The 144,179-nt window shown below is 46.0% G+C and overlaps 2 protein-coding genes and 1 long non-coding RNA gene across 3 annotated transcripts; all 3 read left to right on the top strand.

Moving 5' to 3' along the window:
• The first annotated feature begins 456 nt into the window (after window positions 1-456).
• On the top strand, window positions 457-4,027 carry LOC137418612 (uncharacterized). The gene is made up of 2 exons (XM_068104705.2): window positions 457-3,254; window positions 3,397-4,027. The coding sequence occupies exon 1, from the start codon at window positions 478-480 to the stop codon at window positions 3,247-3,249; it is 2,772 nt and encodes a 923-aa protein (XP_067960806.2). The 5' UTR covers window positions 457-477; the 3' UTR covers window positions 3,250-3,254; window positions 3,397-4,027.
• A 2,390-nt stretch (window positions 4,028-6,417) lies between these two features.
• On the top strand, window positions 6,418-16,226 carry LOC137418613 (uncharacterized). The gene is made up of 3 exons (XR_010982675.2): window positions 6,418-6,928; window positions 10,722-10,879; window positions 14,467-16,226. It is a non-coding gene; the product is annotated as an uncharacterized LOC137418613 (long non-coding RNA).
• An 11,619-nt stretch (window positions 16,227-27,845) lies between these two features.
• LOC137418616 (solute carrier family 45 member 4) lies at window positions 27,846-91,491 on the top strand. Its single transcript, XM_068104709.2, has 10 exons — window positions 27,846-27,982; window positions 39,057-39,121; window positions 47,162-47,732; window positions 49,535-49,723; window positions 55,720-55,908; window positions 64,730-65,531; window positions 67,136-67,358; window positions 83,194-83,293; window positions 83,732-83,943; window positions 89,595-91,491. The coding sequence occupies exons 3-10, from the start codon at window positions 47,567-47,569 to the stop codon at window positions 90,027-90,029; spliced, it is 2,316 nt and encodes a 771-aa protein (XP_067960810.2). The 5' UTR covers window positions 27,846-27,982; window positions 39,057-39,121; window positions 47,162-47,566; the 3' UTR covers window positions 90,030-91,491.
• The last annotated feature ends 52,688 nt before the right edge of the window (window positions 91,492-144,179 follow it).

Raw genomic sequence — 144,179 nt, 5'->3', positions numbered from 1 at the left:
ACCTCTTGTTTTTCACCAGAACATGTACCATATTGAATTGCTTAAGTTACTTCTTATCTCACAAATGAGTGAGAAAGGAAAGAAATAAAACTAGCACTAGTTTGACTCGTGTGTTTACAAAAGATTTTGGGAGGTTTTGGGACTTCAACTTCCTGCTGAATTTTGTGCTGCACAATACAGAAATTAATTTGGAAATTGTTTGAAATGAGTGGTGGTATAAAAATCCAAGCACTTGGAAATAAAAGAGGAAGAGTTGCTCAGGATCCTCATAAATTTCTCGACGCTGTTATCTACATGTCCATATGCTTTTGCAAAGTTCATTTCCTGGTCTTTTGAGAAAGCTGAGAAGCTGTTCGACATAAGCGGAGTCGTGTTCTCGACACCATGAGGATTCATGTATTCACTTTGCTTTCCATTATATTTTTCACGCTCGAAGTGGAGCACAACGGTGTGACCTGCTATGGGTTTCGATACTGCATGCAGATGTACTGGAGCAAGCAAGAAGTGGACTGCAGTGGCTGGATGTTGAGGAACATCTCATGGGCTCTCGTGGACTTGCCTGGTTTGACTCTCTCCCTCAATTTGTCTCGTAACAAGATCTCACAGCTCAAAGAAAGACAATTTGAAGAACTGCCACAACTGGAAAAACTCTTTCTCCAACGTAACAGTCTGAAGACTGTTGTTCCAGGAGCATTCATAGGAGTTGGAAACCTCACTCAACTTGACCTCTCAAGCAACAGCATAGGTAACCTCAGCATTGGATCTTTTAAAGGACTGAAAAAGTTGATAATATTGAACCTGGAGAATAACTGCCTTTGCTGCATCTTTAAGGATGTATTTTACCATTTATTTAGTCTTCGGAACCTCATTTTATCAAGGAACAAACTCAGTGAAGTTGCAAATGTCTTTCAAGCTCTAACAGACCTGAGCACACTTGACTCTTTGGACATAAGCCAGAACGGAATTACAAATTTTTCAGTGGAAGTAGAAGTCAAAATAAAGCGCTTAGTATTGTGCAGAAATAATATCTCTAAGCTGGAATTTTCAAGTCGGTTCTTTCCGTACTTACAGAAATTTGATTTTTGTCAAAACAAAATTGAGCACATGTCAGACGACCTGTTCCGTAACTTCACAAGTTTGACATCTTTAGTTTTAAACAACAATCCACTGAATATCTCGGTCCTAAAACATTCTGGACTGTTAAAACTCGACGAATTATACGTATCAAATCTCGCCATAAGCAGTTCCTCTTTATCAGAACTTTGCGACTTCAGCAGACGTGTCAAGTTAAGAAAATTGATTGCAAACTATAACCAAATCACAACCATCGATTCAGAAAAACTAGCAAATTGCTCGCATTTAAAAAGCCTCAGTATTTCAGACAACCGCATTAAAAGCTTAGTCAAAGAGGAATTTAAACACACAATAAATATGCAAGCCTTATATCTTGGTTTCAATCACATTATCAGAATCGCAAACACTACTTGGCAGAACCTCAAAAACTTAACAAAATTAAGAGTGAATGGAAATAACTTTGAAGTGGTGGAATATTTGTTTAGCCCCTTGTCACGTCTCGAGAATCTCGATTTGGGTCGAAACAAAATCTCGAACATACCAACAACGGCCTTTTTGAACTTGAATAACCTCAAGTATTTGAACCTAGATTACAATCAAATACATGATATAAATGGTGCATGGTTTAAGGATCTTAGATCACTGAAAACGCTGTCAGTTGTAGGTAACAATATATATACGATAAAAAGATCATTCTTTATTCCGCTTGCAAACCTCACGAAGCTCAGCTTACAATCGAACAAAGTGTTGGATATTGAACTGTTTGCTTTTAAAAACCTCTCCAACCTTCGCCAACTATCCCTTGCAGTGAATTTGATTAAAGACATTCGACCAAACATGTTTCAAGGCTTAGACTCACTGCAAAGTCTAAATTTGGGCAAAAACAAAATTTCTTTCAACAGCCCAGAGGCATTAAAACAACCGCCATTTTCACCTTTACGCAATCTCGAAAAACTCAATCTTCAATCTCAACAACCGCATGGCATTAACTACATTCCCAACAACCTATTTCAGGGACTTCAAAAGCTAAAACTTTTGATACTCAAGAACAATCCTGATAAATATATTGGAGGTCAAGCTTTTTGGTCACTGGTTAATTTGGAGGTTTTAGATGTTTCTTATTCTTCTACAGTATCCATTAAAGGCCTCCCTCCAGATATTTTTCAAAACCTCACAAAACTAGAATTGCTTTTCATGAAAAGCATGCAACTTAGTATCTTGCCACAACAGATTTTTAACAACTTGACATCCTTGAGGGTGCTGAGTATGAAATCTAACAATTTTCAAAACATTAGCGAATCCGTCATAAGACCGCTCAAGTCCCTTGAAACGCTAAATATTAAATTCAATCCTATGTCCTGTTCATGTCAGAATGCTTGGTTCCAAAATTGGTCAAAAATCAACCAAAAAACTGAGGTTAGTTATTTAAAAGCCATTCCTTGTTATGTAAACTTCCAAAAAAGACGTCAAAAGTTTGTACAATTTGATTTATCAATGTGTTTCTATCACAGCGGTATTGTCTATTTCTTAACCACTGCAGTGGTTTTAGCATGTCTAATAACCATTCCGATAATCCATCACAAGGGACGCTGGTATTTCCTATACGGCTGGTACTTTGTGCAAGCTTGGGTACATGAACGTAGGACGGACAGAACACGAGAAGAAAGGTATCAGTACGACGCATTTGTATCTTACAGCTCCAATGATGAGCAATGGGTCTTCAATGAACTCTTAGAAAACCTTGAAAGAGCCAACCCTCCTCATTTCAAACTGTGCCTCCATCACCGTGACTTCGAGGTGGGGAAATTTATCGTGGACAACATTGCGGACAGCATTCGAAACAGCCGCAAAACCATTTGCGTTGTGAGTCGAAACTTCCTCCAAAGCGAGTGGTGCAACATGGAGCTCCAGCTAGCTGGATACCGCCTGTTTGAGGATTACTGTGATGTTCTCATTCTCATTTTCCTGGAAGAAATACAGAGCCACGAACTTTCAAACTACCACAAGTTACGGAAATTCATGAGAAGTAGGACTTATATCAACTGGCCATCCTATGACATTGGGGCACAGAAACTCTTCTGGATGAAGGTTAGAAATGTTCTGCAAGATAGATCAACAAGTCAACATGACGATCGGTTTGGTGAAATCAATTTGCAGCCGACAGTCGACGTGTAATTACAGTGAGCATTCCTTTCTTTACTATAACATTCATGTAAATTGTACTATAGTTTCATGTATTCAAACATTAATAGCCTAAATAACGTTTCTCAGAAGGCTTTAATCTTACAATAATTCACTAAATGTCTGTCTGTCTGTTCCCAGGTACCGCAAAAACGGCTGAACCGATCGCAACGAAATTTTGGGTGGGAAATCCTGGGACCCCCTGGAGTAAAATAGGCTATATTGTTTTTCCAATTTCCAATTTTCCACTTTTTCCAACACGATGGAATAATATTTACCGATATGAACAGTGATGTGTCTTTTATTTAAATTCTACAAATACTGTTTAGATTTTGATGATTTGCGTGTGATATAATTTAACGGATGTTTAGTAACGGACCTCACACCATCAGAGACTCCTCCTCACTCACCACATTCAAAACATCACTAAAGACCCACCTGTTCAACGCTGCATTCAACATTCAACCCACAGCATTTAACCCCTGACTATCTCTTCTCCTTCTCCCTCCTTTTGCTTTAAATATTTCCCTATTGATTCTTGTCTTGTCTTTTTGATTCTTGTCTTATATATATGCCGTATATCGCTGCTGTTTGTTTTCTTGATTCTTGTCTTTTTGCAATTGTTGTTTTCATGTATTGTTATGCATTATGTTTTCCACTCTGTCAAAGCGCCTTTGGGCTTCTGGAAAAGCGCTATACAAAATAAATGAATTATTATTATTATTATTATTATTACATAAATCGTTTAAAATAAAAAAAGCCTTCAATTCCTGATATTTTGCCTTTTCATTTGGGCCTCCCAATTGAAGTAGGACGGGTACCGTTGCTAGTTGATATAACTTCAATTCCGACTTGTTATTTAATCCACCAATATCAATTGTAATCACTAACTTTTTAACAATAGCAATCATTAATACATGTTATAAATAAGATTAACAAAATATGTGCACAAAATATTGTAACACGTCCAAACAAAGGGTGTGCGAATAAGGTTGAGTGGCAGGGGAGAATGCAAGGGGGGTCGAAAAGATGGATACAGAAGCAAAATATGGGGTGTGGGCAGGTGTAATGGATGTAGAAAGGATCATGGTTTTGGATGGGTGATGCAGCTGAGATGGTGGTAAGCAGCTGCCTTGAAGACCTGGAAGGGAAAATGAGATTGATGAGACTGTGAAAGTTGGTTCCACATGTTGGGGGAAAAAAAGAAGAACAAATGAGTGGAGGTGATCCTGGATTTTGGGAGTTTAGTTCGAAGGTAGTTGCTGGTGGACCTCGTTCGCCCTGAAGATACCTGAAGGGGGGGGGGGGGGGAATAAAATACGGAGAGAGCATGTGGTGCAAGAACAGAAAGGTAGAGGAAGAAGACGGAAATCGGTGATGGCAAAGTGATAGGCTCTGCTTCATCGTGGGAGATTCCAATGATTTGAAGGTCTTGGTTTACACAGTGTTAAGCTAAGCAAGTTGTGAGGCAGGAGAGCAATCCCAGAGGGGAAAGCAGTATTCCATCAAGGAAGACCTTGCATGACAGGGGATGCCCAGATAGCAAATGCCTTTTCATGTCAACTTATAAATGTGGTTTGCCCAAGAAAGAGTGAGAACCAAGAGTTTGAGTGACAACTTTTTTGAGAGTGTTGTTACAAAAGTTGATGGGATGGCTTGCCATATGGTTCTTTCAGGTATAGAGAGTGAGAGTGTGGGATTTCTCAGGATTGGAAGATATTTTATTCCAGTGATTGACGAGTTTATGATTCTGTCAAGGTCTGAGGAGGAGGGAGGAGGTGCTGTCTGTCAATTTGAAGGATAAGGGATGTCACGACAGAGGGTGGAGTCATCAGCTCCACCTGTTTGATATGTTAAGTGTTTTACATGCTCAATTGTTATACATAACAAATTTGGCTAATACGTTTTGTTACTGCTGCCTTATAGGTGTTTTACATGTTTCGGGTGGCCTTGACCCTTGACTGGTTTTGACCGCATTTTACACACATAGACTACACATATGTACAGATAAGCTGTGTAAGTTTAAATTTCACATGTTGAAAACATTTTTAAATATAGCAATAATAATATTATCACAAAAAATCCTGTTTGATTATAATGGGGTGAAACTGTTGTCATGGAAGCTGTTGAAAAATGAAAATGGCTAAATCGATCGTTCTAACTTTTGATGAACCAATTCAGTGAACCAATATGCAAATCCTGTTCAACTTTCAAGTTAATGTATTGGAAATTGACAAATTAGACATTTGAACTTGAGGTCCAAATTTTTGAGAAAGTGTCTGTCCGGAAGTGAGTGATCGACCAACCATTGATTTTAAACGCTGGTCAAGTATAATGCAGCGACACAAACGCAAATGTCTCAAGAATGACTGTGCTAAGTTATCTCAAAAAGTATATCAGGAAACGTTATGTTGCTGTGACCTTGACCTTTGACCTTTTGACCTCAAAAACAATAGGCATTTAGGTTTGACTACTTCTACCAGTTGGGTAAGTTTGGTGAATATCAGTGTAGAATTACGACCTGTGGATGACTGACATACAAACAAACAAACATACGGTACTCAGGAAACAAATATACTTGCATATCTTGTATACAAACTCGACATCTCTCATTCATTGATATTTTTCATACTTCCTATATTTTCGTAAATTCGACTTGTATCCAGAAATACAACAATTATTGTTAATCATTTTCGAAATTGCCACACTTTCATTTGAATGTTGAAAAATAATTATTATAATATATATATATATATACTGTATATATATATATATATATATATATATATATATATATATATATATATATATATATATATATGACAGGTATTGCTGTCCATTCATCCATAACGCTGATTGGCTGTGTGAGGCTAGGTGCACTGTGATTGGCTCCTGGCAAGTTTTAATAATGTATCGTATAGGTTTATTAAAAGGAAGTATATGCATATCAAATATACTAGAAAAAAAAGCTCACTACCATCAATGGCTTTCTAAACTTTCTTCTTCCATCTACTAATCGCCACTAATCTGTCTGATAAAGCAATTTCAGATAATCATTTCAATGCTCAACCATAAAAACACACACGTGCATACATATATACATATATACGGAGATTGGAAATTTCACCACTTAATTTTGGTTAAATAAGCGTTTATAAAAACAATAAAAAATATAATAATAATAATAATAATAACTACTTTCTTTATAGCACAATACCCTTCATTCACGTATTTGTAAATGATAGTTATTCATATTCATAAATAATAATTGCATTTATTCTGGGATTATATGCAGCAAAGCCACTGAAAGACAGATAGCATAGTACCACCAATTTAGCACAGAAAATGAGGGAACCAACGAGAGAATTGCTCCAAACACACACGGAAAGAACGGATTTCGCACCAGTGGAACAAGCACCACACATCATGCTCGAGAGTATTCTAGAAGAGGAGATCCCTCAAGCAGTCAACCCAAAAATACGAGCAAACATCTACAAGAAGTACACTGCTACCAAAACAGTTTGGGCAACATAGCACCATCACGAGGGTACCAAGGACTTACATGATCTCTATTCCTCCTCGAAATGGTGACCCATACCAATGAAAGAGGACCTCAAGGAGATCACCTTCAAAGCAACGGACAGATGACCTGGCCATTGTGGAGATCTGGCATGTGAGTTCATTTCAATCACCACTTGGTAACTACACACCATACTTGATATACATAATACGCCTTGTTCCTTCCCGTAGATTACACAGCGTACAAGTTGTTTTCATTTGGTAATGCTTGAGGACTTGTGCATGAAGTGAATGACCATACTTTCGATGAATGATTTCACTTTTTAGAAAGCAAATTATAGTGCTGCTGTAAAAAGAACAAGCAATTTGAAAAATCACCGAAACAGATGAAAAGATTGTGGACATGCGAGAAACAAATGTTCTGATTAGTTCTGGGGAAAAGTGAAACAAACCAAATACTGCATGTGCTGTTGGATGGGAGCATGATAAATTTTTAGCCGCGTCGCAGACGCTGCTCATAGAGTGCCCTCTGCTGTTGTTGTTGTTCTTCTTCTTGTTCTTGCAGAGAAGACAAAACCTCAAAGCTCCACCCATTCTGGGAACCATAGCTCCACCCATTCTGGGAGAGGCCTCCATATAAACAAATATCCACCATTTTATTAACTTGCATAGCTTTGAGGCCTGTTTTGTAGGCCCGTGGTGTCTTCCTCTCTCACACAGTTTTATTTCAAATCAAATTCGATATATCATTTCATTTTTCACAGTCGCTAACATAGTTTTAGACTCGGTTGAAAAAAAACGGGAAGAAAATCCGATGAAAGTTGCCCTTTATAGAAGGAAATGAATTCTCAAAGGCCTGTAACTTCAAGTCCATTGAGATATATTTTGTTTAAATCGCGGCATGGTCAGTCATACACCGCCCGAAATAACAGACGGGAAAATGCCGAGATATATTAAAAATTCGTCCATATGATGACAATCGTCACGATGAAATATTTAATTTATACGTCATCACAATAATGTGGAGAGAGGAGCATAGCTTCGTTCACGTGTCGCCACATACGGGAAATTGCCGAGATATATTTTTTTAAAATCGCGGCATGGTCAGTCATACACCGCCTGAAATAACAGACGGGAAAATGCCGAGATATATTAAAAATTCGTCCATTTGATGACAATCGTCACGATGAAATATTTAATTTATACGTCGTCACAATAATGTGGAGAGAGGAGCACAGCTTCGTTCACATGTCGCCACACACGGGAAATTGCCGAGATATATATTTTTAAAATCGCGGCATGGTCAGTCATACACCGCCTGAAATAACAGATGGGAAAATGCCGAGATATATTAAAAATTCGTCACCACACATGGGAAATTGCCGAGATATATTTTCACTTTGCACAAAAATAACATCAAGTAATCGAATCAATAGGAATGTCCTGTGCCTATAACATCGACGTTATAGGCACAGCTGCATCTAGGCATTGTGTAACATCGACGCGGCTTTTGTTTTAATTAAAACTTTTTGTACTTGTTTCACTCCAGATGCAAGTACAAAAAAAGGCATTCCCCATGAAGAAATAATTTAACTTGTTAAAATTCTCCAGCAATCTGTGGAGCAAGGTCAAAGCCAAAGAATATTGAAAGTATAGGTGGAATTGTGTGTATTTCACAGGAAACGATGGTATATAGGAATCCACAAACAAATTATCTCGTGCTTTACACTGCCCTGACCAAGGACCATTCACTACCAATGCCCGGAGCCTTCCACCACCCCTGCCTGATCCTTCCACCGCTGTGGCCCTACCCCACAGACCACCGTGACCCCAAATCTGAGACCACCGTGGCCCCACGTATCAGGCCGCCGCAGCCCCTCGCCTAAAACCACCGCAGAACCATGCCTCAGTACATTGCACCAGCACAACTCCACGCCTTGCACTGGCATGACCCCAGCACCTTGTACCAGCACAACTTCGCGCCTTGCACCGGCACGACCCCAGCAAATTGTACCAGCACAACTCTGCGCCTTGCACAAGCATTATCCCGCGCCTTGCACCAGCGCGACTCTGCAACTTGCACTGGCAGGACCACAGTACATTGCACTAGCACAACTCCGCACCTTGCACTGACATGACCCTGCACCTTGCATCATCACAACTCTGTGCCTTGCACCGGCACGACCCTGGCACCTTGTACCAGCACAACTCCATGCTTTGCACCGGCACGACCCCGCTCCTTGTACCAGCACAACTCCGTGCCTTGTACTAGCACAACTCCGCGTCTTGCACCTGCACAACTCCGTGCCTTGTACTAGCACAACTCCGCATCTTGCACCGGCACAACTCCGTGCATTGTACAAGCACAACTCTGCGCCTTGCACCGGCACAACTCCGCGTCTCGCACCTGCACAACTCCGTGCCTTGTACTAGCACAACTCCGCGTCTTGCACCAGCACAACTCCGCGCCTTGTACAAGCACAACTCCGCGCCTTGCACCTGCACAACTCCGTGCCTTGCACAAGCACAACTCCGCGTCTTGCACCGGCACAACTCCGCGCCTTGTACTAGCACAACTCCGCGTCTTGCACCGGCACAACTCCGCACCTTGTACTAGCACAACTCCGCGCCTTGCACCGGCACAACTCCGCATCTCGCACCTGCACAACTCCACGTCTTGCACCGGCACATCTCCGCACCTTGTACTAGCACAACTCCGCGCCTTGCACCGGCACAACTCCGCATCTCGCACCTGCACAACTCCGCGTCTTGCACCGGCACAACTCCGCACCTTGTACAAGCACAGCTCCGCGCCTTGCACCAGCACAACGCCGCGTCTCGCACCAGCATAACTCTATGCCTTGCACCGGCACGACCCTGCTCCTTGTATCAGCACAACTCCATGCCTTGCCCTGGCACGACCCCACTTCTAGCTCCTGCACAACTCCGTGCCTTGAACCGGCACAACCCTGCGCCTTGTATCAGCACAACTCTGCGCCTTGCACTGGCACGACTCCCCCCCTCCACCCCCTCCCCCCAACTTGCAGCCCACATCTTGCAGCAGCACAACTCTGCACCTTGCACTAGCACACCTCCGTGCCTTGCATTGGCACGACCCCCACGCCTTGCACTGGCATGACACCGCGCCTTGCACCAGCATAACTGCGCCCCTTGCACTAGCACAACTCCGTGCCTTGTACAAGCACAACTCCGTGTCTTGCACCGCCACGACCCCCACACCTTTAGCTGGCATGACTCCGTGCCTCCACACGCTTTCCACCACCATGATCTCACACCTTCCAATGCCAAGATCCCACGCCTTCCACCACCACGACACCAAGCCTTCCACTGTCTCGACCTGTGCCTTCCACCACTCGCAACTGCGCACATTTCACCACTGCGAACTTGTGCCTTTCACCACCTGCAACCATCTGCACTCCACCACTGCGCCACTGTGCCTTTCACCACCTGCAACCCTGAGCACTCCACCACCACATCCCTGTGCACTCCACCACTGCAACCTTGTGCCTTTCACTGCACGCAACCCCGCACATTCCACCGTCACGACCCCTCGTTTTCCAACACCGTGACCCCATGCCTTCCATCTCAGCGACATCACATCTTCCATAATTGTAAGGAACATAAATTTCTGCTTAACGGTGCATTTATAATAGAAGCGAGCAAAGGGGGAAATGGTATAAAGATCAGGTCTAATATCCGTTTTTGAGATTTCCTTTGTGTTTCAAATTAAGCAGTCTTTTTGTAACAGGAGAACAACAAAACAATGAACAGTACTGTGGCATTAATGTCTAAATGAAGGGCATTGAAATGCAAATGATACTTTCCTAATACTGGGTCCTGTAGTTTTCATTCCCCTTGCTCATCTCATGCCTCCTCGTCCCTACAACACTCTCGCTCCCCCCTGACCCCATACCTTCTCTCAGCAGGATAAAAATATCACGGGAATTAGCCATTGCAGTTGGTGCTTATAATCACACCTGCCATGATGATTCATGATCGCAAGGCTCCTGAACTTAGTGTTTGGAGAATGTATCCAAAGTGAAACTCTGTTGAAGGATTCGTCTGGGCATGCAATGTGCAAACGGTAAGGCAAAGGAACTTGGAATTTTGATTTGCCAGTTTGAAAGTATGAGTTGAGACTGACTTGCAGAAACAAACTACAGATATTGATTGACTCTACAGGTAGATAACATTATTATCAGGGGTTAAAATGGCAGCTTCAAAAGCATAGAATATGCTTAACAAAATAAGTCCCCTCACTTGTATTTAGGCTTAAGACCATAATTCCTATGAAAATGCACTTCTGAGGTATCAAAATCAAGGGCCCAGCTGGCCACCCATAACGAGGTCATTCTCAATATTCATTGGCTGCTTTTACAAATGCGGATGTGGGAAAATAAAATTGGCAAGTTGTGTGGAGATGGAGTGACGAGATCTCAAGAGGGAAATTTCTCACCTCCAAATTGTTTCTCAATACTATTTTCAATAGTTTCTCAGTGCTGGAGAATTAGCTAGTACTTAGTTGGCACCCAACGAAGTCAGCACCAGCGAACCAAGGAGAGGATCCGTCCGCTCGCACCACGCAGTTTGGACCAAGAGAAAGAATGCGTCTGCCCGCAATCATATCCACGAAGTCAGAGCGCCAAGAAAGCATGAACTGCGACCGCTTGCAGTAAAACCCAAAGCCAAGAGAGAGAAAATGCCGGGACACAGTCTTTTTGTTCCACAGTCTCCCACATCATCCGATGACGTCAGCGCATGCTCCAATCAGAGAGTGTATCTCATCGCTCCATCGGCCGGACCAATCACCACCCCACATGGCAGGGCCCCATCGCCCCTCCCGTTTGGTGTTGCGATGACTCAGCTGGCGGCTCCATCGGTATTTGAATGTCCTGGTTACGGTTACTTTTATATGGTGTTTTTAGTATAGGTGCGGAGTGCATGGCTGGTGTGGTGTGTGTCATGTAGTGTCATAAGGGACAAAGGAAAAATCACAGAGGCATTTACATACAGGGAATTAATTACCCTTAAACCCTACCTAATTAACATAGCCCCACTCCTTGCCCTGGGGACATATATACGACCTTACACGACATCCGGTCAATCAGATTCCCTACTTAGGTACATGGAGGTTTCTTCTTCTTCATCATGACATTTGGAGCACACTATACCTATACAATTCTACCTGGACCATTTCCTACCCCCTCATAAACGTAACAGTATTATACTAGGAAGAGTACCCGTCCCAAGTGATGGAAAAAGCTCGCGAAAGTATCTGTCCCCAGCAATGGGAAAGGTTTTAGTTATTTTATCAATTTAAATAATATTTCATTTATTTTAAAAACACCAATCGTGTTCCACTCTTATTTCACTCAGAGCTTGCACCCAAAGCTCTGAACTACTGATACCACCTATTGGGAAATGGTGGTGCAACACAGAGTCGTGGAGGTTGGATTTGTCCAAAAAGAGGGCAAAATATCATGGTTGCGAAAATGTTTTGGCATCAACGTTACTCATGCCTGTTCTCCCATCATTTCAAAAGTGAATATTGAGCTTTTCAAACACAGCACAGGAAGCGGCCTCTGTAAACGGGAGACAGACGAACACACTGGCAGACACCACAGATTACAATACTGTATATCTATTCTTGGGAAAAATGCAAGGGGCATAGAAAAGGCCCCTTTATATGCTATGCGCCATGTGGCAAAGTAGAGAAAAGAAGGGACATTCAGTAGAAAATGCCAAACAGTAGAATGAAGAGACATTTAAAAAAATATTGTGTGCATGCTGGACTACTCTTGTGTTCTTAGGAGGAACCAAGTAGTGCTCTAGAAAAGTTCATCAAAGGGGTGCCCTACATATTGTTATGAATTTTGGGGTAGAGTGGTATATAGCTCAGGTATATCTGTGTAGGTATCATGCTCCGGTTGTCGTGATAGGGAATCCCACATGTAATAAGTTCTGTCTAGCCCGGATGTCGGATTAAGTGTATATTTGTGGTCATACAAGGATGGCCTTGTGATAAGTAGAATAAGGATTATGCTAATTCCCCTGTGTGTGAAACCTGTGATCATTCCATTGTCCCGTATGGTAATGCACATAGATACTAGTTAGGAATCCATCCCCATTAGCGCACACACTAGTTAAATTCTTCCCCCTCCCCACAATAAAACTCACCGGAAGGACAGACAGGAAGCGCCCGCACATTGCGCTGGCATGGAAATGGAACATCGAGCAAACAGGCAATGGACATGCCCAGAGGGGCAGCGATTGGACAAGACACCACCAATAGGGAGACAAGGCAGGGCAAGAAGCTGGCCACTGATTGGTGGAAGGAAGGGAACAAGAAGTGACGAACTGATTGGCCACCAACGAATGGCATGAGAGAGAAGTGACGTGGCCATTGGTGGAGAATTGAGCCTGTGATGTTGTTGGCCGGCAGGGATTGGCAGAGAGAGAGAGAGAGAGGACATCACGTGGGGTTGATAAAAAGTGAGGAGAGACTGACATTTTCCCTCTTGCACCTGGACCTTCTGCTTGCCCTGGACTCTCCCTCTTCTCTTCCCTTCTTGCATTGGACCCCTTCCCGTTTGGACCCTTGCTTGTTGGGCGACGACGGACGGTGGAGAGACGGTGGAGTGCTGACCATCCTCCTTCCCTGCGTTCATGTACGGGACCTCGCGTGCGAGCGACGAGCGTGCAAATGAGGCTTGCCGCGCAGCGGCGTACGTTGGCCTCGCAGCGCGCAAACAAGGGCGCGTCGAGGCCTTCCTCCCACTAAAACTGGAGCTGTGTTCAGACGATGTGCTCGAGTCTGATGATCCCTGACACACTCCAGCCATTGATATAAGCTCAGCACACACCCACACGACACGGTTCCTTTCATAAATTCTCTCTTGAGTTTGTTTTAGATGTCTGGTGTGAGGGATCCTGCTTTAGAACATTTATTTACTGGCGCATTCTTGTTATCGGGTTCCGTTTAATAAATCTGTTTATTTTTGTAAACGTTACCATCCGTTTTTGTGAGTTTATTTCCTGCAGGATCGCAGACTGCTCGGATCGCGTCAGGTAAAAGCTGCCGCTTCTTCTTCTTCTCTTTCTTCCTCCCGCACATATATAGTGAAGTCCGTATTTGATCGCCGCCTCAAATTAACGTTCAAATTGCCATCCGTGATTTCCTGGTCTTCACCGATCGGAATCACACGACAATATCTTGGTTAAAACCCAACAGTACATAAAGTTTTCTGTGTACCTTGAAAACGAAAACACATAAGATAATGTGCATGTGTGTGAAATTTAAATTTTTTAAATTTAAATTAACAAAGTTAGTATGTAATATGTAACAACCAATTGCAGACATGTTGGGTGTGATGTATTCTTCAGGACAAGTGTTGGACAAGCACGATGTGTGCACACATTCTAGGCAACAAATGGATTAGATTAAAGAATTCTACACATGTGCAGTGCAGCCTATTTTACCAATCCCTTTTGGACCATAATTTCACATTACATAAACTTGCAAATGTTGACTGCAGACATATTGGACAAACATGATATGTACATGATGAATACTGATGATAATTAGAGATGATGGATGAATTGTATATGTACAGCTACTTCTGCAATAGAATAGAAAACTAATATTATGTTTGGCATTTCAATTTTTTACAGAAAAATGAAGGACTGCGAAGAGGTCCCATTGAAACCAAGAGACTGTACAACTGCATTGAAAAAGGGTGATACAACTTTAAACGTTTATTCACAAAGAAACAGAAAGCTCAGGAACGTGAACCAAACATTTCTTGAAAGCTTATGACATGGTATTTTCTATCACTGATCGCTATTGCAGTAAGTCACTGCTAGAGTTAGAGAGAGCCCATGGTCTGAAATTGGCATTTACGCAAAATCCTTGTAATTGACGTTCTCGATGTGTGACCCTCCGCGATTAAGACAGGCATTGATCCTGACACCAAAGTTCTGTCCAACTTTCCTGTAAATCTCATGTGGCACTGCCTGGAAGTATTCTGACACCTCCTGATTCAGATATCCAGTGTGGCAGGGCGGTTGATGTAGACAGAGCCCTTGTCAGCCCCCCAGAATCAGTAGTCCAGAGGGTTCAAGTCTGGGCTATGGTGTGCCCAGTCATGAGCGGTACCCAGGGCAACGAGGAGGTTTCTGAAGAGCTGCTGCAGGAAAGTGATGGTGTCACCAATTGTATTTGGGGGTGCACTATCCTGCATAAACCAGGTCATGCTGAGCTGATTTGGGGTGACCTTTTGGGCTAGATCATTATGGAACTTCTGGATCACGGCCCGGTAGCGCTCACCGTTGATCGTCACCGTCTTGCTGTTGTCATTCTCAGGCATAAGGCCAAAGCATTTCCCATCTGGCATTGAAGGCGCAGAAGCATGTGACATTAGGCCCCTTCAGGTACCTCTCAGTGATCTCCTCAGGTGGTTCTGTTCCCCAGAAAATGTTGTTGTGGTTGTTGATGGCACCGTTCAATTGGAAATGGGCTTCTGCTCCACTGTCAATGGCATGGTTGAGCTACGGAGCTGGAAATCCCAGGGAACAAACAACACTATAACACCACCAAACCCTGAAAAGGAAAACGGTATAGGTCAAAAAACGAAGAAATGGCAGGAAGTCAAAGTTGTATCAATCTTTTTGAAACACCCTGTATAGATACATATACAGGGGTGTTTCAAAAATACACAGGATGTTTACAGGGTGTTTCAAAACAGGGTGTTTCCAATCTCCCCATATGTTGGACTGACGCAACCCCACTTCATTGTGTGGGGTAAGTGAGGAGGCGAGTCAATACTATATGGAGTGCCTCTTTCTGCTCCTTCTCGTCTTCCTCTTCCCAGAATTATTGATGGTGCTACTGTATGACTGTTGTGTAAGTAAGACTGTATGCTGTATGAGGGAAATACGTATTAGAGGTTAGTCTGCTCTTCCGTGTCTTTTGCCTTTCACTTGTAAATATGTGATTTAATGATTGCCTGCTTGAGAAATAAAGATTGCTGTTAATTGCTTTGTGAATAAAACCTTGTGAATAATGTAATTTCTGTGCTTATAATACGTGCTTATATTTGGTGAACGTTTCAAACCTGTTCATTTTTGACCATTCTTTCATTTATCCGATTTGGTGTGTACGTAATAGATAGACGTGAGTTTTGCTCCACCAATTGAGAGAAATTTTTGAGGTCACGTGCGTCCTCCCCTCCATTAAGCACCATGTCGCATCAGTGCGCCACTCGTCACATATGGAGATTATAGTGCAGAGGGGAAGAGGGGCATTCTACCATTTTTGCTTATGTAATAAATAGATGGTATTGTGTTTTGACCGACATGTTTAAAGAGGAAATTTAAAAAAATAACTTTCGCCCTTTAAAAATTGTATGAATAAATTATTGATATATCAGCTCCTTTTTTGTTCGTATCCTTTTCTCATCCATATTGTAAGTAGAGCGGTCTGCTTTGTGATGCTTTAAAATGTGGTGTATAATGTTCGATGGGGTGATTTATTGCAGTTAAATGAACAAAATGGAAATGTTGAAAAAAAAATGGTATTGAATTTAAAATTAAAATTGAAAAAAACCCATAAATTTATGAGAAACGGGATTGAATGAGACTCACCATTATTATAAGTGAAGAAGATGAAGCAGGAAAGCTTTTGTCTGAATTTAAATTGAAATCAGCCCATCTATCCACACCTTACTCAACTACATCGTACCGTTTGTAGATTGCTTATCATCTGATTGATAAAAAATATTATCAGAATTGATGGTGATCATACGTACAGCATATAAATCCCTTAAAGGATCATTGTTGACTTATGGACGCATGCACGCACACACGCATGTTTGCACGCATGCTGAGACTGAGCTCCTTTTATATTATAGACAAGATCAGTGTGAAGTGAAGGCACGCTCCCCGGTTAGGTTGGCCACGTCAACCCCAGGTAAACGGTAGACAGAGGACTCTGGAAGATTTGGTCGAGGCGCTCGTTGTTGATTCGAAACCCACCGGACTGCGGAGTTATCCACAACCGATGGCCTCAGCATCAGGAGTTGGGAGGATCCCGAGAAATCCCCTCATAGTAAACCCATAACCCCATGTCCCCCCGTCTCCGTGTCCATAACAATGTATTTGTCTCAGTTCATGTTGCAGGTACACTACTCACAATAAGGTAGGGATATTGTGGGAGTGAGTTAATTTTTTTATAGGGGTTAGGGTATTCAAATCAAGAATGCTGTGCTTTTTCACACTCATTAATAACCATAGAATTAGGACCAACAACTTTTTTCAACATAATTAATACACAAAATCAACCACACCGAAGAACCTGCCAATATCCCTAACTTATTGTGAGTAGTGTATGTTCTGCGTATCTAAATATTAGTTTCAGGTACAAGCAAACCATTCCTGAGCAGCTTGAGTATGGATGGGTGATTGTGTGCATCTGTGAGGAGTGTCGTTTCTGTGGGGTCTCGTCGAGGAGTGATGTGTGGTTGATGTCATGTGCTTCTCACCCAAGGAACGACTTCACCCAACCCTTGTCCCCCCTCAGGAAGTAACCTACTCCCCACTCTGGAAGAAACCCACACTCCCCTCCCTCCTCTGGAAGAAGCCCACACACCCCTCCCTCCATCCGGAAGAAACCCACACCCCCCCTCCCTCCATCCAGAGGAAACCCACACCCCTCCCCCCCATCCGGAAGAAACCCACCCCCACTCACCCAACCTGGAAGAAACCTACCCCCACACCCCCCATCCAGAAGAAACCCACCCTCACTCACCCAACCTGGAAGAAACCTACCCCCACTCCCCCCCATCTGGAAGAAACCTACCCCCCACTCCCCCCATCCAGAATAAACCTACTCCCACTCTCCCCACCCAGAATAAACCCACGCCCACTTCCCCCACCTGAAGAAACCCACCCCCACTCCCACCACCCGGACGAAACCCACCCCACTCTCCTTACCCAGAATAAACCCACCCCCCTCTCCCCCCCATCTGAAAGAAACCCACCTCGCACTCCCCCCAACTGGAATAAACCCACCCCCCACTCACCCCATCTGGGAGAAACCCACCCCCACTCCCCCCATCCGGAAGAAACCCACCCCCACTCACCCCACCTGGAAGAAACCTACCCCCACTTCCCCCACCTGAAGAAACACACCCTCACTCCCCCCACCCGGATGAAACTCACCGCCACTCCCCCACCCAGAATAAACCAACCCCCTCTCCCCCCATCTGGAAGAAACCCACCCCCACTCCCCCCATCCAGAAGAAACCCACCCGCCACTCCCCCCATCCAGAAGAAACCCACCCGCCACTCCCCCTATCCGGAAGAAACCCACCCCCACTCCCCCCATCCAGAAGAAACCCACCCGCCACTCCCCCCATCCGGAGGAAACCCACCCCCACCCCACCCTCTCCCCCCAGCCGTAAGAAACTCACCCCCACTCCCCCCTTCCGGAAGAAACCCACCCCCCACTCCCCCCACCCAGAAGAAACCCAACCTCCACTCCCCCTATCCAGACCAAACCCACCCCCACTCCCCCCAACCAGAATAAACCCACCCCCCTCTACCCCCATCCGGAATAAACCCACACACCTCTCCCCCCATCTGGAAGAAACCTACCCCCCGCTCCCCCCATCCGGAAGAAACCCACTCCCCACTCCCCCCATCCGGAAGAAACCCAACCCCCCCCACTCCCCCACCCAGAAGAAACCCACCCCCCACTCCCCCCATCCGAAAGAAACCCATTCCCCCCATATAGAAGAAACCTACCCCCCACTCCCCCCATCTGAAAGAAACCCATTCCCCCCCATCTGGAAGAAACCCAACCCCCCACTCCCCCCATCCGAAATAAACCCATTCCCCCCATCCAGAAAAACCTACCCCCCCACTTCCCCCCATCTGAAAGAAACCCATTCCCCCCATCCGGAAGAAACCCAACCCCCCCACTACCCCTATCCGAAAGAAACCCATTCCCCCCATCCGGAAGAAACCCACCCCCTCACTCCCCCCATCCAAAAGAAACCCATTCCCCCCATCCAGTAGAACCCCCCCCCCACCCCCCCACTCTCCCCACCCGGAACAAACCCACAACCCCGCCCCCCACTCTCCACATCCGGACACAACCCACCCCCACTCCCCCACCTGAAAGAAACCCACCTCCCCCCCCCCACTCTCCCCATCCGGAAGAAACCCAACCCCCCACTCCCCCCATCCGAAATAAACCCATTCCCCCCATCCGGAAAAACCTACCCCCCCACTTCCCCCCATCTGAAAGAAACCCATTCCCCCCATCCGGAAGAAACCCAACCCCCCCCCCCACTACCCCCATCCGGAAGAAACCCACCCCCTCACTCCCCCCATCCAAAAGAAACCCATTCCCCCCATCCGGAAGAAACCCACCCCCTCACTCCCCCCATCCAAAAGAAACCCATTCCCCCCATCCGGAAAAACCTACCCCCCCACTTCCCCCCATCTGAAAGAAACCCATTCCCCCCATCCGGAAGAAACCCAACCCCTCCCCCCCCACTACCCCCATCCGGAAAAACCTACCCCCCCCACTTCCCCCCATCTGAAAGAAACCCATTCCCCCCATCCGGAAGAAACCCAACCCCTCCCCCCCCACTACCCCCATCCGGAAGAAACCCACCCCCACACTCCCCCCATCCAAAAGAAACCCATTCCCCCCATCCGGAAGAAACCCAACCCCTCCCCCCCCCACTCTCCCCATCCGGAACAAACCCACAACCCCCGCCCCCCACTCTCCACATCCGGACACAACCCACCCCCACTCCCCACACCCGAAAGAAACCCACCTCCCCCCCCCACTCTCCCCATCCGGAAGGAATCCCACAAGAAAAAAAACACAAACAATTTTGCTTTTATATTTTTATTGGCGCTGAGGAAGCGCCTCTAGCGATTGACTTCCAGCCAGTGTAACGCTAATTCCTGTCACAGGAATTCTGAGATCATATAAGTGGGCGTGGCAGTTCCTGATTGGTTCGTGTTGGGGGACTTCTGGGAGAGGCTTCATAAACAAATATCCACCATTTTATTAACTCGCATAGCTTTGAGGCCTGCTTAGTTAGGCCCGTGCTGTCTTTCTCCCTCACACAGGTTTATTTCAATTCTAATTCGATATATCATTTCATTTTTAACAGTCGCTAACATAGTGTTAGACTCGGTTGAAAAAATTGCCAAGATATATTTTTTTTAAATCGCTGCACGGTCGGTCATACACCGCCTAAAATAACAGACGGGAAAATGGCGAGATATATTAAAAATTCGTGGCGGACTTTCCAATTCCTTTGCATTAATTAAATAAAATAATTCTGTATACTGATTTTTATTGTCATATTCTTCATTATGCCTATGTACTCTGAAATAATGAGGAATCGGGAATAACAAAAGTGGATATGTCAAATCTTACTCGATCCCATATTACATGTACTTTCATTGCATACAAATTATACTTCCTCCTAGAAATTCCATGCCCGAACCTCAGCGCAATCCAAGAGGATTCACTTGTTTAAATAATTTAAAGAAATATATTTCCCACTTTTCAGTTTGACAGCCTTGCCATCCCTGGACGTGCCGCCTCATGTGCTCCACATTTCCCCTCTCATTCCCCCAATGGAATTGCGTCGTTTTGACGGATACAATAATTGGTCTGGGCCGTGTTCACTTACCAAGCAGCTCGCTCGCGCTTGTCAAGCCAGCCGTACCTTATCAACGGTTTGTAATGGAGTGCTTGTTTGACTGCTTAAGCCGCTTGGCGAGCGCTGTACAATAAACTTGGTAATTGGACATTGTGGAATCGGAATTTTTTGGGGGGGAGGGAAGGGGGGAGGAGGAGTTATCCTCAGCTGTAAACCAATTCTTCCTTCCGTGTAAGTGCTGCTTCATCAGGATGAAGATTACCGCACTGATGTCTGCCCGATGGGGGGTGTAAACAGTGCCGATGCAACCAAAATCCACACGATTTATTACTTGCAAAATCGAAGATTTTTCAAGGACTGCATATTGGTTGCGTTTGTGGTTCTGTCTGTCTGTCTGTCTGTTTGTTTGTTTGTCACCGGCCTACAGGTCACAATTTTCAACCGATCGTCACGAAACTTCACGAAATGGTAGAGTTGGTCAAAAGAAAGAAGCCTATTGTTTTTGTGGTCAAAAGGTCAGAAGGTCAACATAGGCCAAAGGTCACCAACTTTGCTAAATTACTAAAATCCTCAATTTTCATCGGATTGACCTGAAATTTGAAGAGGACTTGCATATCTGGTCACTGAATTCAACCACCAAGAATTTTTGCGGTCAACATTGGCCAAAAGGTCAACATAGGCCAAATTTCTAAAATCCTCAATTTTCATCCAATTGACTTGAAATTTGAAGAGGACTTGCATATCTGGTCAATGACTTCAACCACCAAGTATTTTTGAGGTCAACATAGAACAAAAGGTCAACATAGGCCAAATTTCGAAAATCCTCAATTTTCATCCAATTGACTTGAAATTTGAAGAGGACTTGCATATCTGGTCACTGAATTCAACCACCAAGTATTTTTGAGGTCAACATAGACCAAAAGGTCAACATAGGCCAAATTTCTAAAATCCTCAATTTTCATCCAATTGACTTGGCATTTGAAGAGGACTTGCATATCTGGTCAATGAATTCAACCACCAAGTATTTTTGAGGTCAACATTGGTCAAAAGGTCAACAAAGGCCAAAATTCTAAAATCCTCATTTTTCATCCAATTGACTTGAAATTTGAAGAGGACTTGCATATCTGGTCACTGAATTCAACGACCAAGTATTTTTGAGGTCAACATAGGCAAAAAGGTCAGCATAGGCCAAAATTCTAAAATCTTCAATTTTCATCCGATTGACTTGAAATTTGAAGAGGACTTGCATATCTGGTCACTGAATTCAACCACCAAGAATTTTTGAGGTCAACATTGGCCAAAAGGTCAACATAGGCCAAATTTCTAAAATCCTCAATTTTCATCCAATTGACTTGAAATTTGAAGAGGACTTGCATATCTGGTCAATGAATTCAACCACCAAGTATTTTTAAGGTCAACATAGAACAAAAGGTCAACATAGGCCAAATTTCGAAAATCCTCAATATTCATCCAATTGACTTGAAATTTGAAGAGGACTTGCATATCTGGTCACTGAATTCAACCACCAAGTATTTTTGAGGTCAACATAGACCAAAAGGTCAACATAGGCCAAATTTCTAAAATCCTCAATTTTCATCCAATTGACTTGGCATTTGAAGAGGACTTGCATATCTGGTCAATGAATTCAACCACCAAGTATTTTTGAGGTCAACATTGGTCAAAAGGTCAACAAAGGCCAAAATTCGAAAATCCTCATTTTTCATCCAATTGACTTGAAATTTGAAGAGGACTTGCATATCTGGTCACTGAATTCAACCACCAAGTATTTTTGAGGTCAACATAGGCCAAAAGGTCAGCATAGGCCAAAATTCTAAAATCTTCAATTTTCATCCGTTTGACTTGAAATTTGAAGATGACTTGCATATCTGGTCACTGAATTCAACCACCAAGTATTTTTGAGGTCAACATAGGGCAAAAGGTCAACATAGGCCACATTTCTAAAATCCTCAATTTTCATCCAATTGACTTGAAATTTGAAGAAGACTTGCACATTGAGTCACTAAATAGGGAAACAAACTATTTTTGAGGACAAAAGGTCAAACTCAAGGTCAACCTTCCAAAATTATCATTTTTATCTGAAAAATCGTCACTTTTCTTCCTTTTGACCCGAGCTTTGATCAAGATTGTCAATTTTAATCTTGATGAAATGGACAATTTGCTGTATCAATGGAAATTTTTTTATTGGGGGGTGGGGGGGGGGGGGGGGGAGGCGGATTTTGCAAGTATCGTGCTCGCATGACGTCTTCTTGTTACTTGCAAAATCGAAGATTTTTCAAGTATATTGGACAGTTGTGTCTGTCTGTCTGTTTGTTTGTCTGTTTGTTTGTCGTTTTGTCACCGGCCTGCAGGTCACAATTCTAAACCGATCGTCACGAAACTTCACCAAGTTGTATAGGTCGTCCCAATTGAGAAGCCTGTTGATTTTGAGGTCAAAGGTCAAAGGTAATATGGAGGACAATTTTCTAAAATCGCCATTTTAAATCCGATTGACTTGAAAATTGAATAGCATTTGTGTATCGAGTCCCTAAATTGGGAAACCTACTATTTTTGAGGTCAAAGGTCAACTCAAGGTCAAACTTCCAAAATCATCATTTTTCATCTGAAAAAACGTCAATTTTCATCCGATTGACTTGAAAATTGAACAGCATTTGCATATTGCCTCACTGAATTATTGGGAAACCAACTATTTTTGAGGTCAAAAGGTCAAAGTTCAACTGAAGGTCAAACTTCCAAAATCATCAATTTTCTTCTGAAAAACCATCAATTTTCATCCGATTGACTTGGACATTGAACAGCATTTGCACATTATGTCACTAAATAGGAAAACCAACTATTTTTGAGGTCAAGCAGGCAAAGGTCAACTTAAGGTCAAACTTCTAAAATCATTTTTCATCTGGAAAATCGTCACTTTTCATCCTGTTGACCCAAGCTTTGATCAAGACCATAAATTTTAATCTTCATGAAATGGACAATTTGCTGTATCAATGGAATACTTTGGGGGGGGGGGGGGGGGGGATTTTGCAAGTATCGTCCTCCGCATGACGTCTTATTGTTACTTGCAAAATCCAAGATTTTTCAAGTATATTGGTCGGTTGCGTTTGTGGTTCTGTCTGTCTGTCTGTCTGTTTGTTTGTTAATTGGCAAAAATATATATATATATTTTGCAAGTATGTTGATCACTCCGGTTTCTGTGTTTGTCTGTGTGTTTGTCTGTCCGCTCACTTATACCTGCCTACAGGTCACAATTTTAAACTGATCTTCACAAAACTTTAACAAATGGTAGAGTTCGTGGTCCGACAATATCCTATATATTTTGGGGTCAAAAGGTCAACATAGGCCAAAGGTCAACCACTTTTTTCAAATTTCTAAAATCCTCAACTTTCATCCGATTCACTTGAAATTTGAATTGGATTTTCATGTCAGCTCACTGAATTCAACCACCAATTATATAAGAGGTCAAAAGGATGCTCTACTGAGTGCCATTCTGCTTTGTTCTCTTTTGCCAAGTGTCACTCTGTGAGTGATTTTTCATATTGTACGTTTGTTTGTTTGTCTGTCTGCTCACTTATACTTGCCTACAGGACGCAATTTTAAACCGATCTTCACGAAACTTTACCAAATGGTAGAGTTCGTGGTCCGACAAAATCCTATATATTTTTGGGGTTAAAAGGTCAAAAGTTCAACATAAGCCAAAGGTCAACCAATTTTTTCAAATTTCTAACATCCTCAATTTTCATCCGATTGACTTGAAATTTGAAAAGGATTTTCATATCGCCTTACTGAAAGCAACCACCAATAATTTTTGAGGTCAACATTGGCCAAAAGGTCAACATAGGCCAAATTTCTAAAATCCTAAATTTTCATCCAATTGACTTGAAATTTGAAGATGACTTGCATATCTGGTCAATGAATTCAACCACCAAGTATTTTTGAGGTCAACATAGAACAAAAGGTCAACATAGGCCAAATTTCGAAAATCCTCAATTTTCATCCAATTGACTTGAAATTTGAAGAGGACTTGCATATCTGGTCACTGAATTCAACCACCAAGTATTTTTGAGGTCAACATAGACCAAAAGGTCAACATAGGCCAAAATTCTAAAATCCTCAATTTTCATCCGATTGACTTGAAATTTGAAGAGGACTTGCATATCTGGTCACTGAATTCAACCACCAAGTATTTTTGAGGTCAGCATAGGGCAAAAGGTCAACATAGGCCACATTTCTAAAATCCTCAATTTTCATCCAATTGACTTGAAATTTGAAGAAGACTTGCACATTGAGTCACTAAATAGGGAAACAAACTATTTTTGAGGACAAAAGGTCAAACTCAAGGTCAACCTTCCAAAATTATCATTTTTATCTGAAAAATCGTCACTTTTCTTCCTTTTGACCCGAGCTTTGATCAAGATTGTCAATTTGAATCTTGATGAAATGGACAATTTGCTGTATCAATGGAAAAAATTTTATTGGGGGGTGGGGGGGGGCGGGAGGCGGATTTTGCAAGTATCGTGCTCGCATGACGTCTTCTTGTTACTTGCAAAATCGAAGATTTTTCAAGTATATTGGACAGTTGTGTCTGTCTGTCTGTTTGTTTGTCTGTTTGTTTGTCGTTTTGTCACCGGCCTGCAGGTCACAATTCTAAACCGATCGTCACGAAACTTCACCAAGTTGTATAGGTCGTCCCAATTGAGAAGCCTGTTGATTTTGAGGTCAAAGGTCAAAGGTCATTTGGAGGTCAAATTTCTAAAATCGCCATTTTAGATCCGATCGACTTGAAAATTGAATAGCATTTGTATATTGAGTCGCTAAATTGGGAAATGAAGTGTTTTTGCGGTCAAAATGTCAAAGGTCAAGTGAAGATCAAATTTTAAAAATCATCAATTTTCATCTGAAAAGCCATCAATTTTTAACCGATTGACTTGAAAATTGAACAGCGTCTGCATATCAAATTACTAAATTGGGAAACATACTCTTTTTGAGGTCAAAAGGTCAAAGGTCAACTGAAGGTCAAACTTCCAAACTCATCACTTTTCATCTGAAAAAAACCCGTCAATTTTCATCCCATTTACTTGAAAATAGAACAGCATTTGTGTTTTGCCTCAGAATTGGGAAACCAACTATTTTTGAGGTCAAAATGTCAAAGGTCAACTCAAGGTCAAACTTCTGAAATCATCATTTTTCATCTGAAAAATCGTTACTTTTCATCCTGTTGACCCAAGCTTTGATCAAGATCGTAAATTTTAATCTTCATGAAATGGACAATTTGCTGTATCAATGGAATTTTTTGTCTTGGGGAGGGGGGGGGGGGCTATTTTGCAAGTATCATGCTCCGCATGACGTCTTCTTGTTACTTGCAAAATCGAAGATTTTTCAAGTATATTGGTCGGTTCCGTTTGTGGTTCTGTCTGTTTGACTGTCTGTTTGTCTATCTGTCACCGGCCTACAGGTCACAATTCTAAACCGATCGTCACGAAACTTCACCACGTTGTATAAGTCGTCCCAATTGAGAAGCCTATTGATTTTTAGGTCAAAGGTCATCTGGAGGTCAAATTTCTAAAATAGCCATTTTAAATCCGATTGACTTGAAAATTGAATAGCATTTGTATATCAAGTCAGTAAATTGGGAAACATACTATTTTGAGGTCAAAAGGTCAAAGGTCAACTTAAAGTCAAATTTTAATAATCATCAATTTTCATCTAAAAAGTCATCAATTCTAAACCGATTGATTAAAAAATTGAGCAGCATTTGCATATCGATTAACTAAATTGGAAAACATACTATTTTTGAGGTCAAAAGGTCAAAGGTCAACTCAAGGTCAAATTTTAAAAATCATCAATTTTCATCTAAAAAGCCATCAATTCTCAACCGATTGACTTGAAAATTGAACAGCATTTGCATATCCAGTCACTAAATTCGGAAAGATACTATTTTAGGTCGAAAGGTCAAAGGTCAACTCACGGTCAAACTTCAAAAATCATCGTTTTTCGTCTGAAAAATCATCACTTTTCTTCCTATTGACCCGAGCTTGGATCAAGATTGTCAATTTTAATCTTGATGAAATGGACAATTTGCTGTATGAATGGAATTTTTTTAGGGGAGGGGGGGGGTGGCGGATTTTGCAAGTATCGTGCTCCGCATGACGTCTTCTTGTTTGTTTGTTTGTTTGTCTGTTTGTCACTGGCCTACAGGTCACAATTCTAAACCAATCGTCACTTCACCAAGTTGCATCGGTCCTCCCAATTGAGAAGCCTATTGATTTTGAGGTCAAAGGTCAAAGGTCATCTGGAGGTCAAATTTCTAAAATTGCCATTTTAAATCCGATTGACTTGAAAATTGAATAGCATTTGTGTATTGAGTCACTAAATTGTGAAAGTAACTATATTGAGGTCAAAAGGTCAAAGGTCAACTCAAGGTCAAATTTTAAAAATCATCCATTTTCATCTAAAAAGCCATCAATTCTCAACACATTGACTTGAAAATTGAACAGCATTTGCATATCGAGTCCCCAAATTGGGAAACATACTATTTTTAAAGGTCAAAAGGTCAAAAGTCAACTCAAGGTCAAACTTCCAAAATCATCACTTTTCAATCATCATCCAAAATCAATCAAGGTCAAACTTCCAAAATCATCACTTTTCATCTGAAAAAATGTCAATTTTCATCCGATTGACTTGAAGATTGAACAGCATTTGTGTATTGTCTCACTGAATTGGGAAACGAACTATTTTTTAGGTCAAGCTGTGAAAGGTCAACTCAAGGTCAAACTTCTAAAATCATTTTTCATCTGAAAAATCGTCACTTTTCATCCTATGGGCCCAAGCTTTGATCAAGATCATAAATTTTAATCTTCATGAAATGGACAATTTGCTGTATCAATGGAAAACTTATTTGGGGGGTGGGGTGGGGCGGATTTTGCAAATATCTTGCTCCGCATGACATCTTCTTGTTATTGTGTTAGTTTACCTCATGTTCTCGCCATATTCTCTTGAATCTGTTTAATTGCTTTATATGTTTTTGTTATGATCATTTTTTCTCTCCAAATTTTCGCTCGCATCCTTGTACTGTTAACCGGCCATGTTGTTGTTTTACGGAATAAAATCATTCATTCATTCATACTTCCCACATCCACTTTACTTCCTGGTGTAACCTGCAATTGCTGTTGTTTACCGAGTTTCTCTGCGTCCCTTTTAAAATTTACTTCAAATATTAAATGCAATGATTAATGTAAGATAATACTTAAAATATAAATATAAATATATATACTATATACATATATATTATATATGATATAAAAAGTAATAAATGAAGATTTTTTTTGGAGTTTCGGAGTAATCAGTAATTGCGTCACTTCCGTTTGGACTGGTGCTCCACTCCACTCCACTGGCGAAAGCGGGTTAAGGTTTACAGCGAGTGGTTGTTTTTGTTGGTTTTTTGCCTCCTTGTTCGATTCAGGACGTTTCCGGGAACCTTCACTGTGAGTTAAGATCTGCACTCTCAGCACAGATCGTTAAAGTGTGTCAATTGTTAAATCTGATCGTGTGTCGATTCATACTTTTATTCACCCTTATGCCTTATGGTAAATCATTGCTACCAGGAACTCGCTGAATTATTTTCGACGCTCGAGAGGTGACGTAATCCAGGTGTTTACATTTTTAAACGGCTACAACAGAATCTCTCTCAAGATCATTTATTTGTAAAGACGACATACCGACCCGCGAGATGTCACGAATTATCGTTCATTTATTTTTAATAGGCCTACCAAACATTAAAACGCACTCAACATCAGAAAAAGATTCTTTTGTTCTTAATTTTTTTACTTCTTCTTCTTCTCGACTTCGTCCTCCTCCTTATTCTCCTCCTTCTTCTTCTCCTCCTCCTCCTCCTCCTCCTCCTCCTCCTCCTCCTCCTCCTCCTCCTCCTCCTCCTCCTTCTTCTTCTTCTTCTTCTTTATAAGAGGTGAGGGCCAATGGTACCAAGCTCCAGCTCTGCCTTGACCACGATACTCCTCCACTTCCCTGTCCTCAGCCAACCGTCTCCACTCTCCAACCACCTCCACCTTACTGATATTCCTCTTTACACAATCTTCCCATCTGAACCGTGGTCTACCTCTTTTCCCCCTCCCTTGTTCCCTCAACCTATCCGCTCTCTTTGGCATTCTCTTTTCCCACATCCGCACCAAATGTCCAGCTCATCTCAGCCGGCATTTCACCAATCTCCCTATCAAGCTCATCTGCAAACCAATCTCCTCCCTCAGTTCATTCATTCTCCTTCTTGTAAGGTATCTCGACAAACTACGATCGATTGGAGCACACGTTTATTGACTCTGCCGATACAGGCCCGATTAACTGCAGCGCCATCCGAGCTGGGGCATCGGGATACAATGCGGTCACGGTGTAGGGATACAACGGTGAATATTTGCAGCTTCATACATGACATCCTCCCCTTTAAGTCCAAAATTACCAAGAGCAATACGTGCTAGATTTCCAGAATTGACATTTCAAAAGCAACATTTCCAAAACATGTGAAAATATGTGTGCAAACGATTATGAAAATAATGAAAATACGTGAAAATAGAACATATGTCAACGTGAAAAAAAACATCTTCAAAGATTCAACCGGTCGGGTGCTTCTCTCTCACGCATTGAGCGTCGCGGTGCACCAGTGGATACAGAGTCCGAGGTGATCCCTTTGGGTGGCGGTGTACCAGTGGATACAGAGTCCGAGGCGATTCCTTTTGTCTCCACGAAGGGTGTAGCGTTCGCAGAGGTTTTCGGGGCATCCGAGCCGGCTGGAGCGGCCACAACGATTCCGGCAGTGGCGGGTCCAACTGTTGTTTTGACTGTGACGATGCTGCAGGCTCTATCGACTCACAGTGACGGAAGGTTATGTGGTCCTGATGTTGACGAATTTCGCGGCCGTCCTGCAGGCGAATCACGCAGAACAGTGGACCTGGCTTCTCGATGATGTACCACGGTAGCCACGTCGCACCTGCACCAAAATTTTGGGCAGGCGCTGGATCTCCAATGTTGATACAGCGACTGTTGGACGTCTTATCGTGCACCAACTTTTGATTAAGCTGGCTCTAATAAACGTTTGATGATATGTCTGGTTTGAGATTGTCAAGTGTCGATCTCAACTCAAGTGTCGTTTCATCAATAACTCAGACGGAGCTGCACCGGTTATTGATTGTGGCGTGATGCGGTATTTGAACAGGACACGAGAAAGCTTTGTTTCCAGGGTTCCCTCCTGAAGTTTCTGCAATCCGGATTTGATGATTCCCATGGATCGTTCGGCCAAGCCATTTGAAGCCTGGTGATGTGGGCTTGACAAACTTATGTTTGATGCCGTTCCGACGTGTGAACTCGGCAAACTCGGAACTGGAAAAACACGAACCGTTATCACTCACGATCATCTTGGGCAGACCATGAATGGCGAAACAGCGTCTGAGTCTTTTGATGACAATGGCTGACGTAGTACCACGTGTCACATAGGCATCAATCCATTTTGTGTGCGCGTCCGTAATTATTAGAATCGTGCTGCCGTTAATAGGCCCGGTATAATCGAGATGTAGGCGGTGCCACGGTTCGCTGGGCCATTCCCAGGGATGCAGTGGCGCTTTCGCAGGTGTACTCCAGGTGCTCTGGCAGGGGTAACAATGTCGAACATGATGTTCGATATCAGCATCAAGTTTCGGCCACCACACATAGTTTCTAGCGAGTGACTTCATCTTCACAATCCCGGGGTGACAGTCATGGATTTTATCCATGACCCTGGAACGCAGATTTTCCGGGATCACGACACGCCATCCCCAGAGTAGGCAACCATTTTCCACGCTGAGTTCGTTTTTACGTGCTTTAAAAGCCGCAAAAGCTGGGTCACCCTCAGGTAGCAAATGCCATCTAAGCTGTACAGCCTGGACAGTTCTGGACAGAACGGGGTCTCGTCGAGTATGAGTGCGGATCTGGCCGGAATCGACAGCACAATCTTCCAGATGATCCATCAGTGCGATAATGGATCCTGGTGTAGGCGAATCATCAACGGATTCTGGAAGGGGTAACCGACTCATGGCATCTGCATTTGTGATAGACGAACCGGGCTTATAACATATGGTGTAGTCATAAGCAGCGAGAAACGGGGACCAGCGGATGAACCTGGGCGGTAGTGTGTCAGATGTCGCCTTAGTTGGACCAAACAGACTGATCAGCGGCTTGTGATCAGTGTGAATCGTGAAATGATGTCCAAGAAGGTACTGGCGAAATTTGCTGATGCCGAAAACGATTCCCAATCCTTCCTTGTCAAGTTGGGAATAGTTCTTCTCTGCCGGGGACAACGTTCTGGATGCAAATGCAACAGGTCTTTCAGTACCATCAGGCATCACGTGTGATAATACACTCCCCACTCCATACCGACAGGCATCGCATGTCAGCACAAGATCCTTCTCTGGATCAAAATGAACGAGAACATTGGGCGATTTGAGCAGATCCTTAGAGGTCTGGAATGCTGATTGTTCAGTAGACCCCCAGCTCCAGGAGACTCCTTTCCTCAAAAGCCGATAAAGGGCGCCCAAAACGTCGGTCACATTCGGGATGTAACGACCATAGAACTGAAGCAAACCAAGGTATGACTTCAATTCGGTCACGTCTCGTGGAGCAGTATTCGGACTTTCTCATCTGTCGGGTGTAGACCCTCGGCATCAATCGTATGACCCAGATACGTGACTGATGGCACCATAAACTTGCACTTGTCTCGACGCAAACGTAGGCCAGAGTCCGAAATCTTCTTCAGAACTCTATCCAGGTTTTGTAGATGTTCCGCGTCCGTACGACCAGTAACCAGAATATCATCCTGGTAACAAACGACGTTGCGTTCGGCAGCAAACAAACTGTCCATGACATGCTGATAAATTCCAGGTGCAGATTTCACTCCAAAACTGAGTCGGTGGTACCTGTTCAACCCACGATGCGTGTTGATGGTAAGATACTGTTTCGAAATCTCGTCCAAGCGGAGCTGTAAATAGGCGGATTTGAGATCGAGTTTCGTAAAAGTCTTGCCTCCCGTGAGACGAGCATAGAGGTCTTCGATCCTTGGGATTGGATATTTATCCAATGAAGAACACTTGTTCACGGTCATTTTATAATCTCCACATATGCGGATGGACTTGTCCGATTTTATGACCGTTACGATGGGCGCCACCCATTCGGCATACTGGATTTGCTCAATGATACCCAGATTTTCAAGATGATCCAGTTCCTTGTCAATCCGCTCACGCAGGGCGAAAGGGACTGGGCGAGCTCTGCAAAATATAGGATTGGCATCCCGGTCAACACTGAGTTTAGCCGTATGTCCTTTCAAGGTTCCAAGCTCATCCTTGAAGACATCCGGGTACGTATCCAGCACATTTTTGAGTGTGTATGCTGCGGTCGGAGAAACGTTGGCTGCCTGGAGTTGATGAATGCTTTTCCACTTCAGTCAAATTATGCTCAAACAGGTCCTGCCGAGTAAGGAAGGGCCCTTTCCAGACATGACGATCAGGGGTAGGTGAAACTCACGGTTATCGTAGCCCACCGTGACGTCACATGTACCGCAGGGAACAATCTTCTCACCTGTATAGGTGGAGAGTCCATAGGTAGTAGGTTTCCGATGGGGTCGGTCAGCATCACTCCACAGGTTTGTGAAAACAGCATGGCTGATGAGCGAGACGGCCGCACCAGTGTTGACCTCCATTTGCAATGGTCGATTGTTGACGACAACAGTGGCAAGAAGAGGGTCCCGCTTATGGTGAGAATCAATATGAAGCAAGTCATACGATTCTGAGTTGTCGGAAACAGAGCTCACCTGGTAAAACTCAGGTTCCTCTGAACCGATAAACTGATGAATCTTCTTGTCAGCAGCTTTCTCTTTTCCCGATTTGTGAGTGATGCAAGCTGGAGCAATATGGCCAGTTTTCGAACAGAAATGGCAGGTGGCATCTTTGAACCGACACGTCTCTGGAGGGTGCTTTCCGTTGCACCGAAAACATTTGTTGTGTGTTTGAGACTGCACTGGCTTCTGACGAGGAGACTTGTTCCAACGTTTTGGCTGAACATGATCCAACCGATTCAGAGCAGGGCTGGTACCACACGAGCGAGTGGCGCCGATGATTGCAGCGTTGCGTTCAGCACTTTCCATGGAAATGGCGGTGTCTCTGGCATTTTGGAACGTCAGTCTTCTCTCCGCAAGCAGGCGTCTACGAGTGCGGTCATCGGACATGCCAACCACTAGCAAATCATGGAGCATGTCATCAATCGTGTCCCCAAACTCACACAGATGTGACAGTTTTTTGAGGTGTGCAATGAAGTCTGCAATCGACTGACCTTGCTGCTGTCTGCACATGTAAAAATTAAACCGACACAGGATGACTGAAGGAGATGGATTACAATGTTCCTTCAAAGCGGCCTTGAGCTCTGCATACATGAGCTCCTGGATTGTCCGAGGCCGAATCAGGTTTTTAACGAGTGTGATCGTCTCACCCCCGCAAATGGACAGGAAGACGGCCTTCATCCGAGATGCCGTCACGATGCCGTTCGCCTCGAAGTAGAAAGACAACCGCTCAGAATATGTGTCAAAATCTCCCTCATGAGGGTCGAATTCATTGATATGGCCGAAAGAAGTCATGGTCTAGATGTTTATCCTCGTCGCCATGTAAGGTATCTCGACAAACTACGATCGATTGTAGCACACGTTTATTAACGCACAGGTTGTAAACCTGGTGCGTTATAGCGTTTGCCTGGGAATTTCGGGCGCTCAAAAGTGAAGCTAGTTTCTGTCACCCATTTCTGTCGCTCATTTCTGTCGCTCATTTCTGTCGCTCAGATGTGTAAACATGACGTCATCAAATCTATATTTATAGGATAGGTTATAGGAGATATATATGTTATAGGATAGGAATATAGGACCCAAATGACCCAGAGGACCCAAATGACCCAGAGGACCCAAATGACCCAGAGGACCCAAATGACCCAGAGGACCCAAATGACCCAGAGGACCAAAATGACCCAGAGGACCCAGAGGACCCAAATGACCCAGAGGACCCAAATGACCCAGAGGACCCAAATGACCCAGAGGACCCAAATGACCCAGAGGACCCAAATGACCCAGAGGACCCAAATGACCCAGAGGACCCAAATGACCCAGAGGACCCAAATGACCCAGAGGACCCAAATGACCCAGAGGACCCAAATGACCCAGAGGACCCAAATGACCCAGAGGACCCAAATGACCCAGAGGACCCAGAGGACCCAGAGGACCCAGAGGACCCAGAGGACCCAAATGACCCAGAGGACCCAAATGACCCAGAGGACCCAAATGACCCAGAGGACCCAAATGACCCAGAGGACCCAAATGACCCAAATGACCCAGAGGACCCAGAGGACCCAGAGGACCCAAATGACCCAGAGGACCCAAATGACCCAGAGGACCCAGAGGACCCAAATGACCCAGAGGACCCAAATGACCCAGAGGACCCAAATGACCCAGAGGACCCAAATGACCCAGAGGACCCAAATGACCCAGAGGACCCAAATGACCCAGAGGACCCAAATGACCCAGAGGACCCAAATGACCCAGAGGACCCAAATGACCCAGAGGACCCAGAGGACCCAGAGGACCCAGAGGACCCAAATGACCCAGAGGACCCAAATGACCCAGAGGACCCAAATGACCCAGAGGACCCAAATGACCCAGAGGACCCAAATGACCCAGAGGACCCAAATGACCCAGAGGACCCAAATGACCCAAATGACCCAGAGGACCCAAATGACCCAGAGGACCCAGAGGACCCAGAGGACCCAAATGACCCAGAGGACCCAGAGGCCCCAAATGACCCAGAGGACCCAGAGGACCCAGAGGACCCAGAGGACCCAGAGGACCCAAATGACCCAGAGGACCCAAATGACCCAGAGGACCCAAATGACCCAGAGGACCCAGAGGACCCAAATGACCCAAATGACCCAGAGGACCCAAATGACCCAGAGGACCCAAATGACCCAGAGGACCCAAATGACCCAGAGGACCCAAATGACCCAAATGACCCAAATGACCCAGAGGACCCAAATGACCCAGAGGACCCAAATGACCCAGAGGACCCAAATGACCCAGAGGACCCAAATGACCCAGAGGACCCAAATTCTATGTATGTTTCTATGATGATGTATGTTTTGGTGAAAGTACATAATGTGAATACTAGTAGCAATTTTACAAAAACCATGGCATAATTTCAAATCTTGACCCGAGATGATTAATTATGCTACATCATAATTTCCATGTGCCAACCTGGGCGGAATCCAAGTGGATTCACTTGACTTGTTGACTCTGCTGATACAGGCCCGTTTAACTGCAGTGCCATCCGAGCTGAGGCGTAGGGATACAATGCGGTCACGGTGTAGGGATACAACGGTGAATATTTGCAGCTTCATACATGACACTTCTATCCATCATCTTCACTCCCACAATCCTCCTGACTCAGTTGTTCTCTCAAACCTGCAGCTCTGTTGTTGTCTCTCTGTCAGTGCCACCGTCTCCAGACCATAAAGGTAGGCCGGGGTTACACACAACATCAGAATCTTTACTTTCAATCTCCTTGAAATCTTTCTGTCTGCGATTACTCACTCCTCCCTCCTCCACACATTCATACCTGATATTCATTCATTTCTCCACAGTACAACCCGCATCACCTCCATCTTATCCATGCTCATTTTCAGCCCATGCTTCTCAAATTCCTCCTTCCACTACCCCAGTACTTCTTGCATCTCCCATCTACTCTCCACCACAACAGCCAGATCGTCTGCATACAGCATCCTCCCCAGAATATCTTTCATGTTTACCATCCTGCTTACCAGACCCATCACCACGATGAACAGAGAGCGGAGAGTGCTTCCATGCCTCAAACCAATGTTCACATTGAACTCCGACATCTCAGGACCAACCAAAACTTTCCCTTCGTTCCCTTGTACATTTCTTCCACCAGCCTAACTTTTGCCTCTGACACTCCCATCCATTTCAGTGTCGCCATCGCCATCTTTCTCGGGCCAGTATCATAGGACTTCTCCAGATTCACAAATCCCAATGTCATTTCGCCTCGCACCCCCAACCTATTCTCCACCAGCTGTCTCAATGCGAACATCCAATCTGTCGTTCCCCTACCCTTTCTAAACCCCCGCTGCTCTTCTCCAATCTCCATCTGCACACTCTTCCTTATCCTCCCTTCCAGAACCCTCTCCAACACCTTCATGTACTTACTCGGATCTTGAATATCTCCCTTCACCTTCCATATCAGCACAATTAACTCTGTCCTCCACTCCTCGGGAAGTAAACCATCTCTAATACATACATTCAGCAACTTCTTCGCGTCCTCTTCGTTATATATATATATATATATATATATATATATATATATATATATATATATATACAGTGGGGAGAACAAGTATTTGATACACTGCCGATTTTGCAGGTTTTCCCACTTACAAAGCACTTAAAGGTCTGTAATTTTTATCATAGGTACACTTCAACTGTGGAAGACGGAATCTAAAACAAAAATCCTGAAAATCACATTGTATGATTTTTAAGTAATTAATTTGCATTTTATTGCATGAAATAAGTATTTGATCACCTACCAACCAGTAAGAATTCCGGCTCTCACAGACCTGTTAGTTTTTTCTTTAAGAAGCCCTCCCATTCTCCACTCATTACCTGTATTAACTGCACCTGTTTGAACTCGTTATCTGCATAAAAGACGTCTCCAGACCGTCTCCGACCACAAAGACCGACCGCAAAGCCGTCTCCAGACCTGTCCACACTCAATCAGACTCCAACCTCTCCACAATGGGCAAGACCAGAGAGCTGTCTAAGGACATCAGGGACAAATTTGTAGACTTGCACAAGGCTGGGATGGGCTACAGGACAATAGGCAAGCAGCTTGGTGAGAAGGCAACAACTGTTGGCGCAATTATTAGAAAATGGAAGAAGTTCAAGATGACAGTCAATCTCCCTCGGTCTGGGGCTCCATGCAAGATCTCACCTCGTGGAGCCTCAATGATCATGAGAAAGGTGAGGGATCAGCCCAGAACTACACGGCAGGACCTGGTCAATGACCTGAAGAGAGCTGGGACCACAGTATCAAAGAAAACCATAAGTAACACACTACGCCGTCATGGATTAAAATCCTGCAGCGCACGCAAGGTCCCTCTGCTCAAGCTAGCGCATGTCCAGGCCCGTCTGAAGTTTGCCAATGACCATCTGGATGATCCAGAGGAGGAATGGGAGAAGGTCATGTGGTCTGATGAGACCAAAATAGAGCTTTTTGGTTTAAACTCCACTCGCCGTGTTTGGAGGAAGAAGAAGGATGAGTACAACCCCAAGAACACCATCCCAACCGTGAAGCATGGAGGTGGAAACATCATTCTTTGGGGATGCTTTTCTGCAAAGGGGACAGGACGACTGCACCGTATTGAGGGGAGGATGGATGGGGCCATGTATCGCGAGATCTTGGCCAACAATCCCCTTCCCTCAATAAGAGCATTGAAGATGGGGCGTGGCTGGGTCTTCCAGCATGACAACGACCCGAAACACAGCCAGGGCAACTAAGGAGTGGCTCCGTACGAAGCATCTCAAGGTCCTGGAGTGGCCTAGCCAGTCTCCAGACCTGAACCCAATAGAAAATCTTTGGAGGGAGCTGAAAGTCTGTGTTGCGCAGCGACAGCCCCGAAACCTGAAGGATCTGGTGAAGATCTGTATGGAGGAGTGGGCCAAAATCCCTGCTGCAGTGTGTGCAAACCTGGTTAAGAACTACAGGAAACGTCTGATCTCTGTAATTGCAAACAAAGGTTTCTGTACCAAATATTAAGTTCTGTTTTTCTGATGTATCAAATACTTATTTCATGCAATAAAATGCAAATTAATTACTTAAAAATCATACAATGTGATTTTCAGGATTTTTGTTTTAGATTCCGTCTTCCACAGTTGAAGTGTACCTATGATAAAAATTACAGACCTTGACGTGCTTTGTAAGTGGGAAAACCTGCAAAATCGGCAGTGTATCAAATACTTGTTCTCCCCACTGTATATATATAGTTATATATATATATATAGTTATATATATATATATATAGTTATATATATATATATAGTTATATATATAGTTATATATAGTTATATATATATATATATATATATATATATATATATATATATATATATATATATATATATATATATATATATATATATATATATATATATATATAGTTATATATATATATAGTTTTATATATATATATATAGTTATATATATATATATATAGTTATATATATATATATATATATATAGTTATATATATATATATAGTTATATATATATATATAGTTATATATATATATATATAGTTATATATATATATATATATAGTTATATATATATATATAGTTATATATATATATAGTTATATATATATATAGTTATATATATATATAGTTATATATATATATATATATATATATATATATATATATATATATATATATATATATATATATATATCAATCAATCAATCAATCAATCAATCAATCAATCAATCAATCAATCTATCTATCTATCTATCTATCTATCTATCTATCTATCTATCTATCTATCTATCTATCTATCTATCTATCTATCTATCTATCTATCTATCTATCTATCTATCTATCTATCTATCATGTACTATATATATCTTTATAAAAATCACTATATAAAAATCACTATAAATACTATATAAAAATCAAAAACATAAATGCATCCATTAAAAAAACCTCAATCGGTATCTAGGATTTGAAAATTGTAATGTATATGACGGTAAACTGTAAAATAAAAAAAACTCAATCGGTATCTAGGATTTCAAAATTGTAATGTATATGATGGTAAACTGTGAAATAAAAACCACAATGAAAATTTCTGTTAAAAACCGTAGACGCATCCGTTTAAATTTTTTTAAATAAATAAGTAAAAATCTCAATTGATATCTAGCAGAAGGTCAGTGATGTTTGCCTATAATCATAAAGCTTCTATTTATTATGTACCTATGTACAAAGCACGATTTGTTATTGCTTACAAAACATTTTTAAACTCAAAATTTGATATTGGGTCATTCTTGGTCGAAGGATCTTTTTGTCATCTTCCAACTTTATTTTAGTGGAAAGTGTGTGGATTTGTGATTGAGCGCCATCGTCTTCGCTCTTGTATTACATTTATTACCTCGGGTTACTCGTTACTTGATTCATTCACAGTTATATTATAACAAAAGTGTCATTTAAAAAATTTATTTATCACAAGATATTAACTGAAAATATTTCAGAGGTATCATGGGTGTGCTTGGAATAAAGGTGCTTGTCATGTCTCTAGAGTTTCCAAAACAGGTATTTTGCCTAATTATAATATGTTAATGACCTGATGCAGTTGTTGTACCAAGTGAATTTATCACATTGTAGTTATGTTTGTTGTTTTGTCACACAACAAATATGTTTGTTGTGTGAAGGTTGAACTGAGGTGGTCACGGTGGTTGAACCAAGGTGCTCGAGAGGGTGCATTCCCCATGCATAGGTAAGCTGACATACTGTCGAGGGGATGTGTAAATTTGTTAATGTCCTCAGTGGCATATAAAGCATTTTGTTGCAATTCGGAGCCCTGAAAGTGCTGATTTTGTAAAATGAGCAATACCCACTTCCTCTAGGATGAAAAAAGAAAATAAATGTCATTACGCTTCTCTTTGTCATTACTTGACCCTCGGTACCTCCAGCACGTGTGCACAATTTGGTGGACTAGAGCCAAGGCATTTTTGATTCTCGGCAACGCACCAAGGTCCAGACATACACGCAGAGTGTTACAGAATTTTTTATATAACGTTTGAACCTTTGTCTTCATCTTCGTCATCAGTCCATTTTCAGTGCACTGCAGGATGAAGGCCTCCATCAACTCATGTAGTGGGGCTGACAGGATGGTCTAGAGGTAGCACTGGCGTCTAAGCTGTCGAGCCTGGGTTTGAATCCCATCCCAGCTATAAACTGTAATCATGGTGTTTCACAGGCAGGGTGATTCATCAATGTGTGGACTGTTCCTAGGTTGGACATTTAAAGCGGCCGTCCCATCTGCCAGTATTCGATGGTGGATGTGAAAGATCCCCCCACAACATCTCGATGGGATTTAGATCCGGGCATTGACTTGGCCATTCCAGAACCCTCCATTTCTTTCTTTTCAGCCATTCCTTGGTGGATTTACTGGTATGTTTAGGGTCATTGTCATGTTGCAAGGTCCACCTTCGGTTGAGCTTCAACTTTCCAACAGATGGCCTCACATTATCCTCAAGCACGCTCAGGTACAATGAAGAATTCATAGTGGATTATATGATGGTGAGCTGCCCAGGCCCCGATGCAGCAAAGCTGCCCCAAACCATAATATTTCCACCATCATGCTTTACAGTTGGTATCAGGTTCTTGTGGTCAAATGCTGTCTTTGGTTTTCGCCAAACATGTCTTCTGGTACTGTGGCCAAATAGCTCTACCTTTGACTCATCTGTCCAGAGCACATTGTTCCAGAAGTGCTGGTCTTTGCCTAGGTGTTCATTGGCAAATTTTAGTCTTGCCCTGATGTTCTTTCTGGACAGCAAAGGTTTCCTCCTGGCACACCTCCCATGTAGATTAAATTTGTGCAGCCTCTTTCTCATGGTAGACTCCTGCACTTTGACATCAACAGTGGCAAGAGCTACATGTAGGTACCGTGAGGACATTCCGGGGTTCTTCGAGACTTCTTTCAGCATATTGCGGTCTGCTCTCAGGCTGAACTTGCTGGGGTGGCCTGGCCTGAAGAAGTTGGCAGTTGTTTGGAATATTCTCCACTTGTAGATGATCTTCCGGGCAGTCGAATGATTTATTTCAAATTGTTTGGAGATCTTTTTAAATCCCTTCCCAGACTCGTAGGCATCTATAACCTTCTTTCTGAAGGCCCCAGAGAGCTCTTTTGATCTAGGCATGGTGACGCCACACACTTCAACAACAAAGAGCAAACCAAACTAAATGTCTGAGGTTTAAGTAAGGCAGCTTCCTCCAATATCCTCTCGAACAATGTTCTAATCATTTGCACCTGAGCTGGTGCACCTGATTCTAATTTTAGGTATCTGAAGTAGTGATAAATGTGGGGGTGTACTTACTTTTTCCACATGCGAAATTTGCATTTATGTTTATTTAAATTAGAAAATGGACCACAAAATGTAAATGTTTCATGATATTTGTTATGTTATATCACCTTCATCTGTCTGAAATGAAGATCAAATAGCTGTAGGTTGAAATATGTTGAAAAAGTCAAAACTTTACATGGGGTGTACTTACTTTTTCACATGACTGTATATCTATATATATATCTGTGCAGCGTCTCTCATGTCCTGTGTTGTTTGTCTTGTCTTGTGTTGTGTTGTCACTGAACTACTTTCTCAAACTTTTGTGAAATCGTACCAAACTTCTGGAATGCACATATCTCTCCCGTCGGTATGTCCTAAGGGTATTTTCTTTGAAAAAATTTCCTTTTTTTTTTTTTTTTGGAAAATATTTTTTTTTCAATTTCAATTGTTTATAAAATGTGATATCACGTATATTACAAATACATTTGTGCAAAATAATTGTTTGAATTATGATTGGTTTAAACCATGACAAAACGGCAACTCGGGTACAGTCATCGATATATATATACAGACTTGGCATTTAATATGGAATTTTTTTTTTTCTTGACATGGGTTTACTTTCTTAACTCAGTATATCAATCTGGTGAGTTTCTTTTCCACTTTGGTGATTTATTTGTTAAAAGAACCATGTCACTGATTGTCTGTTGCAGCAAGAAGTCAAAAACAGGATTATATCACAGGTGGCGTGGCAAAATGTACCGACAGGTGCATTTGATGATTGGCTTCACAGTCGGGTATACAAGGGTTGTTGCGTTCTGTATTCGTGGAAAACAACTGCTGCAGCTGCAGGTCTCCAAAAGTTGTTGCCGCTTCCTCTGGAGATGGTCCGTCAACTCGACAATGCTGTTTGTCATGGAGTGGTGGCTTTACGAAATTACGGCATGAAACAGCGTGCTATTGCTCGGCAGTATGGCATCACTCAAGGTCAGGTGTCAAAGATCCTGAAACGAAATGCTCAGAGGGGTGTCCCTACTCCAATACCGAGGACAGGACGTTCCCGCAGAACCACAAGGAGGGATGATCGCCAGCTGCACCGGTTAGTCCGCAATGGCCGTACCAAGTCAGCTAATCGGCTTAGGGCTGAGTGGCAGCAACTGACAAATGTGCCTGTATCCAGAAGGCTAGTCAACCAACGACTGGTTCAAGCAGGCTATCGTGCCAGGCGTCCCCTGAGAAAGCCAGGCCTGACCAGACAACTCCCCCAGCGCCGATTGCAGTGGGCCAGAGAGCACCGTCAATGGCAGCCAGGACACTGGAATCACGTGATCTTCAGTGGGCGAGTCTAGATTTCTGGTCTATCGTCAAGATGGCCGCATCCGAGTGCGCAGACAAGTGCATGAAGCCTACAACAAAGATTGTATAGTGCCAAGAGTCCAAGCTGGAGGTGGTGGGGTGACCGTTTGGGCTGCTTTTCATGCAGGGGGCAAAACTGACCTGGTTGTTCTGAATGGAAACCTGAACCAGTTCAAGTACAGGGCCATTCTGGAAGAAACATAGCTTCCATTTGCTCGTGCAGCCTTTCGAGGAAACTTTGTCTTCCAAGATGACAATGCACGGCCTCATCGTGCTCGCATGATCCAACACTTTCTTGCTGACCGTGGTGTAGAGCATATGGAGTGGCCTGCCATGTCCCCGGATATGAATCCGATAGAGAACTTGTGGGCAGAATTAACGCGTCAAATCGACCACTTGGACCAGCAGCCGACCTCTGTGCATGAATTGCAGCAGGCTATTGTCACTACATGGCAAGCGATTCCTGTCCAAACCTTGGAAAATCTCGTGAACAGCATGCCTCAACATGTACGTGCTCTCCTGAATGCTCGTGGGGGTTACACGAAGTACTGAACTGTAATTTTACTGTCCTTAATCCCAGTCGTAATTTAACTTTTGTTTTTGTTAAAAAAAATTTTGGCTAATGTGCAAAATAAAGAGATACTTCTGGAAAACGTACAGAAGTTTTACACAGTACTGTCCATGAATTGAGTTCGATATCAGTTTACATCACTTTCAAGGATCAATTTATTTGTTTCGAAATGTCAAATGTGGTTTTTGTTTCTTTTAAAGGTCACATTAACAAAATCTAGAATAATTTCAACATAATTCCAATGAACTTTTGGTTCTGAGACATCTTGAAAAGTGAGTTCACCTCCACAAAAAAAATATTCCATATTAAATGCCAAGTCTGTATATATAGAGTGCACTCTTAATTGCCAGCTGTTGTACCGTTATTCCTGTGTTGTGTTGTGTTGTCACTGAACTACTTTCTCAAACTTTTGTGAAATCGTACCAAACTTCTGGAATGCACATATCTCTCCCGTCGGTATGTCCCAAGGGTATTAAAAAAAAAAAAATTCTTAAAAAAAAAAAAATAATTGTTTGAATTAATGATTGGTTTAAACCATGACAAAACGGCAACTCGGGTACAGTCATTTATCTATATAGCTACACATCTGGGCAGTGTCTGTGTTGTCACTTAACGACTCCCTCAAACTTTTGTTGCCGTGGTTGTGAAGTGTTTTTAATAACGTTGTGGTGGTTTTGAATTATGTGGTGGTGAGGTGTTTTTAAATGACGTGGTGGTGAGGTGTTTTTAAATCACATGGTGGTGGGGTGTTTTGAATTAATTGGTGGTGAGGTATTTATAATTACGTGGTGGTGAGGTGTTTTTAATTATGTGGTGGTGAGGTGTTTAGAATTAGTTGGTGATGAGGTGTTTTGAATTACTTGGTGGTGAGGTGTTTTGAAATGACGTGGTGGTGAGGTGTTTTTAATTTTGTGGCTGAGGTGTTTTTAATTACGTGTTTTATGGCTGTGAGGTGTTTTAAATTACTTGGTGGTGAGGTGTTTTGAATTACTTGGTGGTGATGTATTTTGAGTTATTTGGTGGTGAGGTGTTTTGAATTACGTGGTTGTGAGGTGTTTTGAATTACTTGGTGGTGAGGTGTTTTGAATTACGTTTTTAATTTTGTTGTGGTGAGGTGTTTTTAATTTCGTGGCTGTGAGGTGTTTTTAATTTCGTGGCTGTGAGGTGTTTTTAATTTCATGTTTCGTGGCTGAGGTGTTTTTCATTTTGTGGCTGAGGTGTTTTTCATTTCGTGGGTGTGGGGTGTTTTTAATTTCATGGCTGTGAGGTGTTCTTAATTTCGTGGCTGAGGTGTTTTTAATATCGTGGTGGTGAGGTGTTTTAAATTTTGTGGTGGTGAGGTGTTTTTCATTTCGTGGCTGTGAGGTGTTTTTAATTTTGTGGTGGTGAGGTGTTTTAATTTCGTGGTGGTGAGGTGTTTTTAATTTCATGGTGGTGAGGTGTTTTTAATTTTGTGGCGGTGAGGTGTTTTTAATTTCGTGTTTCGTGGCTGTGAGGTTTTTAATTTCATGTTTCGTGGTGGTGAGGTGTTTTTAATTTTGTGTTTTGTGGCTGTGAGGTGTTTTTAATTTTGTGGCGGTGAGGTGTTTTTTATTTCGTGTTTCGTGGCTGTGAGGTGTTTTTAATTTCGTGGCTGTGAGGTGTTTTTAATTTCATGTTTCGTGGCTGTGAGGTGTTTTTAATTTCATGGCTGAGGTGTTTTTAATTTCGTGTTTCGTGGCTGTGAGGTGTTTTTAATTTCGTGGCTGTGAGGTGTTTTTAATTTCGTGGCTGTGAGGTGTTTTTAATTTTGTGGTGGTGAGGTGTTTTTAATTTCGTGTTTCGTGGCCGTGAGGTGTTTTTAATTTTGTGGCTATGATGTGTTTTTAATTTCGTATTTCGTGGCTGTGAGGTGTTTTTAATTTCGTGGCTGTGAGGTGTTTTTAATTTCGTGGCTGTGAGGTGTTTTTAATTTCGTGTTTCGTGGCTGTGAGGTGTTTTTAATTTCATGGCTGAGGTGTTTTTAATTTCATGGCTGTGAGGTGTTTTTAATTTCGTGGCTGTGAGGTGTTTTTAATTTTGTGGTGGTGAGGTGTTTTTAATTTCGTGTTTCGTGGCCGTGAGGTGTTTTTAATTTTGTGGCTATGATGTGTTTTTAATTTCGTATTTCGTGGCTGTGAGGTGTTTTTAATTTCGTGGCTGTGAGGTGTTTTTAATTTCGTGGCTGTGAGGTGTTTTTAATTTCGTGTTTCGTGGCTGTGAGGTGTTTTTAATTTTGTGGCTATGATGTGTTTTTAATTTCGTATTTCGTGGTTGTGAGGTGTTTTTAATTTCGTGGCTGTGAGGTGTTTTTAATTTCGTGGCTGTGAGGTGTTTTTAATTTCGTGTTTCGTGGCTGTGAGGTGTTTTTAATTTCATGGCTGAGGTGTTTTTAATTTCATGGCTGTGAGGTGTTTTTAATTTCGTGGTGGTGAGGTGTTTTTAATTTCGTGGTGGTGAGGTGTTTTTTATTTCGTGTTTCGTGACTGTGAAGTGTTTTAAATTACTTGGTGGTGAGGTAAAGTATTTAACACACAACACAACACAACAACTCAGCTACAGTCATTATCCTCAGCTAAAATAAGCCTGCTCCTCAGCAACAACGCGTGGTGAGGCGAGCGCAGCGAGCCGAGCCAAGCTTAGTGTATATATATTAGTATCTGGATTTGGCGCTCAAACTTAATGAGCGGACGTTATGACGTCATCACCACGCATGTCCGCATTGCCTGCAAAGCTCCGGAGGGGCCATCTAGCAGATGGAACCAATAGCAGATGGGCCACGAATGGGAAACCATGGAACCAATAAATTCCACATTCCTTCGCCACCTGTCGTCGAACATCAAGCATGGACAGCAGGTTTGTGAAGGACTTCCACGAAAAACGTACCTGTTTGAATGGTTCTATACCCAGTCAATGGCGAATCTGCATATCACGATCCACGAATGTCACGCTTGGAAAGTAGAAATCCTCACGGCATTTCGTCATTCACTTGAACTCAATATGTCGATTTTCATTCCAAACAACATAACTCCAATCACAAATGAAATAGCGTTAATAAAAAAATTTTTTGTTTACCAACATTCGTCAAATAAACAACTAGAACGGCACTCAGTAGAGAGCAAACTTCCGCCTGGTTAGCCCTATCATTCAATCGTGAAGAATCACTGAAACAATTATACGAGCTGGATCCGGATCCAGATCTTCCCCAAATTGAATCAATATTTCCTTGTCACACACACACAATCTGCCAACAAGTTTCGTCCAACTCCGTCCACAACTTTTTGAGATATCCTGCTATGTATCGTTTTTGGCCCAATCTCCCAATGGTGAAGAATCACTTAAAAAATTCTAGTAGCCGGATCCGAATCCGGATCTTCACCAAAATCTAATCATTTCGTCCTTGTCACATACGCTACATCTCTGTCAAATTTCGTCCGAATCCATCTCCAACTTTTTGAGATATTTTGTTCACAAACAAATGGACAGACAGGTGTGAAAACATAACCTCCATCCACCTTTGTTGGCAGAGGTAAATATTTAAATCCGGATGTGAAGAAGTTCCGTACGTACGGTTGGGTGAATACAATTACGAATTTAAAATCGTAAATGTATTCACTCAATTTATTCCAAATGTCATTCCAATCATAAATTGATACTTTAACAAAATACTGTTTTAAATGACGATTGTATTGGGATATTATCAAAGCAGCTCATTGCCGTCATCTGTCCACTTCAGGATTCATCGAGTTAATTTCAAAATCATAATTTTATTGAGGAATTTTTGAAACCTTCTACCTACCTTAGAACATCCGCTAGGACCCCAAAACGTTCCGCAGGAGGTTTGGTGGGGCTAGCCCCAAAACTGTGGGAGTAGTTTTGTGGACGGACAGACAGACAGACAGACACTCCTGTTTTATAATATAGATATATATGCCATGGTCTCTCTGCATTTGTTCCTTATACATGGCCACATCTTTTCAGTTACAAGCTCCAAACTCAGGGTACAAATACAACTTTGGGTGGGGGAAGGGGGGAGGGGGGTAACATAGGTTATGTGGCCGCGGCTTCACGTGGGTGTGTTAGGGGACAAGCGAGGGGGGGGGGGGGGCGGCATAAATTATTTACTTAGGCCAGGCTGAAGTTAAAGCACTCTTTGTACGGGTAAACTTGTCTTTCCCTTCTCACCCCTCCTCCCAAAAAATGGAGGAGCCTGTCAAAGCCCTCCCCCCCCCCCCCCCCCGCAAAAGATGTATATGCAGTGTATGTCCTTCCCCTCCCCCACTCCTGCTCCCCCTCTCCCACTCCTGCTCCTCCTCCCCTCCCCCTTCAAGCAGCAAGAGACGTGACGACCAATTGGTCCGTCACCGAAACAACGGGTAGGCTCTTGTCGTGGTTAATATTATTTATTAATATTACTATTATTATTATTATAGTTATTATTATATAGGGATTGTGTTTGGCTCATTTGAATTACTCAATAAATGCTATCGCATGAGTAATTTGTAATTTTTCTTTTTTTTCAATCTAGTGGAAATTGCAGTTCGATGGGGAGAATTGTGCAATTGCTTTATTCCCCTGCCTCCTGCCTTGCCGCTGTCATCAACGAGAACACTTCATCATATCACATGCTGTCACTGGAGCTTTCAGAATGGATTTCAATATGGGTTTTTAATAAACACTTTTAAATACACACTTCTTGCTTGTCGAGCTGTGAAAAGCCCGATTGCACTTGGAGTCTGCGAAGAAAAATTATCTCTACCAAAAGTATATCTTCAGCTGCCAAAGCTTTTTTTTTAAAGCGCAATTGGTTTTCTATTTCTACTGTCCATTGCAAAGGGTTATTTTCTTCCACGTGCTCTGTTTAGCTCTCTCGCCGTTAAGAACCGCCTAGAGTCTCAGCGTGATTCATCAAGGTGAAATATATCTGATCCAAATGGAGCCTGCTCCGAAGAAAACCGACGTGGTGGTCAGAGATGCCCAGTCGGAGGAGGAAGGCACACCGACTCATCTTTGGGTCATGCATGGTGCCATCACATTTGGCCGCGAGTACTGCTATGCGCTTGAAACTGCACTCGTCACTCCTGTGTTACTCAAGATTGGTGAGTGTTCGTTTCAGTCCCGTTCTACCAACTATAAAACACACACCATACAACCATTGTATTCTGGTGACCACTTGTGCCATGATTCTTTTCCAGAATATTTTTCTTCTGATTAAGTGGATTTGCAAGATGCACTCACTATAAGAGCCTAACAGATAGACCATGGATGAGTAATGCATCAAATCTAGTACAAGGGGGTTGTCCCCAACGCACTTGTATCTTCACCAGCCTTACTCACTCATTTTAGATTATTAATTATTTAAAGTGCTTTTTAAAAATATAGTTTAACGATTTTAATTTTTAAAATAAAGATTTTATATTGTTTAACAGTAACAAACGAGGGAGTTCATATAACACAATACCATGCCCGATGTTCAAGTATGTCGTACTTAGATTTTAATGAATAATGATTTTAAAGGCCCTTTAAAAAAATCCGTAAGTTTAGCACTATTCAAGCAGTCTTATACACCTCCCTAATACACCACCTTCTTTAACATGTCCAAGTGCTGCAAAACTGGAGGGTCTTGGAAGTACACAGGCGATTTGTGTTCCATCGTGTTCAAGTATATAATTCGTTTTTAATAGAATAAATATTGTAAAAGTCATATAAATAATTAATTCCAGGTTTTACTGCTGTTTACGTGTAGATCATACACACCATCATATCTGACACGTTGCATTAGTTATCCGTGCATGTCGTATGTGTCATTTATAACGTCCTTAAAAACAGCACGTTTCCTGTTTGGAATGATTTTTAGCTCACCTGGAACGAAGTTCAGGGGAGCTTATGCGATGGTGCGCTGTCCGTTTGTCAGTCCGTCCGTAAACACCTGAAACTTCTTCTCTGAAACCGCTGATGGGATTGCAACCACATTTGGCACAAATGATATTTGTTGTGTTGTGAATATAGTTTGTTCTTGTATTAAAAAAGCGGGGTCCACCCTCCTCCATACACCCTGCATTTTCCTCTGAAACTACACACACTATTTTGATGAAACTTTACCACAACCTTCATCACCCATGTTGTACCAAAGTTTGTTCCTGGCATTTAAAAAATCTGGGTCTAAGGTGGTCTATGTGGGAGGCTTGCACCCCCCCCCCCCCCCCCCCCAAATAGGTATTTGCTTTTTTTCTCGGAACCTACTCACACAATTTGATGAAACTTCACCATAACCTTCATTATCCGTGATGTACCAATGTTTGTTCAAGGCATTGGAAAAATTGGGGTCTGAGGAGGTACACATGGTGGGAGGGGAGGGGATTTGGGGGGGGGGGGGGGGGGGGAGTGTCCCCCCAATATAGGTATTTTTTTGTTTGTTTGTTTAAAGTCTTATGATTATGGTAGTATGATTCCACATGCTGCGCTGTCTTCTAGCTAGCATTGAAATTGGTTTAAAATACCTTGAAGTCAGTGCAGTATAATGTTTATTTTACCAGGTGAGCACCAGGGGTATTGCCCCTATGTTTAATTTTGTTTGACCGGCAGACAGAGTAAAAAATATTATCTCACTCCTCTCTGTGCATGTGTGATCAGCATGAATTCAGAGCCAAAGTATGCTAAAATGGCAAACTTGTCTTCCAATTTGTGTTCAAAATATAACGTTCAATTAAAATTTTCCTCTATCATAACCTGATAAGAGGATGACCGACATGAACCAATTGCATAATCCCGCTTTTTGCTTTGTGTGCAGGGGTAATGATTAATTATTTCCTAATTTAGGGGATTACCTTGATGTAAAGCAGAAAATATCAAGCATCTCTGCCAAAGCTCAAATTTCATTTTTTGACTCCTTTGTCCTCAGGTCTCCCAGAACAATATTACAGCTTTACGTGGTTCCTGAGTCCAGTTTTTGGACTGTTGCTGTCACCACCACTGGGCTCAGCAAGTGACCACTGCACGTTGCGGTGGGGACGAAGACGACCCTTCATTTTGTTGCTGGGCATTGGCACTCTGCTCGGGGTCGCACTTTTCCTCAACTGCCCTCAAATTGGTGTGTGTTTGGGACCAGAAACATTACTGTCATTCCCTGTGTTTTCTTTGCTTTATTAGTCCCCTACCGGTGCACACCGGAGGGGACTATAGGTTTGCACTCCGTCCCTCCGTCTGTCAGTCTGTCACTGTCACTCTGTCATTCTGTCACTCTGTTACTCTGTCACTCCATCACGCAAAGAACAGTTTTCCGGACTTTTTTTCTAAACTCTTAATGCTAATGATTTCAAACTTGGTACATGGTTTCCTCATGATAAGTTACAGATCAAGTTCGAACTTCACGACGTTTCGATCATTTTTGGAAAAGTTATGGCACTCTGAACTTTGGTAATTTCCCCCAACAGTTTTCCGGACGACAGACTGCCGGTAGGGGACATGTATTTCTACGCAATACTCAGAATGCTTGTTTTTAATATCTTTGCATCCACCGTTTCTATTTTTGCATGGGAGGGAAGAATCGAAATATATCTTTGATGTATCAAAATGTATTGGTTTTGGATGTTCTTTCCCCCATATTTTTTTAAAAATAGGTTCCCTGCTTGTTTTGGTTGTAATTTCCTTTGGTTGATGTCAAAAAGTAGAATGCAGCCCTTCCAGTGTCCAAAGTATGCATGCTCATTTTGATTGGTTTACGTTTTGAGGAACAAGTTATGACATTTCTTTCACAGCTCGAGTATGGGGGGATTTTTAGGTCTTCCACTACTCCAACTGGGGCTCGTTTAAAGATGTTCACTGAACTCCGGACACTCGGACAGCTTTGAGCTGTAGTTCGTTTGCTGTGATACTTCTTTGTATCTCCTGATACATTATTCTGTGGTTATTAACATGACATAGATGGTTTTTTGTCAGTTGACAAATTATTTTGAGGTCCAGCTACTTCATTGCTTTAGGTCTTGTACAAAGTATGTGATTTGCAAGTAGCCTGCTGTCATGATTAATTTAAGTAGGTTTATTATATTGTTACGTTTACCCCCGCTCTAGCAGGGAAAATGGCCTTTAAAATGCATGTTGTGTTGTTGTTGTTGTATTGTATTGTTACGTTTGTGGGGGTAGGTGATATCATACCATAGTACAGGTAATATTGTGTAGGGTAGAATGGACCACGTACGAGTAGAAAGCCAATCTCGATGTAATTAAGGAGAAAAACTGTGAGATTAAGATTGTTTACGTGTCACCTCATGGGGGGTGGTGTTTTATTAACTAGGTAGGGTGTTAGACTCGTTTCTCCCAGTATGTGGTTGCCTCATGTGTTTTTCCCTATGTTTTTTACAATTATAACAAGCCGACCATAAAAACCCACGTCTTTAACCACCAACAACAACAACAACAACAATCGACTTAACTGCCGACAGAAACCCGAACATTCCCGAGCAGAGCCGAACGTTCTTGATAGACAATTAACCCCACCCATAAATCGAGCAGGGAAAAACGCCACGCCCCGAAGTTCGTCATTGGAAGAGCCCGACCTTGGAGTGATTCAGTGGAACTTGACGTTTGGTCGTGGTGATGTCAGGGTGACGTCAGAGTGAGAAGGTTCGTGCAGGAGAAGAGGAAGAATCGCTGTCTCTCGGCTGGCTTTCTGTGGAGGCAGTCTCTCTTTGTCTCTGGCTCTCGGATACGGCTGGAGTTTGTGCGCTTTTGGAGGGAAGCCTTCAGAGCTTTAGCACATTGGAATAGTCGGAGGGGGGGGGGGGGGGTGTCGTTTGACTCCATTACTTTTCGGGAGAAGAGAGCCTCGTCTCGCTTGGCAGTGGAAGCGAGGAGGGGGCCAGCTGGCTGCTTGCTCACGCCTGGGCGTTTTCGGCGCCATTTGTTAGAGCGTTTCCCACGGGGGTGGCTGCACAGATTTCCAACGACTACCAGGATCTAACAGGCCATTTGGGACGCAAAGCTGAGTACCAGGCAGCTTAAAAACACGTATTTTTCTTTTATCTTTCCCCTTGTCTGTTTTGTGTGTCTGAGGGGAGACGTTCACCGTAGGATTTATTTTACCTCAACATTCTTTTGATCGTGTTGCTTTATTTTTATTAAACCATTATTATTGTTGCATTTAATTTGTCGTATCTTGTTTGTATGGTGTTGGGTTTGAGGAATAAAACCTGTGTGGCGGCCGTCTGCGGTAAGCACCTGGTTCCTTCACTTGCGCATAACGGGCCAACCGCCAGTTTCAGCTACGCGCCTCAAATTCGAGGCTATCCTTCCAAGGCTGGTGTTCATCGGCTACGGACTTAACAATATTTTGATTTTTAAGCGGTGAACCCACTTCAATATTTGGCTACAGCCTTCCTTCCTTCCATCTGTAAAAATGAAGAAGAAGAACCCTTCTAACCCAGCCATGTTTAATTCTAAAGGGTTCTAAAATGTAATTCTAGTGTTTTAAAGGGTAATTCTAAGCCGTTCTAAAGGGTAATTGTGAAGGATTCTTTGAGGGTAATTGTAATGGTTTGTGAAGCATTCTAGGTGTTTCAAAAATGTAATTCTAAAGGATTTAATTCGTTCCTAGGCTTTACATATTTTATATTAGAAATGCCAAACAACCGCTTCCTTTGGACATGTGTGTGATATATATATATATATGTAATATATATATATATATATGTAATATATATATATATATATATATATATATATATATATATATATATATATATATATATATATATATACACACACACACACACACACACATATACAGGGTGGTCCAGAAACCCTGGGCACATTTTGAAGAACGATACATGCAACAAACAACTAAGTTTATTATTGTTTTTTGGTGCAAAACAAAACATGATGACTCGTAAATGGATGTGACCGCTTCAACACGCACAGGCATCACGTGATACGCAACAGGGTGAGGTGCATCACGTGATATGGATCGGGGTGAGCTTCTCTCACTGTGCTGCACGCGTTTGTCTTTGCATTATTTCAGTTCATTGTGAATTAGATGCCCTAATCCTAATGTGACGGAGGATATTATGAGACAGAAAATTCGCGCTGTGCACTTGTATTCTGGATCTGGAAATGCGGCTCAAGTTCACAGACAACTTGTCAAAGAATGTGGTGCCGACACAATTGACAGAAGAACCGTCGGCAGAATAAACAAGCAGTTTGATGAAACCGGCAGCATTCTTCCAAAACAGTCACCAGGTCGGCCTCATACTGTTCGAACTGAGGAAAGCTGAGCGGTCATTCAACAACAACTCGCCAGTAACACCATTACCAACTCGTCGTTTATCAAACGTCACCAACATAAGCCGATCATCGATTCAAAGAATACTAAAAGACCTTAATGCGAAACCATACATACCCAGATTAATTCACCAACTATCTGAGGATGATTTTGACAGGTGCGTTGAGGTATGTGATACATTGCTTGGGTTAATGGATATGGACAATTATTTGCAGAATAGGATTTTGTGGTCAGATGAATCCAAGTTTACTTTATCTGGTTCTGTGAATCTATGAATTGATTTGACGGCCAATCTATTTGTTGTGTTGTGACGAAAGTTTGTTCATGGCATTAAAAAAAATCAGGGTCAAAGTTAATCCAGGTTTGACCCCCCCCCCCCCCCCCCCCCCACCCCCAAAATAGGTATTTTTTTTGGTTTGTTTGTTTAAAGTCTTGTGATTATATTAGTATGATTCTACATGCTGCCCTGTTTTCTAGCAGCATTGAAATTGGTTTAAAATACCTTTAGTCAGTGCAGTATACTGTTTATTCTACCAGATGAGCACCAGGGGTATTGCCCCTATGTTTGAATTCATCTTGGGAAAATGCCTCAACTGTCATGGCAATTTAGACATTGTGTATGCCGTTGGCATTGAAGCTACAAGTGTGCATCTAAAGTGGTTCCAGTGGGAGACAATTGAGCAGCGGGCAACAAAAGTGGTCAAAGATGGAACTGTCCAACAAGAGTTATCCGAATTGTGCAAGCAACTTTCTTTCTTCACCTTGCATGCATTCATGAAGAGGAAACAAAGCAATTTATTTGAGGAGTGACACAAGCCTGCTGATGTCATTGTTGAAGTTGACTTTGTTGAGAACTATTCTGCGATGGAACAGAATTTAATTCAGAGTCCTCATTGAAGCAACCTTCAGTTTATCCTGTATACTGTATTATTATTAATATTATTATTATATAAAATGATTATCTGTACAAAAATTATTCTTTTTTGGTTTGTTGATTACCAAATTTTCAAAAAAATGGAATTAACTTTTTTCCAATTTTGATCTCACCACCTTTTAGAGGCCATTTTTGGAATTAGTAACCCTGCATTACTATAAGAAAGTGTTCGTACTTTTATTACATTCGCAAACAAACTCACATTTCGCCAAAGCAACCCATTAGCGGGGATACCTTATTTTTACCCGATCCTGGTGTGGGAGGCGAGAGGGTGGATGGGGGAGTCTAAACAAAATCGAAAACAAGTACAGATACATTGAAAGTACACCGCCCCCATGCCAAATAATTAAATATCCTCCGGCGCGGCATTGCCGGGGCGCCTTCGTCGCCCGGCAATACCGCCATGCAGCTCATAGACTATTGGGTGAGAGAGGTGTACAATACTTGATTGGTTAATTGCATAATTAAAATCAATAAATGATCATAAAATATTTTCTTAATCAATTGGCTAATAGCATACTAAACCACTAGTGCTTCTTCCGAAGCTGTAACGTTTTGAAAATTAATTAAATAAGTCATTTGTCAAAAAATTAAATAATTAATTGATTAATCAAGAAATAATTAATCGATTAATTGATTAATCAATAAATCAAAAATATCCTTTATAGCCACATCACTTGATCACTGTTGTGTCCAAATATCAGCTTCCTAGCTCAAATGGTGCCTGCGATATTGCCCAGATGAAAAAGAAAATAAATAAATGACTAATAATGAAAATAAATAAATAATAATCATAAAAATAGAAAAAATAATCAATTGGCTAATATAATATATAAACCACCACCATTTCATCCGAATATGTAACTTAAAAAATTAATTAATTAAAGCATTAATCGAATAATTAAATAATTAATCCATTAATTAATTAATAAATCCAAAATAGCCTTTACAGCCAAATCACTTGGTCATTGGCATGTCCAAATATCAGCTTCCTAACTCAAAAGGTGCCTGAGATAATGCCCAGAAGAGAAAGGAAATAAATAAGTACTTAATTAATCGATAATAATTAAGTAACTAATCAATTAATTGACTAATCAAAAAACAAAAAATACCGTTTTTGACAAAGTACTTCTGCCCAGCAATGACGCTATGCAGCGCCTGGAGATGGCATAGGAAAGGTACGGTGTACAATATGAAATATTTTACAGAAATTCTATATAGGGCTAGTGTAACAAAAAAAAGTATGACTAGATCAATATGAGAATATTTTTCAAAAATGGGGCGTTTGATGCACCTTAGTAATGGTGTGTGTTGGAAAAGCGTGTATGGATGCACTGCAATGAGGTGCGGAGAGAGAGGAGGAGAGAGATAAGAAGAGAGGGGATTTTAGAAAGGGAAGAATTACAAAAGGGGTTTGAATCTCCTACAAAAACGCAACGCATTTCTTCATCCTCTGATACGAGAGAAGAGGTAATTTAGATAAACAAAATTGCTACAAATACAACTACATAAGGGAACCCTTATGTGTTGGATGTCTCTCCCCAGGGTCTTCCAAAACCGTAGAAATATATTTTAAGTTGAGTTATCCCTTAATGTTCCTAACTCTTCATTAACTTATTTCTTTACCCTGGTATTGGGTGAATAATTGTAGGTCATCTGACAGTTAGTGATATTGACTGGTTTTTACGAAAATTATAACGAAAAATTATAAATAACGAAAATTTTGTCACTCCATAATGGGCAACATTTGAGTTTATTTCGTTTTCAGTCAAAGCTGCTGTAGTAGGTAATGCACGCTTATTTATAATTGCTTGTTTTTCATATCGTGGTGGCATGATTGCTGGTGTCAGAAATTGTTTTCTTTGGTGTTGAACAGGGATGCTTTTTGGCGATGGTGGTGCCGAAGGTGAGGGTAGTGTAGCTGCCATTGTGATCGCATTGTTGGGTGTAATCATCATGGATTTCTGCCTGGACGCCTCTGAAGGGCCAATACGGGCCTACCTGCTTGATGTTGCTGAGACTTCGGAGCAGGACGAGGCCCTGAGTATCCACTCATTTGCTGGAGGTAGGATTGGGTGAAATCAATTTTATTAATTTTTTTCCTCTTGTCATGTTCCTTTTTTTTAAATGTTTCTTAGCAAAATAGGAACAGCAGCTGTGAATAAAATGTGGTCATTCATTATAATAACCCATCCTTATGGACTGATTTACTCCGCCACTTTTCTGATTTATGAATCGTAATAGTACTTAGCTGTTTTATGCAGAAGGGAATGGAATAGACTAGAAAAAGGCCATGTATAAGCTTCTTGGTGCATTTTTGGGTAAATGTTGGGAACCTCACTTTTTAACATAATTAGGGTATGCTGAATTTGTCTAACCCGGTTCCCAAGCCGAAATTTGAGTTTTTTTTTTTGAGTTTTGAATAAACTGCTGAAGAACTTGGGCATTGATGAACTCATGGAGGAGACAATCAAATCTGCAGAAGCATTCGTCTGCAGAATATATAATGTGCACAGAACAACCTCTGTTGATTCAGCACGACATATGTTGTTCTCCAAGACTGGTAAACCAGAAGCAATGTCACCGACAAGTGATGCTCTTCATTTCCATTTGATGCGAGTACACCATCAAGCCATGTTATGGAGAAATGCTCATTGTGCCATTCCTGACCTTCCTGCACCTGTGGAAATGTGATGGAAACGTGGTGGTTCAGGACTAGAGCCTATTCTGATTTCACTGAGTCCAATCCCAGAAAGTTGCCTCGAGAAGATTTGTTGTGCATGCCAGAAGCAATGCAAGACTCGACGCTGCAAATTTCACTATTCAGAGTTGAGGTGCACATCAATGTGTGTCCGTCAGCAACAGAGTGATGATCAGACCCCTTGTATGAATTTGATGTAGTTTGGCAAAACAACATGTGTGACATGCCTGAATGTATGTGCTTCCTGGCCATTGTAGTGGAACTAATTAATTTAGTCTTCATTGATAGACAGGAGACTAGAAATAATTAATGTCCACAAACTGTTTAGATAATCGACTGATTTTTAATGAAACGTGGAGGACTTTGCTTATGTTACAAGGAAGATATACAGAAAACCACTTGGCACGAATCCAAATCCAAAAGAAACACACACACACACACACACACACACACACACACACACACACACACACACACACACACACACACACACACACACACAACAATTCCTAAGCAAAATCCTGAAGCATGTGCAGTACAGCCTTTCTTATACTTGTGGAGAGAGAGAGAGAGAGAGAGAGAGAGAGAGAGAGAGAGAGAGAGAGAGAGAAAGAGAAAGAAAGAAAGAGAGAAAAAAAGACAGAAAGAGAGAAAAAAAGAGAGAAAGAGAGAAAAAAAAAAAAAAGAGAAAAGAAAGAAAGAAGTGGGGGAACGAGATAAGAAAAGTTGCAAGAGATTCAAGCGTGATGAAGGCAAACTGGTTTTTTCCATTCCTTTCATCTTGGGAGAGATTTTGGGTGACAGAAAATACATACAATTATCAGTTATTGTGAAGCATACAGTTATAATACATTTCCCATTTTGTCTCAGAACATTCCCATAACTTGCATCGAATTAATAGAGCATTAACTCAGTTGTGTAAGCCTACAAGAAAGTGTGTGATTTCCATTCAAACAGGGAACTCCTACTCAGTTGCCAGGCCATTATCTATCCTCAAAGGGAGAAAATAATGTTTTAATCAGTTACACATGTTAACACCTTGCAATATAGTTTCAGAACTACAATACACTTGCTCATATTCCTGAATAAGTAGAGAAATTTGTTGTATATAAGTTGAATCATATGGATTATGTGTAGTTAAACTTAAAATCATGAAAAGAAATAGGAGGAGTCTTTGAACAAACAAAGGATGCTTTGAAACTGAATTATCGGCTCACCAGTACGTTTGCCCTTCATAATTGATAAAGTTTTCAAGGGAGTTGAACTTATCCGAGCAAGGAGGTTGCTCCTATCGACCGTTTGCACATGGGCCCGCCCTGCAAGAATTCCTCAGTTGCACAAATTTCAAACTTGTCCAAAGCTCTCAGACAAATAAAATAGAATACACTTAACGCTGATTAATGTATGTATTTATGAAGCTTAAGCACGCAATTAAAACTTAAGTGTCTGCAATATCAGGTGGAGGCTCAAGGAAATCCACTTAACTTACACAAATTAAGTACGCAATTAATTAATTTTCTTTTTTTTAATATACATGGTCAAGGTCGTGGATGAGCTAGAGTACAGAATAGATCAGGACGCAACATAACAAAAGGAACAGCGGAAGAAAGGAGAAAATAGACGGAGACGGACAAACAAGGGATGCAGGTAATAGTGAGGGGTAAGGGTGAACGCAAAAGGTGGACAAGATGGATACAAAAGCAAAATTTTGGGAGGGGTGGTTTATCAAGATCATGAATCGTTTTAGATAAGGGGATGATTTAAGATTGTGGAGAACAGCTGTCTTGAAGACCTGGATGGATATATGAGATTGAAGAGACTGCAGAAGTTGGTTCCACAGGTGGGGAAAAAAGAACAGATGAGTGAAGGTGAGCAGTGGTTCTGGATTTTAGCAGTTTCACGAGGAGGGAGTTGCTCATGGACTACATGAGTCCTGCAGATACCTGGGAAGGGGGGGGGGGGGAGGGAAAATGGGGACGGGGGACAGAGGACAGAGAAGGGAGAGGGTACAAGGCTAGAGAGAAGGTGGAAGAAGACAGAGACCACGACCTGTAGGCAATGGCAAAGCAATAGGCCCATAGACTCAGCTTTATCACAAGAGATTCCAATAATCTTGAAGGCCGTGGTTTCCATGCCATCAAGCTGATTGAGGTGTGTGGCAGGGGTGCCAGCACAGAGGGGCGAGCAGTATTCCATCAAGCTGCAGATGAAATCCTCGTAAGTTGTTAGGGGTTCAGGTGTGCCAAGGAAGGACTTTGCCCAATGGAGGATGCCCATTCGGCATCTGGCTTTGGAGGCCAACTTTGAAATGTGGCGTGTCCTAGAGAGATCATGACTGAGAGTGAAACCGAAGAGGAGTCTGAGAGATTGAACTTCTTTGAGATGGTTATTGAGAAAGTAGATGCGACGGTTTGCAGTGTGGTCCTTTCGGAGGAGGGAAGGAGGGTTGGGAGAGGGGGAGTTAGAGGGAGAGGGAGGGAGAGGTTGTGAGAGGTTGTGAGAGGTTGTGAGAGATTGTGAGAGATTGTGAGAGATTGTGTGAGAGTCTGTGTTATTTCTCAGGGTTAAAAGACATATTCCAAGTGTTTGACCATCTTGTGATTTTTTTTTTTTAAGCTCTGAAGAGAGGGAAGAGGCTGATGCCTGTCTGTTAGAAGGATGAGGCATATCACAGCAGAGAGTGGAGTCATCATCAAAGAGATAGAGGATTTTCCAGAGAGTCAGAGATATCATTAACTCAAAATTAACTCAAAAAACATTCGGGGGAGAATTACGGATGTCAGAACACCTCCCTCTCCTCATCACCACCCCTCCCACCCACAACCTGCGCAAGCATAAAATTCCTCGGTCTGCAAAGGAAACCTATGCAAGGAAATGTGTGCACCCAAAGCCACATTTCCGTCGAGCCAGTATCTGAAGTTGTTCATCCCACCATGTCAAGAGTTTTAAACATAATTTGGCACAAACCCTCTGGCCAAGCCAAGTAACTTGACTACTTTAGGAGAGATATGGCTGCCTCATTCCATGACAGCATTATTGCTGAGTGAAATGCTTGGTTTTCACCATAATCACCACTATCTCAATCATAGTCTTGGCCAAAAATATTGGCACCTTTGCACTTTTTTCAAATAACTTGGTGTTCTCTTAAAATAAGTTGAAATTGACAAAAGTATTTGGTCTCCACAATTCTTTATTTCACTGTTAATATTACAGAACCTTTGTTTTTGATTCAGAACTTAATATATCCTTTTAAATCCGAAAATATAAAGAGATGGCATTCACAAAACTATTGACACCCTGGACTTAATATTTGCTAGCACAGCCTTTGGACAAAATAACTGCAGTCAAGCACTTCCTATAGCCATGAATGAGCTTCCTACACATCTCTGCTGGCAGTTTGGCCCACTCTTCTTGTGCAAACTGCTCCAGTTTTCCCAGATTTGCAGGGTGCCTTCTCCCAACTGCTGTTTTCAGATCTCCCCACAGGTGTTCAATGGGATTTAGATCTGGACCCATTGCTGGCCACTTCAGAACAGTCCAGCATTTTGTCTTGGACCATTCCTGGGTGCTTTTTGAAGTGTGTTTGGGGTCATTGTCCTGCTGCAAGACCCATGACCTTCGACGGAGACCCAGCTTTCTGACACTGGGTTGAACATTGCACTCCAAACTGCCTTGGCAATCTCCTGATTTAATGATGCCATGCACACATTGAAGTTACCCAGTGCCAGAGGCAGCACAGCAACCCCAAAACATCACTGAACCTCCTCCATCTTTGACTGTCGGGAAGGTGCTTCTTTCTTTGAAGGCTTCATTTTGTTTTCTGTAAACATAGAGATGATGTGCTTTACCAAAAAGCTCTAATTTGGTCTCACCTGTCCATAGGACATTCTCCCAGAAGGATTTTGGCTTGTTCAGGCATGTTTTGGAAAACTCCAGTCAGGCTTCCTTATGTCTCTCTCAGCAGTGGGGTCTTCCTGGGTATCCTACCATAGACCCCCTTTCATTAAGTTGGTGACGGATGGTGCGAGTTGAAACTGTCGTACCTTGTGTCTGAAGGTCAGCTTGAATCTATTTGGCAGTTTATCGAGGTGCTTTCTTCACCATTCGAACAATCTTCGATCAAGTTTTCTCTTGCTGCCACGTCCAGGGAGGTTGGCTACAGTGCCATGGGCCTTAAACTTCCCGATAACATTGCGTGCAGTGGACACAGGAACATCAACATCTCTGGAGATGGACTTGTGGCCTTGAGATTGTCCATGCTTGGCTACAATCTTGTGTCTGATCTCAGACAACTATCTGGTTGTTTTTTTTCTCCATGCTCATTGCGGTGCACACAGTGACACAAAACAGCAGAATGACTCATTTTCTCTATTCAGACTGGTTCAATGAGTGATTTTTATATTGCAGGCACCTGCAACTCACAACAGTTGTGTTCAATCCCAAAGTAAAGGAGAATCACCTGCTTGAAATCTAATTATTTCTGACAACTTCAAAAAGGTGCCAATAATATTGTCTGGGACATTTTAGGATTTCTGTGTGGAATAAGCTAAGATTTAGTAATTTTTTTTCAGCTTATTTGTTTTGTTCCACTGCAAACCAAAGAAATACATATGTGGATACCAAAATATTTTTTAATTTCAACAATTTTCTGGACGAAATGGTGCATTATATGAAAAAAGTGCAAGGGTGCCAATATTTTTGGCCACGACTGTATGTAGATTATCACGGATTGTACCGTCCGTTGTTTGTTTGTTTGTCCGTCCGTCTGTATGTATGTATGTATGTATGTCCCCTCAAACGTATACCAATCACAGCTGAGGATATGGTCACATGACAGGGTGATGTGATTACATCTGATGTCATTACGGCATATGCGGCTGACTCTCAACATTCCGCCATTTTTATTTATATGCCGTTCATGCCGAACATATCGTCGAACCTGTCATACAGTATATCACAATCGCCATGCTCTACCTTTACGTTTTTCAATCGGTGTGAAACGCAAACAACCCGATTGTTAAAATGATCATGAAATATCGAAAGCATAGACGTTATGGCTCTTCCAACAATACGGTATGGTACGTATAGGCATTAAGCGTCAAACAATACGGTATGGTACGTATAGGCATTAGGCAAATTCCTACCAGCCAAACCTTCAGAGTCGTCATATATGAGGGGCTGGGAGATGCAAAGCAGTGCCACCAGACCGATGCCCCAAAGCGTGTGCTGAGTCAATCAGACCCTTCAATGTTATTATTAGTTCCCGTTGGACTTGGGAAATGTCCAAAACGAAACGGGGCTTATGGATTGGGTCTTGTCCGTCCATGCGTGCGTCCGCAACCATATGTCGGACATGTATGAACAAATTTTGTTCATACATGGTAAAAAGACAATATATGATGGCATACATGTGCACATTATTTTGTTTCGTGATATGATCTAAGATGGCCGACTGGCAGCCATTTTGTTTGTAAAAAAAAACAAATACAAAAAAAAACAAGACCGAAAGTCTAACGGCTGCGTAGCCAGGCTTGTAAAATATTATAAACCACAAACACATATGATTAGCTTTTTAATCAGTCGTTAATGCTTTTTATAACATTAAACAAAGAAATTTTGAGGAATCCCGACATCCATGAGGTATGTTTTACTTACAGAACTGAGCGAAGATATACTGTAATCTAGATTTTACCCCACAAGGATTGGAGGTGTGTTCATTTACCAAGCAGCTAGCTGGCGCTTGCCAAGCCAGCCATTCCTTAAGGGTTTTGAATGGCGTGCTTGCTCGAATGCTTAAACCACTTGGCAATCTCTCCACAAGAAACTTGGTAAATGAACACACCCAATGTTCTTGAGACCCGACCATAGATCGACTGTAATCTACATACCCCAAAGAGGAATGACCCTTCATGCCACTCCCGTAGTGAGCGGGTGTACTTGTATATTAAAATGTTGGTCGGTGGACTCAGCCGTCATAATGACATCATGGACGGAATGACGTAAACGGACACAAAACTGATATATTTTAACTTCCAGTACGTTTGCAGTCACTACAAAGGGATTAGTGTTACGATTAGATTTACTGTAATATTAACGAACACCGACCGCTCATCATTGATCATGAACCATACACCGCTTCAATCCATCAACTTTCCATTCACGACATTGGGATTAAAATGTTATGGGTATATATATTATACTATTATTATTATTATGAAAACTATACTACTGAAGCAATACACTACTGTATTAAGAAACCTGGGCTTAATTTGTCAGAAGCGGTCCGAAGATGAGTCATTATGCCTAATGCCAATACGTACCGTACCGTATTGTTGGAAGAGCCATAACGTCTATGCTTTCGATATTTCATGATCATTTTAACAATGGGTTTGTTTGCGTTTCACACTGATTGAAAAACGTAAAGGTAGAGCATGGCGATTGTGATATATGACAGGTTCGACGATATGTTCGGTATGAATGGCATATAAATCAAAATGGCGGAGTGTTGAGAGTCAGCCGTGTACACCGTAATGACATCAGACGTAATCACATCACCCTGTCATGTGACCATATCCTCAGGTCTGATTGGTATATGTTTGAGAGGACATTCAGTGCATTCAGAAAGTATTCAGACCTCTTCACTTTTTTCACATTTTGTTATGTTGCAGCCTTATGCTGAAATCGTTTAAATTCATTTTTTCCCTCATCAATCTACACTCAATACCCTATAATGACAGAGAAAACAGGATTTAAGAAAGTTTTGCAAATTTCTTTTTAAAAAAACAAACTGAAATATCACATTGACATAAGTATTCATACCCTTTGCTATGAAAGCCCACAGAATCTTGTTTCTCACAGTCTGAGAGTCCTTTAGGTGCTTTTTTGCAAACTCCATGCGGGCTTTCATGTGTCTTTCACTGAGGAGAGGCTTCCATCTGGCCACTCTGCCATAAAGCCCAGATCGGTGGAGTGTTGCAGTGATGGTTGTCCTTCTGGAGGTTTCTCCCATCTCCACACAGGATCTCTGGAGCTCAGCCAGAGTGACCATCGGGTTCTTGGTCACCTCTCTTACCAAGGCCCTTCTCCCCCGATTGCTCAGTTTGGCCGGGTGGCCAGCTATAGGAAAAGTCCTGGTTGTTCCAAACTTCTTCCATTTAAGAATTATGGAGGCCACTGTGCTCTTGGGAACCTTCAATGCAGCAGAGATTTTTTTGTAGGCTTCCCCAAATCTGTGCCCTCTACACAATCCTGTCTCTGAGCTCTGCAGGCAGTTCCTTCGACCTCATGGCTTGGTTTTTGCTCTGATATGCATTGTCAGATGCGAGACCTTATATAGACAGGTGTGTGCCTGTCCAAATCATGCCCAATCAATTGAATTTACCACAGGTGGACTCCAATCAAGGTGTAGAAACATCTCAAAGATGATCAAGAGAAATGGGAGGCACCTGAGCTAAATTTCAAGTGTCGTAGCAAAGGGTATGAATACTTATGTCAATGTGATATTTCAGTTTTTTCTTTTTAATAAATTTGCAAAACTTTCTAAAATCCTGTTTTCTCTTTGTCATTATGGGGTATTGAGTGTAGATTGATGAGGGAAAAATGAATTTATACGATTTCAGCATAAGGCTGCAACATAACAAAATGTGAAAAAAGTGAAGGGGTCTGAATACTTTCTGAATGCACTGTACATACATACATACATACATACATACATACATACATACATACATACATACATACATACATACATACATACATACATACGGACGGACAAATACCGTTCTGGACGGCTTCGCCCGAAGCGCTACATCGTAAAAACCTGATGTTGAACACGACCTCGACCATTTCTCGGACATGCATTTACTGATATTGGCACACAGTTAATGAATGATGCGTACATATGCACGTCATCTTTTTCGAGATCAGATACAAGATGGCCGACTTGCAGCCATTTTGTTACTTAAACGTGTCCCCAACCATTTATTGGACATGCATGGACTGATTTTGTTCAAACTTGGCACAAAGACAATACATGAGAGTATACATATGCAGAAGAGCTTGTTTTGTAATCTGACCAAAGATGGCCGACTGGCAGCCTCTGTACAGCAAAATTACTAAAACCACGGGGGCTATGACATTTTATTTCTTTTTCTCCTTGTTCTCTTGCACCATTGGCCCACCATAGGTGTTGGGGCGACGCTTGGATATGTAGTGGGTGGCATCGACTGGCGCCCCACAGCAATTGGTTCTGCCTTGGGCTCACAAGAACAGGTGCTTTTCCTCTTTACTTCTCTTGTATTCATCACATCTCTTACTCTGCACCTGATCAGCATCCCTGAGGAACCAAGCGGTGCAGGCGGCGGTGACATTCATAACTCTCTTGCAGCACTAGCCCAACCCAACACCACAGAAATGGAACCCTCACCCAAGTCTATACTGCTTCGGTCTGCAGTCCTCCGTGATTCTGGAAATTCCTCCAGTGTTGTTCCTTTACCGTTTCTGCCTTTGACGTGTGATGACCATCAAGTGGAAAATGATGATTTAATGACCACTTTGCTGCAACGGAGTAAAAGCGACCCAGTACTGGGCACTGCTTCCACACCTGACACACACTGCGCTGATGGCATCAGTGTCAGTGGAGTTGAGCCATTTGTGGAACCACCAACACCCCTACCTCCACACATTGCACACGATGCAGATTCGGCCCTTGCCAGCACCAGTGTTGGCAGCCTTGTGGATGCAGTCTTAACAAGAGAACCCAATGGAGATAGTCAATGCACAGAGCAAAATGGTTCCCTTGTGGTTGAAAATTCTGTCGTCACTGGCTCAGCACGGCGCCCGCCTCAACGGTCATGGTCTCATGGACAAAAACGGCGAGGCTCACGACGAGCACGGCACGTAGTTGCGTTTCTACTCATGAAGTCATCACGAAGTCTCAATGATCTGAATGAATTGCAGAAACGGCACCGAATGATGCACCACCCACGGTAAGCGCAGGCTTTCCTCTCTGAACACTCTTTTGTAATTTTAGTGCTGTTTGAAAGTTTTCTTTGCGGAATAATAAAGTAAAGGCTTTGCAGTTTACAACATGTGATGGCTCTTAAAAGAGCTATTATATTCGTTATACTTTAAAAATATCAGATTAAAGGGGAAGGAGATCAGACAAGGAAATAGGTTTGAGTATCTGAGGGGAACAGTGTCCAAGGATGATAAGTCAGAAGTAGAGGTGCGGAAGAGGATTAATGTGTGTGCGAATGTGTGGAGGAGCGTGGAGTGAGTAATGGTAGACAGAAATATTTAAAGGAGATTGAAAGGAAAGGTTCTGGTGTGTGTAACGCAAAAGCCAACCTTTACAGTCTGGAGGTGGTGGCACTGACAGAGAGACAACAACAGAGGCTGCAGGTTTGCGAAAACAGCTGGTCAGGAGCATTGTGGGAGTAATGAGGGTGGATAGAAGGAGAATGGATGAGCTGAGGTAAGAGATTGATGTACAGATGAGCTTGACGGGGAGATTGGTGAAATTCCAGCTGAGATGGGCTGGACACTTGGTGTGGATGGGGGAAGAGAGAATGGCAAAGAGCGGATAGGTTGTGGGAACAAGGTAGGAAGAAAATATGTAGACCATGGGTGAGATGGGAGGATTGTGTGAAGAGGGATATCAGTAAGGTGTGGGTGGTTGGAGAGTGGAGAGAGTTGGCTAAGGACAAACCGGAGTGAGGAAGATCGTGGTCAAGGCAGGGCAGGAGATTGGTACCATTGGACATTGGTACAATGGGAGGCGAAGAAGAAGAAGAATTTAAAAATAACTCGAAAGAAAAATAAGAAAGTGGGCCTCGACGTTTTGAGCAGCATGCTCCACCCAATCACCCATCGACAGGAGGAAGTAAATGGAACGAATGGGATGCAGAATTTATGAGAACTCCACAACTCCCATTGGCTGGTTATTGTCGGTTGCTGATTGGCTGGTCATTGAGTATTGCCGATTGGCCAGTGTGGTCTTTCTCATCATGGTGCATTGTCCTCGGTGTATTTATCGTTGTGATTCTAGGTGTCTGGTTGTTAATGGCGGAGAGCCAGATATGGCTAATGGGTGGCCCTTTTTCTTGGGGGACCATGTGATGTAGATGTTACCTTGTAGCCACCAGCTAATGCTTGCGATGGTCCTGAAATTGAAGGCTTAACATCCATACTTGGGATGGTCTCCTTGTTGATGCATCAATGTGTCTGCAAAACAATAGGTTGACAGTTTATAGGCCACCCCATAATGCAGCCTAAACGAGACAACCCAAAGGTGAATATGCTGCCTCTCAAGTCTCATGCCGACCCCCTTCCGTTATCAAAGACGTACCACTGAAGGTTGTGCAAGATGGTTAGACATAACTGTCTTCATTAATTGTGAAGATCCTGTCATGGCGGTCAAGGCAATTACACCTTGGAAGCAGAAATTCAAAGTTTACTTCATTTCTCCACCCGCTCCCACAATGTTAGCTTGTATGATCTTGAATGAATCGTGCCTCTCATATTATAACGAGGATGCTGCATGTCTGCTTGTGTCCATCTGCCCCTGCTTTACCACCGTGACACGATACAGGCAGCACTTTACAAGTGAATGCAGCGCAGAGAGTAAAAGTAATGAATCTTCTGAGGATGATGTCGATATGTCTGTGCGCCTCCTGTGGCTCTCTATGTGGAGGATGCCGCCGGCGCTCTTCCGCCTCTGCCTGTGCCACTTGTGCACTTGGGTTTCCCTTATCACCATGGTGGTCTTCTACACTGACTTTATGGGTCAGGCGGTCTTCAAGGGTGATCCAACTGTGAGAGTTTGTAAACTTACATTTGTCACACATTATGGTGAATCTGAATATGTATCCAATTGTATAAGAGCATTGCAATTGTAAAATAATAATAGACACAAAGCAAGAACCATTTGTGTACTGTGTATTTGTTCATTGGTGATTGTTATTCACTGTTTCGATTATTCATTGTTCAATAATACATCAATTAGACACGAAATGCTTTTTGACAAGATGCCATTTTATAGTTCTTCCAGTTATATATCTCAGGACCATTTTGTCACCATGGCAAAAGGTAGTCCTATGTGAACGGTTGGTGTCTTAAAGGGCCACAATCATCATTTTTTTGAAGATATATGTTTTAGAGGATCATATTCCTGACCCGTTAGGATAAAAAAAAATTGGGAGAAAAATGGGCCGGATAGTCGTCTTTTAAAATCGGACTATTTTCACTTCTACAATGCAAATGAGCTACTTCTCACAGGTGCATAACTCATTGATGGACGCATACTTTTGCTTTTCCTCCCAAGTTATTCTAGCATTATGAGGCTGATGTGCCAAACCTTTAACTGTTTGAATCGTCTCGAAATCTGCACACAGAACACACAAGTCGTTTTTTTGCATCCCTGACCCATGAAATTCAACCACAAAGCACACGATCGTTGAAGATCTTTTGTGGGTGTCAGGGATGCAAAAAAACAAACAAAAAAAAAACTATAAGTTGCTTGGCTATACAGCCAAGACAACGCAGGAGTGACTTAGGGACAACTCTGTGAAGGTCCTTGAGTGGCCCAGCCAGAGCCCTGACTTGAACCCAATCGAACATCTCTGGAGAGACCTGAAAATGGCTGTCCACCGATGGTCCCCATCCAACCTGACAGCTTAAGAGGATCTGCAGAGAAGAATGGCAGAAAATCCCCAAATCCAGGTGTGCAAAGCTTGTCGCGTCATACCCAAGAAGACTCGAGGCTGTAATCGCTGCCAAAGGTGCTTCAAATAAGTACTGAGTTAAGGGTCTGAATACTTATGTCAATGTGATATTTCAGTTTTTTCTTTTTAATAAATTTGCAAAAATTTCTAAAATCCTGTTTTCTCTTTGTCATTATGGGGTATTGAGTGTAGATTGATGAGCGAAAAAATGAATTTAAAGTGCAAGTAAAGTAACAATGTATATTGGGCCTTATTAGGGAGAATTATGTTCATTTTTAACATTTACTTGGCAATACACAATATTTAGTGATTATAGTTAACATAATTAGCATATTTTTGCCATTTTTCAACACATATCTTCATATGCAATACACCGGAAGCGTTCGGCATTTTCCAGAATGTGACGTCACGAAAAGACTTCGCCTGCGAACAGATGATTTATCGCCATCACAAAGCTATCGCGTTGATTTGCCGTGTGTTGTTCACCTGATTATTTTTGGGTGTGTGTGTGTGTGTGTGTGTGTGTGTGTGTGTGTGTGTGTGTGTGTGTGTCTGTCTGTCTGTCTGTCTGTCTCTTTATGGTTGGAGGAGGTAGAGAAACATGTGAAAAGGAGAGTTGTTGATTTGAAAAGAAAAGTTCGAATCAATAATCCGAAGGCAATTTTAAACAATCCAGAGACACATGATTGCTTAAGGCAGCTTCAAACACAATATGTTATTGTTCCAATTGACAAAGCAAATAATAATATTGCATTTGTATGTAAAACATTCTCCATTCAAGCACTTTTGGAAGAATTGGGCTTAGACACGGGAATTTCAAAGACCTACAAAATAAGTAACGATAACGAAACAGACTTGATACAGCACCATACAAATCACTCAACGGTGAGAAGACTGCTAGTTCCGGATAAACACCATAAATTACCATTCATTTACTGGATCCCAAAAATGCACAAACACCCTTGTAAGATGAGGTTCATCATCGCAAGTAGAGAATGTACTTTGAAACCTTTGTCGGGCAGTATTACAGCGGCAATGAAACGAATCTATAAATGCTTAAAAAACTACCATGAAAAAGTGAAGTTTTATTCTGGTATTAAGAAATTCTGGATCATTGACAATTCCAAACCGGTAATCGACAGTGTCCACAACATTAATAACAAGGGTAAAGCAAAATGTCTTTCAACCTTTGATTTTTCCACATTGTACACAAACATTCCACATGACATGCTGGTAACTGCATTGGACAAAGCAATAGATAAAGCATTTGCAGGAGGTAATAGTGTATATATTAATGTATATCAAAACAGAGCACACTGGTCTGTAAAGGATAATCAATATTCATGTAGTTTTTCAAAAAGTAAACTCAAAGAAAGTATTCGATTTCTGCTGAACAACAATTTCTTTACATTTGGCAACAAGATACTCCAGCAGACAGTGGGCATACCCATGGGTTCAGATCCGGCCCCTTTCTTTGCAAATTTGTTTCTGCACATGTACGAATTTGATTGGTTCAGAACATGTGCAGGAATAAATTAACAACTGCACGAAGATGCGGAAACATCTTCAGGTTTATTGATGATTTGTTGGCAATTAATGATGGATTTATATTTGAGCAGCTTCATGATGATATATATCCAAAAGAACTTGAATTAAAAAAGGAAAACCAAACTTCCACTTCAGTTTCCTTTTTAGAATTACAAATTGACATCCATAATAATAAATTTCACACCAAATTATTTGATAAACGAGATGCATTTCCATTCCACATTGTCCGAATGCCTTTCTTAGACAGCAACATTCCCAAAAAGCTATTTTATGGTACGGTTGCAGGTGAAATAATTAGGACTGTGAGAGCAACCACACACAGCTCTGAACTGGTCAATAAATTACAACAACTAGTCAGACGTATGTTAGCGCAGGGAGCTTCAGTTGGTAGATTAAAACAAGTTTTCTTTAAAATCACAAAACGACACCAAATCGAATTGGTGAAATACAATACGAATATTTAAAATATTATTCATGAGATCTTTATGTAAATACAGTAGAATATAATAATTAAATATACTACAAATTAATGTTGCTAGGAATCAGTGGTTGCTAGGATACGGCAGCATGCCAAAAACCGTTATAAATGACAGTTTGAACATTCGAAATAGAGTTTGATCGAGAGGTAGGTGGTGTGGTCATGCTGTTTGGTCGATTGATGTGTTTAAGGGTAAGATGTGAATGATTTAATGATATTATCATATTATCGAGTGTGTAAGGAAAGTTATAAATATATGATACCACATTAAATCCTATTGCGAGTAAAGTTGGAATAAGTGATGTTGCATTGATGGGTTGACTGACTGCCTGGACGCAACTGAGGTTGTGGATCTACTGATGTACCATCAATTGATGTGGATCCATGATCGAGGTTGTGGATCCGCCGTTTGGAGAGGTCCTGGGCTGAAAGGATCGAAACCTCGAGGAAGAACGGTGCCCAGCTGATGATCCATGCAGTCAGGAAACGAGTCAATTGCTTACAGGTTAAAGCTCTTGCTTTAGGTAGAGGAACTATGTTTTGAGGTTTACAATTTAAATAAAGTTGAATATGGGATGTTGTAAAATTAACATCATTTACAACAATCCTTTAAATTATTTAAGTTTAGGAACAACCGATACTGTACAATTAATTGTGTGTGTGTGTGTGTGTGTGTGTGTGTGTGTGTGTGTGTGTGTGTGTGTGTGTGTGTGTGTGTGTGTGTGTGTGTGTGTGTGATAGAATTGTGAGGAACAGAAATGAAAAAACGAGATGTGTGGGTGTATATGTGTGTGTGTGTATGTGTATATATGTGTGTGGGTGTGTGTGTGTGTGTGTATGTGTATTTGTGTGTGTATGTGTGTGTATTCCCTGAATTCGACGTGCTGTCTGTCCAATCTCGTGACAATACGTCGATTCCCTGACTGTGGCCATTGCTTGGCAGTGACCACATGTACACCTGCAACAAAACATGACACTCATCAACACATTATGTTATGTCCATAAGCGGCGATACTTAAAATACTTGTCATTCATGAAAGTATGTACATTTATATTTAGTTAAGAACTCACCCGTCACTGTTTCCCATTCTGGATGCTTCTTCCTCGACATTTGTGTTTCGCGGTCCGCCATTAGCCTGATTAGCGTATAGGGTAATACATATAGGGTTTAATCCCAGCAAAATACACATTAAATTCCTCAATCTCTTCTCTGACAAATCCATCGCAAGAACTTCCCTCATCCTCCGAAAATTCCAGCACAAACTCTCTCTCACTCCCACTCAAATTCCACAAGTATTTCTGCACTCGCTGATGCCATAGTTGTTGATCTCGATAAGCCTATTGTCTTTTCGTGACGTCACAGATGCGCCCCGCCCACTTTTGAAATTCATTCGGGAAATTTCCAGGAAAAAGTGTTTTTCTCATAGTTAAAATAATATTTCAAAGATTTCATTTCAGTAAAACATAACTTCAGGATATATTATATAATAAGGCCCAATATATTGTTGCGGAACCCAACGTCGGCCTCGGATCCCCTTAGAGGGGGGATTAATCCCCTCTTCTATAACTGACCGACGTGGTCCCTGACGCCGTACAGCGACCTCCGGAAAGGCCGGTGGCACAGCCCCGTTCGTACCGCGGACAGATGTTAATTGCCGAGCGGTTTTAGCAACCGCGGCACGAACTATTAACAAGGACTAAACCCGATCCTTGAACGTTGGCCAAATCGTGCCACAGGTTTTCAATGGGGAAAAGACAAAGATGACGGATGTGAAGAAGAGGAAGACAGAAGTAGGAAATACGAATATAATTTATTACTACGATTTACACAATTAAAGTAACCAAGGAAGAAGGAAGGATAAGAAAATAACGACAGAAAGGAGCCAGGAGACACAGTGCAATTATTAGCTTATATACTGCAGTCTTACTTATAATATAACCCAGGAACGAGACAAAGACAGACTACAAGCACACTTACACGGGGGATGATGACAGGAATGGCCGGGGGTGGATGGCTGGAGGGAGAGGAAGGTTCAGCTGGACGCTGGCTGGGGCTTGATCCCGCACGGGACGCCGGGCTGGACCTCGACGGCCACCGATGCCACCGATCCTGGTTCCCGTGGGGTACCGGGTCGAAGCTGCCTGGTGGAGCCAAAGCTGCTGGGGGGTCTGGCGTGACGGGTTCTCTCTCTCTTGAACTCCTGGTTCCGTTTCTCTCGACTCCCCTTTCATTTTCTCTTCTGAACTCCACTCTGGTTCTCTGACGCAACTCTCGCAAAGGCTTCCGCGCGCGTTTTTATATCACCTCCGGCGATCAAGCCGCCGGCCTCCAGGACACGCCCATCGGTGAGATCGCCTCGGCCCTGATTGGTCGCGAGGGCTCACCGATCCTGCCCTTAGAGGAGGCGTTGGCAAGGCCTCGCCTTGTTCCCGGCGCTGGGCCGACTCCTCCCACCTTCGGCTCCGAGATGACCTCGTGCTCAATGGAGTTTGGGGTGAAAACAACCACAACCCCACAGCAGCGGCAGAATTCAGCAAACCGCCCAGTGCAGTTGGCAATTGACGAAAGGGGGGGATGTGCAGGGAATCTACTTTATTCCACTTCGGTGCAATGGAGTGTTAATTAATGGAAGACGAGGCCTTAACCTACATAGAATAAGGAGATAACTGTACAGAAGGATATATGATTGGCTACGTGTGGTATATGGAATAACTACGGGAACGACCTTTGACCTTTATACACAACAACTGGAGGAAGGAGGGTGATATTTTACAACACAAAAAAACACCATTCTCAAATCCATAACAATATATTATCACTTTACTTTCACTTTAAACGATTTCAGCACAAGGCTGCAACATAACAAAATGTGAAAACAGTGAAAGGGTCTGAATACCCTCTGAATGCACTGTATGTTATGTCTATGGGGAAGAGTCATGTTTTGCCTGTTTTAGATCTGGCAACGTTGAGCGTATGATGTCAGTAGAGCAGTTCCAAGATGGCGGCTCCTTTCGAAGCTTGCACCCGGGCGGAGCAACGTTCTGTTATCTGTTTCTTGGGAAGTGAGGGTGTGAATTCCAGTGAAATCCATCGCAGAATGAAGATGCAATATGGTGACGCATGTTTATCGCTGCAGCAAGTGTACGACTGAGACAGGAAGTTTAAAAGTGGAGTATCTAGTGTGGCAGACGCTGCTCGCTCGGGCCGGCCTCACAGCCGACACACCAGAAATGGTTGCAGGAGTTGAGCACTTGCTAAGGGAAAACCGTCGCATTACGCTGGATGAAGTGGTCTCCGAATTGAACATTAGTCATGGTTCAGCACACCATATCATTCACAACGTGCTGGGGTGGTGGGTGGTTAGTGTGCAGCCACCCGGCTGCTGGTTGCATCATTTTAATGTGGGTGCGTCTGCCACTGATGCAATGCCTCTCTATAACCAGTTATCTGGTACTCATTTTGCCGACCTCGGAAGGATGACAGGCTGAGTCAACCCCACCTGGCGTTAATTCAACGGGATTCGAGCTCAGGACCTTAGGAATCCAACACTGCCACCCTAACCATAAGGCCAACACCAGGTTATGAAACAGAAGCTGATGCTTTCTTACAGCGCATAGTGACTGGGGATGAAAGCTGGGTCCACTACTTTCAGCCAGAAACGAAGAGGGCAATCAAATAGTGGTGCCATTCAACTTCACCGAAGCCCAAAAAAATCCGCACACAGCTGTCCGCTGGAAAAGTGATGCTGACGCTCTTCTGGGCGAGCCGAGGCCCAGTTGTAGAGCATTACATGCCCAGAGGAACCGCCGTCACCAGTGCATCATACTGCGACCTCCTTAAATATCATCTGAAACCAGCCATCACATCAAAACGTCATGGAATACTCACTACAGGTGTTTTGCTGCAGCATGACACTGCTTGGCCCACACTGCCCGTGCTACAGCTGCAACAATTGAGGACCTGCATTTTGAGTGTCTTGCTCATCCACCCTACTCAGCAAACTTCATCCCTTCGGATTACCACATCTTTGGGCCACTTAAAGAGGCGCTTGGTGGAACCACTTTCCGATCCAACGAAGAAGTCCAAGAGGCGGTGCACGAATGGCTACACAAGCAGCCAAAATATTTTTTTCCTAGAGGAATCCAGGCCTTAGTAAAGTGCTGGAAAAAATGCATTGAACACAATGGAGATTATGTTGAAAAATAACATGGTTGTTACACACGTACATGCAATAAACAAGTTGTGAAAAATATTTTAAGGTTATTTATTGACTGCCCCTCGTATATACCACAGTAGAAAATTAGAAAGAGCAATCAGAGATAGCCTGGTGTTGGGCTAGCGGCTAGGGTGCCAGCTTAGGATCCTAGGATCCTGGGTTCGAATCCCGGTCGATCGCTGAATTAACGCCAGGGGGGTTGACTCAGCCTGTCATCCTTCCGAGGTCGGCAAATTGAGTACCAGTTCACTGGTAATTCCCTGTTTGTCGTAAAAGGCGACAAAAAGGGTTGGCGGCAGGAAGGGCATCCGGCCGTAAAACTGCTTCAAAAAGGGGACCAACAAAAACAACAACAACCACGGTGCCCGAAAAAGGCCAACCCCTGCTTTGCGGGGAAAAATGGCCTCTGAAGGTGTTTTTTTAAATTTTTTATCAGAGATTGCCACCCTCGCCAGGATGTGTTTTCAGTCGTTTTTAAGGCTTTTGTGTTAAAATTAATATGGCGGCTGAACCACGTGACCGATGACGTAATCTTTTCTTTTTTTTCTCCACCAATTTATCCCTAGATTATGCTCAAGAAATTTCATCTTGATCGGATGAAGTTTTGTACTTGTCAAATTATGACGTCATAATGGAGGCACCTATGATATCATCATTAACAGATGCTATTCCACATGGAGAGTTCTTTACAATGAGCCATGACTGAATTTTTTCTATGCAGTGCTTTCGGAGATATAATGGTGCAAATATTTTCGGTTTTTCCACGATTGCGGCCGAACCACGTGATATATGACGTCATAATTATCATTTTAAAAATTCTACAGGTGGAGGTGCACCTATGGTGAAAATTTACTGTCATTCAGACCAACGCTTCCAGAGAAAATCATATTTATTATGTGCGGACAAAAACAAACACAAACAAATATTCAGACAACCAAAAGGACTCAAATGCAATACCCTCTCCTCTGGCGAGGGTAATAAGGTCCAGTAATGTTTTGTAAAGTGAAGGTCTCACGCAAAATACTCATGCATTATACAAGATATTCACTTTTATTTTATTCTCTGTGAGTATGAATTGTATCAATAACACTGGTCTGCGTCATTTCAGAGGTCTAGGTTTTCTCAACGGTTCCTATATGCTTTTTGCATGCTGAATTTAGAAATGTATCTCATTTCGCTCAATCAGGTCAAGTTTTTATGCTATTGTAGCGGTTACCGGTAGCATGACACAATTACCCTGCACCGGCCGATGACGCAACCGGCGAGCGGTCACGTGTCCGGACTCGCCCGGGCGTGTTGAGACTTGCCGTTACCGGGTGAACGCTTGCCTTGCATACCACGCCCCGTTGAGAGGCGTGGCTTATCTATTTGCATACCACGCCCCGCCTGAGAGGCGTGGCTTTTGTGTGTTGAGTTTCTGATATATATTGCCGCCCGTTCGATGGGCTGATTCAGTGCCTTGGAGTTCGTTTGAGTGAGCTGGGAATAAATAGCTCAGAGAAACCTAATTCCTGGCGTCGTCCATTTTGTCTGATTTTATCGTGCGAGCACAGCTCCCACAATTGGTGACCCCTTTCTACGAACATGGCGATGGAGTCAGCTGTAGCTTTGAAGCTCCCGGGCTTTTGGGAATCTCACGCGGCCGTTTGGTTTGCTCAAGCGGATTCTCAATTCGCCCTGCGGATGATTACAGAGGATACGACGCGCTACCACCAGGTGGTCTCCGCGCTCAACGCCTCCTCCGCTTCCCGGGTTCTGAGCTTCCTACAGCACCCGCCGGACGCCGACAAATACGGCGCGCCCAAAGACCTACTCCTCGGTGCGTTTGGACTCACGGAGACCGAACGCGCACGACAACTACTCGACCTCCCGGAGCTGGGCGAGGCCCGTCCGTCCGAAAGCATGGACCACATGCTTGCCCTTCTCGGTGACCACAGCCCGGACGTCCTCTTCCGTGAGCTGTTCCTCCAGCGGCTACCCGGGCAGGTACGGTTAGCTTTGGCTAATTCGCCCATCACGGACCCTCACGCCCTGGCCAAGGAGGCCGATAAATTTTGCTCGGCCAGGCGACACGTCGGAGTGGCCGCCTGGGACCCTGGGCCGACCGAGGCAACGCCCGCGTCACGAGCGGCGCCTCCACCGGCCGAGTCAGCGCCACTGGCGGCAGCGGCCGCTGCGACGCCCCGTCGACCGAACCCGACGCGACCGCCGGAGCCTACACCAGAGCGGACCATGTGCTATTACCACGCCAGGTTCGGGCAGAAGGCCAGAACGTGCCGCCCACCGTGCACTTTCAGCAGGTCAGGAAACGACCAGGCCGGCGCTCGCTGCCTGCCATGAGCGTCGGCCATTCAGGCAGCCTTCTGTTTATCATGGACACGGAGTCCGGGCGGCGTTTTTTGTGTGACACCGGCGCTCAGCTGAGCGTGATACCCGCCTCGGTGGAGGACAAACAGGCCGCGCTTTGCGGCCCCGCTTTGGTCACCGCAAACGGTTCCTCCATCCGCACCTTCGGTTCGCGCAGCGTCGCATTCTGCTTCGGGGGCCAGCGCTTCAGGTGGGACTTCATCATGGCGAACGTGCCCATTGCCCTGCTGGGTGCAGATTTTCTTTGCGCGCATGGGCTTTTGGTCTACGTCAAACGGCGTCGGCTCATCAACGCGGAGACCTTCAGCTCGCTCGCTTGCTCATTGAGCGGCTCCGCTCCGACCAAGCTAGCCTGCGCGCTCCCGGCCGTGGACGATTTCACCCGCCTACTCGCCGAGTTTCCCGCCCTCACGCAGCCGACGTTTTCGGCCGTCGCCGTCAAGCACGGCGTCGAACACCACATCCCGGCCACAGGTCCACCGGTCTACGCCAGGGCTCGCCGCCTCGACCCGGCCAAACTCGCCGTAGCGAAGGCGGAATTCGACGCGCTGGAGCGATTGGGAATTGTGCGGCACTCGAATAGCGCGTGGGCCTCGCCCCTGCATCATCGTGCCCACACCGGGTGGTGGATGGCGGGGCGGGTGATCTTCTCCAAGGTCGACCTCATTCGGGGCTACCACCAGGTACCTGTCCGGCCGGCCGACGTTCCGAAGACGGCTGTAATTGCACCTTTTGGCCTCTTCGAGTTCCTCCGAATGCCGTTCGGCCTTAAGAACGCGGCACAGGCCTTCCAGCGGCTGATGGACAGGGTGCTGCGTGATCTCACCTTTCTGTTCGTTTACCTGGATGACATTCTCATCGCCAGCACTTCCCGGGCGGAGCACCTCGTCCACCTGTGCACGCTTTTTGAGCGCCTCGGCCAGCACGGCCTCATCATCAACCCGGCGAAATGCCAGTTTGGCGTAACGGCCGTCGACTTCCTGGGGCACCGCATCACGAAGCGCGGGGCCGTCCCGCTGCCGACCAAGGTGGAGGCAGTCACAAGTTTCCCGCGCCCTCGCTCCATCAAGGCCTTACAGGAATTTTTGGGGATGGTAAATTTCTACCACCGGTTCGTGCCTCGCGCCGCCCAACTCATGCGCCCCCTGTACGAAGCCCTCCGGGGCAAGCCGGCCAAGCACGTCGTCGCCTGGACCACAGAGATGGACGCGGCGTTCACGGGTGCTAAGCTGGCCCTCGCCAACGCGACCATGCTGGCGCACCCGGCGCTCGACGCACCCATCGCCCTCACCACGGACGCTTCCGACTACGCGGTGGGCGCCGTGCATGAACAGTGGGTGAACGGAGCTTGGCAACCGCTGGCCTTCTTCAGCTGGCAGCTTCGCCCTAACGAGCGCAAGTATAGCGCTGTCGACCGCGATCTCCTCGGCCTTTACCTGGCTGTTCGCCACTTCCGCCATCTTTTGGAGGGCCGCCCGTTCACGGCGTTTGTGGACCACAAACCCCTGGCCTTCGCCATGGCCAAGGTTACGGAGCTGTGGTCGGCCCGCCAGCAGCGCCACCTCTCCGCCGTGTCCGAATTTACGACGGACATCCGGCACATCGCGGGCAAGGACAACGCTGTGGCCGATTGCCTCTCCCGGTCCGGCGCGAATGCCGTCCACCTGGGTGTGGACTTCGCCCGCATGGCGGCCGACCAGACCGCCGACCCCACGGTGCAAGCCCTCCGGACAGCGGACACAGGCCTGCGGTTGGCCGACGTCCCCTTCGAGGACACAGGCACAGTTCTCCTGTGCGACGTCTCCCTGGGCCAACCTCGCCCCATCGTGCCCACTGGATGGCTGCGGCACATTTTTGACGCCCTCCACGGCCTTTCCCACCCGGGCCGGAAAGCATCACAGAAGCTCGTGGCAGTGAAATTCGTCTGGCACGGGCTCCGTAAAGACGTCCGCGACTGGGCCAATGCCTGTGTCACCTGCCAGCGCGCAAAGGTCCACCGGCACACCCAGGCCCCGTTGGCACCATTCGATGTGCCCGCGCGGCGCTTGACCACGTCAATGTGGACCTGGTGGGACCCCTTCCCTCCTCGCGGGGCTTCACCCACCTCCTCACAATGGTGGACAGGACCACCAGGTGGCCAGAGGCCATCCCGCTGGCATCAACAACATCCGCCGACGTGGCGCATGCCTTCATTGGCACCTGGATTACCCGTTTCGGCGCCCCCTCGGACATTTCCTCCGATAGAGGCCCGCAATTCACCTCCGAGCTTTGGGGCGCGGTCGCCCAGGCCTTGGGGGTCAAGCTTCACCGCACCACGGCCTACCACCCCCAAGCCAACGGCTTGTGCGAGCGGTTCCACCGCTCGATGAAGGCCGCTCTCAGGGCCAGCCTCCAGGACGACGGTTGGGCCGACAGGCTCCCGTGGGTCCTATTGGGCCTCCGAACGGCCCCTAAAGAGGACCTCCAGGCTTCCACCGCCGAGCTGGTCTACGGCCAGCCACTGCGCGTGCCGGGCGAATTCATCCCTGATGCCACCGGCCCCTGGTCCACGGCGCGCCAACGCTCGGTCCTCCAGGAGGCCGCCAGGAGATTTGCCCCCGTGCCCACGTCCCACCACGGCTGCCCCCAACCCCACATCCCCCCAGCACTTCGCACTGCGGAGTACGTTTTTATCCGGCACGACGCACACCGGGGACTGCTCCGGCCGCCGTACGATGGACCTTTCCAGGTCCTGAAGAGGGACGACAAGTCGTTCACCATCGACATCGGCGGCAAGGCCGACCGCATCTCCGTGGACCGCCTCAAGCCGGCCCATTTGGACCTCGACCAACCTCCACGGTTGGCCCTTCCTCCACGTCGGGGCCATCCCTCGTCAATCAGGCCCTCCGCCCGACCATCCACCACCCCGCCACCTACCACCCCCACACGAATCGTCAGGGGTCGTTTCGGCCGGGTCATCAAGACCCCCCTCAAACTGACTCTCCCGGTGCATGTTAATTCTGGGGGGGCGCGTGTAGCGGTTACCGGTAGCATGACACAATTACCCTGCACCGGCCGATGACGCAACCGGCGAGTGGTCACGTGTCCGGACTCGCTCGGGCGTGTTGAGACTTGCCTTTACCGGGCGAACGCTTGCCTTGCATACCACGCCCCGCCTGAGAGGCGTGGCTTTTGTGTGTTGAGTTTCTGATATATATTGCCGCCCGTTCGATGGGCTGATTCAGTGCTTTGGAGTTCGTTTGAGTGAGCTGGGAATAAATAGCTCAGAGAAACCTAATTCCTGGCGTCGTCCATTTTGTCCGATTTTATCGTGCGAGCACAGCTCCCACACTATCTCAATTTTAAGGAAAAAAATAATCAAAATTTTTTTTTAAATTAGCATTTTTTAAAATTCAAAATCAGACTTACATGACAGAAAATGTACAAACTATATATAAAATGACGCACAAGTACCGTTAATGTGAAATTCAACATTAAAAAGACGAAGGAAAACAATTAATGCGGAATAAATGGCTTTCGCAAAGATTTTCGTCTGTGTGTCGCATCTGTAACATCTCTCTTGAGGCACCAACAGGAGTCTGCAAGCATGTTGACATCCCATCGGCCCTGGTACCTCTCTTCCATCACTCGAATATCCTGGTGAAACCGTTCTCCTTGCTCCTCGCTGACATCACCACAGTTTTCCGGAAAGTAGTCTAAATGCGAGCTGAGAAAATGCATCTTTATGGACATGCGTGCACCAAGAGCCTGGAAGCTCTGCAGGAGCCCTTCCACAACACATTCATACTCTGGACTTCGGTGATTGCCCAGAAAGTTCCTCACAATGGATTTGAATGAGAGCCAGGCATTCCTCTCATTGCTCTCCATACTTCCGTCGAATTTAGGATCTTTCATAAGCTCCCTGATCTGAGGGCCATCAAAAATGCCTGCTTTCAGTTTGGCCTCATTTACGCGAGGAAATTTCTTGTTCAGGAAAGCGAAAGCTCGACCTTCTTTGTTCAGTGCTTTGACAAAATTCTTCATAAGTCCGAGCTTGATGTGCAGTGGCGGAAGTAGAATCTTCTGAGGATTCACAAGAGCGTGTGACACAACGTTGTGGGAACCTGGTTCCAGGCCAGATCTTTCTGGCCAGTTGCGTTGTACATAGTGCTGCTTGTCTGCTCGGCTGTCCCACAGACAGAGAAAGCAGGGGTATTTGGTGTAGCCGCCTTGTAGACCCAGCACCATGGACACAACCTATAAATAAAAATAAAGAACACACATATTTGTTTTAAAATTTGTTATTCCAGTTTATTAAAAATATATATTTTAATCCATGTTAAGAATATTTCAATAAATAAAGTAGAAAAATATATGTAACTAGGTTGACACCAACATACCTTTAGGTCTCTGCAAATCATCCAATTGTGATCTTTGTACTTCAAAGCAGTTAGCAAATGCTCCATGTTACTATAGTTCTCAGTCATCTGTACCGAGTGACCCACCGGAACAGACGCGATCTTGTTGCCATTGAAGAGTAGTACTGCTTTCAAGCTTCTACTTGAGGAGTCGATGAAGAGCCACCATTCTGTAGGATCATACGCTAAACCCATAGCTGCAATGAGGCTGGTGATGTTGCTACAGTAAACCAGAGAAACCTCATCGTCCGAACTAAAATATTCTCGAAACTCTTCTTCACGGCTGCGGTACCAGGAGAATGTAGTTTCAGGAGCTAACAAACGATTTTCACGAAGTCGTGACCCGAGCAACTGAGCAGATTCTTTGGACAAACACAAATCTCGTGTCAAATCGTTCAACTCCGCTTGGCTAAAGAGTTTGGGTTGACTTGTCTCGCCCGTAGGTTGATATGTACCAGATATGTCACCATCTTCCATTTGTTCATCGGAATCGGACGCCGAATGTCTGCAATTTTCGGGCGGTGCTTGAATTGGAATTCCTGGTCCATGAGGCACTGGTTTAATGGCAGATGGCACGTCTGGATACTTTAAGTGTTGCTTGTTTTTTCGATTTATGCCTAAAATGAAAGAGATAGACATACCGTCAAGGGGGTGACATGATATATAAAGTTAAACAATTTAGAATGTTTGGGAATTTATTAAACATAAAGTTAAATTCAAACAAAATTGATAAACTCACCTTGTAGGTTTGTCATACAGAAATAACAGTCATTAGTATGATCTCTTCCCTCCCTCCACACCATTGGGATACCAAAAGGCAGACACTCAATCTTCTTGTGGCTCCAGCGCCGCAGACTCTCAATGCACGTTTTGCAGCATATGTGAGGGGCAAAGGCTTTGTCCTGGTCACCAAGTTTCATTCCAAAGTATGCGTGATAGCTTTTCCTTACAAAACGTGTGATGTTAGACTGCCGGTCTGGCATGGTCACTTTATCACAGATATAGCAGAACTTGTTTGGGTCATTCTTGCACTTTCGATTCATCGTGAATCACAGTAATGTTATAGTAAGGAGGACACTACGCAGGACGTACTGGCGCTCACGTGCACCTAAGTGGACAGGAGACACCAGACTGAGCCATGCAGCTGCTGGAGCGACTGAAGTTGGGTGTTGCCAGAAACAACGATTTATCTAATTTTTCTGAAATTGAAATGAAAGTAATTGAGAAAGCACTTTCTTCCACATTAAGTGTACTTGTGTGCCATTATATGTATAGTTTGTACATTTTCTGTCAATGTAAGTCTGATTTTGAATTTAAAAAATGCTAATTAAAAAAACAAAAATTTTGATTATTTCTTTCCTTAAAATTGAGATAGTGTTTAGATACATTTCGAAATTTAGATACATTTCTGAATTCAACATGCAAAAAACATATAAGAAACGTTGAGATAACCTAGACCTCTGAAAAAAATATTTCAAATGCAGCCCAGTGTAATACATTAATCGCCGAGTCGCAATGACTCGTTTGAGTCTGTTGTGTGTATCGCTTGTTTCTGGAATTTGCAAGACTAATTTTTCAGTTTGCATTTGCACACAAACGTACGCACACACAAATGCACGTGCAAACACACATGCACATAAACACACATACACACACACACACACACACACACACACACACACACACACACACACACACACACACACACAAATATATGCGCAAGCAAACTTATGTGCAGATGCATGTGCCTACAGAAACATGTGCACACTTATTTTTGTTTTGCTCTTCCAATAATCTTTATCAATGAAGACTGGTTGATTGAAATTTGTTATTTTTTTCATTTATTTATTTATTATTTTGCTAAAGGGAATTGCTTTATTAAAATCAACTTGATTTTTTTTTCTTCCTTTCTTTTTCAGGCACCACATAATTCAACAGAGTATGAAGCGTACGACCGAGGCGTGCAATATGGTTGCTGGGGTCTTGTCGTTTATGCGGCCACTGGCGCGATACTATCATGTATGCTGAGCAAAGGGCTTTATATTTGAAGTAAAATTGTTCATGTGACGTGTCATTATTCTTGCTTTACTTCGAGCTTCCAGGAACCCATTGACACGAAATCTTTGAATCAGGATCAATTGAAACATGTACATCTGGGTCAATTGACAGGACGTTTTTAGCAATTTCTATATGATGGAGTGCCCCAATTTTGATTGTGTAGCCAAGAAATGCTTTTTTTTTAAATCAAGATTGTTACATCCGATTTCTCATAGATATTGTAACTTGTCCTCGTTTCTACTTTAAAACATTTTTGTTGCCTTCGTTGTTCTAGTATACGACTAACAGAAAAATATTTCCGATAGGCATTTTTGTTACCATTTGTAACTTAAAGGATGTGCGGTGACTGACCCATATCATTCTCTTCCACAAGTTGGACATTGCTTGTGTGTACCTCAGTGATTCTGCAGCGCTATGTGGCATACCGTGATGTCAGTGTACGTTTCCTCTACTGCACCGGCACGCTGGGATTCGCCCTCGGTCTGATCACTATGACAGCGTTCCCAACACTGTACGTTTGCATGACTGCAGTGGCAACCATGGGACTGCTTTTCATCGTGCTGTTGTACTGCCCCTACGCAATCCTGGGCCTCTACCACGAGGACAAGGAGGTAATGGTGAAGGGAGGTTTAAAAAAAAAATTGATTTGGAAACTGGACATACTTAGAACACCGAAAAATATTTTCTGACCATTTCGCTGTATTTTAATCAATCGAGATTCCTTCAGTTCAGTACCTCTTCAGGGAAGTGTAACTGCTAACAAGTGTCAGTCTCTTTCTTTCTTTTCTTTTCTTTCTTGCTTTTCTTTCTTTTCTTTCTTTGGATGAACTTCCATTTAACAATTTGTCAAGCCTGTAAACAAAATGAATTATTACTTTGCACACAAATTATTACTTGGCACACGAATTATTACTTTGGATGCAGAAATCTTGGCTCGTAGAGAAGTAGGTTCATAGACTGACACTGGATCAAAGGCAAACAGGGAGACTAATATGCCGCGGGAGTGGACAACAAGCAGAAAGGAAAGAGAGGAGTTATTGGGAATGGAATAAGTGGTGGGTTTGGGGGAAACAAAGCATGACGTGACGATGGCCTACGATTTGATGCTTATGAGACCGAGTCTTTCCCCCACATTTTTATTAAAGGATTTCCCATTACCCTAAAGGAATGGTCTGACCAGTAGAATTTGGCAGATTTTCTCTTTTTCTTTATATCTTCCAGCCAGGGTTGCCGTTTTTTCTCGGTGGTTGTTTTCTCATGTTGTTGGAATACAAGTCTTTTGTTTCTGAAACCAGGATTTGACTGCAACGTTTACGTCTTCCTCACTTCTGATTCATTTCTCACATTGTGCCCTCCATAAGTATTGGAACAGTGAAGTCAAATTTGTCATTATTGCTATATACTCAAGAAATTGTGATGAGATCAAAAGATGAATATGAGGCAAGAGTACAGAAGGTCATCTTTTATTTATTGGTACTTTATGCATATATGTTTTAGTATTGTAGAAAAAGAGCACTTTTTATGTTCAGTCCCCCCATTTTAGGTAAGCATAAGTATCGGAATAAATAAATGACTGACAGGTTTTTTTCTTGTTGCACTGATTGTTTACACATAAAAGAGCTGTGAATGTCTATTCTTGGTTTTAGCCTTTGCTTTTGCCTTTAGTGGCATGGCAAAGCAAACCGATTGTGCATTTTTCATAAAAACACCAAATTTGCCGCCCTGGTAGATAAATACATTACGACAAAATCTGGATATTGGCGCATCGCAGATTTGACCCCTGACAGTCGTGGCATCCATTTTATAAAATGGCCACCAGCAATTTCAATAAGTTAAATAATATGCAGAAATCTGAGGATCAAAGGGTGAAACTAAAGGCTGATGTGACACATTGACACACATAAACGTGCTAATGATGCGAATTAGGTTTATTTGAAATACAAACAAAGAAGTCTCTCCTCAGTGGAAAGTACTAGCAGGGGGGCACTTAGACAACTGGAGGGGCAAAAATACAAAATAAAATCAAAGTAAATGTATATTATATGGATAACGAAATTTATTCTGAAAATAAAGAACAATGAAAACTGAAAAAAAAAAACATCAGAATAACGGTATTATTAAATATTAAGTGCATTCCCCCTCGCACACACAAGGCTGTGCATTCTCGTCCAGCCTTTCTGCATTTGCAGCGCTTAATACAACCATTTCTTGCACTTGCTTAAAACCAGTTCAAAGCAGGTTTGGGATGACTCGGGTGGTTGGTACAAACGTCCGATGTGGTTGGTACAAACCTTATTCTGTTTTGGTCCAGCCTCAGCCTGTCGGTGGAGGTAACTCTATTGATGGTGACAGTGTTTGGCCCCACTATGACCTCCCTGATTGGCAAAAATGTTCATCACTGGTGATCTTCCTCTTCACCCTTGGCCGAATTAGTTAACAGAGGACACCACCATTGGGTGTTGTTGTTTTTTTTGTTTTTTTTTTGTATACAAGGTCGAGGCTCGTGAAAGAGCTAACATTAATCACACAAAAAGTCAAACCGACACATAAAACGCAAAAAATAAGGGGAGCGGTAGACAAGATGGGGAGAGAGAGGGGAAGGACACAAACACAACATTTGAGAGCAGGGACATCGGGAGAGATGTGGGAGGGGGAGGGCTTGGGGGGAGGTGGGAGAGGTATAAAACATATGAACACTGCAAGGACTTTCAGGAAAGAAGTTGGAATTTAAAAAAAAGTGTATCTGGGGTGAATTAGTGGGGGTCGAAAAGATCAAGGTTTTAGATGGGGGAAGATAAGGGATGGTGGTGAACAGCTATTTTAAAGACCTGGAGGGAGGAGTGGGATTGAAGGGAGTGGGGGAGTTTGTTCCAGAGGCAGGAGAAAAGGGGAATGAAAGAGTGGAAGTGAGCTGAGAGCCTAGATTTTGGCAGTTTAACCATCAGAGGGTTGCTGGCAGATCTTGTGCGACCTGAAGGAATATTGGGGGGACAAAGCACAGAGAGAGCTGGGGTAGCAAGGCCGGAGAGGAGTCGGTAGAAGACAGAAAGACCACCAACCTGCTTGCGGTGAGTGAGCGAAAGGCCCTCGGAGTTAGCTTCATCGCAGGAGATTCCAATGATTCTGAAAGCTTTGGTTTCAACAGCGTGAAGCCGAGCTAGGTGTGAGGCAGGAGCACCAGCCCAGAGGGGGGAACTATTCCATTGAGCTGCAGATGAAAGCCTTGTATGTGGTGAGGAGCTCAGGTGTGCCAAGGAAGGACTTCGCACGACGGAGGATGCCCAGTCGGCGACTGGCTTTGGAGGCCAGCTTGGAAATGTGGTTTTCCCAAGAAAGATAACATATTGTGAAATTGAAAGATGAAAGAAATGTTCTCATATTCTGCAGGTTAATGAGGTCATTAAAACAATAAACATCACAATAAATCTGCTTTAAGCAAGTGTATGTTTTTCAAAATGTAAATCAGCCTTTAATTTCACCTTGTGCTCAGATTTAAGCATACTCGTGAACTTATTGAAACTACTGGTGGCCATTTTATAAAATGGCTGCCACGGCCATCAGGGGGCAAATCTGCGATGCCACAATATCCAGATTTGTTAATAATGTATTTGTCTACCTGTGTGCCAATTTTGGTGCTTTTATCAAAAAATGCACAATTGTTGTCAATATTGTTGCTGTGCCGCCCCACTACTTGAGACTCTGCCATTGGAGTCAGTAGGCATAAACCAACATGAAGACCAGAGAACTTCTATGAAAGAAAATCAAACAATTTGGAACCTGAAAGAACAGAATAATTCAATTAGAACCATTGTACAAACATTGAGATGAGCAAATACAACAATTTGGAATATCTTGAAAAAGAAAGAAACCACTAGTGTACTTAGAAATAGATAACAGCCAGGTCAGCAAAGGAAAACAACTGCTGTCAATGACAGAACTAGGACGACACTCTTCCGCGTTGTGAGGTCAACCGATATGCCTCCGCCCACATTATTACATCATCATAATACTTGTAGCAAGTTTGATTTAAATCCCTTCAGCTGTTCTCAAGTATCACATTTTTACCTGACATGACCTCTGACCTTTGATGCCAAACCTAATCAGTTCATCTTTGCATCATAATATTATATACTTATACCAGGTTTGGTTAAACTTCCATCACTGGTGCACAAGTTAGCACAGTAACATAATTTTTACCTTATGGGACCTCTGGCCTTTGACCTCTTGACTCCATCATCAAATCCGTTTGTCTTTGCATCATTAAACATACATATTTCAAGTTTGACATGGATCCCTTCAGCCGTTCTTAAGTTATCATGGTAACAACAATCTTTTATACACTTTGACCTCTTGATGCCCAAATTTAATCAGTTACTCTTTGCTTCATATACATACTTGTACCAAGTTTGGTCAAAATACCATCACTGGTTCACAAGTTAGCACGGCAACATAATTTTTGCTCAACATGACCTTTGATCTCTTGCCCCCAAAATCTAAACAGTTCATCCTTGCATCATTATACATACCTGTACCAAGTTTGGATACCTTCAGCCGTTCTTAAGTTATTGCAGTAACGAAATAATTTTAACTTAACATGACCTCTGACCTTTGACCCCTTGACCCCAAAATCAGTTCATTTTGCATCATAATATATACTTATACTAAGTTTGGTTAAAATCCCATCACTGGTTCACAAGTTTGCATGGTAACATAATTTTTATTTTACGAGTAAAATACGTTTGCATGGAAATTGATTATTTTACGTTTATTCATTTTAATTACACAATTTTATTTTTTTTTTTTTTTTTGTATACAACATCGAGGCTCGTGAAAGAGCGAACATTAATCACACAGAAAGACAAACCGACACATAAAACATATAACATCGGGAGCGGTAGACAAGATGGGGAGAGAGGGGGAAGGACACAAACACAACATTTGAGAGCAGGGACCGAGAGACATGGAGACATCGAGACATCGAGAGATCTGAGAGAGGGCGAGGGCTTTGGGGGGGGCGGCATGGGAAGGGGGCGGTGGGAGAGGTATAAAACATATGGACACTGCCAGGACTTCCAGGAAAGAAGTTGGAATTTCAAACAAGATGGATCTGGGGTGAATTAGCGGGGGTAGAAAAGATCAAGGTTTTGGATGGGGGAAGATAAGAGATGGTGGTGAACAGCTGTTTTAAAGACCTGGAGGGATGAGTGGAATTGAAGGGAGTGAGGGAGTTTGTTCCAGAGGCGGGAGAAAAGAGGAATGAAAGAGTGAAGGTGAGCAGAGAGCCGAGATTTCGGCAGTTTAACCATCAGAGGGTTGCTGGCAGATCTTGTGCGACCTGTAGGAATATTTGGGGTAAGAGCACAGAGAGAGCTGGGGGTGCAAGGCCGGAGAGGAGTCGGTAGAAGACAGAAAGACCACCTACCTGCCTGTGGTGAGTGAGTGAAAGGCCCTCAGAGATAGCTTCATCGCGGGAGATTCCAATAATTCTGAAAGCTTTGGTTTCAACAGCGTGAAGCCGAGCTAGGTGTGAGGCAGGAGCACCGGCCCATAGGGGAGAACAGTATTCCATTGAGCTGCGGATGACAGCCTTGTATGTGGTGAGGAGCTCAGGTGTGCCGAGGAAGGACTTCGCACGACGGAGGATGCCCGGTCGGCGACTGGCTTTGGAGGCCAGCTTGGAAATGTGGTTTTCCCAAGAAAGATCATGGCAGATAGTGAGACCCAAAAGCTTGAGCGACAGAACTTCTTGGACGATTAATCAATCAATTATGGTGCACTGCTCCCTCCCAAGTCCGTCTCCATGTGCTGCATGGCGGCATCCCCGGGCGCCTAAGGCTCCTCGGCTGGAGGATATGTTATTTATTTATTTGGCATGGGGGAGGTGTACTTTGAATGTAGCTCTCCTTGTAATTTTTATTTCAGTTGGAACATCAGCTGTAATCAACCATTTATCATCAGTCGGTGTCCTGCCATCTTCATTTGGGGCAGTGCACGTCATTTTATTATCAGGGAAGGTTGTTTTTTCACTCAAGAGAAATGTTTTATTCTCTCAAATATTTACACTGCTGGAAATCTTCAACTCATTTCTTGATATCTGAAGGTGAGAAACAGGAGCACAGATCTACAAATAGAACTCGGTGTTTAAGAATTTTCTAACGTGTGTGTGTGTGTGTGTGTGTGTGTGTGTGTGTGTGTGTGTGTGTGTGTGTGTGTGTGTGTGTGTGTGTGTGTGTGTGTGTGTGTGTCTTTCTTTTTGAAACAGTACATAGCGCACAGTCCTGAGGGCACCAAACGAGGTCTGGGCATCGACTGTGCCATCCTGTCATGCCAGGCATACCCCTCGCAGATCATCGTAGCTTCTACCATCAGCGCCATCATCAAGGCTGCTGGAACAGTGCGCGTTGTGTCGGCCTTTGCCGCAGTCTTTGCTCTGCTCGCTTTCCTCACTGCCACTTTCCTTATCCATTATCCGAGCATAAAAGAAAATGAGGATAATGTTGATGACCAGGCGAGCTGTGAATATGGTGACTTGGGAAATGATGAACATGACAGGATTGGGGGGATGGATGAGAGGAGGAACGAGAAAAATGAGAGTGGAGAGGCCATGGCAGGAGCAATGAGCAACTCCTCTAGCACACAGCTGGGATTTGGCAAACAACTACAGTCAATGAACATTTCATTGGAAACAGCAGTTTGAGTTTTTTTAAAGATTACATTTTTAAACAAATGATAAGCCTCTCTGTTGCATCTCTTGTCCTTCATTCCTTCATTCCAATTACATCTTGGGTAACCTCTCCTCCAGCATATCATCTTGATTACCCTTAAATTTCAAAAAACAGCTTATTTTCAGTATCATTCATGAACCCTGAGCTACCTTTGCACAATGATTCGTTCAAGCGATGTATATATTCCACTCAAGTATTCACGTTTCTGTCGTTCATTCATTCTCATTCAGCCAATAATGGTCTGTAGAGCACCTGCTCTGAGAGACATCCAGGTCTTTTAATAACTCCTTACTTGGTCCTGAACCTCCGTCCCCTCCCCTGCTTTATTTTCCTCTGATACTCGAATCATTCATTTATACTCCATCTTGAAACATTCCAGGAGCTTCCACTGTTATTAATGCCTAATGAGCTTGTTGGCTTTCCATATAAAAAGGCAAACTTTATTTTCATTTTGCCTGTTTCACGTAGAGTGAGTGAGTGAGTGTTTTTCCAGGTTGAACAATAGCTTTGTTTAAGACCTCCAGATTAATCTTATTTTTGATGAGTTGGTTGGGGAGAGGGGTTCTGGTAACATTGTGTGTGTTAAATGGACAAACCTTCGTTGATTGCTTTGATTAAGTTACTTTGTCATGCGTACATCGGAATTGACCAATACAGTGTCTTTAAAATATTAATGTATAAATGCCTCGTAATCATTCATTTCTCTGGTGTTTTGTTCAAGCCTTTCACATGAACTGATCGTTATGACATGTTAAAGTTCTTTAAAAAAAAAACTGTTTGAAGTAGACAACGCTATTGGCTCTCATAACTACGTTCAGTATTTCATTTTAGCATGTACCCCTGCTGGCAGGAATACGTATCTTATTATAATACGTATTTATTCTTTCCCTACTTTGTGACATTCGATACTGCTGTTGCTTTTTGGCATGATCGGCACAAAGTGGTTGAGGGGATTGCTTCAACCAAAAGCGGTAATCTTTGCATTTTCGTCATCATCATTATTGTGCACTACTTAGCATGCGATAAATAAACTGCAATAACACGCATGTAATGAGATAACCGAGGGTGCTGTTCGCTGGTGGGGCGGAGGGGTCTCTCCCCTACCCCAACACAAACTTCTCAGATTGGCTGAATGAATCTGGATTATCAATGTTCCAAATTTGCTGTTGAGACATGATTGTCACGTGTTTATTTGAACTTGTAACCTTTTTGACTTATGCGTTGTATTTTAATCATTCGCACATGAATTCCCCTTTTTTTTTTAATGGAGTACTTTTACACCACCAGAAAGATGCAAATATTACATTTTGGTGAGTGTTGTTGATTTGCCAATAAATGGCGGTGATGAAATATTAATTGTTCGGGATCATTTGTCTTATTTCTCCTCATCTGTATCTATGACGATATAAACAAATAAATATTGGTGCTGCGAGAGTTGTACCTTTTTCAATTCAGTTATTTAACGTTAATCTACCATAAAAATATATCATCATCCACATATCATTTTTTAACTCGACTGGACTACCGTCCAGGTGAGTTCATCACATACTGAACCCTCCGGCATCCGTCGTCTGTCGTCGTCGTCGTCGTCGTCTGTCGTTTGTCGTCCATTAACTTTTCGACGTTAACACTCCAGCGTCCACAAATATCAACCGATTCTGATCAAACTTGACATGCAGCATCTTTACCCCAAGGACCAGGTTGACATAACATTTCAGCCCGATCCGTTGAAAAATGGCGGACCTAGGTGACCATTTTGTTTTTGGGCATGAAAATGACGTTAACACTCTAGCGTCCACAAATATTAACAGATTTTGATCAAACTTAGAATGTTTAACCCTTACCACACAAGGTAGGTTGCTATTGCATTCCAACCCGATGCGTCACAAAATGGCCGCCAACAAAATGACGACATATTTTCTACTAATCTAGTACAGACAACTGACCTACTTTAAAGTTGTCCAGTCAGTTCAGTTGAGTTCTGCTTCCCTGGAACCTCCAGTTTTATATACATGGTCAAGGCTTGTAGAAGAGCTAGTTCACGTGATGTTTGTATAATCTTTTTTTTTTTTCTCTCCACCACCACCTACGTTCAGTAGTTTCTTGAGCGTTTGAGGTAGCTCATGAAGGAGCTTGCACGTACACAGTATTGGTTTTAGGACAAGGACATCAGCATATTTTTGCCTGAATTATGAAGACATCGATAGATGGCGAACAAATTAACATGGGTGATCAAAAGGTTCCAACGAACAGGATACAGGATTGAAACACGGGAACCAATTATTTTGTTATATATATATATATATATATATATATATATATATATATATATATATATATATATATATATATATATATATATATATATATACATACACACACACACACACACACACACACACACACACACACACACACACACACACACACACACACAGTCATGCGTCGCTTAACGTCCTAGATACGTTCTTGGAAACGTGACGTTAACCGACTTGGAAATTGTCCGAACATCACATTGTGAACTTTGTATTTATACTTACGTGTACGTGGAATATTGCAGTGTACTTGTACTGTACAATATTGACTAAATTCATTAGCTAATGTATTGTAGTAAAAAAAATACAGGTATAATATACATACAGTAAACAGGTACAGTACTTTATAGTAAAGTAAATTTAAACAGTGTAGTGGTAATCAATCAAGTCCACAACTTTGTCCCATAGGTAGGTTTAATAATAATCAGATCTCTGGCAACATCCTGTAGAATACAATCATGCAATATATATCAGGATCTTGGCATCATATAGGAAGGATCGATAATATTAGTCAATGCAAGCGAGCCTAGAATATCTGCATGTACGTACCATCCGAGTCTACATGTCATAGAGTAAATGTCGCAGGAGTGGCCCGGAGCCGCGGACGTCCGAGGTCTTATAGACGCCTCTCAGTGGTTTAAGTGAGCATCACACCTGGGTTCAACTTTGATACATTTTCACTACATTCTCCCCGCCGTTAGAACTATACTGCCGCTAGGCAGGAATCAAGCATGCGACAGCAGTAATTGATTAATGATGTCAGTCCATGTCAGTCAGTCCATCCGTAGCGGTCAGGGCGGCGAATTGCCCTGCCAGCACGGGTCCGGAAACTACCGGATACGACATCCCCAAGCCCGGAGTCCCCTGCATCGGAGTAGTCGCTGGAGGCAGGCGTCGGAGGGGGCACCACAGTGCCTTCAGGCAGGGGTGTATCTGGCGACGGGAGGGACGGCAGATGCACCATAGGCGGAGCATCGGGAGAGTCCATAGACTCGTAAATCGGTTCGTCGATGTCCCCGTAAGGGTCGGTGACCCCACAAGGGGCGAGATGGCGTACGGAGACAGTGGACGCACGTCCATCTGCCATCATCACGCGAGCATGCTCGGGATTAGCCTGGAGTACCTGCACCTTATCCACTAGGGAATCGTACTTGCTCGTGCGAATTGCGCGTTTGAGGTAGGCCGGCCCCGGCTCAGCGAGCCAACTAGGTAAAGATCGGATACTACCCGAGCTCCTTGGGTGGTGGAACAGCCGTTCATGAGGAGTCTGGTTTGTGGCCGTACATAGTAAAGCGCTGATCGAGTTCAGCGCCGCAGGTAGTGACCAAGCCCATTTATCTAGGCCCCGGCCGAGGGTCCTGAGGCTAAGCGTGACGGCCCTCCATATAATCCCATTGAAGCGTTCGACCTGCCCATTCCCCTGTGGTCTGTACGGGGTGGTATAGCTAGAAGCGACATTATTCTGGAGCAAGAAGCTCCTCACTTCCTGGGACAGGAACACTGCACCCCGATCTGTATGCACGTAGGCCGGATACCCAAACATAGAAAACAAGTGCTGCAGGCACCGTATGACTGTGGCGGCCGTCATATCTGCGCACGTGAAAGCAAAAGGGAATCGCGAGTACTCGTCAACGATAGTGAGCAGATAACGAGAGTTAATCGACACCGGCAGCGGCCCTTTGAAATCCATCGCCAATCGCTCCCACGGTCTAGTAGCCCTGACCAGCGTCCCCATGGGAGGGTTGTAAAAACGCGGTTTGAGTTCCGCACATACAGCGCAGTCGCGACAGACCCGGCGAACGTCCTCAACCGAGTATGGCAGATTACGACTACGCACAAAATGAGCGAAACGCGCCACCCCAGGATGACACATAGTGTCGTGCAAAGCGCACAGACCCTCCAAAGATATGAGACCCGCACACGTTGCCGGCCTCGATAAGGCGTCGGCGACCAGGTTATCCCGCCCCGGGCGATATTTGATGGTGTAGCAGAAGTCGGCGAGTTCGATACGCCAGCAAGTGATTTTCTCATTCTTAATGCGTTGAGCATGTAAGGTGTCGTACATAAACGCAACGCTCTGTTGGTCCGTGATGATTTGGAAGCATCGTCCAAGCAAGTACGGACACCAACGCCGAATCGACTCGACGATCGCGTACGCTTCCTTTTCGACAGACTAATGCCTCCGCTCAGCGGAGGTGAGAGTCCGCGAAAAGAAAGCCACAGGGCGCCCCCCCCCCCCCCCCCCCCCTTGGAGAGAGTCGTTTTGATCCGAGGCATCACTTTCGCATGATCCGAGGCATCACTTTCCAAGACGAAAGATTTGCGCTCGTCGATCGTCGCCACAGCGGCGCCAGCGATGTCGGACTTAAGGCCCCGAAAATCAGCCATGGCGGCAGGGCTCATGGGGAACGCTTTCGCAGGCCATAAGTGGGTGGAGTTTCGCGGAGAAATTTTGCACCCACTTAGAATAATGGGCGAACAGCCCGAGAGCACGCTTCAGCGAAGCTCGATCGCAGGGCGGGGCCATATCGAGCAAGGGTCGCAGACGCTCCTTATCTGGAGCAACAGAGCCATGGGTCATGGTGTACCCCAGAAGATCTATCGTGCGCATGGAGTAACGACACTTAGCCTCATTCATGGTTAGGCGATACCTCTGCGCGACCTCGAGGAAGCGCTTCAGATTTGCATCATGATGCCCCTGGTCATGCCCGCAAACCGTAAGATTGTCCAGATATACAAAGACATCGGTCAAGTTCTCCTTCGCGATGAGGTCGTCCATAGCCCTCTGAAAACAAGAACCCCGTTCGTCACCCCAAAAGGTAGTCGGGTGAACTGGTATAACCTTTGACCCGATTCAAAGGCGGTATAGATGCGGTTGGCCCTGGAGATGGGGATCTGATGATACGCACTACGCAGATCGAGAGTGCTATAGACCGAGTACTGGGCCACCTGTCGAACCAGGGCGTCCATCCCCGGTAGGGGGTAGGCGTCCAGCTGTGTAAATCGATTAATCGTCTGCGAATAGTCGATTACCATGCGTTTGCCATGCGCTTCACTTCGTATCACTAAGACCTGGGCCCGCCACGGCGACCGGCTAGGTTCTATGATACCTTCCTTTAAGAGCTGGGCCATTTCTTCCGCAATGTATTGCGCGTCAGCTCGTGAGTAGCGCCGTGGTTTTACCGCTACAGGTGTGCAGTCCGTGGTCATATTGGGGAACAGCGACAGAGGCTCAATTTCCATCCCTGTGAGTGCACACACAGCAAGCGTATCAGTACCACCAAAATCCATTTCCAAACGTCCATGTCGCTTAAGAAAATCATGTCCTAACAAAATATCAGCACATAATGCAGGTAAGACCATGAGATGTACATCTGGAAATATTTGTCCCTTTATCACAAGCTTCAATCGACATTCCCCTTTTGTGCTGAGCCTAAGCTCTTGGGCAGCCATAAAGATCCGACGTCTTGTCCCAAGGATCGGCCATCCATGTTTTTGCACCAGTCGATGATCGACATAACTATCTGTGGACCCCGTATCGATTAAAGCCCGAGCAAAAATTCCCTCGATCATAAGTGGGATAATGGCCTGAGCCAGGCCAGTTGGTCCGCCAGGTGTCGAGCCATCCGAGCGAGACGTTTGCGCCTCGCGTGTAGATCCAACGCCAGCTACAGTTCTCCGTTCGTTCGAGCAGCCTCCGGAGGGCGCTCGTGTCAAGCGCGTAGTTTCAAAGCCAACTGCAGTTTTCCGTGCCAAAGCAGGAGCTTGTAGTTCGTACGAGCAGCCTGCGGATGGCGCTCGTGTCACGCGAGAAGTTTCGAAGCCAACTGCAGTTTCGCGTGCCGAAGCAGGAGCTTGTAGTTCGTACGAGCAGCCTTCGGATGGCGCTAGAGTCACGCGCGGAGTCTCAAAGCCATCATGAGACATTCGGATACCGGCCAAGGATGGTCGCTCCGCGTTCGGTCGTGTTTGCGCCATTTGTTTTGGCGGCCGGATGAATCTCACCAAGGTCGAGCATGCAGCCAGGGGCCCACGAGGAGGTGCGCCTCTCATCAGAGGCGGGTGAGGCGCCCCGCTCCGTGCTCGGCCCTTTTGCTCGGCGATATGCACATTCAATGTCGAGCGAGTTTGTTTGCCCCGCGCAGCTTTTTGGCAAACTTTTGGAAAGTGCCCTTTTGTCGAACACAAATGACATATCGCTTCCCGAGCCGGGCACGCCGACCTGGGATGTTGTCAATTCCCGCAGAAATAGCACGTAGCGTTTTGTCCAGGCTTTGGTCCTGCAGCTGCGGCTGCCGCCAAGCCGGAATCTGGGTCCTCCTCGGGAGAGGCCAGGGGTTCCGGCAGTGATGTCGTGTCGGCTCCCGCGTCCTCGGCGGTAGCTCTCTCCGGTCGGGCTTGACGAGACGTCCCCGCAGTGATGCACGTATGGTCATACGCGTCAGATTGTTCCCGAGCCTGAGTGTAGACGTGAGCCAGCCGTAAAGCTTCCGTGAACGTCAAGTCCTTAGCTTCCAAAAGTCTTTGTCTAACAGTTGAGGAGCTGAGCCCAGAGACGAAAGAATCGCGTACAAGATCATCTTGTACTTGCTCATGTGTGCGTACCTCCGGAGCACTATCAGCAAGCAGACGTCGCAGCTCTTGTGCGAAATGATCCAGCGTCTCAGTGGGCTGTTGAATCCGCATTGCGAGCAGATGCCGGGAATAAACCACACTTCGTTTCTTAATGTAAATTCGTTTTAGCTCTGTCACAGCTGCATTGAATGTAGTACACTGTTCGATTCCCCTGTAAACGCTATGGTTTACTTTAGTCTGAAGTACTTCTAATTTCGTTTCATCAGTGACAGCGGCGTCCTGGGCTTTGAACTGATTGTCCAGAGTCTTTAGCCAATGCGTCAGCTCCGAGCCAGAATCCGCTGCTTGTGGGTCGGCTGCAAATTGCGGCACCTGGATCATCAGGTGTCCCGCCATGTCGTTCGCCTCTTGTTCTCGAGTGGACGGCGAGACTGATTGTTATTAATTGTCGTGGTAATCAATCAAGTCCACAACTTTGTCCCATAGGTAGGTTTAATAACAATCAGATCTCTGGCAACATCCTGTAGAATACAATCATGCAATATATATCAGGATCTTGGCATCATATAGGAAGGATCGATAATATTAGTCAATGCAAGCGAGTCTAGAATATCTGCATGTACGTACCATCCGAGTCTACATGTCATAGAGTAAATGTCGCAGGAGTGGCCCGGAGCCGCGGACGTCCGAGGTCTTATAGACGCCTCTCAGTGGTTGAAGTGAGCATCACACCTGGGTTCAACTTTGATACATTTTCACCACAAGCAGTACACTGTTCACTGATTGAGAGGTAGATGCAGTATCGTATCCTTAAATCTGATGGACTTTTCTTATTTCTATATACGTGAAGGGCCTAGCTGAGGTTCGTCGTGGAGAGGAGTTTGTTTTTTGATGGAAATGTCGAGCGTTGCTTGTTTTGTCTGTTGTTTCTTCTCGTAGATTTGCCAATATGCGGCAAACACTGCATGTGCATTCCTCTCTATGAGTAAGAAGCGTTCAGTGTTGGGGTCCATCTCTTCGGCACTTTTCAGCAGAGTGTTAAGGTCGGCAAAGAATTTAGATAACCCCTTTATAGTGAACGTCTTCTGTACGTCCTCCACCTCCTCCTCACTCTCCTTTTCCCTTGCCTCTTCTTCAGCCATCCGATGTTGCTGTGACTCTGGCAGCTCTTCGTTGGTTAGTTATTCAGGAACAACCTCTGGCAGTTCTTCTATATTGTCGTCCACGCCGAGGTTCAGCTCGTTTGCCATGTTCACAAGATTGCTCGTAATTTTCTCAAGTTTTGTGTCCGTTTCAAAACCCTTGAAATCATTCACATATCTTTTCTAGTCCAGGAGCCAGAATCTGCTCAAAATGGTTTCGTGCAACACCCGCTAGACAGTTCGTTTGTCACTTCCAGGTGATTGGGGAACATCTAGAGAACAAATCCAGCCCTGATGTACAGTTGAATTGTGGCAGCAACAATAAATGGCAGCCACTTTTATATGAGGGGGGTGGTGTCCGTGGCATAAATCTGAGATTTTGACGGATTTCATTTATTTATTTTTTCTCTTAGTCCCTACAGGCAAGATACATCCAATGTTGTTGTGAAAGTTTCATTCATGAGTATGAGACATCTATATGTGTATGTTATGAAATAAATTTATATTTCGCATGTCATAGCTGTTCATATAATTACGCAAAAATAATATCGCCTAATTCGAGGAATTCCCGAAATTTACAAATATTTTGCTATCAAAACATTTTACACAGTTGTCTATGCGTTGAAATAGTATTGATGTGATGAAATATCATATTATTGTTGTAACATGAAACTGCTGGCAGATTTGGCAGAACTCTTTGAAATCAGCAAAAGACAAGACAGCTGCCGTCAGTGCAGATCGAGATATCTTTGGCAGATTACTCATTGTTGCGAAAGCACGTGATGTCAACCTCAAGGAAGTCCTCGCACATGAACTATCATCTGTGCCTTATGCATTGGCACATTCTGACGGCAGTATGCGTAAGAATGTGAAGAGTGATCTGCCAGCAGAGTTGGAAACAAAAGCTGATGTGGTGCCAAATCTTCCATATAATGAAGCACCACTACCCACTGCTAATGTCATTGATGCGATGGCATTGGTCCAAATGGTGAAATCTGGTGGCACTAAGACATTTGGCCAATTGGCAGAGAAGTATTATGATCTGATATCAGCACCATTTGGGAAGAATGGCTGCAACAGGGTAGATGTGGTCTTTGATCGCTATGATCACCGTTACTCTATCAAGACCGGAGAACGCATGCGACGAGGGTCTTCTACAGAACTGGAGATTAAGATATTGGGACCCAGTACACCTCTACCTAAACAGTGGGACAAATATATACTTAATCCAAACAACAAAGCAAATCTATGTGCATTCCTATGTGATCGATGGTGCCAAACTGCACCAGAAAAACTAGCACCAGGCAATCAGCTGGTCCTTGGTGGTGGCTTCAAGAACGGAAAGGAGTGCAAGCTGATCGTAAGAGGGCATGTCACTAAACTCTCACCTCTGGAGTCTGACCACGAATAAGCAGACACCAGGCTTCTTCTGCATGCTCACAATGCGTCATATGACCACCCACAGGTGATCGTGCAATCACCAGATACTGACGTTGCAGTCATATGCAGATACATGTACGCCACAATGAGATGCCAAAAACTTTGGTTTCGTACTGGAATAAAGCAAAAGTTACGACACATACCAATCCACGAAATAGTCTTGGCCATTGGTCCAGAAGTATGCAAAGCACTCCCATCATTGCATGCACTAACAGGAAGTGACACGACGAATGCCTTCAGTGGAATAGGTAAGAAGACAGCTTTGAGGACAGTAAAGACCACCACCAGAAAGTGTCACAACTGGGAGATATTATCCCACCGACAGAGGATACTGTCCGTGCTTGTGACCGGTTCATATGCTCCCTGTACACAACACCTCAGGCAGCAGGTGACATGGCAGACGAAATCAGATATTGGATGTTCTGCCAGAAAAGGCAGAAGAGTGAATGCCTACCACCAACATCTGACAGTATTAGGCAACACATTTATCGAGCTAACTATCAGTCATTCCCCTGGAAGAAGTCATTACTCCCCAACCAAGCACTACCAAAGCCAGATGGTAATGGATGGAACATCGAAGATGGAACTCTCCAGCCCACCCTCATGACCAAAGACCCTGCTCCAGTTGGACTAGTTGAGCTGACCGCGTGCAAGTGTAAAGTGTCTGCATGTCAACGCAGCCACGTATATGCCTGCAAGAACAATAACATGCCATGCACAGAAGCCTGCACTTGCATGGGAGGTGAACAATGCAAAATCCCAAACAAAGAACCTACCACAAGCGACTCAGAAGATGATGATGAGGAAGATTTATTGATGACATTTTCGTGATTTTATACCACTTAGGTCTTAGAGGATGATTCAGTAGCAAAATATGTGTTTATTTTAATAATACAACAAATAACAGTTATACGTTAACATTGTAATCTTCAGTGAATGACTATGGTTATGATACGCAGCCAGATTTGACCTGGTGAGATATTTTTGCTGAGATTACTTGTGGACTTTTGGTCATAACAGGAGTGGGGTTGATGATGTAAGGGGAAATGAAATCTATATTTTTCTGACTTTACTGAAGGATTGTCCAATTTTGTTTCTTGAAAAGATCATAAAGATATATCATATTACAACCATAACCGCATTTGAACAACATAAAGATGATATTGCATAATTACAGTCGAAAAGCAAAAACTACATATTTCAGCGATTTCGTGTGTTCTGGGTATAATACAAGGTATAATAAAAAAAAAAAATTTAAATCATACTTGAACAGCATAACGAAAATCCCCTCATACTTCCCACTATCCTTTTAATTATAATGTTGAAGAATCCCTATTGGAAGAGCTGAAAAAACAAAAATACAAAAAAGGAAATCGTCAATTTTGAGCTTCACGCTACCCCCTCAATAGAAAAGTGGCTGCCATTTATTGTTGCTGCCACAATTTAACTGTACATCAGGGCTGGATTTATTCTACAGATGTATCCCAAGCACCCTGAAATGACAAACCAACTGTGTAGTGGGTGTTGCACGAAACTCATTTTCTAGGCCTCTCTTGAAAACTGGCTCCTGGACTATTCAGGACTTTTTTCCACACTCCGTTCATACATTGCTTTGTGACATCATCCCAGGCCCAAGCAATGTTCTTGATGCAGTGGTACATGTTATATTCTTTCCAAAACTCCTTCAGTGTCTTCTCGTCATCCTTCGTTGCAGAAATAGCCATTGCAAAGGTCCACCTGAGATAGTAGGACTTGAAAGCTGCAATAGACCCTTGATCCATAGGCTGAATCAGAGGTGGTATTCGGGGAAAAAAAGGCAGGAAAACCTCTGATGTTGGGGTGGAGGTCACCAATGAAGGGTGGGGTTGGGGGGGGGGGGTGACCTGGAGCATCGTCCAAAATCAACAAAATTTTGAACTCTACCCCTTCTTCTATGCAGTATCTTTTGAGGTCACCAGCATAGCAGTTGAGAAGGGCATCCTCGAACAATGCTTGCGTCATCCATGACTTTTGGTTGGCTCTATAATACACTGGCAACGTATGTTTGTTGATATATTTAAAAGCCCTGTGGTTCTCGCTATGCCACACCACAAAAGGTTTCAACTTGTTGAAAATATATATATATTGTTGCGGATCCCGGGTCTGTCGACGTACTAAGGGGGGGGGGGGTTATGATCCCGTTTCCCCTCAGACCCCGAGTCCACAGGGTCGTCGGCAGCGACTAAGTTCACGCCCGACGAGTTGCGAAGCAACTTCAATTGCCAGTCTCCCAGCCACGCGCCGAAGGGTTGCTGGTCACTAAACCCAAATACCTTCAAAGACAAGCGGCCAGAAAGACCGGGTATTGAACCCTCGCGTTCCCACACCTTATGGTGTGCCGAGCGGATCGCACGGTGTGGGTCGCGGCGTTATCTTGCATGATTTATGGGCCTAATTCAAGTCAAATTCGGTTCGGGCTATGCTTGGCCAATGGAGAAAAGGACGATACGAACAGGTTTGAAAAGGACAAAATGTACAGCCTTTTATTTACAAGGCACAGAAAAAGAGACGGGAGGCAGGCTTATCAATTCTTATCTATCCGAGATCCCGAGAGACGCCTTGCACACAAACACACTGGGAATGAAACGCACAGGTTAACCTCGTACCGATCGATGTGCTGACGCGGACTCAAGGGGGGACGCTTCTGCGCGCAGCGCGCGGTTCGATCCGGACGTGCAGCTTGGATGAAGGAAGGTCTGAAGGACGAAGCACAAACGACGATCAGCTCCAGGAACGATTCAGCGCAGGCGATGACCTCAGCTCAGATAAAGAATCGGCACAGGAAGGACTAACCAGCACGACGGACAGCCAGCTTCAAGATGAACGCCGAGAGAGAGAGCTCGAATGACGATGGGCACGGACCTTTATTGAGTGGAATGTTCTTATAGAAGGTTCTGCAGCCTCCCATTAGCCGAGGTTGGTCACGTGTGGCATTCCCTCCCACCTCCTTCTGGAAGGTTCCACGGCCTCCCATTGGCCGAGGTTGGTCACGTGCGGTCATTCAGCCCTGCCTCCCTCTAGAATGTTCCGAGTTGTTAGAATCAGGTGCACCAGCTCTGGTGCAAATGATTAGAACATCGTTAGAGAGGATCTTGGAGGAACCTGTCTTATTTACACCTCAGACACTTAGTTTGATTTGCTCTTTGTTGTTGAAGTGTGCGGCATCACCATGCCGATATCAAAAGAGCTCTCTGAGGCCTTCAGAAAGAAGGTTATAGATGCCTACGAGTCTGGGAAGGGATTTAAAAAGATCTTTAAACAATTTGAAATCAATCATTCGACTGTCCGGAAGATCATCTACAAGTGGAGAAGATTCCAAACAACTGCCAACTTGTTCAGCCCAGGCCGCCCCAGCAAGTGCAGCCCGAGGGCAGACTGCAAGATGCTGAAAGAAGTCTCGAAGAACCCCAGAATGTCTTCACGGGACCTACAGGTAGCTCTTGCCACTGTTGATGTCAAAGTGCACGAGTCTACCATTAGAAAGAGGCTGCACAAATTTGATGTACATGGGAGGTGTGCCAGGAGGAAACCTTTGCTTTCAAGAAAGAACATCAGGGCAAGACTAAAGTTTGCCAATGAACACCGAGGCAAAGAGCAGCACTTCTGGAACAATGTGCTCTGGACAGATGAGTCAAAGGTAGAGCTATTTGGCCACAGTACCAGAAAACATATTTCGCGAAAACCAAAGGCAGCATTTGACCACAAGAACCTGATACCAACTGTATAGCATGGTGGTGGAAATATTATGGTTTGGGGCAGCTTTGCTGCATCAGGGCCTGGGCAGCTCACCATCATGGAATCCACGATGAATTCTTCATTGTACCAGAGGATGCTTGAGGATAATGTGAGGCCATCTGTCGGCAAGTTGAAGCTCAACCGAAGATGGACCTTGCAACATGACAATTTTTATATATATATATTTTTTGTATACAGAGTCGAGGCTCGTGAAAGAGCTAACATTTATCAATCAAACAAACGAGCAAACAAAGTATATAAAAAGGGGAGCGGTCGACAAAATGGGAAGAGAAGGGGAGGAAGCACACAAACACAACATTTGAGAGCAGGGACATCGGGAGATGTGTAGGAGGGAGAGGGCCTGGGGGAGGCAGATAGGTATAAAATGCTCGGGCACCAAGGACTTCTTTTTTTTTGTTGTTGTTGTTGTATACAAGATCGAGGCTCGTGAAAGAGCGAACATTAATCACACAGAAAGACAAACCGACACATAAAACATATAACATCGGGAGCGGTAGACAAGATGGGGAGAGAGGGGGAAGGACACAAACACAACATTTGAGAGCAGGGACCGAGAGACATGGAGACATCGAGAGATCTGAGAGAGGGCGAGGGCTTTGGGGGGGGGGCATGGGAAGGGTGGGGTGGGAGAGGTATAAAACATGTGGACACTGCCAGGACTTCCAGGAAAGAAGTTGGAATTTCAAACAAGGTGGATCTGGGGTGAATTAGCGGGGGTAGAAAAGATCAAGGTTTTGGATGGGGGAAGATAAGAGATGGTGGTGAACAGCTGTTTTAAAGATCTGGAGGGAGGAGTGGGATTGAAGGGAGTGAGGGAGTTTGTTCCAGAGGCGGGATAAAAGAGGAATGAAAGAGTGAAGGTGAGCAGAGAGCCGAGATTTCGGCAGTTTAACCATCAGAGGGTTGCTGGCAGATCTTGTGCGACCTGTAGGAATATTTGGGGGACAGAGCACAGAGAGAGCTGGGGGTGCAAGGCCGGAGAGGAGTCAGTAGAAGACAGAAAGACCACCTACCTGCCTGCGGTGAGTGAGTGAAAGGCACTCAGAGATAGCTTCATCGCGGGAGATTCCAATAATTCTGAAAGCTTTGGTTTCAACAGCGTGAAGCCGAGCTAGGTGTGAGGCAGGAGCACCGGCCCATAGGGGAGAACAGTATTCCATTGAGCTTGCGGATGAAAGCCTTGAATGTGGTGAGGAGCTCAGGTGTGCCGAGGAAGGACTTCGCACGACGGAGGATGCCCAGTCGGCGAGTGGCTTTGGAGGCCAGCGTGGAAATGTGGTTTTCCCAAGAAAGATCATGGCAGATAGTGAGACCCAAAAGCTTGAGCGACAGAACTTCTTGGAGAGGATTGTTGAGAAAGTAGATGGGAGGGTTGTCCAGTCGATCTTTTCGGAGAGACATAGTAAGAGTGTGAGATTTGTCAGGATGGAAAGACATGTTCCACTTGTTTGACCAGTCTGTGATTTTGTCCAAGTCTTCAGAGAGTGAGGAGGCTGCAGACTGCTGTTCTGAGGGAAGAGGAATGGAGTGGCAGAGAGTGGAGTCATCAGCAAAGAGATAGAGAGGATTTTCAAGAGAGTCAGAGAGATCATTGATGAAGACCAGAAAAAGCACAGGGCCCAGAACACTGCCTTGGGGAACTCCAGCCTGAACAGGAAGAGGAGATGAGAGAAACCCATTCCGGGCCACACGTTCCACAGAGAAAGAGGCCACAGAGAAACCCATTCCGGACGACTAGAGAGGAAGTCCGCCAGCCGTGCGTGGAGATTTCCATGGATACCAAAGGAGGAGAGTTTGGTGAGCAGAGCGGGGTGCCAGACGGTATCGAAGGCACGTGATATGTCGAGGGAGACAGCTCTAATTTCCTGTTTGGCATTGAGGACCTCCATCCATTGTTGAGACAGCAGAGGCAGTATGTCCAGAGTAGAGTGACCTGGTCTGAAACCAAATTGATGATCAGAGATCAAGCCATTGGAGAAGAGGAAAGATTTCATATCCGAAGCAATGATGGATTTCATGACTTTGCTGATAATTGGGAGAAGGCTGATTGGTCTGTAGTTGCTAGGATCTGTTTTTGCACCTTTTTTGTGCAAAGCGGTGATGTTGGCTGATTTCCAAGCAGATGGCAGTTGACCTTGAGCAAAAGAGAGGGTGAAGAGAACAGAGAGAGGGTGAGATAGAGCGGCAGAACAGGATTTTAGGACCCGTGGGCTGATGCCGTCGGGTCCAGTTGCAGAATCAGAGTCGAGGGTTGACAGAAACTTTTCCACCTTGTCAGGAGGAAAGGACACGGAGTCCAGGAGCAGCTGGGTACGACTGGGTATGGTGGGTACAGAGAGGGATGGGTTTGGGACACAAGATTTAGAGGCAAACACAGAGTTGAGGCATTCAGCTTTTTCACGTGCGGAGTCAGCTGTGTAGCCATTTGAGGTAAGGGAGGGGATGGAGGGCGAACAAACACCAGAAACGGATTTGACCAGACGCCACCAGGATTTGGAAGAGGGAGACAGATAAGAGAGTTCGGTCTTGAGAACGGAGAGATATTGTTTCCTGGCTCTCCTGAGGGTGGACACACACTTGTTTCGGGCTTTGTGAAAGGAAATGAGATTTCCTTCCGTTGGATTTGCTTTCCAGGAGACGAAGGCAAGTTGTTTCTGGGCAACAGCCTCACCACAAGATTCCGTGTACCATGGACGGGAGGAAGGGTATGACAACTGAAGACGAGATGGGATAAATCTGTGCATGAGAGAGAGCAATTTACTTTGGAAGAATTCCCAGGATGAGTTGATGTCAGAGGTGGTAGAGATGGGAGACCAGTCCAGATGATTGATGGCTGCTTGAAGACCGTGCCAGTTGGCCTGATTGAAATGCCAGACTCGTCGACGCTGAGCAGGCTCCCTGAGAATGGTCAGAGAGATGTCCACTTTAACAAGGACATGATCAGATGATCCGATTGGAGCAGAAGAAGAGCAGCAGACATTTTCAGGGAAGTTAGTCAAAATCAAGTCCAGAAGAGAAGATGCTCCGTTGACTGAGATCCGAGTTGGGAAATTGACAGATTGTGTCAGTCCCAGTGAGTCGCAGAAGTCCTTTGCTGAGGAGCCACGGCTGGTGAGAGAGGTACCCACACCCAGCCAACTGGCATGATGACAGTTGAAATCACCACATATGAGGAAGAGAGAGTTGGGATGAGTAGATAGAAGTTGGTCCATATTATCAGACAGCGAGATGTAGATGGAGTCATCACTGTTAGGTGGACGGTACAACACACATATGAACAAGAGGTGGGAGCGAAGGGGAAGCCGTAGCCAGAGGTATTCCTGGGGGTGAGGTGGAGAGAGTGCAGTGCAGGGCGAGTGAGGAAGAGAGTTTTTGATAAAGATAGCAACCCCACCTCCAGGACGAGGCTCAGGTCTATCATACCGGAGGAGGGACTAACCCGGGAGAGATACTAAGGAATCAGAGACATCATGAAGGAGGAAAGTTTCTGTTAAGCAGATCACGTCTGGTTTGACAGAAGCAACCTGTATGGAGAGATCAGTTAAGTTTGAACGAAGGCCCCGGATGTTTGAGGTCCAGACCGTTAATGAAGAGGAAGGGGGAGCATCGGATACAGAACAGGGGGGAGGAGGGGTAGGGTAAGAGGTGGAAGAGGTAGGGAGAGCTGTTGAAGGTGTGTCAGAGATTTCGGAATAGCTCGGAGAAAGGGAAGGATGAGGTGGACAAAAGGTTTGATGGTGATTGGGTGAGGCACAATGAGGTGTTATTTGAGGCGGGGGAAGAGCGAGGCAGAAGGTTGGGGGTGATGGAGGTGAGAGTTGGAAGGGGGAAGAAGCAGGGAGGACGCTTTGAGGAGGGGGAGTGAGAGGGGGGAAATTGAGAAGAAATGAGGGTGGGGAGATTTGAAGGGGAGGGGTGAGGGGGGAGTTTGGGAGGGAAGGGACAAGGGGAGGGATTTGAAAGGGATGGGATATGGGGGAGATTTGGAGGGGAGGGGTGAGGGAGGAGTCTAGGAGGGGAGGGGCGAGGGGGAGGGGTGAGGGGGTAGTTTAGGAGGGAGGGGGCAAGAGGGGAGATTTGAAAGGGATGGGTGATGGGAGGATTAGGAGGGGAGGGGAAAGGGGGAAGATTTGAAAGGGATGGGTGATGGGGAAGATTTGGAGGGGAGGGGTGATGGGGAAGATTTGGAGGGGAGGGGTTATGGGGAAGATTTGGAGGGGAGGGGTGAGATTTGAAATTAGAAAGTGTACAATGAATGGGAAATGAACATTTATTGCAAAATGAGTTTCTTGTGACCTTCGAGTTAAAAATACGTTTAAGGACGCTGGATGGAGGATGGAGTGCAGGAGAGTTTAGGGAATGTAGAAAAAAGGCACTATAGGAGATGGAATTTTTTTGGGGGATGAATAGATTTGGTGAGCAAGTCGAAAGCAGCCTTTTAAAGAAGAAGAAGAAAAAGGTGTTATAATATATGACGTAATACATAACTTGAGGGGAAAGTGTAAACATTGAAGGTTAATAACAGTGAAAACTATCTGGGGAAATGGGGGAGAAACACGTGGTCGAAGAGCGAACGAACGAATAAGAATGAATAAACGAATGAGAACAGAGAAGGAAATGTTTTTTTTTGTTTGTTGTTTTTGAGTTGAGATTTACACAAGGAAGTAGGCTATGGGGTGAAAAGACTGGGAAAACAGAGAACGAAAGTTATTGGAGCACAAACGACGGACAGCTGAGAGATAAACAAAGCCTCAAGGTTGAACACTGCACAAGGCCTCAACCTCAAGACACGACACGAATTACCACGATTTTCAATACAGGTATGAAAGATTTGCACCGAAAATCTTCCTCGGGACACAATATACGTACACACACCATAAAATAAATACAGTTATAACGAAAATACAAATGGGAACAATAACTTAACTTCGATTTCAAATCGCACGCGACGCGGCAAAGGCCTTGCTCGCGACGCGGCAAACAGATGATTAATTTATGAAAGATAAACACTGAGAAACTTCCAAGGTGCACACTATAACTTCACACACCGAAAGATAAATACAGTTTCGACAAAATACAATTGTGAACAGACTTAACTTTGAAAACGTGGAGACCGTGTGGAGCTTCGAGAATCCATGCCGCTGTCTCCAAGATCTCTTCTTCCAGGATCTTCTTCTTCCAGCACTTCCAGGAAAGAAGACAAAAGTCACCTCAAAAAAGTGGATTTGGGGTGAAATTAGTGGGGGTAGAAAAGATCAAGGTTTTGGATTGGGGAAGATAAGAGATGGTGAACAGCCGTTTTAAAGACCTGGAGGGACGAGTGGGATTGAAGAGAATGAGGGAGTTTGTTCCAGAGGCGGGAGAAAAGAGGAGTGAAGGTGAGCAGAGAGTCTTGATTTTGGCAGTTTAACCATAAGAGGGTTGCAGGCAGATCTTTGCGACCTGTAGGAATATTTAGGGGACAGAGCACAGAGAGAGCTGGGGGTGCAAGGCCGGAGAGGAGTCGGGAGAAGACAGAAAGACCACCTACCTGCCTGCGGTGAGTGAGTGAAAGGCCCTCAGAGATAGCTTCATCGCAGGAGATTCCAATAATTCTGAAAGCTTTGGTTTCAACAGCGTGAAGCCGAGCTAGGTGTGAGGCAGGAGCACCGGCCCATAGGGGAGAACAGTATTCCATTGAGCTGTGGATGAAAGCCTTGTATGTGGTGAGGAGCTCAAGTGTGCCGAGGAAGGACTTCGCACAACGGAGGATGCCCAGTCGGCGACTGGCTTTGGAGGCCAGCTTGGAAATGTGGTTTTCCCAAGAAAGATCATGGCAGATAGTGAGACCCAAAAGCTTGAGCGACAGAACTTCTTGGAGAGGATTGTTGAGAAAGTAGATGGGAGGGTTGTCCAGTCGATCTTTTCGGAGAGACATAGTAAGAGTGTGAGATTTGTCAGGATTGAAAGACATGTTCCACTTGTTTGACCAGTCTGTGATTTTGTCCAAGTCTTCAGAGAGTGAGGAGGCTGCAGACTGCCGATCTGAGGGCAGAGGAATGGAGCGGCAGAGAGTGGAGTCATCAGCAAAGAGATAGAGAGGATTTTCCAGAGAGTCGGAGAGATCATTGATAAAGACCAGAAAAAGCACAGGGCCCAGAACACTGCCTTGGGGAACTCCAGCCTGAACAGGAAGGGGAGATGAGAGAAATCCATTCAGGGCCACACGTTGACTACGACCAGAGAGGAAGTCCGCAAGCCATGCATGGAGATTTCCATGGATACCATAGGAGGAGAGTTTGGTGAGCAGAGCTGCTTGCCAGACCGTATCGAAGGCACGTGATATGTCAAGGGAGACAGCTCTGATTTCCTGTTTGGCATTGAGGACCTCCATCCATTGTTGAGACAGCAGAAGCAGCATGTCCAGAGTAGAGTGACCTGGTCTGAAACCAAATTGATGATCAGAGATCAAGCCATTGGAGAAGAGGAAAGATTTCATATCCGAGGCAATGATGGATTCCATGACTTTGCTGATAATGGGGAGCAGGCTGATTGGTCTGTAGTTGCAAGGATCTGTTTTTGCACCTTTTTGTGTAAAGCGGTAATGTTTGCTGATTTCCAGGATGCTGGCAGATGACCTTGAGCAAAAGAGAGGGTGAAAAGAACAGAGAGAGGGTGAGATAGAGCGGCAGAGCAGGATTTTAGGACCCATGGGCTGATGCCGTCTGGTCCAGTTGCAGAATCAGAGTCGAGGTTAGACAAAAACTCCTCCACCTTGTCAGGAGAGAAGGACACAGAGTCCAGGAGCAGTTGGGTTCGACTGGGAAAGGTGGGAACAGAGAGAGATGGGTTTGGGACTAAAGATTTTGAGGCAAGCACAGAGTTGAGGCATTCGGCTTTGTCACGTGCGATGTCAACTGTGTGGCCATTTGAGGTAAGGGAGGGGATGGAGGGGGAACAAACACCAGAAACGGATTTGACCAGACGCCACCAGGATTTGGAGGAAGGAGACAGGTTTGAGAGTTCATTCTTCGGTGTGGAGAGATAGTGCTTCCTGGCACTCCTGAGGGCAGACACACACTTGTTCCGAGCTTGGTGGAAGGAACTGAGATTGCCTTCAGTTGGATTAGCCTTCCAAGAGGCAAGGGCAAGTTGTTTCAGGGCAACTGCCTCACCACAAGATTCAGTGTACCATGGACGGGTGGAAGGGTAAGACAACTGAAGACGAGATGGGATAAATCTGTGCATGAGAGAGAGCAGTTTGCTTTGTAAGAATTCCCAGGAATAATTGATGTCAGAGGCAGTGGAGATGGGAGACCAATCCAGACGATTGATGGCTGCTTGAAGACCGCCCCAGTCGGCCTGAGTGAAATGCCAGACTCGTCGATGCTGAGGAGGCTCTCTGAGAATGGCCAGAGAGATGTCCACTTTGACAAGCACAAGATCAGAAGAACCGATTGGAGCAGAAGAAGAGCAGCAGACATTAGCAGGGAAGTTTGTCATAACCAAATCTAGAAGAGAAGATACTCCATTGGCTGAGATCCGGGTCGGGAAATTGACAGATTGTGTCAATCCCAGTGAGTCACAGAAGTCCTTTGCTGAGGTGCCATGACTGGTGAGAGAGGAACCCACACCCAACCAGCTGGCATGATGACAGTTGAAGTCACCACATATGAGGAAGAGAGAGTTGGGATGAGTGGATAGAAGTTGGTCCATGTTGTCAGACAGTGAAATGTAAATGGAGTCATCACTGTTTGGAGGACGGTACAGAACACATATTAACAAAAGGTGGGAGCGGAGAGGAAGCCGTAGCCAGAGGTACTCCTGGGGGTGAGGAGGAGAGAGGGCAGTGCAAGGAGAGTGAGGAAGAGAGTTTTTGATAAAGATAGCCACCCCACCACCAGGACGAGGCTCAGGTCTATCATACCGGAGGAGGGAGTAACCAGGAAGAGATATTAAGGAATCAGAGACATCTTGAAGGAGGAAAGTCTCTGTTAAGCAGATCAAGTCTGGATTGTCAGAAGCAACCTGTATGGAGAGAGCAGTCAGGTTTGAGCGAAGGCCCCGGATGTTTGAGGTCCATACCATTAATGAAGAGAGAGGGGGAGCATCGGGTACAGGACAGGGGAGGGGAGGAGTAGGGTAAGATGAAGGATGAGAGGGGGAGGTAGGAAGAGCAGTTGATAGTGTGTCAGAGATTACAGAAGGGTTCCAAGAAAGGGAAGGATGAGGAGGATGAAAGGTTTGATGGTGAAGGGATGAGGCACAGTGAGGGGTTCTTTGAGGGGGGGGCAGAGGAAAGTAGAAGGTTGGGGGGGGGGTGGAGGTATGGGATAGAAGGGAGACGAAGTGGGGAGGAGGCAGCTTTGAGGAGGAGGAGGGGGGAGGAGGGAGAATTGGAGAGGAATGGTATGGGGGGAGATTTGAATGGGAGGGGTTGGGGGAGAGTTTTTAAGGGGAGGAGTGAGGGGGGAGTTTAGGAGGGGAGGGGCAATGGGGGAGTTTAGGAGTGGAGGGGCAAGGGGGGAGTTTAGGAGTGGAGGGGCAAGGGGGGATTTGGAGGGGAGGGGCAAGGGGGGAGTTTAGGAGGGGAAGGGCAAGGAGGGAGTTCAGGAGTGGAGGGGCAAGGGGGGAGTTTAGGGGTGGAGGGGCAAGGGGGGAGTTTCGGAGTGGAGGGGCAAGGGGGGAGTTTAGGAGTGTAGGGGCAAGGGGGGAGTTTCGGAGTGTAGGTGCAAGGGGGAGAGTTATCGGTGTTAATCTTTCATACCTGTAAAAAATAGTCGAGTATTTCGCGCCACGCGGCCTAGTTGTTGAAGCTTCCGACCTTGAGGCCTGGTTCTCTCCGGGCATCCAAAGCGGTTATTTTTTCATTCGTGTGTTTGTCAAATTTCAACTCGCTATTTTATCGTCCATGCGTTATTGTTTGTTTATAGTTAGTTTTGGTTTGAATTTCCTGTAACTCGTAATTAATTAATCGTGTTCTGCTCCTCGTGTGCGGCCTTGTACCCCCATCGGTGCTTGTTTACTTCAGTCCCCTACATCGTGTTTTGCCTGCCTCTTAGTTTTTTCCCTTCGACCCCGAACATAATACTCTTTGTCTAACGTTTTAAATACATTTATTTAAAATACCCCCCCCGCCCCCCCCCCCCCCCCCAAAAAAACAAAAAACCAAAAACATTTATTTTCCTTTCTCCACGTGTGCTTTGTCTCATCCTGTACTTTCTGTTCAGGTGTGCTGTTCGCCCCACCCCCATTATCTCCTTGCCATCCACCTTTTGCCCTGTCCACGTGACTCGTGGTGGTCCCTCTCGGCTTTGTGCATATACTTTGTGCATATAAGCCCTTTGGTACTTTGTGCATATAAGATTGTTTACGGTTCTGTTTTAATATTATTTAAATATGTATAAACTTTCCCCTTCAGTGTTTTATTCAATGGTATATTATATTACAACACGCTGTTTTTCTTCCTATTTAAAAGGCTTTTTTCAAATTCCTCTCCATCTCATTCCACGTCAAAAAAAAGAAATTCAATGTCTTATACGTCTCCCTCACTACATGGTCTAAATTCACATTCATTCCACCCCTCCTCCATCGTTCTGAATCGGATTGCTAACTTGAAAATCACAACAAACCCAATTTGTTATCAATGTTCGTCTTTCATTAATCATCCACTTTCGAAACTCCCCTCTAGCCCCTCCCCTCCAAATCCCCCCCCCTATGGTATCCCGCTCTTTGGAGTTCTCAGTGGACCGTTTTTGATGAAACTGGATGATCATGCCCCAGGGTGAACTTTAGGATCGACAGTTGCTCACCTGCTTTGTGTTACACTTCAAGTTAATGCTTGTCTGTCACGATCCTGGAGTATGCACTTCTGTTTACTGTTGCCCTTTGCTGATGATGTCTTTCCCTTGGAGTTCCATGCTGACATTACCTTAGACACTGTTGCTCATGAAACATCAGCAAGTTGAGTTGTCTTTGTCACTGAAGCTTCTGCCAAACGCGCCCCAACAATCACCCCTCTGTCAAAGACACTGAGGCCTCCTCTTTCAGCCATGCCAGCTATAATTATCGGCGACCAGGCCTGTGCTTCATTTTTACACACGAGCTTAAGCATTCTGGGATGTTGTTCACCGCTCCTTTCCTATGCCATCTCCAGGTGCTGCATGACGTCATCGCCGGGGGCACCGAAGGTGGCCCGTCGATGACGCATGCTGAAAGGGAGTACTCAGTTTTCACTCTGGTTTTTTGTTACTTGGGAATTTTTTTTAATTTTTTTTGCAAGTATGTTGATCACTCTGGTTTGTGTGTGTGTTTGTCTGTCCGCTCACTTATACTTGCCTACAGTTTACAGTTTTTATCCGATATTCACGAAACTTCACCAAATCGTAGAGTTTGTGTTCCGACAGATTCCTATATATTTTTGAGGTCAAAAGGTCAAAAGGTCAACATAGGCCAACGGTCAACCTCTTTTTTTCAAATTTCTAAAACCCTCAATTTTCATCCGATTTACTTGAAATTTGAATAGGATTTACATATCGGCAAACTGAATTCAACCACTAACTATTTTTGAGATCAGCATAGGCCAAAGGGTCAACATAGGCCAAAGGTCAACCACTTTTTTCAAATTTCTAAAATCCTCAATTTTCATCCGATTGACTTGAAATTTGAAAAGGATTTTCATATCAGCTTACTGAAACCAACCACCAACTATTTTGAGGTCAACATAGGCCAAAAGGTCAACATAGGCCAGATTTCTAAAATCGTCAATTTAAACAGATTAACTTAAACTTTGAAGACGATTTGCATATAAGGTCACTGAATTCATCCACTAATTATTTTTGAGGTCAAAAGGATGCTCTACTGAGTGCCATTCTACTTTGTTCTGTTTTTCCAAGTGTCACTCTAAGAGTGATTTTTCATTTTATTGTTTGTTTGTTTGTTAGTTTTCTTGTTTGTTTGTCTGGGCGATATCTCAGCCATCCTTTGAGCTAGGAAGCTGAAATTTTGGCACAATAGTGAGCACGTGCTTTGGCAAAAACAGTTTTTTTTGTATTTTGATCAATTAATTGTTTATTATTTACTTAATTATTATCGATTAATTAAGAACTTATTTATTTCCTTTCTCTTCTGGGCAATATCTCAGGCACCTTTTGAGCTCGGAAGCTGATATTTGGACATGACAATGACCAAGTGATTTGGCTGTAAAGGTTATTTTTAATTTATTGATGAATCAATTAATTGATTACCTATTTATTGAGTCATCAATTAATCAAGTAAATATTTAATCTTTTCGATTAATTAATTATTTAACTAATTTTCAAACGTTACGGCTTCAGATGAAACACAGGTGGTTGAGGTATGCTATTAGCCAATTGATGAAGAAATTATTTTACGATTATTATTTATTGATTTTAATTACGCAATTAATCAATCAATTATTGCACACCTCTCCCTGCCACTACCGTCTATATGTGCTACACGGCGGTGTCCGCATGAACCGACCCTTTCCATCTTGTCTCTCTCTCTCTCTTTTTCTCTCTGTCTCTCTCTCTCTCTCTCTCTCTCTCTCTCTCTCTCTCCTTGCTGGCTGTCAGTGTGTTTGGGCGTGGCAAGATGGCGGCTGTGCATGTGTGGTGAGGTACGAGCTGCTCTGCTGTTCTACTCTTTTGCCCCTTTCTGCATCGTATTTCACCTTTTCCTTCCCCCTGTTCGTTTATCTTCACATCCTTACTCTGCATTTGTGCCCCAACCCCTCCCCTTTGATCAGACCCAACACTTCGGGGCTTCGGTCTCCCCCACCTCCCCCACCCCCTTCTGCCTCTCTTTTCCCTCCTCGGTTTCCTTTTTCTTATCTCGTTTTTATTTCTATTCACTCCTTCCTGTCCTTTGTTTCCTTTCCTTTTCTGAGAGAGAGAAAGAGAGCCCACAGCTGTTTGTGGATAACTTTTACATTAATCGGCGGCCCATCCCGTCCTCGGGCTGATCGTTTTTTTCTCCACCAGCTGTGTTTGTTTTCGCCTTTGAAAATCGGTCTCGGCTCGTAATTAATTAATTACTGTTCGAGAGCGATATTCACCCTCCTCCCATCCCTTCCTTGTCTCTTCCCCTCCCCATCCCCTTGTCCCTTGTCCCTTTACCTCCCCTCCTCGTCCCTTGTCCCTTGTCCATTCCCCCCATCCTCCTCCCTTGTCCCTCCGCCTCCCCCAACTTCGTCCTTTGTCCCTTCTCCCTCCCCCCACCCTCGTCCCTTGTCCCCTCCACCCTCGTCCCTTCTCCCCCCCCCCACCCTCGTCCCTTCTCCCCCCCCCACCCTCGTCCCTTCTCCCCCCCCCCACCCTCGTCCCTTCTCCCCCCCCCCACCCTCGTCCCTTCTCCCCCCCCCACCCTCGTCCCTTCTCCCCCCCCCACCCTCGTCCCTTCTCCCCCCCCCACCCTCGTCCCTTCTCCCCCCACCCTAGTCCCTTCTCCCCCCCATCCTCGTCCCTTCCCCCCCACCCTCGTCCCTTCCCCCCCCCCACCCTTGTCCCTTCTCCCCCCCCCCACCCTTGTCCCTTCTCCCCCCCCCCACCCTTGTCCCTTCTCCCCCCCCACCCTTGTCCCTTCCCCCCCCCCCACCCTCGTCCCTTGTCCCCCCCACCCTCATCGCTTGTCCCCTCCACCCTCGTCCCTACTCCCCCCCCACCCTCGTCCCTTCTCCCCCCCCCCCACCCTCGTCCCTTCTCCCCCCCCCCCCACCCTCGTCCCTTCTCCCCCCCCCACCCTCGTCCCTTCCCCCCCCCACCCTCGTCCCTTGTCCCCCCCCACCCTCGTCCCTTCTCCCCCCCCCACCCTCGTCCCTTCTCCCCCCCCCCCACCCTCGTCCCTTCTCCCCCCCCCCTCGTCCCTTCTCCCCCCCCCACCCTCGTCCCTTCTCCCCCCCCCACCCTCGTCCCTTCTCCCCCCTCCTCCCCCCTTCTCCCCCCCCACCCTCGTCCCTTCTACCCCCCCCCCACCCTCGTCCCTTCTCCCCCCCCACCCTCGTCCCTTCTCCCCCCCCCCCACCCTCGTCCCTTCTCCCCCCCCCCACCCTCGTCCCTTCTCTCCCCCCCCACCCTCGTCCCTTCTCCCCCCCCCCCACCCTCGTCCCTTCTCCCCCCCCCCACCCTCGTCCCTTCTACCCCCCCCACCCTCGTCCCTTCTACCCCCACCCTCGTCCCTTCTCCCCCCCCCACCCTCTTCCCTTCTCTCCCCCCCCCCCACCCTCGTCCCTTCTCTCCCCCCCACCCTCGTCCCTTCTCTCCCCCCCACCCTCGTCCCTTCTCTCCCCCCCACCCTCGTCCCTTCTCCCCCCCCCCCACCCTCGTCCCTTCTACCCCCCCCCACACCCTCGTCCCTTCTACCCCCCCCCACACCCTCGTCCCTTCTACCCCCACCCTCGTCCCTTCTACCCCCCCACCCTCGTCCCTTCTACCCCCCCACCCTCGTCCCTTCTACCCCCCCACCCTCGTCCCTTCTACCCCCCCCCCCCACCCTCGTCCCTTCTACCCCCCCCACCCTCGTCCCTTCTACCCCCCCCCTCGTCCCTTCTACCCCCCCCCCACCCTCGTCCCTTCTACCCCCCCCCCCCCACCCTCGTCCCTTCTACCCCCCCCCCCCACCCTCGTCCCTTCTACCCCCCCCCACCCTCGTCCCTTCTACCCCCACCCCCCACCCTCGTCCCTTCTACCCCCCCCCCCCACCCTCGTCCCTCTACCCCCCCCCCCACCCTCGTCCCTCTACCCCCCCCCCCCACCCTCGTCCCTCTACCCCCCCCCCCCACCCTCGTCCCTCTACCCCCCCCCCCACCCTCGTCCCTCTACCCCCCCCCCACCCTCGTCCCTTCTACCCCCCCCCCCACCCTCGTCCCTCTACCCCCCCCCCCCACCCTCGTCCCTCTACCCCCCCCCCCCCACCCTCGTCCCTCTACCCCCCCCCCCCACCCTCGTCCCTTGTAAATTATGACTTCGTTTTCGCGTTACGCGGCAGATGAAGCGTTAACACGTAGACATGGCGTCGTTTGTGTCCCGCCGAACGATGTCAGCGTCGAGGACCTCGTTATTGCTGTGGGCAACATAATCGGTATTGATAAAGTTCGTGCGGCCTCGCGAATGAACAAACGTGTCGTTATTTTCGTATCCGAGGCCGAACTGATTCACGACATTGTATCTACAAGATTATCGCCAGATGATGGACATTTCGTACTCGTGTTCCCCCTTGACACTCCGGCCGTTAAGGTCATCATCTCGAACTGTCCTCCATTCCTGAAGAACGAGAGACTGGTCTCCGAACTATCTCGTTATGGTTCTGTGGTTTCGCATGTCACGATGTTACCTTTACGTTGCCAGGACGACCGGGCTAAACATGTGATGTCTTTCAGGAGACAAGCTTATCTTGTACTTCCTCCTTCTAACGTCGAAAGAACGCTGAACATTGTTTTAAAATTCAAAATTGATAATCATGATTACCAGTTATACGTTACCACTGACACCTTGAAATGTTTTGAATGCGGTAAATTCGGACACCTGAAACGCTTTTGCCCAAAAACGGCTTCGTCGAACGATGGGACAAACTACGTAAACAACAAGGATTCTTCTTCTTCATCTTTAGCTTCGGCTGTTAAGGGAACATCTTCCATGTCCGGCAATGACGCTCAGCCTTCCCATCCCGATGATCCAAACAGCACAACGAACGTCGGGGATGGTTTCACCATTGTTCCGTCAAGGAAGAGAAAGACCTTTCCCGAGGGTCATTTAACTCAGAAAAAGGTAGCATTTAACAATAAGCAACCTGTCGGTAACACCCCCCCAGTCGTGACCGATGCCACTCTGCAAGGCTTACCTGGTACAACCCCTGTACCTACAGCTAACACGTTCGGCCCCCTTTCATGTGAGGACATAGACGTTCCACCTGCAGGGACTGTTTTACCTATTAACAAATCAAATGGAATCGTCTCACCTGTTACGGACTCGGCTATTGCAAAGTCCTATGATGATTTTGCTGAGACCACTGGTGATGAACCTGCTGAGACCACTGGTGATGAACCTGCCGAGACCACTGGTGATGAACCTGCCGAGACCACTGGTGATGAACCTGCCGAGACCACTGGTGATGAACCTGCCGAGACCACTGGTGATGAACCTGCCGAGACCACTGGTGATGAACCTGCTGAGACCACTGGTGATGAACCTGCTGAGACCACTGGTGATGAACCTGCCGAGATCATTAGTGATGAACCTGCTGAGACCACTGGTGATGAACCTGCTGAGACCACTGGTGATGAACCTGCTGAGACCACTGGTGATGAACCTGCTGGGACTACTGGTGATGAACCTGCTGAGACCACTGGTGATGAACCTGCCGAGATCATTAGTGATGAACCTGCTGAGACCACTGGTGATGAACCTGCTGAGACCACTGGTGGTAAACCTGCCGAAACCACTGGTGATGAACCTGCTGTCACTTTGGAAAATGTTAATCCGAAACATGATGATGCTGAATCCCTGTCAGCAGAAAATAGCGAAACTGTCCCAGTCACTGCTCTCAGTTCATCACCTGGTGAAGCTGGAATCGCAGGAATCAATGTTTTGCAAGAGACTCCTATTCTGCTAGATACCGCCACACCATCAGAGGTTGTTGCAGTCGGGGGAAGCAACATCGCTGCATCTGCTGATGCTGTTTCTGTTTCACCAAATCCACAGATTATTGCTGTTATTCCACAAAGCAATATTCCCACGGTGGGAGAGCACACAGATGTTACAACTAGTGCAGGTCCGTGTGCCAATATTGATGACAGTATTGACATGCAGGACTATACAAGCTTGTGTGATTCGGAAATTAAAACTGACTCTGACAAATCTGACCTGGAAGAAGCAAACAGCCAGGTGCAAGCAATGGAGAAGCTTGCCAGTCTAGGTCCTACTTCCCCTGAACAAATACGACTTTTCTTGCAAAATACGTACAGGAAACGCATGGTAAACCTAACAGAATACTTTCCAGATTTACGGTCCTTCCTTGAGTGTGCTCAGGCTATTGTACGCAGGGCTGACTCATTCAACTTTCGTCAGACACATTGTCACCGTTTAAGAAAATTGATCGCCAAGGCGAAAAAGACTAAGTTAACTCATGGTGAGTTTCAAGATTGGAACAGTAAATGTCAATGGTGGTGGAAGTTCACTCCGCCAGATCCAGACCAAGCAGCTGATAGACGCTAACGGTCTCGACATAGCTTTGTTGCAGGAGACCCATGCCGTCAGATCTGTCCAGGCCCAGTGGCGACTCATTATGGATAAGGAGTGTTTCTTTAGTAACAGCTCCTCGTCTAAGGCAGGAATCATGTTTGTCTTAGGGAAACATTTCCAACCATCCTCGCTTCAATTTGCGAATATCATTGATGGCCATCTTGCCTCTGTGACCTTCTATCTCAATCAGGTCAAGTTTACAATCCTTAATGTGTACGCTCCAAGCAAAAATGGTGAGCGGATCTCCTTCTTTGCTGAACTGAGAAAGTTCCTCCAAACACTCGATCTGCAGACTTGTCTAATTTATTGGTGGCGACTTTAACTGTACTGTTAATGCCTCATGCGACCGAAACGGGCTGGAACCTCAACCATGTACCGCAAAACTTTTTGCGAATATCATTGCAAAATATAATCTCCATGATGTCTGGCGCTTGCAACACCCTTCTGAACAATCCTATACATGGTGTCGTTGTTCCAACAACCACATCTCACTTGCGAGGCCTGATCGCATTTATGTAAATTCTCACCTGTTACATGGAGTTTTCAAATCTGACATCGTGCCTTCCGGTTTCTCCGATCACTCCCTAGCTCGAGCATTCGTTCAACTCTCTAAACCGTGTCCAGGGAGTTCTCACTGGAAATTCAACAATAGTTTAATAGAAGACTTCAATTTTATTCAGGCTTTTGAATCTTTCTGGATAGATCTCTTGGAACGGAAGTTAAGCTGTTCTGTTAACCCACTGGTGCGGTGGAATCTAGTAAAAACCCAAATCAAAGGTTTCTGCCAACAATATCAGAGCTTCTCAAAAAGGGCTGATTATGAAGCAAGGAAATTATTGCAATCGGAGATTTTACATCTTCAGAGGGTCACAGGACAAAATAATAATGTGCAAAGATCCTTAACCAAAAAACAGTCCTTATTGAAAGAAATAACTGAGAGGAATGCACGTGGTGTCTTAGTTCAGATGAGGGTGCAGCACCTTAACGAGACAGACGTACCAACAAAGTATTTTTTTTCTTTAGAGAAACGCCTTCTGAACAAACAGCTCTCTCAACTGCGTTTGGCAGACTCATCCATCACCTTCAACCAATCAGTTATCAAACTTTTCACAAAGGAATATTTCTCTAAAATATACTCGATGGAGCAAATAAATCCTGTCAGTGTTGCCTCTATCTCCTTACGCCTGCCAGTGTTGTGTGAGGGTGGACGTTCCCACCTGGAGGGGCCCATTACCTTGGACGAACTTGGCGCCGCTCTGCACAGCCTTGCTGTTGGGAAAGTGCCTGGATTGGACGGACTTACCACTGAATTTTATAAGAAATTCTGGCATCTACTGGGTCCCGAACTCCTCAACACCTTCAACGCAAGCTGCCAGCTTGGAGAGCTCCCTCAGAGTTGCCGACGGGCTATTCTCACCCTCATTCCAAAGAAAGGAGACTTGCTCTATATTCAAAACTGGCGCCAAATTTCTTTGCTATGCACAGACTATACGTTATTCTCGAAAGCCCTGGCATCGCGACTTACTCCTCATCTCTCCTCATTGTTGAAAGAAGACCAATGCTATTGTGTACCCAAACGCTCCATCTATGACAACATCTCCCTCGTAAGAGACATGATTGAACTGTGCAAAGAAAACCCCACAGATTTGGGACTTCTTCTCCTTGATCAGGAGAAGGCCTTTGACCACGTCGATCATCGGTACCTCTTCAAAGTGCTTGAACGGTTTGGACTTGGTCCAACCTTCATTTCTTACATTAAGATGCTGTACAACAATATTTCTAGTGTGCTTAAGATAAACAATGAACTTGTTACACCCTTGCCTGTTAACAGGGGAATTCGACAAGGTTGCCCCCTCTCTGGCTTGCTCTATGCTCTCTCCATCGAACCCTTACTGGTTTATTTGCATGCTAGACTAACCGGGGTTGGGTTTTCTCATCTTGAACGGCCCATTAAGGTGCTGGCATATGCCGATGATGTGTGTGTCTTTGTACGGAACCTCAATGACATTAACGTTGTCCGTTATTGTCTATCCGTGTTTGAAAAGGCTTCTTCAGCCAAAGTGAATTGGGACAAAACGAGCGCCTTTTGGCTTGGTCCGTCATATCACTTGGCACCAAGACTTCCTGCTCCTCTTGCATGGGCCACTGATGGCGTGAAATACATTTGAGTGTTCTTGGGTAATGACGCCACAGTAGCAAAGAATTGGGCTGGTCTGTCCGATTTTGTTGAAGGAAAACTGCAAAAATGGAGAAATCTGATCACACAACTGTCTTATCGTGGAAGGGTCTTGGTGATCAACAGTTTGGTGGCCTCTACCCTATGGCACAGGTTTTTTGTGCTGCACCTTCCGGTCGTGTTGCTTCAACAGCTCCAGAAGTGCTTTGTGTCTTTCTTCTGGGATGGAAAGCACTGGTTGCAACCCGAGGTCCTCAGCTTGCCACTGACTGATGGAGGCCAAGGCCTGGTTGACATAAAGAGCCGGTTAATGGCCTTTCGACTTTCAGTTGCTCTACGCATGCTGTACAGTGTACACTGTACATGCACCCCTCTCCACCTTGGGTTAACGTCGCTCGTCGCCTTTTGCAGCAGGTGGGGAGACGGGGCTATGACCATGCTATATTCTTGATGGATCTCTCGCATCTTGATATATCTCCCCTCTCTAGGTTTTATCAGAGTGTACTAAATGCATGGCGAGCTCTAACGACAACAATAGCCATGCATTCGTACACAAAGCAAATGTTCTTGATGGAGCCTTTGTTTTACAATTCAATTTTCCACGATATGCCTGCTGATAGGTCTCTCGTTCAATGCTTTGTCGCGAAGAACATAAAATCGGTCGCCGATCTTTTAAGCCCAAATGACAGTTGGATTGGAGCTGATGCACTAGCAAGCCTGGTTGGCGTGCGATCCTCCAGAGTTGTGGCGCGAATGTTACGCTGTGTGCTTCATACCTATGCACAGCTTGCACCTAATTGGAAGCAAGTCCAAGCAGACAACGAACAAGGTGCTTCTCCTGCTACCTTTCCTGAACTTATTTGCAAGTTTTCTCTTGCCAACTCTCCTCCTTGTACCTCCTTTAGTATAGGATTCAATGGTTTTCCTAAACAAGAAGACCTCTATTTGGGTTGCGTAAGTTTTCTTTTACAAGGGCAAATGACACAGCGGAGGGTTCGATGGAGAGACCTCTTACCTTGTTCCCCCCATATTTTCCTAATTGGAAAGGATTCTATCATCCTCCTGTGCCGCCACGACATGGCGACCTCCAATGGAGACTTGCACACTGGATCCTCCCTTCGAACCACTTGCTGCACCGCTTCTCCAAGTCTCCTGGCAGATGAATGTCCTTTTTGTAAAAGGCGTAAAAACCTCTTTCATATTTATGTTGAATGTCAACGGTTGGCTCCTTTATTTATTTTTCTTAAGAATTGTTTTGGCAGGGTTGGTTTGGTTTTCAACACTTGTGTTTTCATTTATGGCTTAGACATCTCACACAAGAATTTGAATGATGTGTTAGGTAATTTCCTGCTTGCACAGGCAAAAATGGCAGTGTATAAATCAAGAAAAAGAAAAGTTGATGATCTTGGAGCTAATGAGGAAAATGTCTTGTTCTTGTTTTAAAATCTTGTGACGAGCCGTGTAAAGTTGGACTTTGTTTTCTTTTCCATAACAGGAAGGCTGCCACAGTTTGAGGCCAAATGGTGTGTGAAAGAAGTCATTTGTAAAATCCTGGAGAAACGTTTATTGTTTTGGGAAATGTTTTGTACATAATTTCACTGTATTAATTTTTTTGTATGTTTTTCTCCTTGAAATGAGAATGTGACCCCTATTTGGGGGTTTTCTTTTCTATTTTTATAATAAAAAGATACAAAAGTCAAAAGTCTCTCTCTCTCTCTCTCTCTGTCTCTCTCTCTCTCTCTCTCTCTCTCTCTGTCTCTGTCTCTGTCTCTGTCTCTGTCTCTCTGTGTGTCTCTCTCTCTCTCTCTCTCTCTCTCTCTCTCTCTCTCTCTCTCTCTCTCTCTCTCTTTCTCTCTGTCTCCGTCTCTGTCTTTCTGTCTCTGTCTCTCTGTCTCTCTGTGTCTCTCTCTCTCTGTCTCTGTCTCTGTCTCTCTGTCTCTCTGTCTCTCTGTCTCTCTCTCTCTTTCTCTGTCTCTGTCTCTGTCTCTCTCTCTCTCTCTGACTCTCTCTCTCTCTGACTCTCTCTCTCTGACTCTCTCTCTCTCTGACTCTCTCTGACTCTCTCTCTCTGACTCTCTCTCTCTGACTCTCTCTCTCTGACTCTCTCTCTCTCTCTCTCTCCGACTCTCTCTCTCTGACTCTCTCTCTCTGACTCTCTCTCTCTGACTCTCTCTCTCTCTCTGACTCTCTCTCTCTCTGACTCTCTCTCTCTATGACTCTCTCTCTCTCTCTGACTCTCTCTCTCTCTGACTCTCTCTCTGACTCTGTCATGGCCTAACTTCATGAAGGCGGGGGTACACCATACTGGATGTGGGAGATCTCTGGGTCACTCCTGCAATATCAATCGGCTGTCTCCGTGTCGCCGGCTTGCTTGAGAGAACTGTCTGGGGCTATACAACATCACCAACACAACAACTAAGATGTGAGAGCAACAGACCCTATGCTTCGACCTCGTAATGGGAGATTCCAAAGTTTTTGAGAGCTTTAGATTCCACAGAATTCTGGAGAGACATCCGATGTACTTTCGTATCAACCTATAGCAGAGAGCATTACTCCATTGAGCTATGGTCAAAAGCCTTTTAGACTATGAATAGCTCTTATGTTCCAAATAAAGATTTGGATTGATGGAGAATGCCTAGTCTGTGGCTGGCTTTGTCGGCCATGTGCTTTGCTGATAGTCGACCCAAGAAGGGTCAGGGCTGATGGTGAGGTCTAGAAGTTCAAGAGATGGAACCTGTTCTAGTGGATGACCAAGAAATCGATTGGTGAGGGTTCATTTGATGATCATTCCGGAGTGATAGGGTGAGACTGGGATTTTCCAGAATTGAACGACATACTCCCTTTATCAGACAAGAGTTGTCTTATTATTGACATAATCTTATCTTATTATTGTTAGAGTTATTGTCATTTCCAGATGAGGAGAGAGAGAGAAGAAGCTGCTCTCTGCCTCACAGAAGGGGGATGGGGATACTATGGAGTGATCTACAAAAAGGAGAAAACGCAAAAAGGGTTTTCTAGAGCATCGGAGAGATCATTTATATCAATGAGGAACAAGACTTGGCCAAAACACTACCTTGGGGAATCCATTCTCCACTGGAAAAGGGCAGGAGGGGATTCCATCGATGGTAACCCATTGACTATGTGAGTGGAGAGAGTCAGAATTCCAGGAATTAAGGAAACTTTTATTTCAGAGGCAAAGAGCTTGGCAAGCAAAGAAGGACGCCAGACTGTTGAATGCTCAAGATATTTCGAGGGAGACGGTCCTGACCTCTTGTATGAGATTGAGGGCCTCCAACCGTTGCTGAGAGATGAGCAGCAGCAAGTTCAAGGTTGAATGTTGAATGTTGGGGCTCAATCATACTGTTTGCAAAGAGAAGATTTGGGATCGGATGCAATGATGGATTCCTTGAGTTTATTGTAATATTTAAAGAGCAAGCCTCCTGGTATATTGGTCTATTGTTGGTAGGGTCTGTTTCTACATCCATCTTGTGGCCAGAAGTGCTTTTCTCTGACTTCCGTGTAGTAAGGAGGAAGCCAAAGGAAACCAATGAAAATGGCAGATAGAGGGGTGGGGGGGGGGGGGGAGAAGGGCAGAGCAAGATTTGAAAATAAGGACAGTGATGCCCTCTGGGCCCATCGTCAAAGTAGGGTCAAGGTCGGACAGAACTTTCTCTACCTTTTCGGTTGAGAAGGACACAAAGTCTAGCAATCGGTGAGTATGCCCAGGTAAGATGTTGACAGAATGAATAAATAGCACTGCAGAGTGGGCGTAACCCCTCAGCCCATTCATGGTAGAAACCAATTTAAAGATAGCTGCCATGGCGGCCATATTGAAAATCGCAGCACGCCCATTTTCGAAAGGAACCTTCCTTTACTCAACCCCAACGCACACTGCAAAAATGGATTTAATCGGACAAACCGTTCTGCTCGAAATTGATGGAAACCAATTTCAAGATGGCTGCCGTGGCAGCCATATTGAAAATCGCAGCGCGCCCGTTTTCGAAAGGCACCTTCCTCTACTCAACCCGAACACACACACTGTAAACATGCATTTAATCAGACAAGCCGTTCTGCTCGAAATTGACGGAAACCAATTTCAAGATGGCTACCGTGGCGGCCATATTGAAAATCGCAGCGCGCCCATTTTCGAAAGGAACCTTCCTCTACGCAACTCCAACACACACTGCAAAAATGGATTTAATCGGACAAGCCGTTCTGCTCCAAATTGATAGAAACCAAAAGTTGATGGACGCCAGATGGCTGCTTTGGCGGCCATATTGAAAATCGCAGCACGCCCATTTTTGAAAGGAACCTTCCTCTTCTCAACCCCAACACACACTGCAAAAATGGATTTAATCGGACAGGCCATTCTCCTTGAAATTGACGGAAACCAAAAGCTGACGGACGCCCGGGCGACACCCGTGACGACAATACCCCTTAGCCCAATTTGGGCTGAGCTGAGGCTGAGAATTTGGTGAAAAAGTAGGTCCATGAGATTTTGAGGCAAAGACAAATTTCAGACACTCTACCTTATTCTGTTTTTGACGTTTTGACTTGAGTCTTTTTGAGAAGGTCGAACAAGGTAAACAATCGTTTTCACCCCTCAGGCCAAATTTGGCTAAGGTGTATTGTCGTCACGGGCGTCGTCCGGGCATCAGTCAACTTTTGGTTTCCGTCAATTTCAAGGAGAACAGCATGTCCGATTAAATCCATTTTTACAGTGTGTGTTGGGGTTGAGTAGAGGAAGGTTCCTTTCGAAAATGGGCGCGCTGCGTTTTTCAATATGGCCGCCACGGCAGCCATCTTGAAATTGGTTTCCACCATGCATGGGCTGAGGGGTTACGCCCGCTTTGCGGTGCTATTTATTTTACCTGCGCCACCATATGTGGATGGAGGTTATGTTTTCACCTCTGTCTGTCTGTCTGTTTGTTTGTTTGTGAACAAGATATCTCAAAAGGTTGTGGACGGATGATTTTGATTAAATGTGATTTTCTGTATACCTGACCTTGTATACCTGAGCAGGCTGTATCCGTTCACTAAACGTTTCATTTGTCTGAATAAAATGCGAACAGTTGAGTGTGGAGACATAGTTAAGGTATGTTATCACCCCTGTTTGTTTGTCTAACCTAGCAGACTTGGCAAGGGATAACAGTTTCAACTGCATCAGGTTGATAGTTGCATTCGGAACCAGGTAAGTAGGCCTCTGTTTTACAGCTACCTTAGCGCAATGAGTCCATTCTCACGAGAGCTCAGGTGTGCCCCCCTTGGCAAGACAGCTGTGTTAGAGGTGTAGAAGAAAATAACTGTCTTGGCACGACAACGAGGTACACCTGCACATGGCAGGTGTGAGAACACGTGGCAAAACAGCACCTGTTTACAAGGTCACCAAAGGACGGCTCAGGTAAAGCAATCACACCAAAGTCATTTATCTTGTGTTAGTAAATCCTCTGTGGAACGTGTAGCGCACCTGTCGCGTAGATGCGTAGAGACTTGTTCTTCTGCTCGACACATTAATGATGACATTTGGATCGCTGTAAACTCCTTTAAAACAGACAAATCGATTAGAAAACCTGAACAAAAAACTTCTCTGTTCAATTTTTCCAAAAAATATTTTCAATGAAAGTTTCCAAAATAATTTATATAACTTTTCCTTTTTTTTGGAATTCTTTCTTAACGCACCCAATGCCCACAGTTCCATAAAAGGAAAATGGGATTTATTAGACGTTCCTGCGGATCAGACAAATCTCCCAAGGTGTCCATCTGCTCATGTGCTTGGGACAAGGTGTCGCAAACCAGATTTCCTGAGACAAGTTGTCCCAAATCAATTGTGCCACATGTCACACTATTGACAAGTTGTCCCAAAGCAATTGTGCCACACGTCACACGATTAACAAGTTGTCACAAATCAATTGTGCCATACGTCACACTGTTGACAAGTTGACCCAAAGAAATTGTGCCACACGTCACACTATTGACAAGTTGTCCCAAATCAATTGTACCACACGTCACACGATTGACAAGTTGTCCCAAAGCAATTGTGCCATATGTCACACTGTTGACAAGTTGACCCAAAGCAATTGTGCCACACGTCACACTATTGACAAGTTGTCCCAATCCAATTGTGCCATATACGTCACGCTGTCCCAAATCATGGAATCCATCATTGCTTCGGATATGAAATCTTTCCTTTTCTCCAATGGCTTGGTCTCTGACCATCAATTTGGTTTCAGACCAGGTCACTCTATTCTGGACATGCTGCTTCTACTGTCTCAACAATGGATGGAAGTCCTCAATGCCAAACAGGAAATTAGAGCTGTCTCCCTTGACATATCACGTGCCTTCGATACGGTCTGGCACCCCGCTCTGCTCACCAAACTCTCCTCCTTTGGTATCCATGGAAATCTCCACGCATGGCTGGCGGACTTCCTCTCTCGTCGTAGTCAACGTGTGGCCCTGAATGGGTTTCTCTCATCTCCTCTTCCTGTTCAGGCTGGAGTTCCCCAAGGCAGTGTCCTGGGCCCTGTGCTTTTCGAAAGGAACCTTCCTCTACGCAACTCCAACACACACTCTTTGCTGATGACTCCACTCTCTGCCGCTCCATTCCTCATCCCTCAGATCGGCAGTCTGCAGGTGACAAGCCTGCAGACCACGTGACACGCTCTCCATAACCTCGTGACATGCCCTCCATAACCACGTGACAAGCTCTCCCTGACCACGTGACACGCTCTCCCTAACCACGTGACACGCTCTCCATAACCACGTGACACGCTCTCCCTAACCACGTGACACGCTCTCCATAACCATGTGACATGCTCTCCATAACCACGTGACAAGCTCTCCCTAACCACGTGACAAGCTCTCCCTAACCACGTGACAAGCTCTCCCTAACCACGTGACACGCTCTCCCGAACCACGTGACAAGCTCTCCCTAACCACGTGACACACTCTCCCTAACCACTTGACAAGCTCTCCCTGACCACGTGACAAGCTCTCCCTAACCACGTGACACGCTCTCCCGAACCACGTGACAAGCTCTCCCTAACCACGTGACACGCTCTCCATAACAACCACGTGACACGCTCTCCATAACAACCACGTGACACGCTCTCCCTAACCACGTGACACGCTCTCCATAACCACGTGACACGCTCTCCCTAACCACGTGACACGCTCTCCATAACCATGTGACATGCTCTCCATAACCACGTGACAAGCTCTCCATAACCACGTGGCAAGCTCTCCCTGACCACGTGACAAGCTCTCCCTGACCACGTGACAAACTCTCCCGAACCACGTGACACGCTCTCCCTAACCACGTGACACGCTCTCCCTGACCACGTGACAAGCTCTCCCTGACGACGTGACAAGCTCTCCCTGACCACGTGACAAGCTCTCCCTAACCACGTGACACGCTCTCCTTAACCACGTGACACGCTCCTCCACAAACACGTGACATTCTCGCTATAACCACGTGACACGCTCTCTATAATAACCATGTGACACTATCGATAACCACGTGACACGCTCTCCATAACCACGTGACACGCTCTCCATAACCACGTGACACGCTCTCCCTAACCACGTGACACGCTCTCCCTAACCACGTGACACGCTCTCCCTAACCACGTGACACGCTCTCCATAACCACGTGACAAGCTCTCCCAAACCACGTGACACGCTCTCCCTGACCACGTGTCATGCTCTCCCTAACCACGTGACACGCTCGGCCTGACCACGTGACACGCTCTCTCTGACCACGTGACACACTCTCCCTGACCACGTGACACGCTCTCCAGAACAACCACGTGACTCGCTCTCCAGAACAACCACGTGACTCGCTCTCCAGAACAACCACGTGACTCGCTCTCCAGAACAACCACGTGACTCGCTCTCCAGAACAACCACGTGACTCGCTCTCCAGAACAACCACGTGACTCGCTCTCCAGAACAACCACGTGACTCGCTCTCCAGAACAACCACGTGACTCGCTCTCCAGAACAACCACGTGACTCGCGCTCCATAACCACGTGACAAGCTCTCCCTGACCACGTGACACGCTCTTCATAACAAGCACGTGACACGCTCTCCATAACAACCACGTGACACGCTCTCCCTAACCACGTGACACGCTCTCCCTAACCACGTGACACGCTCTCCCTAACCACGTGACACGCTCTCCCTAACCACGTGACACGCTCTCCATAACCACGTGACAAGCTCTCCCTAACCACGTGACACGCTCTCCCTAACCACGTGACACGCTCTGCCTGACCACGTGACACGCTCTCCCTGACCACGTGACACGCTCTGCCTGACCACGTGACACGCTCTCCCTAACCACGTGACACGCTCTCCCTAACCACGTGACACGCTCTCCCTAACCACGTGACAAGCTCTCCCTAACCACGTGACAAGCTCTCCCTAACCACGTGACACGCTCTCCCTGACCACGTGTCATGCTCTCCCTAACCACGTGACACGCTCGGCCTGACCACGTGACACGCTCTCTCTGACCACGTGGCACACTCTCCCTGACCACGTGACACGCTCTCCAGAACAACCACGTGACTCGCTCTCCAGAACAACCACGTGACTCGCTCTCCATAACCACGTGACAAGCTCTCCCTAACCACGTGACACGCTCTCCCTGACCACGTGTCATGCTCTCCCTAACCACGTGACACGCTCGGCCTGACCACGTGACGCGCTCTCCCTAACCACGTGACACGCTCTCCCTAACCACGTGACACGCTCTCCATAACCACGTGACAAGCTCTCCCTAACCACGTGTCAAGCTCTCCCTAACCACGTGTCATGCTCGTGGTCAGGGATAGCATGTCACGTGGATAGCATGTCACGTGACACACTCCCTGACCTGACCCTAACCACTTGAGAGAGCGTGGTTCGGGTCAGGTGACACGCCCTTCATAACAACCACGTGAGAAGCTCTCCAGAACAACCACGTGACACGCTCTTCATAACAACCACGTGACAAGCTCTCCCTAACCACATGACACGCGCTCCATAACCACGTGACAAGCTCTCCCTGACCACGTGACACGCTCTTCATAACAAGCACGTGACACGCTCTCCATAACAACCACGTGACAAGCTCTCCCTAACCACGTGACAAGCTCTCCCTAACCACGTGACAAGCTCTCCCTGACCACGTGACAAGCTCTCCCTAACCACGTGACACGCTCTCCCTAACCACGTGACACGCTCTGCCTGACCACGTGACACGCTCTCCCTGACCACGTGACACGCTCTGCCTGACCACGTGACACGCTCTCCCTAACCACGTGACACGCTCTCCCTAACCACGTGACACGCTCTCCCTAACCACGTGACACGCTCTCCCTAACCACGTGACACGCTCTCCCTAACCATGTGACACGCTCTCCCTAACCACGTGACACGCTCTCCCTAACCACGTGACAAGCTCTCCCTAACCACGTGACAAGCTCTCCCTAACCACGTGACACGCTCTCCCTGACCACGTGTCATGCTCTCCCTAACCACGTGACACGCTCGGCCTGACCACGTGACACGCTCTCTCTGACCACGTGGCACACTCTCCCTGACCACGTGACACGCTCTCCAGAACAACCACGTGACTCGCTCTCCAGAACAACCACGTGACTCGCTCTCCATAACCACGTGACAAGCTCTCCCTAACCACGTGACATGCTCTCCCTGACCACGTGTCATGCTCTCCCTAACCACGTGACACGCTCTGCCTGACCACGTGACACGCGCTGCCTGACCACGTGACACGCTCTGCCTGACCACGTGACACGCTCTCCAGAACAACCACGTGACTCGCTCTCCATAACCACGTGACAAGCTCTCCCTAACCACGTGACTCGCTCTCCATAACCACGTGACAAGCTCTCCCTAACCACGTGACATGCTCTCCCTGACCACGTGTCATGCTCTCCCTAACCACGTGACACGCTCTGCCTGACCACGTGACACGCTCTGCCTGACCACGTGACACGCTCTGCCTGACCACGTGACACGCTCTGCCTGACCACGTGACACGCTCTGCCTGACCACGTGACACGCTCTACCTGACCACGTGACACGCTCTCCCTAACCACGTGACACGCTCTCCCTAACCACGTGACAAGCTCTCCCTAACCACGTGACACGCTCTCCCTAACCACGTGACAAGCTCTCCCTAACCACGTGACACGCTCTCCCTAACCACGTGACACGCTCTCCCTAACCACGTGACACGCTCTGCCTGACCACGTGACACGCTCTGCCTGACCACGTGACACGCTCTCCCTAACCACGTGACACGCTCTCCCTAACCACGTGACACGCTCTCCCTAACCACGTGACAAGCTCTCGCTAACCATGTGACAAGCTCTCCCTAACCACGTGACACGCTCTCCCTGACCACGTGTCATGCTCTCCCTAACCACGTGACACGCTCGGCCTGACCACGTGACACGCTCGGCCTGACCACGTGACACGCTCTCTCTGACCACGTGGCACGCTCTCCCTGACCACGTGACACGCTCGGCCTGACCACGTGACACGCTCTCTCTGACCACGTGGCACACTCTCCCTGACCACGTGACACGCTCTCCAGAACAACCACGTGACTCGCTCTCCATAACCACGTGACAAGCTCTCCCTAACCACGTGACTCGCTCTCCATAACCACGTGACAAGCTCTCCCTAACCACGTGACATGCTCTCCCTGACCACGTGTCATGCTCTCCCTAACCACGTGACACGCTCTGCCTGACCACGTGACACGCTCTGCCTGACCACGTGACACGCTCTGCCTGACCACGTGACACGCTCTGCCTGACCACGTGACACGCTCTGCCTGACCACGTGACACGCTCTACCTGACCACGTGACACGCTCTCCCTAACCACGTGACACGCTCTCCCTAACCACGTGACAAGCTCTCCCTAACCACGTGACACGCTCTCCCTAACCACGTGACGCGCTCTCCCTAACCACGTGACACGCTCTACCTGACCACGTGACACGCTCTCCCTAACCACGTGACACGCTCTCCCTAACCACGTGACAAGCTCTCCCTAACCACGTGACACGCTCTCCCTAACCACGTGACGCGCTCTCCCTAACCACGTGACACGCTCTCCCTAACCACGTGACACGCTCTCCATAACCACGTGACAAGCTCTCCCTAACCACGTGTCAAGCTCTCCCTAACCACGTGTCATGCTCGTGGTCAGGGATAGCATGTCACGTGGATAGCATGTCACGTGACACACTCCCTGACCTGACCCTAACCACTTGAGAGAGCGTGGTTCGGGTCAGGTGACACGCCCTTCATAACAACCACGTGAGAAGCTCTCCAGAACAACCACGTGACACGCTCTTCATAACAACCACGTGACAAGCTCTCCCTAACCACATGACACGCGCTCCATAACCACGTGACAAGCTCTCCCTGACCACGTGACACGCTCTTCATAACAAGCACGTGACACGCTCTCCATAACAACCACGTGACAAGCTCTCCCTAACCACGTGACAAGCTCTCCCTAACCACGTGACAAGCTCTCCCTGACCACGTGACAAGCTCTCCCTGACCACGTGACAAGCTCTCCCTAACCACGTGACACGCTCTCCCTGACCACGTGTCATGCTCTCCCTAACCACGTGACACGCTCGGCCTGACCACGTGACACGCTCTCTCTGACCACGTGACACGCTATCCCTAACCACGTGACACGCTCTCCCTGACCACGTGACAAGCTCTCCCTGACCACGTGACACGCTCCTCCACAAACACGTGACAAGCTCTCCCTGACCACGTGACAAGCTCTCCCTGACCACGTGACAAGCTCTCCCTGACCACGTGACAAGCTCTCCCTGACCACGTGACACGCTCTCCCTAACCACGTGACACGCTCTCCCTAACCACGTGACAAGCTCTCCCTAACCACGTGACACGCTCTCCCTGACCACGTGTCATGCTCTCCCTGACCACGTGACAAGCTCTCCCTGACCACGTGACAAGCTCTCCCTGACCACGTGACACGCTCTCCCTAACCACGTGACACGCTCTCCCTAACCACGTGACAAGCTCTCCCTAACCACGTGACACGCTCTCCCTGACCACGTGTCATGCTCTCCCTAACCACGTGACACGCTCGGCCTGACCACGTGACACGCTCTCTCTGACCACGTGACACGCTATCCCTAACCATGTGACACACTCTCCTTAACCACGTGACACGCTCTGCCTGACCACGTGACACGCTCTCCCTGACCACGTGACACGCTCTCCAGAACAACCACGTGACACGCTCTTCATAACAACCACGTGACACTCTCGATAACCACGTGACACGCTCTCCATAACCACGTGGCACGCTCTCTCTAACCACGTGACACCCTCTCCCTAACCACGTGACACGCTCTCCCTAACCACGTGACACGCTCTCCCTAACCACGTGACACGCTCTCCCTAACCACGTGACACGCTCTCCCTGACCACGTGACACGCTCTCCCTGACCACGTGACACGCTCTCCCTGACCACGTGACACGCTCTCCCTAACCACGTGACACGCTCTCCCTAACCACGTGACACGCTCTCCCTAACCACGTGACACGCTCTCCCTAACCACGTGACACGCTCTCCCTAACCACGTGACACGCTCTACCTAACCACGTGACACGCTCTCCCTAACCACGTGACACGCTCTCCATAACCACGTGACAAGCTCTCCCTAACCACGTGACAAGCTCTCCCTAACCACGTGACAAGCTCTCCCTAACCACGTGACAAGCTCTCCCTAACCACGTGACACACTCTCCATAATAACCACGTGACACTCTCTCCATAATAACCACGTGACACTCTCTCCATAATAACCACGTGACACTCTCTCCATAATAACCACGTGACACTCTCTCCATAATAACCACGTGACACTCTCGATAACCACGTGACACTCTCGATAACCACGTGACACGCTCTCCATAACCACGTGACACGCTCTCCATAACCACGTGACACGCTCTCCCTAACCACGTGACACGCTCTCCCTAACCACGTGACACGCTCTCCCTAACCACGTGACACGCTCTCCCTAACCACGTGACACGCTCTCCCTAACCACGTGACACGCTCTCCCTAACCACGTGACACGCTCTCCCTAACCACGTGACACGCTCTCCCTAACCACGTGACACGCTCTCCATAACCACGTGACAAGCTCTCCCTAACCACGTGACACGCTCTCCCTAACCACGTGACACGCTCTCCCTAACCACGTGACACGCTCTGCCTGACCACGTGACACGCTCTGCCTGACCACGTGACACGCTCTCCCTAACCACGTGACACGCTCTCCCTAACCACGTGACACGCTCTCCCTAACCACGTGACAAGCTCTCGCTAACCATGTGACAAGCTCTCCCTAACCACGTGACACGCTCTCCCTGACCACGTGTCATGCTCTCCCTAACCACGTGACACGCTCGGCCTGACCACGTGACACGCTCGGCCTGACCACGTGACACGCTCTCTCTGACCACGTGGCACGCTCTCCCTGACCACGTGACACGCTCGGCCTGACCACGTGACACGCTCTCTCTGACCACGTGGCACACTCTCCCTGACCACGTGACACGCTCTCCAGAACAACCACGTGACTCGCTCTCCATAACCACGTGACAAGCTCTCCCTAACCACGTGACTCGCTCTCCATAACCACGTGACAAGCTCTCCCTAACCACGTGACATGCTCTCCCTGACCACGTGTCATGCTCTCCCTAACCACGTGACACGCTCTGCCTGACCACGTGACACGCTCTGCCTGACCACGTGACACGCTCTGCCTGACCACGTGACACGCTCTGCCTGACCACGTGACACGCACTGCCTGACCACGTGACACGCTCTACCTGACCACGTGACACGCTCTCCCTGACCACGTGACACGCTCTGCCTGACCACGTGACACGCGCTGCCTGACCACGTGACACGCTCTGCCTGACCACGTGACACGCTCTGCCTGACCACGTGACACGCTCTGCCTGACCACGTGACACGCTCTGCCTGACCACGTGACACGCTCTGCCTGACCACGTGACACGCTCTGCCTGACCACGTGACACGCTCTACCTGACCACGTGACACGCTCTCCCTAACCACGTGACAAGCTCTCCCTAACCACGTGACACGCTCTCCCTAACCACGTGACGCGCTCTACCTGACCACGTGACACGCTCTCCCTAACCACGTGACACGCTCTCCCTAACCACGTGACAAGCTCTACCTGACCACGTGACGCGCTCTCCCTAACCACGTGACGCGCTCTCCCTAACCACGTGACAAGCTCTCCCTAACCACGTGACGCGCTCTCCCTAACCACGTGACACGCTCTCCCTAACCACGTGACACGCTCTCCATAACCACGTGACAAGCTCTCCCTAACCACGTGTCAAGCTCTCCCTAACCACGTGTCATGCTCGTGGTCAGGGATAGCATGTCACGTGGATAGCATGTCACGTGACACACTCCCTGACCTGACCCTAACCACTTGAGAGAGCGTGGTTCGGGTCAGGTGACACGCCCTTCATAACAACCACGTGAGAAGCTCTCCAGAACAACCACGTGACACGCTCTTCATAACAACCACGTGACAAGCTCTCCCTAACCACATGACACGCGCTCCATAACCACGTGACAAGCTCTCCCTGACCACGTGACACGCTCTTCATAACAAGCACGTGACACGCTCTCCATAACAACCACGTGACAAGCTCTCCCTAACCACGTGACAAGCTCTCCCTAACCACGTGACAAGCTCTCCCTGACCACGTGACAAGCTCTCCCTGACCACGTGACACGCTATCCATAACCACGTGACACGCTATCCCTAACCATGTGACACGCTCTCCTTAACCACGTGACACGCTCTGCCTGACCACGTGACACGCTCTCCCTGACCACGTGACACGCTCTCCAGAACAACCACGCTCTTCATAACAACACGCTCTTCATAACAACCACGTGACACTCTCGATAACCACGTGACACGCTCTCCATAACCACGTGACACGCTCTCCCTGACCACGTGACACGCTCTCCCTGACCACGTGACACGCTCTCCATAACCACGTGGCACGCTCTCCCTAACCACGTGACACGCTCTCCCTGACCACGTGACACGCTCTCCCTGACCACGTGACACGCTCTCCATAACCACGTGGCACGCTCTCTCTAACCACGTGACACGCTATCCATAACCACGTGACACGCTCTCCCTGACCACGTGACACGCTATCCCTAACCATGTGACACACTCTCCTTAACCACGTGACACGCTCTGCCTGACCACGTGACACGCTCTCCCTGACCACGTGACACGCTCTCCAGAACAACCACGTGACACGCTCTCCAGAACAACCACGTGACACGCTCTTCATAACAACCACGTGACACTCTCGATAACCACGTGACACCCTCTCCCTAACCACGTGACACGCTCTCCCTAACCACGTGACACGCTCTCCCAGACCACGTGACAAGCACTCCCTGACCACGTGACAAGCTCTCCCTAACCACGTGACACGCTCTCCCTAACCACGTGACACGCTCTCCCTAACCACGTGACACGCTCTCCCTGACCACGTGACAAGCTCTCCCTAACCACGTGACACGCTCTCCCTAACCACGTGACAAGCTCTCCCTGACGACGTGACATGCTCTCCCTAACCACGTGACACGCTCTCCCTAACCACGTGACACGCTCCTCCACAAACACGTGACAAGCTCTCCCTGACCACGTGACAAGCTCTCCCTGACCACGTGACAAGCTCTCCCTGACCACGTGACAAGCTCTCCCTGACCACGTGACACGCTCTCCCTGACCACGTGTCATGCTCTCCCTAACCACGTGACACGCTCGGCCTGGCCACGTGACACGCTCTCTCTGACCACGTGGCACACTCTCCCTGACCACGTGACACGCTCGGCCTGACCACGTGACACGCTCGGCCTGACCACGTGACACGCTCTCTCTGACCACGTGGCACACTCTCCCTGACCACGTGACACGCTCTCCAGAACAACCACGTGACTCGCTCTCCATAACCACGTGACAAGCTCTCCCTAACCACGTGACTCGCTCGGCCTGGCCACGTGACACGCTCTCTCTGACCACGTGGCACACTCTCCCTGACCACGTGACACGCTCTGCCTGACCACGTGACACGCTCTACCTGACCACGTGACACGCTCTCCCTAACCACGTGACACGCTCTCCCTAACCACGTGACAAGCTCTCCCTAACCACGTGACACGCTCTCCCTAACCACGTGACGCGCTCTCCCTAACCACGTGACACGCTCTCCCTAACCACGTGACACGCTCTCCATAACCACGTGACAAGCTCTCCCTAACCACGTGTCAAGCTCTCCCTAACCACGTGTCATGCTCGTGGTCAGGGATAGCATGTCACGTGGATAGCATGTCACGTGACACACTCCCTGACCTGACCCTAACCACTTGAGAGAGCGTGGTTCGGGTCAGGTGACACGCTCTCCATAACAACCACGTGACAAGCTCTCCCTAACCACGTGACAAGCTCTCCCTAACCACGTGACAAGCTCTCCCTGACCACGTGACAAGCTCTCCCTAACCACGTGACAAGCTCTCCCTAACCACGTGACACGCTCTCCCTAACCACGTGACACGCTCTCCCTAACCACGTGACACGCTCTCCCTAACCACGTGACACGCTCTCCCTAACCACGTGACACGCTCTCCCTAACCACGTGACACGCTCTCCCTAACCACGTGACACGCTCTCCCTAACCACGTGACACGCTCTCCCTAACCACGTGACACGCTCTCCATAACCACGTGACAAGCTCTCCCTAACCACGTGACACGCTCTCCATAACCACGTGACAAGCTCTCCCTAACCACGTGACACGCTCTCCCTAACCACGTGACACGCTCTCCCTAACCACGTGACACGCTCTCCCTGACCACGTGACACGCTCTGCCTGACCACGTGACACGCTCTCCCTAACCACGTGACACGCTCTCCCTAACCACGTGACACGCTCTCCCTAACCACGTGACACGCTCTCCCTAACCACGTGACACGCTCTCCCTAACCATGTGACACGCTCTCCCTAACCACGTGACACGCTCTCCCTAACCACGTGACACGCTCTCCCTAACCACGTGACAAGCTCTCCCTAACCACGTGACAAGCTCTCCCTAACCACGTGACACGCTCTCCCTGACCACGTGTCATGCTCTCCCTAACCACGTGACACGCTCGGCCTGACCACGTGACACGCTCTCTCTGACCACGTGGCACACTCTCCCTGACCACGTGACACGCTCTCCAGAACAACCACGTGACTCGCTCTCCAGAACAACCACGTGACTCGCTCTCCATAACCACGTGACAAGCTCTCCCTAACCACGTGACATGCTCTCCCTGACCACGTGTCATGCTCTCCCTAACCACGTGACACGCTCTGCCTGACCACGTGACACGCGCTGCCTGACCACGTGACACGCTCTGCCTGACCACGTGACACGCTCTGCCTGACCACGTGACACGCTCTGCCTGACCACGTGACACGCTCTGCCTGACCACGTGACACGCTCTCCCTAACCACGTGACAAGCTCTCCCTAACCACGTGACACGCTCTCCCTAACCACGTGACACGCTCTCCCTGACCACGTGACACGCTCTCCCTAACCCCGTGACGCGCTCTCCCTAACCACGTGACGCGCTCTCCCTAACCACGTGACACGCTCTCCATAACCACGTGACAAGCTCTCCCTAACCACGTGACAAGCTCTCCCTAACCACGTGTCATGCTCGTGGTCAGGGATAGCATGTCACGTGGATAGCATGTCACGTGACATACTCCCTGACCTGACCCTAACCACTTGAGAGAGCGTGGTTCGGGTCAGGTGACACGCCCTTCATAACAACCACGTGAGAAGCTCTCCAGAACAACCACGTGACACGCTCTTCATAACAACCACGTGACAAGCTCTCCCTAACCACATGACACGCGCTCCATAACCACGTGACAAGCTCTCCCTGACCACGTGACACGCTCTCCATAACAACCACGTGACAAGCTCTCCCTAACCACGTGACAAGCTCTCCCTAACCACGTGACAAGCTCTCCCTGACCACGTGACACGCTATCCATAACCACGTGACACGCTATCCCTAACCATGTGACATTGTGACACGCTCTCCTTAACCACGTGACACGCTCTGCCTGACCACGTGACACGCTCTCCCTGACCACGTGACACGCTCTCCCTGACCACGTGACACGCTCTCCCTGACCACGTGACACGCTCTCCAGAACAACCACGCTCTTCATCACAACACGCTCTTCATAACAACCACGTGACACTCTCGATAACCACGTGACACGCTCTCCATAACCACGTGACACGCTCTCCCTGACCACGTGACACGCTCTCCCTGACCACGTGACACGCTCTCCATAACCACGTGGCACGCTCTCCCTAACCACGTGACACGCTCTCCCTGACCACGTGACACGCTCTCCATAACCACGTGGCACGCTCTCTCTAACCACGTGACACGCTATCCATAACCACGTGACAAGCTCTCCCTAACCACGTGACACGCTCTCCCTGACCACGTGACAAGCTCTCCCTGACCACGTGACACGCTCCTCCACAAACACGTGACAAGCTCTCCCTGACCACGTGACAAGCTCTCCCTGACCACGTGACAAGCTCTCCCTGACCACGTGACAAGCTCTCCCTGACCACGTGACACGCTCTCCCTAACCACGTGACAAGCTCTCCCTAACCACGTGACACGCTCTCCCTGACCACGTGTCATGCTCTCCCTAACCACGTGACACGCTCGGCCTGACCACGTGACACGCTCTCTCTGACCACGTGACACGCTATCCCTAACCATGTGACACACTCTCCTTAACCACGTGACACGCTCTGCCTGACCACGTGACACGCTCTCCCTGACCACGTGACACGCTCTCCAGAACAACCACGTGACACGCTCTTCATAACAACCACGTGACACTCTCGATAACCACGTGACACGCTCTCCATAACCACGTGGCACGCTCTCTCTAACCACGTGACACCCTCTCCCTAACCACGTGACACGCTCTCCCTAACCACGTGACACGCTCTCCCTAACCACGTGACACGCTCTCCCTAACCACGTGACACGCTCTCCCTGACCACGTGACACGCTCTCCCTGACCACGTGACACGCTCTCCCTGACCACGTGACACGCTCTCCCTAACCACGTGACACGCTCTCCCTAACCACGTGACACGCTCTCCCTAACCACGTGACACGCTCTCCCTAACCACGTGACACGCTCTCCCTAACCACGTGACACGCTCTACCTAACCACGTGACACGCTCTCCCTAACCACGTGACACGCTCTCCATAACCACGTGACAAGCTCTCCCTAACCACGTGACAAGCTCTCCCTAACCACGTGACAAGCTCTCCCTAACCACGGGACACACTCTCCATAATAACCACGTGACACTCTCTCCATAATAACCACGTGACACTCTCTCCATAATAACCACGTGACACTCTCTCCATAATAACCACGTGACACTCTCGATAACCACGTGACACTCTCGATAACCACGTGACACGCTCTCCATAACCACGTGACACGCTCTCCATAACCACGTGACACTCTCGATAACCACGTGACACTCTCGATAACCACGTGACACGCTCTCCATAACCACGTGACACGCTCTCCCTAACCACGTGACACGCTCTCCCTAACCACGTGACACGCTCTCCCTAACCACGTGACACGCTCTCCCTAACCACGTGACACGCTCTCCCTAACCACGTGACACGCTCTCCATAACCACGTGACAAGCTCTCCCTAACCACGTGACACGCTCTCCCTAACCACGTGACACGCTCTCCCTAACCACGTGACACGCTCTGCCTGACCACGTGACAAGCTCTCCCTAACCACGTGACACGCTCTCCCTAACCACGTGACACGCTCTCCCTAACCACGTGACACGCTCTGCCTGACCACGTGACACGCTCTGCCTGACCACGTGACACGCTCTCCCTAACCACGTGACACGCTCTCCCTAACCACGTGACACGCTCTCCCTAACCACGTGACAAGCTCTCGCTAACCATGTGACAAGCTCTCCCTAACCACGTGACACGCTCTCCCTGACCACGTGTCATGCTCTCCCTAACCACGTGACACGCTCGGCCTGACCACGTGACACGCTCGGCCTGACCACGTGACACGCTCTCTCTGACCACGTGGCACGCTCTCCCTGACCACGTGACACGCTCGGCCTGACCACGTGACACGCTCTCTCTGACCACGTGGCACACTCTCCCTGACCACGTGACACGCTCTCCAGAACAACCACGTGACTCGCTCTCCATAACCACGTGACAAGCTCTCCCTAACCACGTGACTCGCTCTCCATAACCACGTGACAAGCTCTCCATAACCACGTGACAAGCTCTCCCTAACCACGTGACATGCTCTCCCTGACCACGTGTCATGCTCTCCCTAACCACGTGACACGCTCTACCTGACCACGTGACACGCTCTCCCTAACCACGTGACACGCTCTCCCTAACCACGTGACAAGCTCTCCCTAACCACGTGACACGCTCTCCCTAACCACGTGACGCGCTCTCCCTAACCACGTGACACGCTCTCCCTAACCACGTGACACGCTCTCCATAACCACGTGACAAGCTCTCCCTAACCACGTGTCAAGCTCTCCCTAACCACGTGTCATGCTCGTGGTCAGGGATAGCATGTCACGTGGATAGCATGTCACGTGACACACTCCCTGACCTGACCCTAACCACTTGAGAGAGCGTGGTTCGGGTCAGGTGACACGCCCTTCATAACAACCACGTGAGAAGCTCTCCAGAACAACCACGTGACACGCTCTTCATAACAACCACGTGACAAGCTCTCCCTAACCACATGACACGCGCTCCATAACCACGTGACAAGCTCTCCCTGACCACGTGACACGCTCTTCATAACAAGCACGTGACACGCTCTCCATAACAACCACGTGACAAGCTCTCCCTAACCACGTGACAAGCTCTCCCTAACCACGTGACAAGCTCTCCCTGACCACGTGACAAGCTCTCCCTGACCACGTGACACGCTATCCATAACCACGTGACACGCTATCCCTAACCATGTGACACGCTCTCCTTAACCACGTGACACGCTCTGCCTGACCACGTGACACGCTCTCCCTGACCACGTGACACGCTCTCCAGAACAACCACGCTCTTCATAACAACACGCTCTTCATAACAACCACGTGACACTCTCGATAACCACGTGACACGCTCTCCATAACCACGTGACACGCTCTCCCTGACCACGTGACACGCTCTCCCTGACCACGTGACACGCTCTCCATAACCACGTGGCACGCTCTCCCTAACCACGTGACACGCTCTCCCTGACCACGTGACACGCTCTCCCTGACCACGTGACACGCTCTCCATAACCACGTGGCACGCTCTCTCTAACCACGTGACACGCTATCCATAACCACGTGACACGCTCTCCCTGACCACGTGACACGCTATCCCTAACCATGTGACACACTCTCCTTAACCACGTGACACGCTCTGCCTGACCACGTGACACGCTCTCCAGAACAACCACGCTCTTCATCACAACACGCTCTTCATAACAACCACGTGACACTCTCGATAACCACGTGACACGCTCTCCATAACCACGTGACACGCTCTCCAGAACAACCACGCTCTTCATCACAACACGCTCTTCATAACAACCACGTGACACTCTCGATAACCACGTGACACGCTCTCCATAACCACGTGACACGCTCTCTCTGACCACGTGGCACGCTCTCCCTGACCACGTGACACGCTCGGCCTGACCACGTGACACGCTCTCTCTGACCACGTGGCACACTCTCCCTGACCACGTGACACGCTCTCCAGAACAACCACGTGACTCGCTCTCCATAACCACGTGACAAGCTCTCCCTAACCACGTGACTCGCTCTCCATAACCACGTGACAAGCTCTCCCTAACCACGTGACATGCTCTCCCTGACCACGTGTCATGCTCTCCCTAACCACGTGACACGCTCTGCCTGACCACGTGACACGCTCTGCCTGACCACGTGACACGCTCTGCCTGACCACGTGACACGCTCTGCCTGACCACGTGACACGCTCTACCTGACCACGTGACACGCTCTCCCTAACCACGTGACACGCTCTCCCTAACCACGTGACAAGCTCTCCCTAACCACGTGACACGCTCTCCCTAACCACGTGACGCGCTCTCCCTAACCACGTGACACGCTCTACCTGACCACGTGACACGCTCTCCCTAACCACGTGACACGCTCTC

Source organism: Myxine glutinosa, chromosome 6, assembly GCF_964187855.1.
Source record: "Myxine glutinosa chromosome 6, kmMyxGlut1.1, whole genome shotgun sequence".
In the NCBI taxonomy this organism is placed as follows: Eukaryota; Metazoa; Chordata; class Myxini; order Myxiniformes; family Myxinidae; genus Myxine; species Myxine glutinosa.
The sequence above is the reverse complement of the archived record's forward strand: the minus strand, read 5'-3'. Positions and strand labels throughout refer to the sequence as shown.

Excerpts from the sequence above, each read along its gene's own strand:
- LOC137418616 (XM_068104709.2), top strand. The coding sequence starts at position 47,567 with ATGGAGCCTGCTCCGAAGAAAACCGACGTGGTGGTCAGAGATGCCCAG. Across the intron at positions 49,724-55,719 it reads CCTCAACTGCCCTCAAATTG|GGATGCTTTTTGGCGATGGT; the intron begins GTGTGTGTTTGG and ends GGTGTTGAACAG. Across the intron at positions 55,909-64,729 it reads TATCCACTCATTTGCTGGAG|GTGTTGGGGCGACGCTTGGA; the intron begins GTAGGATTGGGT and ends GGCCCACCATAG.
- LOC137418612 (XM_068104705.2), top strand. The coding sequence starts at position 478 with ATGCAGATGTACTGGAGCAAGCAAGAAGTGGACTGCAGTGGCTGGATG.